The sequence below is a fragment of the Carex rostrata genome, chromosome 27 (genome assembly GCF_964058835.1).
Source record: "Carex rostrata chromosome 27, lpCarRost1.2, whole genome shotgun sequence".
In the NCBI taxonomy this organism is placed as follows: Eukaryota; Viridiplantae; Streptophyta; class Magnoliopsida; order Poales; family Cyperaceae; genus Carex; species Carex rostrata.
Genome location: NC_135944.1, coordinates 5974431 through 6096326, shown reverse-complemented (window position 1 = coordinate 6096326; position 121896 = coordinate 5974431). Strand labels below are relative to the sequence as shown.

General features: G+C 33.8%; 14 protein-coding genes, 1 long non-coding RNA gene and 1 pseudogene across 25 annotated transcripts; 3 read left to right on the top strand and 13 right to left on the bottom strand.

Moving 5' to 3' along the window:
- The first annotated feature begins 1190 nt into the window (after nucleotides 1–1190).
- LOC144544901 (uncharacterized) lies at nucleotides 1191–45568 on the top strand. 2 transcript variants are annotated; one of them, XR_013508358.1, is made up of 3 exons: nucleotides 1191–1288; nucleotides 1618–1732; nucleotides 1849–2039. XR_013508358.1 is itself a non-coding variant. In XM_078293446.1 (3 exons), exons 1-3 carry the CDS (start codon nucleotides 44498–44500, stop codon nucleotides 45331–45333), a joined length of 477 nt encoding a protein of 158 aa, XP_078149572.1. In that variant the 5' UTR covers nucleotides 44492–44497; the 3' UTR covers nucleotides 45334–45568. The 2 variants fall into 2 exon arrangements, 1 of the variants encoding a protein (XP_078149572.1); XM_078293446.1 differs by lacking the exons at nucleotides 1191–1288; nucleotides 1618–1732; nucleotides 1849–2039 and adding exons at nucleotides 44492–44580; nucleotides 44830–44941; nucleotides 45052–45568.
- LOC144544897 (F-box/LRR-repeat protein At4g14103-like) lies at nucleotides 2292–5579 on the bottom strand. 8 transcript variants are annotated; one of them, XM_078293438.1, is made up of 5 exons: nucleotides 5509–5579; nucleotides 5251–5306; nucleotides 3262–4205; nucleotides 2808–2960; nucleotides 2292–2719 (listed from the first exon to the last, which is right to left on the bottom strand). In XM_078293438.1, the coding sequence occupies exons 3-5, from the start codon at nucleotides 4201–4203 to the stop codon at nucleotides 2519–2521; spliced, it is 1296 nt and encodes a 431-aa protein (XP_078149564.1). In that variant the 5' UTR covers nucleotides 4204–4205; nucleotides 5251–5306; nucleotides 5509–5579; the 3' UTR covers nucleotides 2292–2518. The 8 variants fall into 8 exon arrangements, with proteins under 8 accessions (XP_078149564.1, XP_078149563.1, XP_078149562.1 ...); XM_078293437.1 differs by having other exon boundaries at nucleotides 5437–5527; XM_078293436.1 differs by lacking the exons at nucleotides 5251–5306; nucleotides 5509–5579 and adding exons at nucleotides 4313–4765; nucleotides 5437–5503.
- On the top strand, nucleotides 9893–13947 carry LOC144545342 (G-type lectin S-receptor-like serine/threonine-protein kinase At4g27290). The gene is made up of 7 exons (XM_078293933.1): nucleotides 9893–11233; nucleotides 11469–11594; nucleotides 12130–12275; nucleotides 12505–12715; nucleotides 12874–13111; nucleotides 13214–13346; nucleotides 13460–13947. The coding sequence occupies exons 1-7, from the start codon at nucleotides 9955–9957 to the stop codon at nucleotides 13769–13771; spliced, it is 2445 nt and encodes an 814-aa protein (XP_078150059.1). The 5' UTR covers nucleotides 9893–9954; the 3' UTR covers nucleotides 13772–13947.
- LOC144544900 (F-box/LRR-repeat protein 25-like) lies at nucleotides 14869–29256 on the bottom strand. Its single transcript, XM_078293445.1, has 2 exons — nucleotides 29218–29256; nucleotides 14869–15953 (listed from the first exon to the last, which is right to left on the bottom strand). The coding sequence occupies exon 2, from the start codon at nucleotides 15949–15951 to the stop codon at nucleotides 15052–15054; it is 900 nt and encodes a 299-aa protein (XP_078149571.1). The 5' UTR covers nucleotides 15952–15953; nucleotides 29218–29256; the 3' UTR covers nucleotides 14869–15051.
- LOC144544771 (putative F-box/LRR-repeat protein At4g15060) lies at nucleotides 21333–24066 on the bottom strand. The gene is made up of 4 exons (XM_078293329.1): nucleotides 23941–24066; nucleotides 22424–23266; nucleotides 21974–22138; nucleotides 21333–21878 (listed from the first exon to the last, which is right to left on the bottom strand). The coding sequence occupies exons 1-4, from the start codon at nucleotides 24064–24066 to the stop codon at nucleotides 21642–21644; spliced, it is 1371 nt and encodes a 456-aa protein (XP_078149455.1). The 3' UTR covers nucleotides 21333–21641.
- On the bottom strand, nucleotides 26946–28577 carry LOC144544770 (uncharacterized). The gene is made up of 2 exons (XM_078293327.1): nucleotides 27521–28577; nucleotides 26946–27266 (listed from the first exon to the last, which is right to left on the bottom strand). The coding sequence occupies exon 1, from the start codon at nucleotides 28575–28577 to the stop codon at nucleotides 27720–27722; it is 858 nt and encodes a 285-aa protein (XP_078149453.1). The 3' UTR covers nucleotides 26946–27266; nucleotides 27521–27719.
- LOC144545103 (L-type lectin-domain containing receptor kinase S.4 pseudogene) lies at nucleotides 31482–33712 on the bottom strand (annotated as a pseudogene). Its single transcript, XR_013508387.1, has one exon. The product of XR_013508387.1 is annotated as an L-type lectin-domain containing receptor kinase S.4 pseudogene (transcript).
- Nucleotides 38860–39939, bottom strand: LOC144544902 (uncharacterized). The gene is made up of 3 exons (XR_013508359.1): nucleotides 39797–39939; nucleotides 39343–39501; nucleotides 38860–39249 (listed from the first exon to the last, which is right to left on the bottom strand). It is a non-coding gene; the product is annotated as an uncharacterized LOC144544902 (long non-coding RNA).
- A 2338-nt stretch (nucleotides 45569–47906) lies between the features above and the next one.
- LOC144545019 (putative disease resistance protein At3g14460) lies at nucleotides 47907–49372 on the bottom strand. Its single transcript, XM_078293573.1, has 2 exons — nucleotides 49350–49372; nucleotides 47907–48945 (listed from the first exon to the last, which is right to left on the bottom strand). Exons 1-2 carry the CDS (start codon nucleotides 49370–49372, stop codon nucleotides 47907–47909), a joined length of 1062 nt encoding a protein of 353 aa, XP_078149699.1.
- A 38-nt stretch (nucleotides 49373–49410) lies between these two features.
- On the bottom strand, nucleotides 49411–53622 carry LOC144545331 (putative disease resistance protein RGA3). The gene is made up of 2 exons (XM_078293919.1): nucleotides 52325–53622; nucleotides 49411–49860 (listed from the first exon to the last, which is right to left on the bottom strand). Exons 1-2 carry the CDS (start codon nucleotides 53381–53383, stop codon nucleotides 49519–49521), a joined length of 1401 nt encoding a protein of 466 aa, XP_078150045.1. The 5' UTR covers nucleotides 53384–53622; the 3' UTR covers nucleotides 49411–49518.
- A 14796-nt stretch (nucleotides 53623–68418) lies between these two features.
- LOC144545290 (F-box/LRR-repeat protein 25-like) lies at nucleotides 68419–69604 on the bottom strand. The gene has a single exon (XM_078293876.1). The coding sequence runs from the start codon at nucleotides 69513–69515 to the stop codon at nucleotides 68490–68492; it is 1026 nt and encodes a 341-aa protein (XP_078150002.1). The 5' UTR covers nucleotides 69516–69604; the 3' UTR covers nucleotides 68419–68489.
- A 7633-nt stretch (nucleotides 69605–77237) lies between these two features.
- Nucleotides 77238–80886, bottom strand: LOC144544898 (F-box/LRR-repeat protein At3g59210-like). The gene is made up of 4 exons (XM_078293441.1): nucleotides 80798–80886; nucleotides 77999–78999; nucleotides 77565–77720; nucleotides 77238–77471 (listed from the first exon to the last, which is right to left on the bottom strand). Exons 2-4 carry the CDS (start codon nucleotides 78956–78958, stop codon nucleotides 77247–77249), a joined length of 1341 nt encoding a protein of 446 aa, XP_078149567.1. The 5' UTR covers nucleotides 78959–78999; nucleotides 80798–80886; the 3' UTR covers nucleotides 77238–77246.
- Nucleotides 80887–83267: 2381 nt separating this feature from the next.
- Nucleotides 83268–86564, bottom strand: LOC144545018 (uncharacterized). Its single transcript, XM_078293572.1, has 3 exons — nucleotides 86512–86564; nucleotides 85048–85114; nucleotides 83268–84164 (listed from the first exon to the last, which is right to left on the bottom strand). The coding sequence occupies exons 1-3, from the start codon at nucleotides 86562–86564 to the stop codon at nucleotides 83268–83270; spliced, it is 1017 nt and encodes a 338-aa protein (XP_078149698.1).
- A 3227-nt stretch (nucleotides 86565–89791) lies between these two features.
- LOC144544899 (protein RICE SALT SENSITIVE 3-like) lies at nucleotides 89792–94557 on the bottom strand. 2 transcript variants are annotated; one of them, XM_078293443.1, is made up of 7 exons: nucleotides 93972–94557; nucleotides 93809–93859; nucleotides 93291–93419; nucleotides 92103–92208; nucleotides 90846–90887; nucleotides 90682–90738; nucleotides 89792–90563 (listed from the first exon to the last, which is right to left on the bottom strand). In XM_078293443.1, the coding sequence occupies exons 1-7, from the start codon at nucleotides 94118–94120 to the stop codon at nucleotides 89946–89948; spliced, it is 1152 nt and encodes a 383-aa protein (XP_078149569.1). In that variant the 5' UTR covers nucleotides 94121–94557; the 3' UTR covers nucleotides 89792–89945. The 2 variants fall into 2 exon arrangements, with proteins under 2 accessions (XP_078149569.1, XP_078149570.1); XM_078293444.1 differs by having other exon boundaries at nucleotides 93291–93433; nucleotides 93972–94053.
- Nucleotides 94558–105485: 10928 nt separating this feature from the next.
- On the bottom strand, nucleotides 105486–106695 carry MYB80 (myb domain protein 103). The gene is made up of 3 exons (XM_078293571.1): nucleotides 106563–106695; nucleotides 106337–106466; nucleotides 105486–106245 (listed from the first exon to the last, which is right to left on the bottom strand). The coding sequence occupies exons 1-3, from the start codon at nucleotides 106693–106695 to the stop codon at nucleotides 105486–105488; spliced, it is 1023 nt and encodes a 340-aa protein (XP_078149697.1).
- A 1308-nt stretch (nucleotides 106696–108003) lies between these two features.
- LOC144545244 (protein C2-DOMAIN ABA-RELATED 4-like) lies at nucleotides 108004–109603 on the top strand. The gene is made up of 3 exons (XM_078293835.1): nucleotides 108004–108258; nucleotides 108492–108587; nucleotides 109118–109603. Exons 1-3 carry the CDS (start codon nucleotides 108148–108150, stop codon nucleotides 109403–109405), a joined length of 495 nt encoding a protein of 164 aa, XP_078149961.1. The 5' UTR covers nucleotides 108004–108147; the 3' UTR covers nucleotides 109406–109603.
- The last annotated feature ends 12293 nt before the right edge of the window (nucleotides 109604–121896 follow it).

The following is a 121896-nucleotide window of genomic DNA, read 5'->3' as shown; positions in this document are numbered from 1 at the left end:
TAATTGTGGTTTGGAGCTATATATATAGTTGCAGACGAATCAAGTAAAATTTATAACTAATTATAAAATTTTCTTTATTTACAAACATGTACCATCAATACATAAAATTTAATTTAATTTTGCAGCCGACCTACCTTCTTTATAATTAACAAAATACACCACCCCAAATCTCTCTTTCTGATCATTAATTCAAGCAACTCATCCAACCGAGCTGGTGATCACCCCTCCGCCGGATTCAATCGGAAAAATCGCAAAGGTACTAATTGCAATAGGCAACCTTTATTTTTATTTGTTTGACATAAGACTTGGAGAAACAGTGGCTGTCAAATTACAAATTACAACGAGAAGAGAAGATTAAAACATCTTTAGCACTTAAATTACAAATTGTCATTCCTCTGGCGCCAAATAAACCAGCAAGTGCACAGCATCCTCTGGCAAGCAAAGAGAGGTCTGGTACCGGTACTGATCCTGGCACCGATCTCCTTGCCAGCAATTTAAACCCCAGCCTGCTTTCCACCAAACTCCAAACCCTTTTTGTATATCTGCACTGAAAGAACAAGTGAAATATCGATTCAGCTGTGCCACTTGCACACATTATACAGTGGTAATTGCAATGAACCCAACCCCCCTTCTCTCCATAACGTCCCTTGTTAACAGCTTCCCCTTAAACATCAAATATCCAAAAATTCTGACAGAAGGTGGTACTTTCGCCGTCCAGACCCCATGGTTAATGCTAAATATCTTCCCACCCTCTATCAAAATTTTATAGACTGACTTTGCTGTATAGATGCCTGATGTTTCCCACCTCCAACAGATACTGTCTTCCTCTTCTGTCAGTATCAAGTCACAATCAGGAGCAACCTGTTCCAACAAATCTCGGCCTTGGCTTAATGACATCATATGGTTAATTAATAGGTCTTGGATCAGAATTAGTTAATAGCGGAGCTCCACAGTCCACACCAAGATGTAACCACACAGATTATGAAACCAAACCAATATTATTGAGCTTCTCTCTTCCATTTTATCTTTACTGTTAGAGATCCCTATCTTCCATCTAATTACAACTATGTCCTAACACTTTTCACTATAAATTAATGAGACATTTTCTAATTGATATTGACTATTACAATTGTTAATTGATTTCTTCTTCTTCTTCTTATATGCTTTTCAGGTGTCAAGTGCGAGTTTAGTCAAATTGCCCAATTATCAACATGATGCATAATCATACTTGCCATGTCAGCATGGAGCCAGACTTCCAGGTGCTGCGAATCAATATGCAAGACAGAATGTAAGTCCTTTTTTCTTTTTTTCTTTTTCTACTACAACTGCACTAGTATTATATAAATCTGTTTTCTTCAATACAAAGTAGTGTGTGTGTGTGTTATATTACGAGTTATAAAATATTGCTTACAAGCTTATTCTTTTGTTTTTAATTATTGATTTTGATTTATCATAGATAAGGTGATGTGGTCAACTAACTAGTCTCTCTCATTAACATACAAGTCGATTTATGTTTAACATGTATATGTTCAAATTATTGTTACCGAAGCTTCTTGTTCATTACTACCAACATTTAATTCGTTTTTCTCTTCTTCTTTAAAAAAAAAAAAAATACAGATGTAAATTGTTAGAGAGGAAACAAACTACTAATCCATCAAGTTATTGGAAGCAGAGATTGCCCCATATTGCCAAGAGACTTGAAGAGTGTATATTCATAGAGTCCCTTAACAAAGTAAATCAATCTCTCTTTTTTATTCCCCCTACAAACTTGTGTAGTGCCATCTTGTGAGAAGGAAGATAATTAATTGATGATGTTGTACATTTCTTTGTGCTTTGTTTTATGAGCAGGATGACTATATGAGCAAATTTCATAGTGGGATTGAGAGTCACATAATAAATATGGTGAATCAAATGATGCAAAACCAAGTACGACAGCAGCAGTTGCGACAGCAAGGGTTTGGAAATGGCATGGTGAATGATGACAATGGATTAGGATTGCTTGTTAATAACATGGAGCAACTAATTATAGCTGATTCAACAAACAAGTGACATAAAGCATCATGGCCGATATGATTCCAGACTACCAACCTATTACTTATTGGGTTATGTTGACATGTATTTACATAAACATATACTTTTACACAAAAATTGCATGCAAACAGTATGAAGGTGCATCAGCTTAATTGAGAGTTGTACCAGTTGCTCTTAGCATAATGTTACTGGTAATTATCCTAATGAAGGTGCATCATCTTGAGAATAACTCTATATAGCAGCTTATATAACAAAAACTAAACATTTAATAAATACTGAAAATTAGCAAAATCCTAAATACATAACTTGGTTTAGAATTCAGATAAATTAATATTTAAGAGGATATGCATATAAAGTCATGGTACTACTAATATAAGTTAGGTTTTTAAGTAGCAACTACCAAAATACTGAGAAACTCTACTGTTCTTTCTTTTTGAAAGTTCAGGAAATAATATTAGAAAGTTGAACTCCAATATTGCCTACTGCTTTAGTACATCGACCAATGAATCTTGAGATTTTCAAATTCCTGTGCACCATCCTTCAAAGTGTTTTCCAATTGTTGTATCATCTGATTATATATCCAGTACTTGACCACAACTATCTTAAGCTTTTTGTAAGGAAATATTGCAATTGTTGACGAGATGTTAGTTGACTCATTTGTACTAGCTCCCTCTTCACCTTGAGACACCTACAATCAATAACAAATAAGAGTTTTAATAAATTGTACAAGTGAATAGACAGATTAAAAACTTGGAACTAATGGGGAAAAACATTACATATCCTTCTTGTAGCATTGTAAGCTTCTCCAAATTTGGCGAACTCTTTAGGATACAATTCACCAATTGGAAACAAGAAAACGTAAAAATAGAAACAGTCAAATTCTTGAGATTCGAGAATATTGGCAATTCGAACGGCAAAACAGCTAATTCCTAAAATTGAAAACATATAAACACAAGATTAGAAGTTGGAACCAAGTCCAGCATTGAATTTGATGCCTTTCTGTTAGGTCCAGATTTCAGAATATAATAACATTTTTTTTTCGTAAATACTAACTTGACTTCATTTTAAAATTATATATTTATGCATTCAATTAGAATTGTGCTATTCAATTAAATTACACTAATTCAAGACCCGTTGAAATAAGATAACCCCTATACTCTCTATATTAGGCAAAGATCTAAAGAAATTCAAATTTGTACTATTTACCAAATGAGAATAAGAGGTCCATACCTCGAGCCAATAGTCTTCGAAAATGAAATGCAACTCTAGAAATTCAACATTTGTAAGGAAACTAAGGGAAGTAGTCATCCGCTCAAAGCATTTCATCCTTGAATAATCTTGAATCGTTAAATATGAGGATGCTAGAGATGGCATGTTTAGAGTTGTATTACTTGGTGACCGGAAGCTATGACCATCATCATACAAAAATGAAAGAAGATTGGGAGTACTAATGACTAGTTGGGTTTCTTCAAAAAGACAATTTACAATAGCTAGATGCTTTAGAGATTTATGGGCAATTACACAATCAAAGAGAAAGCAACAATCTAGTCGAAGAAATTCCAGTATTGTGCATCCAGAAAGAAGGTTTTTCACATCATTAGAAGTAAGAGCCGAGCGATAAATGGTTAGTTTTCTAAGATTAGGAAGATTTACTATATGGACTGATGAATCTATTTCATGACGGTTGAAGTACCGCCTATTATATGCATGATTATCATTGAGGTACAATTCCTCTAATGATGTGCAGGTGTAGATGTACGGTGGCACGGAATCAGAGAGCGAAAGATGGAGAACTCGAGTGTTATGCTCAAAGGCATAATGGATCCAGTCCCTTTCAATCTCTGAATAGTCAAAGTGTTCACATGACAAGCGAAATACATCCAAATCCATGTGCTCACGCCTCAAAAGCAAATTGTTCACAAACTTTGCAAACCTCCCAGCATCATTGCGGTCAAAACAATAACCATGATAATAATCATCGTGGCCAAAATCGTCAAAACTGAAGTTGAGGGAGGGTAAAAAGGTCCATAGGTGCTCCCACCTCTTTGACAGCATGCACGTCTGCACCGCCTCTTTAGGGTTGAGTAGCCCCAAGATGTGGTGAAGTATCGGATCAGGCAATTTGCTTATGAAGTCACAACTTCCACTGCTTGAGATATTAGCTGTTTCCATTGCTAAAAAAAAAAAAAAACCAAAGGCACAATATATAAGAACTTTAAATTACCCAAAATTCTAGAAGAAGTTATTTACTGGAATAAGACAAAATTCACAAATACTATACCATGGACCTCACAGAAGTGGAAAATAGGTGAGAAATAGAACTTCTCAATGCAGGATTTAGGTCAAGTTTGAGAATTAGCAAGAAATCCAAAGCTGGAATTAAATACCCACAACATAATAATCACATTTTAAATTAAATAAAGGTCTTCATATACAATACTTAACAACATATTCAAATGAGTATTAAAGTTGCAACAACAATTGTATTTATACCATAGAAACCGAAAAACAAATGGTCAGACGCGTATTAGCAACATAGACTGACTGAACATTACAAGTATCGAAGAACAAGCAAAAATGACAAACAATCCATAATTTAAAAATGCTAAAAAGGAATAGTATTTAATTTCTGAAAAGAAATTCTTGCAAACTGTAAACTCCGCACATGATAGCATAGGCTAGCAGGAAACAAGTGTCACTAAGTATCAGTTCCTCCCCAAGGTCTCATCAGAATCTGCTACTGTCTGGTACTGGCATCTACTCGGGGTATAAACCCCTTATACCAAATGAATACAGAGAAATTCAGAGTTGTACTTTCATAAATATAAAAATTCCAGTAATTTATTGCATGCACAATTTTACAGTTTCGAACAAAACTCCAAACAAAAATACCAAAACTTACCAACCTAGTCAAACTGTGATTAGCCCCTTATTTAATTCCCATTAAGCATCAATAGGTCAATTCCATGTAAACACGTGAATAAATTTAAGAAGTATCTATCTACCATATTATACATAAAACCATTCCCATTCGTTATGCATATGCCATTTCAAATTCACATATATGGGATGCAAACCCAAAAATGAAGAAAGCTCATACAATACAACAAGTAAAACTTTAATCGAACTTATAACAACAAGATCAACGGTCGAATGAATCAACAAATTTAGGCAGTGATGATTGTGAATCAAAGAAAATGCGAAAAGACAGATTCTTACCGGAAACTGAGTAATCACAGTCAGCGAAGGAGAGAGTTTATCAGACACCGGAACAACTAAAATCAAAATAAATAAGTCAGATTTAACAGTCGCGATACTTTAATTTTCGCAATTAGAAACTAAAGTATACATCAAAAGAAATAGGTAGAAGGGTAGAAAACTCCAAATTAAAAAGCTCACAGTCACCTCTATGAAACAAACTATTTCGATCAGATCTTTCGCAATTAGAAGTGAAGTGAAGTGCGATTATTCCATTACCTTTTGGGTTTAGAAGCATGGAGATATACTAGGCGACAAATTAAGAATCTTTACTAATTTTTTGGGTTTTTTTGGGTTTATCGCTTGTGTTTACAGCTGATCGGTTCAATTCAGGTGCAGTCGAACCGCTTAATTCATTTCTTCTAAAGTAACTCAAATTATAAGTTTGGATCCGGACCGCCAGATCAGTTTTCAACATCGACTATTTGTTCGGATTTATGATCGAACGGTTAGGAATCTAAAATAAAAATTCAAATTACTTCAGATGTTAGGACTCTTCATGGAGTTCTCATTTCATGCACTTCCTCTTAGCCCAAAAAAGCCCAAGAAAGAAAGAAAATTCCGCTGCTATTATCTCGTCAATTATGTCAAAGTCAAGTACTACAATTCACATATGATGTCATTAATAAAATACACGGTTCGGATCAAATTAAATTTTTTTTTTTATATAAAAAAACTTGCTTTGTTATTTATAAGATTCAAAATTTATTTCAAATGAAGTGAGAAATACGTATGGTTCACATCACATCTAGAGACTAGAGTGCTAATTCTTGTTCCATTTCTATGAAATTGGCCTTATCAATTGATGTCTAATAAGTTCAGTGTTTCTTGCGAATTGATCAAATTACTCAAGTTATTTTATTGTGAAGAAAAGTTAGGACAATTAAATTACTTTATTTCAAGTGAAGTTCAATTAAGTTCTTGTTTAAAAATTTACAGTTTAAGAAAATTACAAAAAAAAAAAAAAAGAAGTCCCATGCAGAGTTTTACTTTTCGTATTGATTTTTCAGGAATACAAAAGGAATAAGTGAGATACAAAAGGAATATGCATCAGAATATGTCTGCTACAACAGCCCTTTTCTGCCTATCTGTCTGCTACAAATAAAGCTTGTTTTCGGCTACAAATTCAGCCCTTTTCCATATGCGTAGAGTATTTCCCTTTAGAATAGGGAAAATTGATTATTTGCCACTCCAAAACCTTTAAATTGTAAAAATGTCATCTTGAAATTTGAAATTGTAAAAATACCACTTCAAACTTCATTAATTTGTAATTTTGCCACTCCAAATAATTAATGACTAAAATGTCCTCTCTTCTTCTCCTCTTTGTAAAAATGCACTCCAAAAAACATAAGACCAAGAAGAGTAATGTATCTTTTGCTTTATGGTATATTTAAAGTGCATTGAGCCATTGCTGCTAATTAATTTGTTGATTACATTTAAAAAAAGAAGAGGTGGCTCTAAATTCTAATACTTTTGGATAGGAAAAACAGAGAAAAAAAAAGGAGTACAAATATACTACTTTTAATGCAATTTGCTTACTGAAAGATTTCCGGTCCCCATTCATACCTGTAAGTGGAAGGGCTAGTAGGCCAAAATTTAATGTTTCAATTTTGCTAAATCTATGATAGGTAATTCAATCTCATCGGTTCGAGCGATTGGACCGATCTCGGCTTGAGGTCTGAGATACCTTTCAGGGATGGGATTTGATAAATGAAGAGATGTGGCAAGAGCTAGCACATTTGGTACCGAGAGGCTGTAACCTAGGCTCAAAGAGTGCAATTCTTCTTTCGACATTCTGAACCTACACAGCACAAGTGTTTCTGTATAATTACCAGTAAAAGAGAGACGCTTTCTTTTGTTGAAGGAGTAATAATTGAGAATGAACCAATGAATTTTATACATCACCCTGTCACTGTTAACTAGAGATTAGAATTATCTATTTCGGCTTAGTGCTTCTCTAAAAATATATTATTGTGGTGTATGTGAGAAAGGGGGTAACGTAGTTAGCTAGGAGCCGTGACAGAAGAAGAAGAGGAGGTAGGAGAAGAAGAAGAGGAGAAGAAGAAAGGAGGGTATTTTAGTCATTAATTATTTGAAGTGACAAAATTAAAAATTAATGAAGTTTGAAGTGACATTTTTACAATTTCAAATTTCGAAATGGTATTTTTACAATTTGAAAATTTTAGTCATTAATTATTTGAAGGCTTTATTTCTGATGCATATTCCTTTTGTATTCCTGTACTACAGACACCGAAACAACTAAAATAAAAAGAAATAAGTGAGATTTAACAGTTCATTGGTATACTCTCCACATGATAGCATAGTATCAGTTCCTTGCGCAAGGATAACAAACCCTGTTTAACACTAGTGTAAAACCCGTTTGCTTGCCCGTTTTGCTTGATATTACCAAATTTAAACGAATTAAGAAAAACAGGTCTTAAGCCAGCACATACTCGAGGAAGGATCAAAGAGCTCAACTCTCACAAATCAGTCCAGGAGATGATACCATTAATACCAGTAATGAATTAAAAGAGAGTAGACAAGTTGGGAACACAAGCCATATATATAAGTATGTTGAAAACCTTGTTTGATCAAAAGAAAGAGATTGACTTTGATGAGATATTCTCACCTGTGATCAAGATGTCCTTTATCCGGGTTGTACTCGAATTGGCTGCTAGTTTGAATTTGGAGATTGAGCAGCTTGATGTGAGAAAACATATGTCTACAAACCTTTAAATTTTAAATTATGGGTAATTTAACTCCTAACTTTTTTCTCTCCAAGCTAAAAAAAAAGGAAATATTTCTTTCATATACTGTTTCTTTTTCTTCCGATCATTCGCGTTTATTTTCCCGATGATTTGTGACGAATTTTGCGAATATAAAAGTACGAACATTTTTTACTTGATTTTTCTCTTTCAAATGAGGTCCATCAAAAAATACTTTTCAAAGCTTGTAAGCATTTCTAATTCTCAAGTTTTTAAACCTCTACTTACAACACTTTAAAGTACTTGTGTCAAGCCTCAAAACATTACAAGTAACTTATCAATATTATTTGATGGTAAAAGCATGTAGGTACTTTAAATTTTGTTTCTCAAACCTTTAATCCTTTATTTATAATCCTTTAAAGTACTCGTGTTAGACCTTTAACCTTTACATGTAACTTTTCAAAAAAAGTTTGACAGTAAAAGGTCGTAGGCACTTTAATTACATTTTGTTTTCTCAAGCATTTAAACATCTATCTAAAATCCTTAAAGTATTCATGTCCAGCCTTTAAACATTATATGTAACTTATGAAAAAAAAATTGACAATAAAATCCCATAGGCTCTTTAAACTTGCTTCTCAACCCTTTAAATCTCTATCTACAATCATTATTTAAAATACTTATGTCAAACATTTAAGCATTGCATGTAACTTATCAATTTTTTTGACAGTAAAAGCCCGTAACACTTTAAATTTTATTTCTCAAGTCTTTAAACATCTGTCTACAACCCTTTAAAGTAATCTTGTCAAGCCTTTAAATTTGACATGTAATTTATAAAAGAAAAATTGATGTTAAAAGTCCGTAGGCACTTTAAATTTTGTTTCTCAACCTTTTAAATCTATGTTTATAACTCTTTAAAGTATTTGTGTTAAATCTTTAAACCTTATATGTAACTTATAAAAAAATGTATATATTTTATATAATTTCTACATATTTGTAGAGCCTTCAAAGGGTATTAGTTTAGGGGTTCACAATTAAAAGAGTATATAGTTGAAACACTAAACCAACAACAACATAATAGCAGAATTACATTTCAAGCAACCAACAAATTTCTGATGCAAAAAGGTACAAGAAAAAATAATGCAATAAATCAACGTTTGAATGTGATTGATTGCACTAGATATTAATGCAAATTAATGTAAATCAACCAAAAAAAACAATTGCACCGTGAACCTAAATTCTTTTAGAGTCGATCAGTGATTGAGAGTCAATTAATTAATCAATCTCTCCAACGACCGGGTCAGCAGCAGCTCTAATAACATATTCCTGTGGACCCCTCCCTTGACCACTTACAACTATGAATAAATTTTTCTCTCTATAATTAATGGACACGTGTCATTTTCTTGTACTAGTCAATTGCGTTTAGCATAAGCACAAAGTATTACTATAGATCGCTTTTAATTTCTTTCTTAATTGCTAGACTGGATAGATGCTCTAGTCTCTCTGCAACACATATATAGTTATCATCCTAATTACCAAGTCCCTATCAAAGTATGCCAGAAGTCTTTCATAATAGCAAGGTTCTTTAGAGTCTCATTTGTTCTACCTTCTTCAAAGTCTCTCATACACTTATCTAATGGGATAACAAGAGTGAGTTCAGATGCCTTGTATTCTCCATAGTCTCTCATACACCTTGGCTGTTTAATTTGGTAGCTATTCAATTCAACCCATCATTATTATTGAATATTATCACTTATGTTCTACACATTAAAGGTCCACACCCAATATAACAAATTAATGCTTAATATGTCATAAAATGCAATGATCACTTTTAATTGAGCATATAATAGACGTTACCCCTTACGTTCTACACATTGAACCTCTTGAAAGGATTGTACTCCTTTTCCCGTATTATATATCCATATCGACAGCGTACACATCCTTGATTTTGGTACTAGAAGAGATGAACAAAAAGATGACATCTAAAATATTCACAATTACTCTCTTTCTCCTTTCTTTCTCACCTTTGGCCATCCCAATCGATACCTTACTGAGTGCTCAAAACCTTACAGATGGAGAAACTCTTCTCTCACCAAAATCTGTACTTGAACTCGGGTTCTTCAGCCCTGGTTCATCCAGAAATCGTTTCTTGGGTGTATGGTTCAAATTCGCACCAGACACTGTCATATGGGTTGCAAACAGAGACTGTCCCTTGAACAACACCTCTGGCACACTTACCTTAAATAAGAGAGGGTCAATAATGCTATATGATTCAACAGGAAGGATCGTATGGTCATCTAGCTCTAACTCCTCAAGTGATGCCAATGATTTCAGTCCAATATTGCATCTAGATGATTCGGGAAATCTTATACTGAAAGATCAAACGAGCAATAGTATCATATGGCAAAGTTTTGATCATCCTACAAATACATTGCTTGCCGGCATGAAAGTTGGCAAAAACTTGAGGACTGGCTTTGAAACATATCTCACTTCCTGGAAAAGCAGAGATGACCCATCAGAAGGTAACTACAGGATTGAGATGGACACTGGAGGTGCTCCTGAGCTTATTATCTGGGACCGTTCACAGATAATTGGCCGTAGTGGTATTTGGAATGGAAAATATTTTAGTGGGGCACCAGTGTTGTTAGGTTTTAACATATTAAATTTTATATGTATGTGGGATAAAGATAAGGTGTCATATGAATTTGAACCTAAGTTAAACTCGACCTTGTCCATATTAGTGCTGCACGAATCTGGTAAAATTCAACGTTATATCTCGTATCAACCTCATCAGACCTGGAGTGAGTTGTGGTTGCCATTAGAGGATAGCTGCAGCCAATACGCAAAGTGTGGGCCTTTCAGTATTTGCCAGAGTGATGATGTGCAACCCTGTAGCTGTCTGAGAGGATTTGAGCCGCTGACAACATTGGAGGGGTACCTGAGAAACACTTCAGGTGGGTGTAAACGCAGATTACCATTAGGTTGTAGTGCTGATAGTGATGGGTTTTATCCAATTGAAGGAGTGGAGCTACCATATTCGCATAATGCAACTATTGATGCGAGCATCAGTGTTACAGAGTGTGAGATCAGGTGCTTGATGAATTGCTCATGCACAGCATATGCCCCCTTGGATATCACGCGACAAGGGAGCGGCTGTATAATGTGGCAAACTGTACTTACTGATACGAGGTACGTTGAGGACAGACAAGTTCTTTATGTGAAGGTTTCAAAGTCTGAGCTTGGTGAGTTTTCCCTCTATTTTCATCTTGCTTATGGATTCATAAGTCATAACTTGTAGGGATTCTTTTAAACATCCTTTTTCCTTTTGAAGGAATCACAGTTTTGTTTTAGCAAAACAACTATGGCAATAGTAAGTTACAGCAAATAAGAGTTTCGGAAATTAGCTTTCCATACTGTGTAATTAGCTTGTTTAGATCAACACCAACTTAGATTTTAAGGAACTGTCTTTTAATGCAGGTACAAATCATAGAATACCGAGGGCAGCTACTATTGGAATAATATCAAGTAGTATAATATTAGTGCTTCTAATATCTTCAATTGCATGTCTACTATGGATGAAAAAGATGATATATTCAAAACGAGGTAACAACAGGGTTATCTGACAATTCTGACTGACCCAACCAACTTGACCCGAAAATTTACGGATATAGAATTTGGTTCGTTAGATAAGGATTGTATTTTGATAAATCTGGCAAATAAATTTATGATATATATCTTGTAAGACGGTTGGGTAAACTCAACCCGACCACAGTACATTATTTTTCTTAAGAAAAGTTATTCATACATAACTATATATAATTGTAGTATTATTATATAAATTATGTGAATATTTTTATTACAGAAATTATTTGGATATTTGATTTTTTTTTTTCCAATAATAACTTATTGGTTCTTATTATTTTTTAGATGAAACCCACTGAACTCACAAAACCCCACCATCAAACATGAAACTCTGATGAATGATTTATGTCTTAATTAACTGGATAATTACGGATTAACAATCTCAATGAAACCCAACCAACCCGACCCATTTATTACAAATATTGCAGATCCAAATAAAATTTTCTGCTTTAATTTAGACATCTTTATACTTATGCAGCCATATCTTCTACCACAGGTAAAAACCTGAAGTACTTTGAGCGAAATGAATCGCTCCAAGGAACAGATCTCCCTGTCTTTGACATGGACATGATTTTAGAAGCGACAGATAACTTTTCAAATACAAATAAATTAGGAGAAGGTGGATTTGGCATTGTCTACAAGGTACTCCTTGCTATTTGTTTTAAGGCTCACATGTTTTCACTTTTCAGAAGAAATACTCATGGTTCATAGCTCTCCTTCATGTAATTGCTTACAATTACTATTAAAAAGAACTAATTTTAATAGCAAAAACAAACTATCTGTTATTTACCATTTTAGAAGGCAACCTCCTGGACCTCCAGTCCTTTTGCTATTAAAATCAAAAGACACTCACAATCACAAAACATGCTAGGGTCAATTGCCTTGTGGCCAAGAAATCGCAGTGAAAAGGCTATCAAGAGAATCCGTGCAAGGATTAAACGAGTTCATGAACGAAGTCTTACTGCTCGCAAAGCTGCAGCATAGGAACCTTGTTAGACTCCTTGGATGCTGCATTGAGGACAATGAGAGATTGTTGATTTATGAGTTCATGGCTAACAAAAGTTTAAATTTTTATATCTTTGGTATGCGTCACAACTTTGAAACACCATTGATTTATCATTCTAAATTTCTTCCTCATCTTCCATCAATTCAATAATTACGGATGGATTTCTCTTATAATTGTTGCACGAAACCTTTGAAACTGCAAGGGGATTTCATATTTTGTTAACTCATGTTACAGATTCTACAAGGCGTGCCTCCTTAAATTGGACAATGAGATTAGAAATTATAATTGGAATTGTTAGAGGGCTTCTTTATCTTCATCAAGACTCCAGATTGAACATAATCCACAGAGATCTAAAAGCAGAAAATGTTTTATTAGATGAGCAAATGAATCCTAAAATTTCAGATTTCGGCACAGCAAGATTGTTTAAAAGAGAGCAGGGAGTGATAAACACGGAAACTGTAATAGGAACTCGGTATGTGTCAATTCAGTTCTTATTATACCTCATATATAAATCAGTTCCACTTGACTAATTTCATGTTTATTATTTTTCTTGTTTTATTTGACATATTTGAAGTGGATACATGCCTCCTGAGTATATCTTGGAGGGTGCAATTTCGGTTAAATCTGATGTCTATAGCTTTGGAGTTCTACTTCTTGAGATGATAAGTGGCAAGAAAAATCAAGGCAATCAAAACCTTCTTGCTTATGTGAGTGACATGTCACACTTCCAGGAAATAATTTAGCAAGACTTGTACAAATCAAGTCAATTTGTAATTAATACATACTGTTATACTAAAAAAATGTGTAAATCATCATGTAGGCATGGAAATTATGGGAAGAAGGAAACATTATAAAGCTGCTTGACGACGTGATCGAATGCTCAGCCTTTGCAACAGAACTAATGAGATATGTTCATGTGGGACTTTTGTGTGTGCAAGAATGCGCTTATGATAGGCCATCCATGAGCTCTGTTTTCACAATGCTATCAAGTGACACATTGCTACAGGACCCCAAGAATCCCTGGGATGGTACAAGAATTAGAGGTTTTCCCTCAGAGTGGTCCTACCAACATGATTCATCAACTGATGTCTCTGTGGATCAACTGACCATAACAAGAATCGAAGGCCGCTAGAGAATCAAACTAGGAGGTGCTTAGTCACCCCCGTAATTTTAAAGTTTTTAATCATGTATATTGAAACTTAATTAAAGTTTCCTTTTCTAAAAAAAAGAATTATATAGTTTAGCCCTCCTCATAAAATGTTAAATATGTGTAATTGTTGCCTAGTGGTTAGAAGTTTATTTTGTGGTTGTGAAGACTTGATCAATTAAAATTCTAATGGGTTATACATATTAAGCATTTTACATTTCAGCCCCTCAATATAAATTTCCTAATGCTACCGCTTTTTGTAAACTATTTTTTTTCTAAAACCTTCGACATTTGGAGAGTTATTGAACTCTCGACAATTGGGTAACCAACAATCCTAAGATTCTTTTCCCTATACAACTGTGCTACCTCCCCTTTCTTTTTGTAAACTATTGTTTACCTGAGCAGAATGGTTTTGTGATTGACATTTTACTCTGAAATTTGTAATGTCTGATCTGAATCCTCTTTGAATTGTTGGTTGTTAAACAGATCAAAGAGTACCAAGGATTGAGCAAATATACAACCTAATTAAACTAGATATGATATAAAAAGAGAAATTATTTGTGGTGTTTATAGCACATAATTTCTTGTCTATTTATAAAAAGAGAAATTATTCTGTCCTCCAGCCTCCTGTCCCCGATCAATTCCTCCTAGTCCAATTAAAATCATTAAAGATTTAAACTGTCCTTACCAGTCTCTTTCTCGATCTCCTGCCTCTCTCTTTCTTTTCCTCCATCCCTCCTCTCTCGTTATCTTCTCCTCCACCCATATGGCTCCTCCATCGACTTCCCCCTATATCAGGTCATGATGGCGGTTGGCAATGCTCCGATCGCCATGAAGGAGGCCCTGACAGTTAGTCTTTGTGCATCAGATCGTACTGCTGCAACCTAATCAACATGCCTCAGCTTGAGAATAACTCTATATAGCAAAAACTACCATTTATTGGGTCTTCAAATTGGTAAAATCCTAAACGCATAAGATGATTTAGAAATCACATAAATTAAGCGGACACCTGTATATTTATAAATCCCAATAGTAGAAAATCACCTCTAAAAAAAATAATTGATACAACACATGTACGCTATTCAAATTAAACATAATAGTATCACATCACAAAATAAAGATGACTTATAAAGTCATCGTACTACTAATATAAGTTAAGTTTTTAAGTAGCAACTAGCAAAATATAGAGAAACTCCTCTGTTCTTTCTTTTTTAAAGTTCAGAAAATCATATTAGAAAGTTCAACACTAATATTGGCTACTGCTTTTATACTTGGGCCAATAAAATCTTCAGATTTTTCAATTCCTTTGTACCATCCTTCAAACTGTCTTCCAATTGTCGTATTGCTAGAGATGGCATGTTTAGAGTTGTATTACTGGGTGACCGGAAGCTATCATCATCATACAAAAATGAAAGAAGATTGGGAGTACTAATGACTAGTTGGGTTTCTTCAAAAAGACAATTTACAATAGCTAGATGCTTCAGAGATTTATGAGTAATTACACAATCAATGAGAAAGCAGCTGTCTAGTCGAAGAAATTCCAATGTTGTGCATCCAGAAAGCAGGTTCTTCATGTCATTAGAAGTAAGAGCCGAGCGATAAATGGTTAGTTTTCTAAGATTAGGAAGATTTACTATCTGGACTGATGAATCTATTTCATGACAGTTGGAGTACTGCCAATATGCATGATTATCATTGAGGTATAATTCCTCTAATGATGTGCAGGTATAGATGTACGGTGGCACGGGATCAAAGAGCGAAAGATGGAGAACTCGAGTGTTATGCTCAAAGGCATAATGGATCCAGTCCCTTTCAATCTCTGAATAGTCAAAGCACATCAACAATTCACAGGACAAGCGAAATACATCCAAATCCAAGTGCTCACGCCTCAAAAGCAAATTGTTCACAAACTTTACAAACCTCCCAGCATCAGCATGGTCAAAACAATAAAGATGATGATGATGATCATCATCGTAGCCAAAATTACCAAAACTGAAGTTGAGGGAGGGTAAAAAGGTCCAGAGGCGCTCCCATCTCTTTGACAGCACGCATGTCTGCACCGCCTCTTTAGTGTTGAGTAGCCCCAAGATGTGGTGAAGTATCGGATCAGGCAATTTGCTTATGAAGTCACAGCTTCCTCTGCTTGAGATATTAGTCGTCTCCATTGCTAAAAAGAAAAACAAAGGCACAATAAGGACTTTAAATTAGCCAAGATTTTACAAGAAGTAATTAACTGGAACAATACAAAATACACAAATACTGTACCATGGACCTCACAGAAGTGTAAAATAGGTGAGAAACAAAACTTCTCAATGCAGGATTTAGGTCCAGATTGAGAATTTGCAAGAAATCCAAAGCTGGAATTAAATACCCACAACATTATAATCACATTTTAAATTAAACAAAGGTCTTCATATACAAATGTATACAATGCTTGACAACAGATTCAAATGAGTATAAAAGTTGCCACAACAATTGTATTTATACCATAGAAACCGTAGTATACCATAGTATACAAATGGTTAGACACGTATTACCAACATAGACAGACAGAACATTACAAAAATGGTAAAAGAGAATCATTGGCTCAAATGGAGAAAGAAAATGCAGGAGGGTATAATTGGAAATATAAATTTTAAAGAGTGTGAATTAACTCTAAGGTTAATAAGAAAGAATTGGAAGAGTTGAGAGGTAAAATATAATATATTTTAGTCTTGAGGCACAAATAAGAAAATTAGTAAAGAGTTGGCCACCATATCAGTATACAATACATTGAATTACATAACTGAGCAGTATACAATACATTGAATCTTGCCTAAGATTAATTGTTTTGCCTAAAATTTATGCAAAATGAATTGGTACCAGAATCCACTCGGGTATAAACCTGTTATACCAATTGATAGCACAATATCATAATTACATCAATTTTTAAGTTGGGCACCATATCAGACATTGAAACAACTAAAATCAAAAGAAATAAGTCAGATTACATCAACCAGTGCCAAGATAAACAGATTACTCTAAAGAATCGTAAACCCTAGGAGCAGGAGCAGCGGAAAGGGGAAAAATAAATCGCAGCAGAATTCAAACTCACCTGTAGGAAAAGGAAAGAAACTATTTCGATTAGATTTGAATATCCCCGCTTGAGAATCAAAGTCTCTCTCTCTCTCTCTCTCTCTCTCTTTTGGGGTTTAGAAGCAACAAGAAATCTAAAAGACAAGTTTCTCTTTTCTTACTTATTTTGGGTTTTACAGCTGGTCCGTTCCAGGCAGAGTCTAAAGTAACTCAAATTTTGAGTTTGAATCCGAACCGTTAGATCTGTTTTGATACAATATTAAAGAACTCTGTTCTGATCAGACGGCCTGTGTCTAAAATTAAAATTTTAAGTTATTTGAAAGGAGACTCTGCAAGGAGTTGTCATGACATGACATGCGAATACTCTTGGGCCCAAAAAAGCCCAAGAAACAAGAAAACCACGCTGCTATTATTCTGTCAATTATGTCATAGTAACTGAACTAATTCAAATGAAGCGTCTAATTGTCCACAGTCATTTGTCTACCATTTGTTCACAGAAAAACTGTCATTTGACCTGCGCCAATTCTGTAAAATTACTAATTCAATGCTATAACTTGTACAACACATCTTATAAAAAACTAACTGTACTTTTCATGAACCGTTTACAATTTGGCCAACTTGGCAAACTAACTGTACTTCATGTGGGACCACTTGACAAACTAACTGTACTTTACTTACTAACAGTTAATGGCAGTTATTTACAGTTAATGGCAGTTATTTGCGGTTAATGTCAATTTTAGAAAAACTTCTAGAACATTCAAAACCGGAACAGCATCTACAACTGGCATTTTTTTTTCAAAATAAACCTTGAAAATATTCAAAAATATTTTTTTCCCGCAAAATTATAATTTTTTAATTTTTTTTATATTTTTTAATTTTTTGCTTCAAATGTGCACTATAATTCCAATACTGTAAAATTAGAAGTTGTAAACAGTTAAATAAACATATGTCACTATAAATTTCAACACTGCAAAATTAGAAGATATAAAAAGTCAAATCATATGTCCACTATAAAATTGAATACTGCAAAATTAAAAGTTTCAAACAGTGAAATAAACATATGTCACTACAAATTTCAATACTGCAAAATTAAAAGTTTTAAACAGTGAAATAAACATATGTCACTACAAATTTCAATACTGCAAAATTATAATATGAAACCAATAAAACACACATAAAACATAGCAATATTCAACATACATCATTAAACATCACCATATATAAAACATTCACAACCACACTGTTCACCAAAACATAAACAAACAATCTTGTTCACCAACCAGATTAACTGTTCACAAGCAACAACATTTGTTCACCAACAAATAAAAGAATAATCTTATCTGTTCAAAACCATATAACTGTTCATAAGTGTCATTTGACTAGCACCAATCCTGTGAAATTCATCATTTAATGCTGTAACTTACGAAACAAATCTTATAAAAAACGTAATTTAAATTTTCAAACAACCAGAAACTTTCAAAACAGTTTGCAACATGCATAACATCACAAAACTAACAGTACAATATGAAAATATTTCAATCTGTCATATATTGTAAAACTGACTTGCGCCGATACTGTAAAATTTATGATTCAAAGCTGTAACTTATGTACAAAACCTAATAAAAACTAATTACAGTTTTCAAACAAAAACAAAGTGTCATTTGACTTGCTCCAATTCTGTAAAATTCCTCATTTAATACTGTCACTTGAATAAGAAAACTTATAAAAAACGTAATTCAAATTTTCAAACATCCAGAAGGCTGAACGTTCCATTGCGATCATGTATAAAAAACGAGATCGAGTCAGTAATCTCAAATAAATTCCACATTGCAAAAGAAAACTGAATGAGTGAAGGTAAATGTCGAACAAACGTGCGATATCCTGTTAAATGTGACATATATCACCTAATTCACACACACACATATATATATATATATATATATACTGTAAAATACGGATAATACAAAATCAGATGAAATTACAACATAACATTTGAAAAAGTACATCAACCATAATGTAAAACTGACTTGCGCCAATACTGTAAAATTCTTAATTCAAAGCTGTAACTTATGTACAAAATCTAATAAAAAATAATTACAATTTTCAAACATAAATAAAAAAGTGTCATTTGACTAGCACCAATCCTGTGAAATTCATCATTCAATGCTGCAACTTAAATAATAAATCTTATAAAAAACGTAATTCAAATTTTCAAACATCCAGAAGTCTGAACGTTTCATTGCGATCATGTATAAAAAACAAGATTGAGACAGTAATCTTAAATAAATTCGACATTGCAAAAGAAAACTGAATGAGAAAAGGTAAATGTCGAACAAACGTGCAATATTATGTAAAATGTGACATATATCTCCTAATTCACAAAATCTTGATGCATTCTGAACGGAAAAATAAATTAGGGAAAGCATGAAGCAGGTTGCGCTGCTTGGAACACAAAATTGAACCTCGAATAATAGGTCCGATCCGTCAATCCATGTAAAAAAAGAGCAATGAGAATTAGATCTGTCACGTGGGGAAATAGATCTGTCACCCGTCGCGGCCGTTGCTGTCGTCGACGGCGACACTGCCGTTGCAGCCGTCGCTGTGTCATGTTGTCGTCTCTGCTGTTGCGGCCGTCGCTGTGCGTCGCATCCGACAAAACGATTGCTGTCAGAGAGGGAGTCTCCGTACGGAGGCAAAGAGAGATCGGAGCATCATGGCCATAGATTCTTAATTGAGTGACAGATTGAGGATGAGGAGAGAGAGAGATGTGGTTTTCGTAGAGAGAAAAGAGATTGGATCTTATGTTAAATGGAAATAAATAAGATCGGAAGTTTATAAAGGGAATAAAGTGTACGGTTGAGAATTCGTTAGAAACTGAGTTAGAAGACGAAATAGATAAGGTGTGGACAGATGGTTGACAAAACTCAGTGGACAAAAACCTGAGTGAGTCTATGGTACTATGCATGGTCTCCAAACACATATTAATATGGAGAACAAGATGGACGGTTCGGATCGACCGTTAGGATTTGAAAACTCGAATATAGAGCCGTAGCACGGTGCCAAATCGTAATATGCATAGTACCATAGACTCACTCCAAAAACCTTTTCTCTAATTCAAATATGATACTACATCAATTAAATAAGGTATCACTTTAATCAAAATTACACGGTTTTCTTGTAGATCATAAATGTGTTTTAATTATTTATATTTTATTGTAGACAGTACCCACTATTGAGATGAAAAACCAAATAAAGCAATCAAATAAAAGAAAAATCATAAATGACACCCAAGAAGTTTACCATTTTATACCAGTATGGCAATAACCGGTACAGGTTTTCACAAAGCTTAACTGTGGCTTAGTCGGAAACTATACATGCAAGTAGAATATATTATTTCCTGCTACTTATTCTAAAACTTCATTTACATATTTACCAGAAATTTGATTTTCAAATTTTGCAACTGAAAAACTGTACTGCCCACTAATTGATTCGCCTTTAATGGGTAGAAATACTCATTTGCACTATTGAGATGTAAAAACCATTAAAGAAGCAATATTTATTTGTACCGCAATCAATATTTACATGATACTGGTACGAAGCTTGGATGATAGTACCGCAATAACCAGTATAGATTATTTTTCGTACTAATTTGAAAACTTTATTTAAATATTTACCAGAAATTTGATTTTCAAATTTTGCAACTCATAAACTGTATGGTACCAGAAATTTGATATTATCTCTAGGTGACATACAAATTCTACTTCACAGACTATATATACAAACTTGATAAGGATATATAGCTTCTTCAGATATTGGTCTGTTTGGAGAGAACGAAGCCTTGCAATCTGGGCCCACAATTTATAACCTGATAACCAGTTAACTAATTACAAATTTGTTCAATACATAAATAGTTTTGAAAGACTGAAGGTTATAGTGTAAAGCCAGTATCTGAATTGATTATTCAACTAGAATCAAATAAAATCAATAAAAACATAGAGCATCAATGGATGCGGAATAGATCGAGTAAAGTGAAAACCAGTAACACAGCTAATCAGGCCTTTTGGAAAACCAGCTAAGTGGAACCAGTGCATTATGTGATGAGTTGCTACAGCCTCAATTGTAATTTTGTGTATAAAAAACAAGAATTTCATTTCGGAGTTACAATTTGTGCTTTTATGGAAAAAAATAATACAGAGCAACTAAACTGCAGCAGCTGTGATTCATGTGGACAGTTGAGATTCACATAACAATTGAGATTAATACAGATCTATTGGTACTTAAATTCACCTTCATTTGCTAACAAACAAAGTGATATTCCACAAATGGACATTTCAAAGGGAAAACAAAAACCGAGAAAATGAACAAAACCTTGTTGGTTTGAAGAGAAGCTCTGCAAGAACAAACCTAGAGTTGTACAAGTTCTCTTGGCAGAATGTTACTGGCACCTAATGAAGGCGCGTCAGCTTGAGAAAATAACTACTGAGAAATTGGCAAAATCCTAAATGTAAAGACACAAGTTGATTTAAAAATCAGAAAAATTAAGAGACCACATGCATATCATGAACTTTTTGAGTTTTTTGGGAACTGATGACCTAACTGCTGCACAGCACACATGCCAGACTCTTGCACATCTAAACAAATTAGTTGAGACAAGAAGCATGTACCAAACATAAACAATATTACATCACAAAATAAGGCCAACTTACAAAGTCATATTACGTACTACTAATATAAAGTAGGCTTTAAATAGCAAAACACATTGGAACTCCAAATCAACAACTTAATTCTCACTTCTTTTTATATTGTTTTGATACTTGGACAAATGGATCTTCAGATTTTCCAATTCCTTTGTACCATCCATCAAACCGTCTACCAATCCTCGCACCTTCTTATTATATCTCGAGTACTTGACCTCAACAATCTCAAGTTTTTTGCATGGAGAAACAACAATCGTCGATGAGATGTTAGGTGGCACTTTTGTACTAGCTTCTTCTTCATCCTCATCAACATGATACAACTGCAACCAATAACAAATGAGATATTTATTTAATCATGCAAATGAAAAGACTAATTAAGGATTAAAAGTGAGTAGTAATGGAAAAAAAAAATTACACATTCTTCTTTTTGTTGTAATATTGTAAGCTTCGTCAAATTTGGCGAACACTTTAGAATCGACGTTACCATTTGAAAACAAGAAAACATACAAAAGCCAATAGTCACATTCTTGAGTTTTGCAAATATTGACAATTCGAGCGGCCAAACAGCTGCTGACAAATCCTACATTTAAAAATGCATATACAGAAAGTCAAAAGTCAGAACCAAGTCAAGCATTAAATTTAGTACCTTTCAGTCAAGTGCAATATTCAGTATATACAAGCAGAAAATTTTCATAAATACAGACTTTATTTGTTTTAATTTATTATTTATGCATTCTTTTAGAAATTTGTTATTTTGCAGTTAGAATCCTATATAATAATAGAACTCCACAATATCCTTATCAGGCTAAGCTCTACAGAAATTCAAATTAGCATTATTTACAAAATAAGAATATAAGATGCATACCTTATCCCAACAGCACTCAAGATGTAACTCCAGAAGTTCAACATTTGTAAGGAAACGAAAGAATGTAACCATATCCTCCATGGAAGAGTACGTTGAAAAATCACAACACACTAGACATACAAACCTTAGAGATGGCATGCTTAGAGTTGCTTTAGATAGTTTACCGGTATAGGAAAATGAAAGAAGATTAGGAGCATTAATAAACAATCTGGATCCTCTTATCCAACAATTTTTAATAGCTAGTTGTTTTAGACACTCATGAGAAATTATGCATTCACTGAAATAACAAGATTCTAGCCGAAGAAATTCCAATTTTGTGCATCCAGAAAGAAGGTTCTCCACATAACTAGAGTCAAGACCTGTACCATTAATGCTTAGTTTTCTAAGATTAGGAAGATTTACTATCGGGATAGATGAATCAATACGAACAAAATAGAGGTACAGTTCCTCTAATGATGTGCAGGTGTAGATACAACATGGCACGGAATTACCGAGCTTAAGATGAAGAACTCGAGTGTTATGGTTCACTGCATAACGGATCCAGTCACTTACTTCCCATGCATATGTTGACCGGAACATAAAACAGGACAAGCGAAACACATCCAAAACCAAGGGTTTGCGCCTCAGCAGGAAAGTGTTCACAAATTTTCCGAACCTCGCATGGAGTTCGTTCCATTCAAAATTGAGGGAGGATAAAGAGGTCCAAAGGTGCTCCCACCTCTTTGACAGCACACATGTCTGGACTGCTTTTTTTGTGTTGAGCAGCCCCAAGATGCGATAAAGTATAGGATCGGGCAATCTGCTTATGAAATCACAGTTTCCTCTACTTGAGATATTCGTTCTCTTCATTGCATTGTTTAATTAGTAGTTCTCAGATGCATTCACTCTAGCTCCCTTCACTTGGTAAAAATAAGAAAGGCATAATAAGAACTTTAAATTAGCCTAGATTCTACAAGAAGGTATTTACTGGATAAATGCACAAATACTATACCATGGACTTCACAGAGTGGAAAATAGGTAATAAATAAAACTTCTCAATGCAGGATTTAAGTCTAGTTTGAGGATTTGTAAGAAATCCAAAGCTGAAATTAAAATTCCCACAACATAATAATCACATTTTAGTTCAATTAAATAAAGGTCTTCATATACAGATGCTGAAAGTTATTGAAAGTGGAAATTTCTGTATTTTCTAATTAACCATTCTGTACAAATATATAGATAAAAGGAAATCTAGAATAGGAAATAACAACTATTACCTAATTACAGCTATTATTACTATTATTTATTTCCTTTAACACTCCTCCTCAAGTTGGAGCATATACATCTAACATGCCCAACTTGTTACATATACTATCAATGTGTGCTTTCCGAAGTGGCTTGGTTAGAATATCTGCGAGCTGAAGATCTGTTCGAACATGACTTAGTTGGATGTATGGAGGGTGCAAAGTTGTGCCTCTGACAAGATCCCGAACAAGGTGACAATCTACCTCGATGTGTTTGGTCCGCTCATGAAAGACCTGATTCTTGGCAATGTGCATTGCTGCTTGGTTGTCACAGTGTAATGTCATCAAACCATCGTGGTGAACACCTAGTTCGTTGAGCAAACGCTTCGTCCATACTAGCTCACAGGAAGTGTTTGCCATTGCACGATATTCTGACTCCGCACTTGATCGAGCCACAACAGTCTGTTTCTTACTCTTCCAGGAAATCAGGTTCCCACCAAAGAAGACACAAACTCCAGTAGTGGACCTTCGACTGGTAGGATAGCCTGCCCAATCAGCATCGGTTAACCCTTGAGATACCTGAGGATCCGAACAGCAGCATCCCAATGTGTGGTGCGAGGGTCCGACATGAACTGACTCACAACACTCACTGGATAAGAAATGTCAGGCCGAGTAACTGTCAAGTAATTCAGTTTACCAACCAGTCTTCGATATTTCTCGGGATCATGTAATAGCTCTCCATCCTCTGGCATAAGCTTGGTCTCAGGAACCATCGGCGAATCAACAGGTTTGCATCCAAGCAACCCGCTTTCTGAGAGCATATCTAGTACATATTTCCTTTGACATATGAGAAGCTTGCCACGAGATCGTAATACCTCAATGCCGAGAAAGTACTTGAGTTTGCCAAGGTCGGTAATCTGAAATTGCTCGCTCAAGAACTTCTTCAAAGCGGAGATCCCGTTATCATCATCACCAGTAATGATGAGATCATCCACATATGCGACTAACACTATGGTCTTTCCCTTCAAGTGCCTGTAGAAAACTGAGTGATCATTGGCACTCTTGGTCATGCCGAAATGATTGAGAGCTTGAGATAGACGCCCAAACCAAGCTCGAGGAGATTGCTTAAGACCATACAAGGATTTTCTCAAGCGGCAAACTTTGGATACCTCCTCCTGAACAATAAACCCAGGTGGTTGAGTCATATATACCTCCTCCTCAAGGATGCCATTGAGAAATGCATTCTTGACATCGAGTTGGTATAATGGCCAGTGACGAGTGGCAGCCAGAGCCATGCAGATGCGAACGGATGCCATCTTGGCAATAGGAGAGAATGTCTCATCATAGTCAATGCCATATGACTGAGAGTAACCTTTAGCAACCAACCGAGCTTTAAGTCGGTGAAGGGACCCATCAGGATGAACTTTAACTGTGAAGACCCACTTGCAACCAACAGCTTGTTTACCAGGAGGGAGAGAACAGAGATCCCAAGTTTCATTTTTCCACAGAGCTGACATTTCCTCTTGCATAGCACTAAACCACCCTGGATGTTGCAGAGCTTCTGCCACATTCTTAGGAACAGAGTAACTGTCAAGACGTGTAGTAAAGGCATGGTGATCGGTGGATAAGGCTGCATAGGTACAAAAGCGATCTATTGGATATCTGGTACAGGTGCGTGATCCTTTGCGAAAAGCAATGGGAAGATCATGATCAGGTATATCAGGTGGAGGGCTAGAGGCAGGAATTGATGGAGGGTTAGGAGCTTGTGTAGGGGATGATGCAGATTCAGTGGTTGGGTCAGATTCGGTGGTTGGATCAGGCTCAGATTCAGTGGTTGGGTCAAACTCAGATTCAGTGGTTGGGTCAGGAGGTATAGGTAATGTTACAGGAGAGGCACAAGTCTCATGATCCTGCATAGTCTGGACAGAGTTAGTATCAACATGGTGTTTCTTACCCCTTCGAGTATATACCTGAGTAATAGCAGGCGCAGGAGGTGTTGATGATCCACCAATCTCAGGAGTTGAAGAACTAATCAGAATATCAGGATATTTCAGAATAGACAGGACTGGTGTCGGAGTGAGAGGAGTACCAGACTTAGAATCTAAGTAGTATGGGACAGACTCCACAAAAGTAACATCAGATGATATAAAATACCGCCTAAGATTAGGATTATAACACCGATGACCTTTTTGAGTCCCAGAATAGCCTACAAAGATGCATCGTAGGGATTTAGGATCAAGTTTTGTACGGTCTGGTCGAGTATCATACACATAACAGACGCAACCAAAAATCTTAGGTGGAACAAAAAATAAAGGTGCAGACGAATATAAGATATTATATGGTATTGCACCATCAAGTACAGAAGATGGCATGCGGTTTATCAGGTAACACCTATGTTACCCTGACACTCCTAGGAAGCCATCGTACCCGTGTCCGACACGTATCCGACACCGACACGCCTCCGACACGCGTACGATACGTATCAGACACGCCAGCTGGCGTGTCCCTACCTGTCTGATACGGTCTCCGACACCTGGTTGACCCTGCCGACACGGCTTCTGATACGGAGGGGATACGCCTCAGGAGCATCTAATTTGTCCTGTGAACCGCGCGTGGACCGAGTCCATTTCAATTTTTGTGTGAGATGAAGCTAAATTAGCAAAATTGAGGGCTGCAGCTGGATTCGAACCCGGGTTCTGAGGGAACCAAGGCTGCGCCTTTACCACTAGAATAGAACAACTTTGTTGTTGTTATGTATTAGCTTATTATATATATAACTTATATTGAATACTTCTTCAGAATTTTTGATATTTATTTTATATAATATAATTAAAATAATATATAATAGCCGTGTCGTATCCTCTATTTTTGAGATTTGCCGTATCGCCGTACCCGTGTCGTATCCGACACGATACCCGTACCCGTATCCATGCAACATAGGGTAACACGCAGTTAGAACCGCATCTGCCCAAAAGTGATGAGGAACATGTCCATGAATCATCATTGTACGAGCCACCTCAAGAATGTGTCTGTTCTTTCGTTCAACTACTCCATTTTGTTGAGGTGTATAAGCACATGATGATTCATGGATGATACCATTATCAGTTGTATATTGCACAAATTCATTTGTAAAATATTCTTTTGCATTGTCACTACGAAGAGTTTTAACAGTAGTATTGAACTGAGTTTGCACAAAAGAACAAAAAGCTGAAAATTTTGCAAAAATTTCTTGTCTAAATAATAAAAATCCAAGTTGCACGAGAAAAATCATCCACAAAAGTAACAAAATATCAAGAATCTGATATAGATTTAACTGGACAAGGACCCCATACATCAGAATGTATTAAAGCAAAAATACTATCAGACCGACTAATGACTCTAGGTGGGTAGGAAGCACGAACATGCTTTCCCTAGATACAGGACTCACAAACTAATTATGAAATAGACTGAAATTCAGGTCGTATCTTCTTCAACACCTGGAGAGATGGATGCCCCAACTGATAATAAACCTCCTTAGCACTCTTAGTACACAAGTATGCCACTCGCTGAGGTGAACCCTCCATGCAATACAAACCTTTGTCCTTATATGCAGTACCAATCAACCTGTTCGTCCCCAGTTCCTGAAATGTGCATTTAGTTGGAGTGAAGGTAACTGAGCAATATAGTTGTTCTGTTATTTTGCTCACAGACATCAGGTTTTCAGGAAAAGAAGGGACATATAAGACAGATGATAAGGGCATGTTTTGTGAAATCTGGGTGGATCCAATTCCTTCTATATTACAAGTAGAGCCATTGGCTATTTGGACAGGTGGTTGTGAGGTAGTGGCAAGTCTTGACAGTATACTTTTGTTACCAATCATATGGTCAGTAGCACCTGAATCAACAATCCATGATGATCTTGATGCTATAAAACAGTTGGAAGTCATACCTGAGTGGGCTACAGTAGCCCTCGGAATCTGTGGCTGAGAGGTCATATCGGCACGAGTGAAGCCCAGCTGCTCAAGTCGCTTAACGAGTGTAGCGACTTCATCTGAATTGGAGTGTTCATTGGGTGATTGATCAACAGTTGCCACCTAAGCACGAGGAGGGCGTGGAGAATACTTAGGGCGCTTCGAGCAGTCCCACTTCATGTGACCCCACTCTTTGCAATAATGACACTGCACATTCTTGCCACCACTAGAATTGGAAGTGCCCCCAGATCCTTTTCCTCCTTTCACAAATGACTGACTTGTGCCCTTACCTTTGTAAGAATTGGCCACCAGTGCTGAGTTTTCAGTAATGGGTGATGAAACACTTCCATCAGATGGAAACATCTCCCTCAGAAGATGATACGTGGCAGACAGTGATGGTATAGCCGTCTGACCAAGAAGGATCGGTCGTGCTGAGGAGTATCTGGATGACATACCCCCAATGAATGTGAGAGTATTCAGTTGATCCCATTGTGTGGCTGTGTCTGTACCAAAGGGAAACAATTCCCTCATCTCATCAGATAACTTCTTGAATTTGGTGAAGTACTCAGTAAGAGTTGCATCACCTTGTTCACACCTTGCATATGCCTGAGAAACTGCATATGCATGCGCCATGCTTGTCTTTTTCGAATATGTAGCTTTGAGATGATCCCACATTTTCTTAGTAGTTTTGAAGGTGTGAACAGTGGACAAAATATCAGGCACCATCGCATTCCACAAGATCATGCGAATAGAGCTATCATCAGCTTTCCAATCTTCAGTATTTTGCGATTCTTCTGTCAGATATTTTCCCTTTCGAAGGGAATCTAACCCGGTCTCAACAAATGTCGACCATTGTTCCCAATTAGAACTAGAGAGATTAAGAGGAATTTTCAGTTGTTGTGTAGATATCGGTTGTGTAATCGTAGATACGGCATGAGTAACAGAGCGAGTGGCAGATTTCTTTTCGGGATCAGTTTCCATCATAGCTACAATACAGAACAGAACAGCGACTGCTACAGTGCGGAACAAAACACCAGCATCCACTCGGGTATAAACCCGTTATACACCCAATGGTCAATTTATTGCATGCAGAGATCAATTTTCTTTAAATTAGCTATCTTAATTTTCTTTAAATGTTTATTATCCCCTTAAAACTCGCATTAAGCATGAATAGGTAATTTCATGCAAACATGCAAAACTTAAAAGTATATATGACCATATTATATAAGAAACCATTCTCATTCGTCATGCATATGGCATTTGAAATTCACATTTGCAATGAAGCTACAAATTTGAGAGATATTGGAAGCAAAAATCATGCATATGGCATTTTGATGTATACTTTAGCTCTCACTTCTCAGGGGCATTCACTCGAACACCCTTCAGTTGCTAAAATAGAAACAATTAAAAGCCAATAACAACTTGTTCAACTTATTCACTGGTAAAAGGGGAAATAAATGCACAAATACTATACCATGGCAATATAAACAACTCAAATGAAAAGAAATAAGTGAGATTTAACAGTTTTTTCGCGATTAGAAGCTAAAGTATACATCAAAATCGTAAACCCTAGGAATTGAATAGCTACGAGGAGGAGCAAAACACCAAATTAAACACTGACCTGTAGGAAGCAAATTATTTCGATTAGATTTTGGTCGTGGATTTGGATATCCCGCTTCAGAATCAAGTGCGATTCTCTCTCTTTTTGGGGTTTAAGAAGCGATATTCTTTTGTTAATTGCTTGCTTGGGTTTATCGGTTGGGTTTTACATACAGCTGGTCCGGTCCAGGCGCAATTAAACCGCTTCAACTTTAGAAATTATGTTGGTTTACTGAGGAATTCACATCTGAACCGTCAGATCTGTTTTGGCACGAATATTAAAGAATATAATCCCGTGCGTGCATCCGATCTCGACACAAAATTGGTTTGGATTCTGATGAGTTACTTGAGAGGATCTCTGGTCTCTTCACTGGCCCAACAAAAGGCCCAAAAAAAGAAAAGGCAAAATCCGTTTTTATTTTTCTAGTAACAAAAGTACTGCTACTAGTCTACTACAATTATGTTTCATTAACTAAGGTATTGCTTTATTATAAATTACACAATTCCGATCAAATTTTTTTTTTCTTTTTATAGATGAAAGTTGTTTATTTATCTATATTTCATAACGAACAAATTTGTTATACTATCTATATTAATGACCATAAGTACTTATTATATAATATATTAAACTATTTCAAATCAAATTTGAACGAATTAATCAATTCAAATAATTTTGAACTCAAATTCTGACTAACACAACAAGACGGTTTGATAATATGGTTACATATTGTTGTTGCTTTTTGATATTTCAAAAATTACAATTTTTTTTTTACTCAAATATATCGTACTATTTTTATACTGAGTTTGGCTAATATAATATCAGTGCCATTTTAGCCTATATAACATCAACTCTAAAACCTATCAAATTGACTTCGAATGACTAATCCAAACCGTTCAAACCAATTTACACTATGAGTGATGCGTTTACATACAATTTTTTTTTTATATTTTTGAGTTATTTTAGTATCAAATCAAGTGGTAAAAATATTGAAAAATGAATGTATTAAAATTAACTTAAAAACTCACATATTTGATCACTTGACTTAATACTAAATAAATTTGAAAAGATATAAATTTTGCATGTAAATGCACAACTAATGAAGTAGATCGGTTTGAACAGTTTGAATTCACCATTTGAAGTCGAATTGACATGTTTTAGAGTTGATGTTATACTAGCCAAACTCTTTTATACTTTAACAAAACGATCTTCAAATTTTCTAATTCCTTTTAACCATCAATCATCATATTTTCTGTCCTCTGAGATATGTCAAAATTTCAGTTTATCTAAAGCCGGCCAATCTTTTTTTCGATGCCTATTCGGAATGTAGACAACCACTATTATTGTGCTTTGAGATTCGTGCAGAAAATTGAACGATCCAGATTTTTCACATATCAACTCAAAATTAGAGATATCTCTGAGATGCGAATACGAATTTGGACAATTTTCCTTTAAGAAAATATCATTATAGTATCATGAGCCAAGCTAACAATGTGGTTTTCATCAGATCATAATATAAATGGATCATGGATGAACTCATGCTATAATATTCTAATTAACACCAGATCCATATATACAATCTTTTATGTGCTGGCAAGAAATACAACTTGTAGTAAAAAAAGCAAAACTTAATTATTAGTTATGCCAATTACAAATTATAAATTTTTTCTGTGTCGATACTTAATTAAAATCAGTACAGTGACTAATACTAAGCTAATGTGTTTTTTTATTTTTGGATTGTATCTTAAGATCATCGAGGGTGTTTAGCTGCCAATTCTTCTGACCTTCCCTTCCCTTCTCTTCTTCCTTCTCCATCCGCTCACTGATCCAGTCTCAAATTTGATTCGTGACATTCTCGATGACTCTTCAAGATAAACCCAAATTGATGCAAAAAAAAAAAAGAATCGCGCACCCTCAACTAGGAGATAATTAATCGCTTTGAATCGTGAGAATCAGACTGATTTGGAAATAAAACTCAGTTGAATTGGCCGAGTCAACCCGATTCACCCAATTTTTATCTGAAAAATCGCACGCCGACAAACTCCCTCCAAAATCGGATTGCTGCCGGCCGATTTCAGTTCGACTCGGCCGATTTTTCCTTCTATGAATTTTACAACATGTAGGTGCAATTTCATAATTCATAATACATTCTTTTATGAAATTATTTTCTGTTAACATTTAGTTCCTGTAACCCATTTTGGAAGTTAAGATACTGCTGGCAACAATTTAGCATAATTGGAATGGGAACGGTACGTACATGCACCTTGTGCTTATTAACTACAAGCTCTGAATAACAATGGATAATTAAGCCATATAACTGGAATACAAGTTAAAAGTACAATGCACACGCACTAATAATACAATCTTATCTTAGATTAAACAAATTAGCTACAGCTATCTATATATTATGCTTTAGTTCACCTTCCTTCCTGTAGGGAGCCCATTGACACAGTACCATGTGAATTGGATGATTTCTGGGGAGCAAAGTTTGCTGCATCGGGATTAAGATACACAAGCTTCAGAGTTCAGATCATCTGGGAGCTGCTCGGTGCCATTGAGATACTGTATCACTTGTCTCATGCTGGGTCTAACTTCTGCAATAGATTGGCAGCAAACTAGCCCTACCTTCAACACCATCTCTATCTCCTTAATATCACACTCTTTTGCAATACAGGCATCAATTGCCTTCGTCAGATGACCTTTTACTTCACAATCCCTAGCCCACTCAACTAAGTTTATCTCATCAGTTGGTTTATTATTCTCAATTGGTCTCCTGCCAGATACCACCTCCAAGAGCAACACCCCAAAAGCAAATACATCTGAGCTGGTTGTGGCCTTGCCTGTGTATGATAGCTCTGGAGCCATGTAACCAAGAGTACCCGCAACGTGTGTTGTATTTGGGTTTGTACCGTGCTCATTGAACCTGGCCAACCCAAAATCTCCCAACTTTGGGTTCAAGTCTGACCCAAGCAAGACATTGCTGGATTTGACATCTCGATGCACAACCAGTTGCTCCCATTCTTCATGCAAGTAGAGAAGACCTGATCCAACACCCATAAGGATGTTGAGGCGCTGCTCCCATGTAAGTATGGTCCTTGTTTCGTTGTTACGGTGAAAAAGAAGTGCATCAAGACTACCATTAGGCATGAACTCGTATACTAAGAGAAGATCTTGGTTTCTTTTGCACCATCCACGCAGCTTTACCAAGTTCCGATGCCTCATTCTTCCTAGGCTTGATATCTCCGCGACAAATTCTCTCAACCCTTGCCTTGTATTACTAGAGATCTTCTTTATGGCCACTACTTCTTTAGTTTTTGCAAATACCCCCTTGTAGACATGACCAAATCCCCTGGAGCCAATTAACTCGGTCTCTTTGAAGTTTGAACCCTTTGGTTGCCCTGTAAAGGTCCTTGTATTGGAGTCTATGGGGGTGTTCCAGTTCCCAATCCTCAATTGTCTCAGCCAACTTGGCTCTTTGTCGTAGGTACAATGAGACTCCGATTAAAAGGGCGATCAAGGCTAAAGTCCCTATGGAGGATAAAATGCCAATCTTGATCACTTTAGATCTGGAAGATGACATTGCACTGGGTGGATGTGGAAATTTTGGTAGATGAGAGATATCAATGGCTTGGGCTGATCCCTCGGTGCTAAAACTCCATGCTATTATATAGTGGGAACTTGCTCGTTTCTTCGTCGAGGAAGTGAACCCAACATACATTTCTTCCTCAAAAATATGTATGAGGTCTACAGGATATGAAATTAGGGCCCGGGAAGGTTTAGGAATTGAAATAGGTGCAACAGTTATATCAAGGATCTTATTGGTGCCATTGTAGTTGATCCATGCCTGAATCGGTTGCCCACTCTCGAGTTCAAACTCAACCTTAGAAGTTTGATTGGTATAATAGGCAGCTTTCTGTGAGATGTTTGATTTCAGGTTGTTCAAATCAACACCGACATGATTTCCATCTGTCTCATTAAATAGTTTACTGCCCTTAACTGTATCAAACTCTACCGCAAAAACATGATTTGAGAAATTTCCATTGTTGTTAGGCCCGAGAAGGCCAAGGTACTGGCCGGTAGAAGCCCCTGGGAGTTGTTTAGAGGGTACAATCGCAAAGGTTAGGCCATGGCCTCCAACACTACCCACCTTAATGATGTCTAAAATGAAAGACGTGCTGAAAGAGATTACGGACGACAGGTTTTTATTAGTTTTGATCATTGCAATTGGGGATGAGAAGAAAGCATGGCCAATGATATTTTGTTTGTCATTGGTTAGTTGTAGTAGGCCATCCATTGTTATCTTTGTGGCACCATCTAAGCTTAGCAGGTTGGAAGCTTGTTTGAATCCATTGAAGATGAAGTTCTCACTGGAGCAATGAAGTGAGAAATAACTCAAGAAGAGTACAAACTGAAATACAATGGCCCATGAAACCATTTTTTGATTGAAGAGCTGCACTATCAATAGTTAGATTGATTAATTTATTAGACACCAATTAATTGTTATTAGAGTATGTCACATAGCTAGAGAAGTGAGAAAAATGTAAATCAATGTTTTTAAGGTCTAAGTAATATTTCAGTTTACTAACAAGTTAGAATTTTCCAAACTTAAAATACTAGTTACGTTGCTGCAAGTTTAATTGCAACTTAGGCAGATATATAGTATAATTAATCAATTCCTTCTTCCTAAATTGAAGAAGGTGTAAACCATTTTAAATGAAAAGTCATGCACAAAAGTTTTCCCTTTGCTTGTTGGGGAAAAAACGAGTTCAAGAAGAGTACTAGACTAATTGTGGTTGTACATGTATTTTGGCGAATACTGATCAAAGAGTAATGATCATGGTTCGCAAAATCTTACTTGACTATAGAATCGGAATCAAGTGAATAGGATGTCGAATCAGATCGGAAACTCGTTTTTTTTTTTAATTTTTTTTTATGGAGAAGCTTGTTTTTTATTTAAAAAAACAGAAAAAAAAATGAATTAAAATTGAATTTGTCAAAGAAATATTGTAAAATAGTAACATGATTTTTTTTTTCTCAAAGAAGAACTAATTTATTGTAATTAAATTAAATATAGTACCTTAAAAATGAATTAATACTGGGAATTTGGTTTCAACTCCTTTGCCTTTGCCTTGATGCTTTCAACTTTGAAGACTTGAAAGTCGCTTCAGCTTTGTTTAAAATTGATGGTCCTTTCATTTCAATTTATACAAGGAGCCCGCGGCCGTACTTAGTTTGTTTTGTTCCTTTTCTTCTATTCAGTACAAAACGATAAATATAGTATTCAATTAAAAATGTCTAACACGGTCACCAAAAAAAAAAAAAAAAAGTGTCTAGAGAGGGTAATGTTTGAGGTCACATGACTCCATCAAATAGGCATGCAGACCACGCCAAAGAAAAACAAAAAAGATAACTCTAACCCAGTTCAAATAATTGGAATCGATCGGGGACTCACTCCACCAGCACGATTCTCAATATGTGAATAGATATACTGTAAGAGAGGAAATGAAATGAAAATAAGTAAACTTGGTTATTGCTTTGGTAAAAGAGAAAAGGATGGTAGAATGAGGTAGATGCATGGTACTTGTATTTTTTAGATTGACTGGGGAATGTGAAAAGAAAGAAATCCTATGATACTGATACTTGATTTGATTGCGGGTCCTAATTTTATTTGATGAAAGTTATAATTTATTAATTATTGTCCTCCTTAGATACAATCATATTCATACAAGTGGCGAGTGGAGAGTGGAGACAAAGAAGACTTGCAAAAAGTAAAAAGACTTAATTTGAATGTCATGTAATTAATTAAACATGGAATGGAATGACTTTTGAGTCAAAGTCATCAATTCAGGGAAATGGGAAGGAAAATACCGACAGCTTAGTCTGTGTTCTAGACGGGCCGGGGTAAATTCACTTGTTCCAGAAGGACAAAATCAGAGATGAAGTGGAGAGAAGAAAACATCGTTCAGAGATGATCGAAGGTGAGCTCTGTATTTAATTTTGACAACAAATTAATTATTATTCCAAGGGGTCCTTCTTTCAATGAAATTTTATTTTATATTTGTAAAACACAGTCTTAGTCTTCTCAGGTCAACAACCCAATTTTTTTTTTAGTCAGTGTAAGGAAAATGGGCATTACATTATTAGCCTCATTATTTGAATAACAGCAAAGTTGGAAAATAAATGAATGATAAATTGCCGAATCTAACGGTGCCTATTTGCTTCTGTGCTACAGTTTATATGATTGGACGGTCAACAATTTGTCCGTTTCCCTTTTTCTTTTTTAATTAAGAAATCCATCCATTCCTACTTTAGTTGCCACGTGTCAGCAGCTCCAGCCAATTAGGGGACCGCCCCACGTGATGTGTTGTCTTTTGTCTTTACGTGGCATTTTGAGAGCATATATCTTATCTTATTGTAGTAATAATATTTGAGTAAAATTAGATGTTGTTAAGCTCATCAAAGCATTTGGTGAATTTAACTTTAAGATATATTATATTAGTTTTAAATAAAAAAAATTTACTATTAAAATTTATATATTTCACAAGTAAATTTACATGACGATATTTTAAATTTTCGAATTATTTTAGTATACAGTCAAACGGCTAAATTTAGAAGATTTATAAATTACTTTTAGTGCATTCAGTTTTTAAATAGTTTTTGATCAATTGACTTTATACAAAATAAATTCTAAATTCTAAAAACTTTACATGTAAATTCATCACTCGTGTAGTAAATTAGTTTTAACGGTTTGAATTTATTGTTTGAAACTAATATAATAGATTTTGGAGTTAAGCTCACCAAACACCTTGGTGTTCTTAAGAACACCCTAGTTCTACTCATAATATTTACATTTAGTCGTCAATAAAACATTTTTGAGAATTTTCGAACCAAACTGAACCACGAATTATAATTTGAATAAACATTTTTTTTCAAATTATCCATGAATAAAATGAAAAAAAGTTTGGTTTATTATTATTTTTTTTTTTTGGTGTTTTGGCTTTTTTTTTGTTTTTTTGCTCCCTTGTGATATCGAATTATATTCAAATTATTACCGAATCACAAATTTTTGAACTCGCTCAACCGAACCTAAATAATTTATTTGTCACTATGTAGCCTACAATAACACTTGCTATCAGCTATTTAACACTGTTTTTTTTTTGGAATAAATTTGGCACGGTAGATTCAGTAAAAATCACCCGATCCTGCAATTGATAGATGGGGTTGAAATTAAGAACAAAAAATATATAGAAACAACTCCTGCACTTGGGTTAGCAAATTGTATACCGTGTGCATAATCCAATAATTAAGGTGTTATTTGTGTATTTTAAGCAAATACAAATAAGAGGAATATTGAAAATACATTTGCAATTAGATACAAGAGAAATTTGGGACGTGAGATTTTTCCTCTGGAAAGAGAGGGATTACTTTCCTTTATTAGTTTCTTTTATTAATTAGATACATTTTTTTATTAACTTCTTGCATTAATTTGATACAAGAGTGTGAAAGGGTAACATATGTATTTAGAGAATTTTTTTGCAAGAGCTCTCAAAATTACAATAATTGCCCTGAATATATCACTACCCTGAATTTTTTGCAGAGAGGTCATCAGTAATTTCATGTTAAAACTGGAAAAAAAAAATCAGTGTTACATAGTTAATAACATATAACATTGTTATATGCAGTATAAATTTGACAACTTTTTTTTTTTGAAACTTTGGTAGCAGCTACCAAATTACAGTAAATAGATATGCTTAAAACAACAAAAACAGTCTCCTAAAAACTTACTAAACTACACAACATTGGCAACTGCCACACTACCTCGCCTACAACAAGATAACCACAATTCAGTCTCTTCTAGAATTCGCATTGCAAGTACCACTGGATGCACTCTCTTCTCTCTGAAGATAGTATTATTCCTTTGCTTCCAAATATTCCACAGTACCGCCATAAACCTTGTTGTCTAGACTTTCTTCCCTTCTTTCACCACCCTCTTATATGAAGCCCATGATTTGTCCCATGTTTCAAACATTGAATTCGCATGAGTAATAAGCAGCCCCACAACCCCAAACACGAGATGCATACCTGCACTGGAATAGGATATGGAAGGCTGTTTCGAGAGGATAATCTTGACAAACTGCACTCCAATTGGCAGTTTATTCCTCTTGTACACGTAGTATCATGGGTTAATATTTTATGATAAAGACATAAGAAAATAAAGAATTTAACCTTGGGAGGTGCATAGCTGCTCCAAATATCCTTGTATTGTCGTTTGATCAATCCTCCTATTACCATAACCTTGTAAACCGAGTTAGATGAATAAATTCCATCTCTACTCCAGTACCAAATTAGTCGATCCTCTTGATCTGTGAACTCCGGTATTTCATGGACCAGAAATGGAAATACTCTATACCACCATGTGATCATATCACAAATTATTATTCGAAGGGGTATGAAATTTTATTTTATATTTGTAAAACACAGTCTTAGTCTTCTCTGGTCAACAACCCAATTTTTTTTAGTCAGTGTAAGGAAAATGGGCATTACATTATTAGCCTCATTATTTGAATAACAGAAAAGTTGAAAAATAAATGAATTAAAAATTGCCGAATCTAACGGTGCCTATTTGCTCGTGTCCTACAGTTTATATGATTGGACGGTCAACAATTTGTCCGTTTCTTTTTTTCTTTTTTAATTAAGAAATCCATCTATTCCTACTTTACTTGCCACGTGTCAGAAGCTCCAGCCAACTAGGGGACCGCCCCACGTGATGTGTTATCTTTTGTCTTTATGTGGCATTTGGGAGGATATATCTTATCTTATCTTATCTTATCGTAGTAATAATATTTGAGTAAAACTAGGTGTTCTTAAGCTCAGTAATAATATTTGGAATAAATGTGGCACGGTAGATTCAGTAAAAATTACTCGATCTGGTAAATATTTCTAGCAATTAATTAATAGATGGAGTTGAAATTAAAAACAAAAAATAGAAACAACTTCTGCACTTGAGTTAGCAAATTGTATACGGTGTGCATAATCCAACAATTAAGGTGTCATTTGTGTATTATAAGCAAATACAAATAAGAGAAATATTGAAAATACATTTACAATTAGATACAAGAGGAACTTGGGGACGTGAGATTTTCCTCTAGAAAGGGAGTGATTACTTTATTAGTTTCTTTCATTAATTAGATACATTTTTTTGTTAACTTCTTTTATTAATTCGATACAAGAGTGTGAAAGGGTAACATATGTATTTAAAGAATTTTTTTGCAAGAGCTCTCAAAATTACAATAATTGCCCTGAATATAGCACTACCCTGAATTTTTTGCAGAGAGCTTATCAGTAATTTCATGTTAAAACTGGAAAAAAAAATCAGTGTTACATAGTTAATAACATATAACATTGTTATATGCAGTATAAATTTGACAACTGCAGAGCAACTTCTGTATCAAAATTCTTCATTTAATGAAACCACTGGAAAGCAACTTCTATAAACCAATTACTCAATTCAAAAGGCAAATTAAGCATGGCTTTGAAAAATTAGTATACAGGGATGTCAAGAGAGCAATGTTATCAGAACCATTCTAAGGACATAACTACATAACCATTCCAAGGACTTCCAAACAATAGAAAATCAAATATCTGAATTAATTAGTTGAGGCAACAAAACTAAGCTATTCAAATCATACATGAACAATATTACATCACAAAAGAAACCTGACTTACAAAGCCATAGTACTACTAATAAAAGTTAGGTTTTCAAGTAGCAACTCCATATTAAAAACTCAATTGTTCTTTGTTTTTTATAGTTCAGGATATCATATCAGAAAGTTCGACTCAAATATTGATCCCAGTATTTGTACTTGGACGAATGGATCTTCAGATTTTCAAATTCCTTTGTACCATCCATCAAAGTGTTTGCCAATTGTCGTACCATCTGATTATATTTATAGTACTTGACTTCAACTATCTTTAGTTTTTTGTATGGAGATGCTGCAATTGTTGATGAGAGGTTAGTCAACTCATTTGTACTAGCTCCTCTTCACCTTTAGACCACTGCGATCAATAGCAAATGAGATATTTACTAAACTATGCAAGTGAAAAGACTAAGATAAAAAACTTAGTACTGGGGCGGGGGGGGGGGATTACACATATTTTTTGTAGTATTGCAAGCTTCTCCAAATTTGGCGAACTTTTTAGGACACAAGTTACCATTTGGAAACAAGAAAACATACAAAAAGCAACAGTCACATTCTTGAGATTCGGAAATATTGGCAATTCGAGCGACAAATCAGATGTCAACAATTCCTAAATTTAGAAATATATAAACACAAGGTTAGAAGTCAAAATCAAGTCAACCTTGAATTTGATACCTTTCAAAGTGCAGTCAGCAAAACAAATTCATATATACACTTAACTTTATTTTTATTTAATTCTGCATTCAAAAATTCAGAAATTTGCTATTTTGCATATTACACTAATTCAAGACCTGTTTAAGGCATACGCTATATAATAACTAATTTTCTACATTCACTTTGCCATGCTAAGATTTAAAGAAAATAAAATTAACACTATTTGCAAATTGAGAATTTGAGGTGTATACCTTGTGTCTACAAAACTCGAAATGTAACTCTAGAAGTTCAACATGAGTAAGAAAACGAAGGCAAGTAGTCATCCCCTCGAAGCATTTGATCATTGAAGAATCACAACTCGTTAAACATGCAGAGGATAGAGATGGCATGTTTAGAGTTGTTTTACATGGTAATGATAGTTCGCCCTTGAAAGGAGATTAGGAGCACTAACAAACAGTTGGGCATCTTTTTGTATCTGACACTTCAAAATAGCTAGATACTTTAACCTTTCATCAGTAATTACGCAATCAGTGAATTCGCAAGTATCTGCCCGAAGAAATTCCAGTATTGGGCAGCCAGAACGCAGGTTTTTCACATAAGATTGACGAGCAATATTAGAAATGCTTAGTTTCCTAAGGTTAGGAAGATTTACAGCCTGGACTGATGAATATCTATTACGGTAATTGAGGTACAGTTCTTCTAATGATGTGCAGGTGTAGATGTACTGTGGCACGGAACCATAGAGCGAAAGATCAAGAACTCGAGTGTTATGGTTCACGGCATAACGGATCCAGTCTCTTTCATGCACTTCATACCTTGTGCAAAGTTTATGACAGGACAAGCGAAACACATCCAAATCCAAGGGCTTACGCCTTATCACCATTGCATTCACAAATTTGACAAACCACCCTAACCTATCATTGTCAAGTTTGAAGTTGAGGGACGGTATAGACATCCAGAGGTGCTCCCACCTCTTTGACAGCACACATGTCCGGACGGCCTCCTCAGTCATCAAAAATCCCAAGATACGGTGAAGTATCGAGTCGGGTAAAATACTTATGAAATCAATGTTTCTTTTACTTGGGGCATTAGTTGTTGCCATGGTTAGCACCTCTCAGTGGCATTCACTCGAGCAGCTGTTGTGTGCCTGCCTTTTTTTTAACAAAGAAAATCACAATTAGGGTAGCTTCAACTAGACAAATAAATAAACGATAGAAATTCTCAGTACTATTGCGAAAATTAAACACAAAAACATCAAGTAGTGTGTCTATGGATGAACAAAGTAGATAAAATAAACACTAGCAGCAATGTGAAGAAGATTAATTGGGACAAAGAAACAGACTCTTCATTTTTACTGAATTAAAAGGCAAATGTCTCTTCGTTTTTATTAACAATGAAGAAGATTAGATGTTATTCATATTCAGATAGCACGCCTTAGTAACAAAAATTAAGAATAAATATGATGGAAATGCCAGTAATGAAGGAGAAACACGCCTCTGTGTGTGTATGTATAGATATCAGTCTAGTTGTTTCATAAATAGAACAATTTACAAGTTTTGTTTCATAAATAGAACAATTTACAAGTTCAACACACAGTTTTGGTTAAATTTTGTGCCTCTACATAACATAAGTGAGCCTGTGTTGGCAGATTTGGAAGAGGCACACAGGCTGTCTCAGAGGCATTTATTCGAACACCTTTCACTTGCTAAAAAAAACAAAGGCACAATAGAAACTTCCTTAACTAAGTCAAAATACTACAAGAAGGTATTTACTGGAAAAAGAAGGGTAAAGATTTGAACAGAGTAGTTTTGTCTTCATGCAGCGCACGAACCGTTTGCCATACTGTTTTAATTCTATAGTTATTACGGTGCATCAAGCCAAAACTGCTCTGTAAAAATCTTTACCCAAAAAAAGAGAAATGCACAAATACTAAACCATGGAAATATCAGACACAGAAACAACTAAAATAAAAATAAATAAGAGAGATTTAATAGTCCCGCTACTTCAATTTTCGCTATTAGAAACGAAAGTATACAATCAACTAGTGCCAAGTGAACATAAACCCTAGGAATTGAATAAATACTAACCTGTACGAGACGGATTATTTCGATTAGGATATCCCCGCTTGAGAAATCATAAACCCTAGCAAGTGAAAGTGAAGTGCGATTCTTTTTGGGGTTTAAAAATTACAAGTGAAAGTGAAGTGAAGTGAAGTGCGACACATATACCTGGTTCGGTCGGTCAAGGCGAGAGTAAGCGATATTTGAAAAAGAGCCGAACCAAATAGGCCATCGGGTCGTGTTTTTCGATCAAACCGACAGGTCTGGTCCTGTTTTTCTGGTCGAACCGACCGGTCCAGTTCTGATAATACTGATATATTACGTATAAGCATGTTTGATAATTTGTCTTGAGCGAGATCAGAGAGGCATAATTTAAGTAGAGGCCCAAAATTTAAGTAGAGGCCTTCTTTTTTGGGCCAGAACCAGAACCAGGATGTGATATAAACCATACATAATTTTAGTTTGTCAAGTTTAAGCTAAGCGGTTCGACTGCGTCTCGACCGGAGAGCGTATCCTCTGCGGAGGTTTTACCTGCGGTGCTGTGCGGTGGTTTTGATCTGGTTCGTTCGTTTCGGATTGAACGGACTAGATCAAATCTTGTCTGAATTTAAAAAAAAACTCAAAATTTGGTGAACCCTTAATCCAGCCCGTCCAATCCGAAACGAACGGACCAGATCAAAATCACCGCAGCACCGCAGGTAAAACCTCTGCAGAGGATACGCTCTCATGTTCAATGTGATCGGAACACTATAGTTAGTGGAGTTGAATTGATTTTAATTCAATAGTATTTAATAGAAATGATTTTCAATTGAATTTTGTTAATCGAAATGAAAATAAAAAAGAATTGAATTCATTTCTTGTTTTTAATTGAAAAGTCTATATAATAGAAGGAAATAATTTCACTTAAATAAAAATGACATTTTTATCATTTTTAATTACACTTCTAATGCATCTCCAATAATAGAGGAGCAAACTAAAACAAACACAAACTACAATCTAAAAAAATGATAAAATATAAAAACCAGCTAGCCTATGCCTTCTGTGGTTACCGACCTCTTTCATAATATATTGTACCAGTATGAAAGGAGGCCTTGTCTTCTCTGTAAACACCGTTTCTTTCATTTCTTTAAATTTTTAAGCTTAATTAATATGATCACAAGACTCTTATTCTATCTATTAATACTGAAATAATTTTTTTAACAATTTTTTAACATAGATTAATTGTCCACTGAACTCTGACACAAAATGATATATGGTTCACCGACGAATTCATATCACTAAAGTAACTCAAATTTTCAGTTTAGATCTGGACCGTAAGATCTGTCTTGACTTGAATATTAAAGGATCCCCTACTTTCCATTTCGAATGGGGAGCGTGCCTCACTAAACCTACCTCTGGCCCAGAAACCCACAAACAAAGTGGAGCGGATGAGAGATCAGAAAATCCCTCATTGCGGTATTCAGTTCCAACCTGTGCGTGGATTTGTCAAATCCAACCAGTGGAATCAAATACCGTCAGTCACGGTAAATGGAGTTCTGATCGCACGGTCCAGATCTAAATTTAAAATTTAAGTTACTTGAGATAATCTGGACTCTTTGTCATCACAGGCGCTACCTCTTGGCCCAAAAAGGCCCAAGAAAGAAAGAAAAATCAGCTGCTAGTATCCAGTCAATTATGTCAATGTAAATACTAAATAAAGTATTACTACAATTAACTAAGATATTAATATAATTAAAATTAGACAGTTTGATCGGATGAAATTATTTTTGTTAAATCAAATTGTGGTTTGAAGACAATTCTATGGTTGCAGACGAATCGAGCTCGAGTGAGTTGATTTTAATATATTTGTTTATAAATAAAATTGTGTCAAGTTCAAAATTAATGAAGCTATCAACTTTAGACTAACTCAATCTTAGAATTAGCTCAATAATTAGCCGTTTGTATTTATTTTCTAGATAAATTATTTTTAGTTATCAATATATTATAACAAACAAAGTGAGGAGTTTGTATCCTCTGCGGTACTTGTAAGAGTGCCGGAACTGTGCCGTTCTGTAATAGAACTAGCTTCGCCGTGCCATTTTTCCCACTCTGATTATCTAGTGAAAAGCCGAACAACTTTAAATTCATCACGAATTATATAAATGATGTCTAATGTAATAAATTATCGGTGAGTATATCCATTTTTATCCCAAAAAAAACAAGGAAGATTTTGTTTGGTTCTAACTTATTACTTTAAGTCAAGAATTAAATTATTCTTTTGGTTAGAGTATGTTATATAATTATGCTTTCAATTGTTATATTATTTTTTAAAAACTTATTTAACTTTTAATTCAATATATAACATATATATTTTACAAGTTACATACAATTTGAGAAAAATACATTTTCAGAAATACAAAATAAATTTAAGAAAATATAAGAACTATATATAGAAGCTTGTTCAGGAGAGCTTCAGATATTGGTCCATTTGGAGAGAATGAAGGCTTGCAAGCTGGTCCACAATTTTATAGCCTGATCTCCAGTTAACTAATTATAAACTTTTCTTTATTTACAAACATGTACCACCAATACATACAATTTTTAGTTTGCCTATTTTATGTTAGTCTTTGAAAAAAATCGCAAGCAACCAACTGAGCCGGTGATTTTTCTCCGAAAGCGCAACCCGTCGGAAAAATCGAAAAGGTACAAATTGCAATAATAGATTTAAGTACAATAATTCACAAAACAGTATAATATATGAGGAATTGGGATGTAACGAATCCAATTTTGACTTTGGTACAAAAAAGTAGAGCTTTTCTAATTGTTATTGACTATTGATATTACAATTGTTAATTGATTTCTTCTTATATGGTTTTCAGGTGTCAAGTGAGAATTAAGTAGAATTGCCCAATTATGAACATGATGCATAATCATGATGGCCATGTCAGCATGGACCCAGAGTTCCAGGCGCTGCGAATCAATACGCAAGACAGAATGTCAGTCTGTATTATATAAATCTGTTTTCTTGAATGCAAAGTTGTGTGTGTTACCTTAATTATGAGTTATAAAATATTGCTTACCAGCATTATTCTTTCTCATGAGGTGATGTGGTGAACTAGTCTGTCTCATTATCATTAACATACAAGTGGATTTATGTTTAAACTATTGTTACCGAAGCTTCTTGTTCATTACTACCAACTTCTTCTTCTTCTTCTTCTTCTTCTTTTTAAAAAAAAAAATTACAGATGCAAATGGTTAGAGAGGAGACTAGCTAACCAATCAAGTGCACAGAAACAGAGATTGCCCCATATTGCGAAGTGGCTTGAAGAGTGTATATTCAAAGAGTCCCTTAACAAAGTAAATCAATCTCTTAATTTAATTCCCCCTACAAAGTGCTATTTTGTGAGCAGGAAGAGAATTGATAATAATGTTGTACATTTCTTAATTTGTGCTTTTTTTGTGAGCAGGATGACTATATAACCAAATTTCAGGGTGCGATTGAGATTCCGATAAAAAATATGCTCAATCAAATGAAGCAAAACTCCTTACGACAGCAGCAGTTGCAACAGAAGAACCATGAACAGACTATGGTGCATCATAACATGCAGTCAGTTCCTATGAATCAGATGCATTCTTTCCAAGGGTTTGGAGATGGCATGATGAATAATAAAAATGGATTAGAGTTGCTTGTTAATAACTTGCAGCAACTGATGATAGATGATTCGACAAGCAATCCAACAAACAAGTGACATAAAGCATGATACCTGATTCCGACTACCACTCTATTACTTATTGGGTTATGTTGAGATATATTTACATGATGATACTTTTGTATTAAAGATGCATGCAAACGGTATGACAATAATTATCCTTTACATAGACATGTGTTAAAGCTTGTATTTGAATTAAGATAATTGTACGTTTTAGAAAATAGATTGGTTCATATCAAATTTGCTGTCTATTGCTCCACTGCAATGGGCATAGCAAATAGATCCTTCAAAATTTGAAAAAAAAACTAATACTTTTCAGGGGAAATGGTAAAATCTGAAGACTCCAAGAATTTAAACAATTATATCTGTACAGCATTTAATGAATATTGAACTGAATTTATTATAATTGAGCTATTCCTATATCTCAAAAAGTAAAAAAAAAAATCAATTGATACCCAGAGCACACCACAGTAAAAATTATTCAGCAGTCATTGACTGCTGAGACGAACTTCTGACAAACCTATCTATCTTAGATAATTCAACTGGAATCAAATAAAATTGAGCATCAATCAGTGCAAAATAGATCGAGTAAAGTGGAAACCAGTGACACATCTAATCAGGCCTTTTAAAAAACCAGCCAAGTGGTTCACATGCTATTAGTTTTCATTTCTACCAGAGAAGAGAATTAGCACATGCCCGTTGTCCCTACCTCGTACGTATTTTTCACAGCATAAAACAACATCTACAAGCAAAGAAGCAAAATTATATTTAGTAACTTGACATTTTAGATCAACTGGTAAAATATACATCAGCTATATATTAAATAACAAAAAGTAATGAAATTGTAACAGTATGTTCTGGTTGGCATTTTATAGTGTACTGGTACATTATCACAAATGAGCAACCTATTTTTGATGTCTTTATGTACTGAAATATACGTTCATTTTTCTTCATTTGTTGTCCGCTTGACTTTATATTAAATTAGTTTGAAAATTTATAAATTTGACATGGTCACTAGTGAAGTAGATTTGTTTCAATGGTTTGGATCGATGCATCGCCTAAAACCAATTCGATGAGTTTTTGAGTTAAGCTCACAAAGAAACTTGGTGAACTTAAGAACACTCTAGTTTTGTACTCCTCATACTTCTATATGTATAGTGTGAACCAAATGCTCAAATTAACCAAAAAATATTGCTTAGATAAACCTATTGAAAAAATCATCATTTAATTGCTTCGATACACCTATATATCTCTCAGTTTTGTATTGAACGTTTATCAGTTGGTTAATTATAAAACGAGAATAATGCAAAAAAACTAAACCGCTATAACTGCTTCCAGAAATATTGTACGCATGTTATGAATCAGATAATTGTGATATGGTTCTATTTGAGATAGCTGGCCTGAAATAGTTCATACTTCTTTGCTTTCATAGTAGATGACACAGGGGGTCAAAAACAGACAAGAACATGCTACTCAAAAACCAAGTTCAGTTCAGTACCGTACTATGATGGAACTAAATCATTTGCATAGGTTCTTTTTGTATTTGTAAGTTAAATCAATAGGTACTTAAATTTGAATCTGTACCCGCTACACTCGTCTCTCCACATTAAATTAATATAAAACTAGATAAAAAATGAATCAGATATATGCTAATTAGTATAAAGCTAAGCTAGTTAGACCAGGTGAGGAATTAATTTACCTGAACAAAAAGAGTATTGGTAAGAATATGCTTCTTCTTGCTGTCACATCATCTCTGACCTGACCTTGTACTTATAATTGGTGGTGAAACTGAACGGTGTCTTCTTGTAAGTAGCATATAAAGAGTCGCTACAAGATTGTCAGCAAAATGACCCTTATACTTGTAAATATAATAGAAAGATTACAACTACTTCAACCAACATGTTTTCCTTTTAACAAGGTATACACTGGTTTCTGTTTAATAAGGTATACACTGGTTTCTGTTTAATAAGGTATACACTAGTTTCTGTCCGGGGCCCTAGGCCAGCTCATTTGGAATAATTTCAAGTATTCAAGTCCATTTGGACAGAATCCAAATTCCAAACACAAGTTAGATAGACTGTCATAAAAAAAAAGATTAAATAAAATAAAACAAATTTAAATTTGGAGGTTTTGCATTCTGCTTTGTGGTACTAAACTTGCGCATTACTGATCATGACTGTTACAATCTACATCCATTATTCAGGTGCTTGAATGTAATACTAAATGAAAAGGGAGGGTAGAAGTGTAAATTACGTCTTTGTTGGCTCTGTATAGTTGTTGCAATTATCATGCTTCAAATAATCTATCTGCTGCATTTAAAGTGGAAAGAAAAATCAAAATTCTTGGTTACTTTGTAAAAATTTTATGATGGAAAAAAAAAACCTACAATTCCAGCATACCCATATTGCAAATGTGTTTGCATCTTTCTGTTCTTAGCCTAGTGATCCAGGCATTCGATTGCTGCATGTTTGATACCTACACTTTAAAAGGAAAAGATCGTTGATTATCAAATAAACAATGCTTGCTTCACATAAAAATCATACTAAAAAGTAAAAACTTAAAACGGAAAAATTATAATTACCAGAATCAGAATATATCCTTGGTTTACGACCTTAGTTGTGATCAGAAACAACTAGTGTGCCTGATAGGAATGTTTTCTCTTTGATAGTCACCTTGGGAATGTGCTTGAATTTGATCCTTTCAGAACCAGTTTCTTCTTGCCTTACAATCTTTGACAGCAACCTCTCAGGACAATATATGATCTCTAGCTTTTGTGCCATTATTGTGGTCAAGTATTCTGGGAGGGTTTCCATTTCAAATTTCAATAATTCCATCGTCTGTACTTTAAGATTACCCACAGTTATTAGATTGTCAGCACTATGAATACGTAGGCACTCCAAGGAAGTAGCATGGTGGGAAAGACCCTCCGGAAGAGATCTCAAATGGGGACAAGTTTGAATAAATAAAAGTTTTAGGTTGGGCATGGCTGGTTGTCCCTTATTCCACTGCCACTCTTTCCAATTGTACATATCAAAAAGATATAGTTCCCTCAATTTGGGAAATGCAGGCTTGACAGAGCAACTAGTTGTTGTTGAATCTCTGCTTTGGATACCCCCCAACAGGAACTCTTCTCCTATATTCACAACTGAATAGGCACTAAAAACCCTGAGATACTCCAAATTAGGGAGTAGGCCTAATGATGCAACCTCCTCAAAGCAAGCACAATTTTGGATCCATAGATCTTTCAAGTTTGAAAGGTATGCCCTAGAACTCAGCCAATTAGGAAGATGAGTACCAAAGTAATTAAAAATTGTAACATATTCTACATAAAGTGGAGGACAAAGCTCATTTAAAACATTCTCGGCTTTCATCTTTTTCTCATTGGTTTGGGACAGCTGTTCTTCCGAACTTAAACAAGTGTAATCTAGGGTTAGGTGTCGCAACTGATACTTGCTCATAAGGTTTGCTTGTTTTGCTAGGTACATATCAGATACTTCCTCCAAACACTGTAATCTAAGAATAATTAGATTTGATAGAGTTTCTAACTCATCAAGGGTACTAAAGCCCTCCAAGTTGTTCTGATATGGCCTGAATTCATGTAGTTCAACGAGCTTGTCTAGTTTTTTCAAGCCTGCAGGTATTGTCTTGATGCTGGGACTCAAAATCAGAAATTTCAGTTCTTGTAGGTTGATGATATTTTGAGGGACATGTGATAAATTTGAGCAATTTGAAAAATTTTAATATATTAGATATTTGAGGTTTCCAATGGAATTCGGAAGTTCTGTTACCTTTGAAAATTTGACATCTACGTATCTCAGATGCACGAGATCACATAAAGAATTTGGTAGTATTGAGAAATTGGAATGGCTAAGATCTAAGATGCGGAGGTTTGACAAGGCTTTACACAAATCATCAAGTCCAATTTCAGGTTTACCATAATGCAATAATAATGTTCTCAACCCTTTTTCTTTTTGAATTACTCCAGTGTTCACCTCATTTCCTTCTATTGATAACCTCCGTATTTTCTGTGAACCCTCAGTTTTCGCATCACTTACCTCTTGTAATACACAATTCTCATTTTTTCCTAAATAACGGGCGAAAGACCACAAAAGGTCATGCATTTTAAAAAAAGTTTCACCATTTCGGTATGTGCCAGTCTCTTCCAAAAGATTTCGTAGCACTAACTCTGTATAGTACTTTGTCCCCAAATTCCAAAAATCACTCTTATTTGACAAAAAATCCTTCTGCTAGCCACATATAAATTATATTTGTTTTCTCATATTTAAAATCTTCAGAAAAGAGGGAGCAAAAGATGAAACATTGCTTCAAAGGTGACGAAAGGTCCTCGTAGCTCAAGTACAATGCTCGATGGACATCTTCTAGCAGTCCACCCTTGGACCAAACATCGTTTCTCAATATTGCTTGCCACTCGCCTCTTGTTTTGCACTTCATGCAAAGCACACCACCTATGCTTTTAATAGCAAGAGGCAAACCATCACATTTTTCAACTAGTTGCAACCCAATATCCTTAAATTCTTCAATCTCACTCTCCTCATTTTGAAACACCTGACAGATATAGGTCAAGTGTCTTAATTAGAAACTTTTGGCGTTTAAAGATTGTAGCAAAAATTAGAGGTCTCAGTATAAAATCCAAGTGGCACATTTAGAGATAACAAAAACTATTTTCAAAGAAAAGAAAAAAATAATTATGGAATCAGTTCGACCAACTTAATTTTGGATAACTTATTTTTGATAGCAGTAAAACTAACTAAAAGTGGATTTAACACGTGAAACAAAAAGGTCGGTATTTTGGCCTATTAAACAGCTTATGCTTTTTTATTTATTTATTGGAAACCAGTAGTAATGCATTTAATAAAATAGTTCATTACATTATGGATAGAAAAGAGAAATTAAAATTGCAGCTAAGATATTAAATCTAGTCCTAGACAAATTAAAACTGGAAAGTAAATGAACAGTACTGGTAAAAACTGAACTAATATAAGTAAACATCTTATGCTAGTAAAGACTAATACATCTGATCACCATCCCAGCACCTACTGCCAATTTAGTACGACTATATTCTCCAGACCACTGCAGTCAACAATTGCTGAAACTAGATTTTTTTGGTTTTAATTAAATTATTTAGGTAGGCCATCGCCTGCCATTTTTTTTTTTTTTAAAGATGAAGATCTGAGCCAATTACTGTAACTGGAATTTAGTTTTACTAGATTTGAAATAGAGTCAATCAGTTTAAAGAGAGCTGCTTGATCTAAAATAATGCAATTATTTTCAATTTCATATATTCTCTTTTGTAATGCAGGAATAACATAATTTGTTATATTTTCTTAAAATCCATGCAATTAATGTTGAGACCACCAATAAGGTGTAATCCTGCAACCGTATAACTATATATGATACTAATTTAAAAATAAAATTTCAAACTAACTATTTACCCAACAAGGAGAAGATAAATCTAATTTATTACATATATTTAAAATTTTATTGCGATTAAGATACAAAAAATTCGTTTAGTTTTCTTTAAACCTCGGGATATAATAAATTGAATTAATTTTCACTAAAAATGGACAAATAAAAAATTTGAATTAATGTTTAAAAATTATGAATTTGAAAAGCATCAAGGACTATTTTAGTAGAGCTTGCCAAACGAACAGGGGGGATCACAATGTAAAACGAAGTTCCAAAAAATATTTATTAATCAAACAATTATAGGTATTATAGATCTTTGGAATATATTATGCATAGTAGGAATAATCGGCCGATACCGATCCGAATCGGCCGATACCGATCCGAATCGGCCGATACCGATCCGAATCGGCCGATACCGATCCGAATCGGCCGATACGGATCGGTATCGGCCATTGCCGATCCGATTTTGGCCCGATTTCCTCGGTGTGCGATTTTCAGCCAAAAACTGGTTCAAATTGGCCGAATCAAGCGATTTTTCGTCGATTCTTCTACTGTGGAGCGATTATTGACGTTGATTCTCACGATTTGGAGCGAATTTTCATAAAAAAAAAACGAAGTGCTACGAGCCTACGACTTCAAATTGGATTTGGGGATGAAATATGCAATTTTGACTGGGTCAAAAGCTAATTGGAGAAGAAGGGTTATTTCACGATCCCATTGTCAGAATGAAAAGGCCCACTTGTCTGGTTTAACAAGGGAGAACTTGAGTGGGGCTATTCAGTCAGAGTGTTAAAGAGAAGTTGGGGTCCGCTGGCAGTGGCACTGATTGGGGTTCACTGTTCATCAGTTTTTTTTTTTTTTTTCTTTTTTCTTTTCAGTTTTAGTGTTGGGAGATGTAGGGATTATTTTCATCAATTGGATTTGGGCCATTAATGATACCTATTTATCTATTCAATAAAGAAATTCCTAAATCTGATTTTGTTTTTTTAGCTTAATGTCTATTACTATTTATGTATTCAATAATGATATCTATTTATTTATTATATTGTATTAATGGATTATTTGATTGTAATTATTTATCTAAACATAAATTATTGACAAATTAATTTTTTTTATCAATTTTTTCCTCATTTTTAGTGTAAAACAAGCTTCTGATCAAAAAGTCCGATTTTCCGATACCCCGATCCCGTATCGGTATCGGCCGGGACCGATCCCGATCCCGATACCGATTTTTCCTACTATGATATTATGCACTTTTAAATAGTATACATTGAAAAATATATTTATCCATGCAAAATGAAACACTAATATGTGCATTGGAACGTATAGATAGAACCCCGTTTATGGCATGTACCGTATTTTGTCCATCAATTAAAAAAAAAAATCTTATATAAAAAATAACGGAATCGATGACCAGTGTTTATATAAGATTAAATGAGATTAGATTTGTTAATTAATCCACTACCAAATTGTTTGTTTAAGGACCCAATACTGAAATCATGACAAAGGTAGACAATGCTAGGCTTTTAAAACAATACTTAAAATCATAACCTAGCCAAAGTAGCAAGGTTAATTATAAGGCTAGGCCATTCATTAGCATTACCTGTTTAACTAAGAGAGACCAGCCATCCTCATGAGATAGCTTCTCCACCTGATGCAATTTTGATGCCCTCATGCCATTCGCAACACTTCCATTCCGAGTAGTGACAAGTAAGCTACTCCCATGAGCTCCCACACTCATGGGAGCACGCAACCAGTCTTCCAAAACTGCTCGACTCTCTTCCCAAACATCATCAAGAACAAAAAGAAACTTTTTACCCTGAATTAGCCTCTGGAGTAAAGGCACCAGCTCTGATCTCTCCTGGGCAGCACCGTGATCACCTTGTGCCCCTCGGATTAGACACTTAAACACTTCCACTATTCTCACCTCCTTTGAGATGCATACCCAGATTTTTAACTGGAATCCCTCCTGAATTCTCGGATCATTGTAGATCCTTTTTGTGAGAGTGGTCTTCCCAATTCCTCCCATCCCCACAATAGCATAAACATGGACATTTTCGTTCACATCATTCTTTTCTTGGGTCAGCCAGTTCACTAGAAGCTCAGTATCTTCTTCAATCTTTTTTCCTGCAAAATCAGCCTGCACGACTGAGGGATCAGTCTTGCGCCAGGTGATCATGTTCACTCGACTACTTTCATCGAGAGTGCCGGGAAAGATTTGTGTTTCGGTCAAACCCAGATTAGCCTTACTCTTGGCAATCTCCTCTAGCCTCAAATTGATATTCTTGATTTTAGAACCAATCTCATGAGCAAATAAAGAGCTGCGGAAGCAAGACAGAAAATGACAGCCACACTGAGCATTCAAAGAGGAACGGGAACTGGAGGTAGCTTCAGGGTGCTCCTTTGCCTTGATTTGACAGAGATCAATGACTTCATCAGCATCGTACATGATATCTTTGAGCTGCATAAGCCACCGCTCGATGGCACTGCTCTTGCTCTGCCTCCCCTCTGCATCAGCAAGGACACATTGGATGTCACGAATGGTCTTGTCAAGCTTCTCAATCTGGCCAGGGATGCCCAACAACATGCCCACCTCCTCCTCCACCATTTGCACAAGAAGTTCGCTAAACTTTGACAAGAAGGCATCAAGTATCATCGCCATTTTTGTTTTGAATGAGAGCTACAGCTAGTGGTCAGAAGGGAAGCGAAAATGGAATGGGGATAGTTGGAGAGTCTGGCTCTGGAACTATTAAGAGTTGGTGGGACGGAGATGAGCTGGATAAAGAGTGTTGTAATAGCTTTTGGCACAAGCAAGCCATGTAAAGGCATTTCATTCATTGGTAGGAATTAAAAGTTGATTGATGTGTGGGTGGTGCATTATTCGGAGGTTTTATTCTTTTGTTCATGGACTGTACTATTTATAATTTTACTCAATTAATTGTTCGTGAAGTAAGCATCCAATTACAAACTTTTTCAAAAGACAATAATGAATATTTAAAGATGCTTATTCTGTTTTCAATTACCAACTTTTTCAAAAGATAATGATGAATACTCAAAGATGCTTATTCTGTTATTGAGGCTAATTAAGAATGACTTTTATCAAGAATACTCACAAGATAATGATGAATACTCAAAGATGCTTATTCTAGTTATTGAGGCTAATTAAGAATGACTTTTATCAAGAATACTCACAAGATAATGATGAATACTCAAAGATGCTTATTCTGTTATTGAGGCTAATTAAGAATGACTTTTATCAAGAATACTCACAAGATAATGATGAATACTCAAAGATGCTTATTCTAGTTATTGAGGCTAATTAAGAATGACTTTTATCAAGAATACTCACAAGATAATGATGAATACTCAAAGATGCTTATTCTGTTATTGAGGCTAATTAAGAATGACTTTTATCAAGAATACTCACAAGATAATGATGAATACTCAAAGATGCTTATTCTAGTTATTGAGGCTAATTAAGAATGACTTTTATCAAGAATACTCACAAGATAATGATGAATACTCAAAGATGCTTATTCTGTTATTGAGGCTAATTAAGAATGACTTTTATCAAGAATACTCACAAGATAATGATGAATACTCAAAGATGCTTATTCTAGTTTTTCCAGCATGGTGGTTCTCACCTGTCTTGCCACCAGATATCCACAATTGTCTCCGTTGCGCCAATTTAGATTCAAACTAACCAATAATCATCTCCAAAACCATCTTGCACATGTACATTCCCACAAAATATGGTCCCTTATCTCTATAATACCATTTGCACAAAAGATGCAGCAGTGGGACACTATACAAGCCCTAGAGATAAGTACTTCCTGAGTGAGTAACTTGTTATCCAGTAGTAAGTAATAACCATACAAAAATCTTCACTTTCATTGGGGCCTTCAACTTTCATAGTACTCTATTATACTTGGAGATCACTCTTGTATTGTGCAGTACTTTGTAGCCCGAAGAGCACGTGAAGGAATCCAAATTCTCCCATCACCAGCTTTCGCCCCCTTGATCAGTACAGCACCTAACAAATGGGAGTAAGCCAGCTAGGTCCTTATGTAAGAAGGAACAATCACCAGAGTTCGTTAGATTTTCAGGTCTGGTTAGGTTAAGGGTTTTTGCCCACCGCCTGTGTCAGATCAATCGGCCATAACCATTTCACTAGTAGCACCTCATTCTGTTGGGATAGGTCCAAAATAACCTATCCCTCATTAATCTTCAGAGCACATGTTCTATATCCCAATTAACCAAACAGTTTATGCCATTACACCCCTGTGCCCCTTTCTATCGGTACACCGAACAGTACAAATATAAGAATTATCCTACTTCTATTGGTAAATAATGCGTCACCGTTAGAACAAAGTTAGTTCTACCACCCTTAATTGAAACTTCTTTCGTTTGGAATTTGTACCAATAGAAGAAGTTTGTTTTTTAAACATAATTTCATTTATATAATTGGTTCGCCCCCTAATTTGCTAGCCATAATAAGAACAAAAAATTAATACATTATACATCATGAAAAGAAACATACAAGATACAAACATAAATTGATTCATCAGAAACAGGCAACACACACACACAATTCTTACATTCATACATACAACATATCACCTGCAATTCTCTATTACAACTCATCGAATACATATATATTTTTCACCCAATGGATCTAACAAACAAAACTATGAATTCATGTTGTGTACCTTGTTTACAACCTCATCCAATAAATCGACGGGTGGGAATTAGAAGTTGATTGATGGGCAGGTGACCCTGGTCCCATGTGGTGCATTACTTGGATGTTTTGTGCACGGACTTTACTATTTATAATTTGAGTAAAAATGCTAAAATGCCAATAGAAAAATACTCCCCTAATCATATATGATTCTAAAATACTAAAATAAGTTGATAAAAAATGTCAATACAGATTATTATCCATACAAATAATTATACGTATCAGTATCCGAATATGCACATACGGATATTCAAAAAACTAAAAAAATATGGATACGGATATGGACAGATAATATCCGATCTGTTTGCACCTCTAGCAGGGCAATATATTTGTGCTTTGAGATTCGTGCATCACGTATTTTAATGGTTAAGAATTTTTTTAAAAACACGCAAAAGTTGAGATATCTGAGAGAATGTGAACTGTATGAAGCTTTTATCTATCCAAAAGAGAAACACAAGTCGTTTTAAGTGTATCAAAACTAGGATGTGACACATACTTTTGTAAAAAGAAGTATTGAAATAATTAGTGAAGAGCTGCAACATTGATATCCATAAATAATTTATTCATAATATATTTCCTTGGGTTTTTATTAAAAAAACGGTAGATGCTTTAATTTGTGAATCATTTCATCAATATCAATCAATTAATTTTAGAATACTTTAATTTCTGAATCATTTGTATTTTTACACTACTTTCTATTGTAAAATTGCATTTCTAAATTGACATTAATTCATAAAAGGAAAGAACCATTTGTTCTCTTTAAAATGCATTTATTGTTTCATAAAGAAAATCTCGCTGAACAGAGCCACAGAAGAAAAACAATGATCAGAGAAGAAGAGATCGCTGAACAGTTTAAATTCACATAACAATTGATATTAATGCAGATCTAAACCCTTATGTAAAAAATATCAATGCATATCAGATGGATATTACCGAACATCAAACCAAATTTGATTTGATGTCCAAGAGAAATCTCCATTGGTGAGGAATTAATGCTGGTTCAATCAGGAAAAAAAAATTAAATTAGAATTGGAAATTGTAATAAGACTTAATATTAATGTTCTATTGAGAAGCCAAATTAAGTGAACTGCACCAAAAAAAAAAAGATCCAAATTAATCTATAGACACAGTGACATAATTCAGAGCCAATTGAACCTGACCTGAGTCCCTGACTAGGCCCAGTCACATTTTTTTTGCACCTAATTAGCACTTACAACAACATGAATGTTTCAAAATTAATCTTAGAACTATTCAATTTCAAATTCCTATATGAAACAACTACATGTGAAACAATTATTTAATTTGAAATTCCTATATGAAACAGCTACATGTGATACAAATGTCGTTCCAGCTAAATTTCATGAAAAGAGTAGAACTAGGGTGCTCTTAAGCTCACCAAAGTTTTGGTGAGCTTAACTCTAAAACTCATCAAATTGATTTCAAACGACGAATCCGAACTGTTGAAACCCGTCTACCTTACGTGTGATGCATCTACATGTGAAATTTTTAAACATTTTAATTAATTTAGTATAAAGTCAAGCGGTCAAAATTAGAAGGTTAATAAATTAATTTTAGTGCATTCATTTTTTGAATGTTTTTGACCGCTTGACTTTATACTAAATTAATTCGAATATTTAAAAATTTCACATGTAGATGCATCACACATAAGATAGGTGGGTTTCAACGGTTCGGATTCGTCATTTGAAATCGATTTGATGAGTTTTAGAGTTAAGCTCACCAAAACTTTAGTAAGCTTAAGAGCACCCTAGTTCTACTTGAATGAAAAATATTTTTTTGTACCGAGAGAGTTGTACAAGTTTTCTTAGAAGAATGTTACTAGACATAGCACTTTAATATAGCAAAAAATAATAATAATAATTATTGGGTCCTAAACGCATAAGTTGGTTTAGAAATCAGATAAATTAATTAAGAGACCAAACACAGATGAAGTCAAATCAACTTGAAAGTTTTTTGTGAACTGCTGCACAAGTGCACAACACAAGAACTAGGGTCTGCACAATAAATTGATTTAGGTCTAGTAAGAATCTCTAATTCAGTCATAGGGAAAAAAATATTTATTACTTCATAGCAGTGAGTACATTCTGCTATCTGAAATAGCAATGCACACTACTAGAATCTGAGTTTATTGCATGGGTAACACCGGTTTGTTGCAAGACAAGGATGGCCCTTGCAACAGAAATGACGTTTCTGAATTCTTCAAACTTGTTGCAAGGGTAGTCCCTTGCAACACCTCTCGCATGCAAATGTGTGATGTGCAACCATGCAACTGTTTTCTATATACCTTTGCCATTACGTTTTGAAGGTCAGATATTGTAATTAATCGGAGGTCCTTGCAACAACTGAACCTCTTGCACATGCAACTACTCAAATACATGGTGGATATTATATTTTATTAACCGGCCTTGCAACTACTTTACTTTACCCCCTTGTTTATATTATATTTTAATGAAGCTCCTATTTATATTATTTTCTCATGCAATTGCATGAGACTACCCTTGCAACTGTTTAGTTCCTGGAGACAGATATGTTTCTGTTTATTCTGCATCTCCTTTTCAATGAAAATTTTTATTATAAATCACAACAACATGAATAATATTAGTTTATAAGAATTCAATACTTTGATAACTTAAATTTTGGAAGTTAGAACAAACACTCATTAAATTTTTCTTTTTTCTCATCACCATGGAATATTATTCTAAATATATACCCATACATGGGAAACAGAAATATTCAAGAGCACAAAATAACAGATATATATTCATAATAATTTGTTCAATATCACTTCAATACAAGAACTATCTTCTGACGAGATTGTAACATTCACCTATCCATGTAAAATAAATTAATAAATTAAACAATTAATTATATTGATATCTTCAACTTGAAAGTAGACAATTCTTACAAGAGTTAAACGAAAATTTGTAATTACTGGTACAACATTTTCAAAAAAACAATACAAGATGGTTATTGTCTTATAACATAAACAAACTTTTCTATTTTTGGAATTTTCTACAATTTATAATGAATTCTCAAAGTTTAGCTTCTGGAAATGCAAATACAGGTACAATAGTGCTGCTGTTGCAGAACTTCCTTATACAGAAACCCCAAATTCGACTCAGTTACAAAATCCATAAAAATGTTAAATAAATCATGGTGAAAGATCTTAATATCCTAAGAATTTTGGTACCAAGAACACTCAATTTGGAGCTGTAATTTGTCTTGTACAAATTATACAATACTGTTTGTCAGAAAATAAAATCTGGTACAGAACCAAAACTGGTACAGAACTGATCTTGAGAAAAACTTAAGTTTGGCCTAGCTCTTGGTAATACAATAAGTTGAAATTAATTGTGGGTGTAGATCATGACTTCCTGAAATTTTAGACACAAAAAACATCCAATTTGGATCTATGGTTTGTTCTATACAAAAATAATAAAACAACATGTCAGAATGATCCAAACTGCACCTCACAAACTGAAAAGTGATGAAATAAATTGTTAAAAATATTGCAAAAATAAGGGAACATGCACAAAGGTTGTATGAAGGTCTTTGGGTAAGTTGTGCATACATTTTTGTGATAAAATCATCAAATTGAGAATTAAGGAGACTACAAACTAACTTATAGTACATGTTGCTTTTGCGCTATGCATTGATATGAACTTAATATGAGTCTCACAATCAATCCAATAGCATAGATGCAAATGTATTAGTTATTTATTCTTGAATTTTTTTTAAAAGATATAAATAATCAACTATATCTTATTGCCTATTTTCTTAAAATGCCCTACAACCAACAGAGAAATTTTTTGTTTTTTTCTAAAACATATCTGAAGATGGACAGTGGATGAAGGAATACTCATGATTTATTTTGTAAAACATAGGCAGAACCAAATCCAACTCATGATATGGAAATAATATTTGTGTCTAAATCTATCTGTCAAAGAATTCAGAGTTTTGTGAACTTCCCTCCCGAGTCCCATCTCTAAATCGATTACCGACCTTGTTGCATAAGCAGTAAACTAACCCATCAGCGATCAATCATGGTGCCAATTGGTGAGCTGCGAATTGAAAATAGTTACTTAAGTTAGAGAAGATAAAAAAATAAATCCTACTTTTTTTTGGATTTGTAGGCACTGGCACAAAAGGTTAAAAAATAAATAATTTCATTGTGGCAATTTGTCGAACACCTTGTAAGCATCAAGGATATATACATATGCACCTCTCTCTCTTCTCTCTTTGTGCATCTCTGTTGGAATTTGCGAGAGGCGAAGTACAGAAGGGAGAAAAAGAGAGAACAGTAAAATGGATTTTACAAATACTAGCTTAAGCTTGCCGGGTCCATGGGGCAAGATGCATTTAGAAGCCAATAGTGATTCAGCCGGGCATTTCAGCAAACACCTCGTGAGCGTAGGGCATTTTTGTTTAGGAGGCGAAGAAGGAGTCCGGTGAGCATGAACGCTGGTGCTTTTAAGAAAGAGATGAAGGAAATGTGGAGGGAAGTTCTAAAAAAATAGGTGGGAGTCAAAAATTAGTTTGCCAAAATGTGGAGGGAAATGTGTATAATTCAACCCAACACTAGTCGCTGAATTCAAGGTAGAAAATTGGTTTGGCGGCAATCAAAATATGTGGAGGGAAATTGCCAAAAAAAAAAAGGAAGGGAGATCAAAATTAGGAGAAAGTCTGAGAAGGGAGTCAACTAGTGAATTCGTATCCTCTAAGATATCTCATATGTTGCGTGACTTTTTGCAAAATCTCAACTGTTCAAATACATTATGCACGAATCTAAGAGATTAAATATTACTAGCCCCTGTGCCATCTTAAATGGGAACCTGAAACGTGGTCACTCAAATTATGAGATATCTTAGAGGGAACGCACTCTCTTTCGTAAAATAGCATATGAAACGGTTACAGTGAATGGACACAAAAGATTACAGTGAAAATAGCACATGAAACGGAGAATCCATTGATAATATACACACTTCATCACAGATCAGACGGCTCGTATTTACAACCCTAATCTGACTCTAAACACATGTACATAATTAAATATGAAAAAAATCTAAAAAAAAAAAAGTTTTTAACATCTTATATTTACAAATCATAACAAATATTGACAATTTTATAGAATTTCATTATTTTTAGCCTCTTTAAACTAAGCCAAAGATTGTGGACCGTTGATTTCCGCATGAGCATTCAACAGTCGATCTACAATAAAATGACGCCTAATTTATTTTAAAATGATCAAGTTAGTACCAGGAACCTTAATGACCAAAAAAATTTAGAGTTCCAACAATTATAAGCTTCGATCTAAAGTAAACTATTTATAGCCGTAAGATGTTGCTATATTGTGTCGCTTGGATGGATGTGTACACTAGTGGAGAATGTACAATTAGTGTCGCCTTAAAAAACCGAGACTAATACTTTAGTATCGGTCATTTACAAAAAGCCGACACTAATAATATTAGTGTCGACTGTTTTTTAACAGCTAACACTAATAACTAACAATTAGTGTCGGCTCATTATAAACAACCGACACTAATGTATTAGTATCAGCTTTTTATAAAGAGCCGACACTAATAAATAACAATTAGTGTCGGCTTTTTATAAAGAGCCGACACTAATACTTAGTATCGTATTTTTATAACGAGCCGACACTAATAATTTATAATGCACCCGCAAAAATTTCAGTCTCGCGCCTCTCTAGGATTTTTCAGTCCCGCTTTCTCTCTCTCGCGCACCATTTTCGCTCATACTCCCGCGTCTCTCTAGGGTTTTTCAAAACGCCCATTTCCAAATTCTAATTCGGTGCAAACAAGGATAAGTAACAGAAAGAGAGAAAGAGAGATAAAGCGAGGAGGGAGAAGAAGCTAGGCGACGCAAAGAGGCAAATCGCGCGGCATCACTCCCGTCGCTCAGTGGAAAAATCCTCCCGGGGCTCATCCCTCCCGTCGCTCAGCCACTCAGCCCTCCTCCGTGTATCAAAACCTTCGGTCTCTGCTACAAGAATGTTGAATGGCGTGAGAACCTAGAGGCGATTATCACGCGGATCGAGCAGAAATCTCGCAAGATCGAGAGCCTCCTCAAACAGTACGCACCACCCTTTTTTTCTTTTTGCCTTTCTCTTATTCATCCTTTAGTTTGGGTGTTTTGTTGCATGGTCGACTGTAACTTGAGGGTTGAAATTGGAGGGATTGCTACTTATTTGCAGAATTGTGCATTAATCAAGGCTTAGTTTCGGATAATTAATGGCTAAATCGAACCATTTTCTGGTTCTAGTGAAATACTGTACTTTTTCTGAAGAAGTCAGGTCTGGTAAAATAGGGTTAATTAAAAATGTAGCTTCTTCCAAGCAATTTGATGATATCAGTCCAATAATTTAGTCTAAATCTTTTTTGCAGGAAGGTGTCAAGGTGTCGGGATTAAATATGGTAAGTTTGTTTTTGACAGTTGTAGATTATGGTACTGTCTTGACTAATGGTTTATTGATCTTCTTTTTTTGATTCTTCTGACTTGGCTTTGCTTCAACAAGTGACTGGTAATGACGGGGTTAGTACCTAATTGGATATATTTGGGCTTTGATATCATAAGTTTTGAAAGTAATAATATGTTGATTTTGTAGTGCTTATATTTCAGTTTTTAAGGTGTAACTGAAGAATCTGGTTTGCTGTCATTTTAAAATACTAAATTCTGACACAAGTCGATAAACAGAAATGCTTATAGCATCTCAGGAGAGAGAAGAATGTCGGGATAAAGCCTGACGGGGATCTTGATATATTCATGAAGGTGTGTTATTTGCCTCTACAATGTTTGATTTATTTGTTTTTTAGTCTCTAAGGCCATAATTATAAACTTGCTTGAATTTCCCTTTTTTTTGTTCCTTTTTCCTTCAGGCATTAGCTCTTGAGGGTAAGACCAACCTGGTGGCAGAATACATAATGAAGGTATTTGCTCATTAAAATTAGGCGTTGTATTTACTTTCTCATATTATTTTTCTTTTATACATTCAAATAGTCTAAATTACTGAGTTTTCAACTAGCCAAGATTTTAGGGCTGGATGTCTGTGCCGACACCCCTGTTGGAGATGAGATGATCGATAAAAGGTTTCTCACAACAGGTTTATGATAGAAGGTATCTCTGGATGCAACTTGAGACCGGGTGACCTACTTGGAACCGGCACCATTAGTTAAATGAATTATAGGTGAATTGTGTCCACTGTGATTTGATTTTAGTTTTTTTACTCATTCTAGATTTATGAAATTGTGAAATTGGGTCTTGAATAACCGATAAACTTTGATTTTGTAAATGTGATGACAATTTGGATTATATTTTATTTAGCGAGTGTTATTTGTAAATTAGGATGTGTTATTTGATATTTTTGTTTTATACATAGTTCAGAAAAAATATATGAGAATCTCAGAACAAAAATTTTCATTTTTGGAATTTTCTATGATTTATAGTGAATTTTTGAAATTTTTTTTTTAAAAAAAAAAAAAACATTTAGTGTAGGCTATTTATTAAATAGCCGACACTAAAAGTAAGGCATTAGTGTCGGCTATTTAATAAATAGCCGACACTAATACTATTAGTGTCGGCTTTTTAATAAATAGCCGACACTAATACTTATTAGTGTCGGTTATTTAATAAATAGCCGACACTAATACTATTAGTGTCGGCTATTTAATAAATGGCCGACACTAAAGCCTTATTTTTAGTGTCGGCTATTTACAAAGTATTAGTATCAGCCCGATTAGTGTCGCCTAATGTCCGACACTAATACCCATAAACAACCGACACTAATTCTAAGTTCTCCACTAGTGGTAAATGACCATCAAATTAAATCAAACTGATCAACAATGAAATTAATGGAACACTCTTTGATTTGAACGGTTCCGATCGACTAACAGACGACGTTTGGCTTTGTTCCTTCATTAACTCACCCAACAAGAGTTGATGTTCTATGGTCATGCATATTTGACATAAGTCATTGATGCAACATGCATTACAACTATACAATTTAATTTGTCAAAATTATTTAATAATGCAATAAAAATGTTCTAACATTATATTTTGGTATAAATTCTATCAATATCATTTTAAATTATTGCCATTTTAATAATTACCATTTTATTAATCCGATAATAAAAAATTGAACTAGTTAAATTTATAATAAATAAAACCAATATCAATTATTACTTGTAAACATTTAAACATATATGTACCATCAATTATTCTACTAATTTGGCCATAATAACCGTAAAAAAATATATTTTTTAGAATTATTTTCATGTTAATTGTTATGAATACATTACTTAATTTTATTTTGTTTCATTTTCACTTTCCTCTAAATTTTCCCTCACGGGATTTTGAAATTTGAGATGATTTTATTAGCAGAGCAGTTTTAATTTTATGTAACGCACAACCTATATATTTTAAAGTATACAATATATTTAACACACTGATTGAAGCTAAATGTGCTCTGTTAATATCTGTACTTGAAGAAATTTTTGTTCCCATCGCATCCAGAGGATTTAGGAGCCGACATCTCTCTTACACTCATTTCACCCTAAGATATTTTCATTTCCCTCTCTCTCTCTCTCTAAGGGTTTTCAAAATTGATCTCTCTGCCGCTCACCTCAAATCCGGCTCTCCCCTTTGTCCACCGCTCAGCAACTTCAGCCCCTCTCGCCTTCCGCCGTTACCTTCGCCGCACAGCGCAACGCCTAGGCATAGCTCCGTTGATTGGAAGCCGTCCACCGAGCCAAGCGGCCGCCGTGCTAGGGTTCAGAGTTAATAATATTTGTTTTGATTTGTTGTACCGACTTGTGCATACTGGTAGTTTGATTTGATTTGTTGAATTTGTTTTGTTGTCGACATACATTTAATAATATTTGTTTTGTAGGTATAGAAGTATAATTGAAAGGCTTTCAAAAGCTAGGCTAATTTATGAGAGCTCAAACATGAATAGATCAGTGAGCTTTGAGTATATGAACCACCAAAAGGGTAAAAAATGTGGTCGATGTGGTAGTGGCACAGCACTGGCATTTCATACTGGCACAACACGACACTGGCAATATAAATAAACAAAGCGTCAGGTACTTCTAAATTCCTGTTATTCTCTTTTTAGATCCACAAATTAGCTTTTTGAATCCAACACCATTACATATCGAAGGCCTAGTTTTGGACTTTTGAAGGATGAAGTTATTGGTAGAATTGAGGAGAGGATTGCAACTTGGACTTTGCAAGTGGCACTGAAAATAGAGGAATCTTGGTAAAGACTAAAGACACTTGGGGCTTATTCAATCAATTGGGGCTTATTGGGTTAATTAATCACAAGTGCATAAAAGATATATTGCTTGAGGTTCAATTTGAACTATTCAAAAAAATATTGATCAAACTAGGAGTAATTAAGTCTTGGTAAAGACTAAAGACACCATTATGTAGTTGATGTTACATTGAGATGCAACTGAGGTGTACTTTGCACAATTAGAATTTATTTAGATTTTTATGTCATTAAATACAAAGATGTAAAAAATTCTGTTTAATGTTCCTACTAATTCTGATTCTCCTTTGTTTTAATTTTTGGTTATACCTTTTTGAAATTTTTAATGTGCAGCGGTGTCGAAGTTTAAGTTGAAACAAAAAATAGTTGCTGCTAGTATTGTGCTGACTCTTCACACAAATAATTGCCAGGTCCAAGTTAGCCAATTTTAATCTCCTACTCCAATTTATCCAATGTCTAATTATTGATTGGATTGCATTTATAAAAACTAAAAAATGATTGGGTTTGCATAGATGAGACTCAGGAAAAATTGCTTCCAGTAAAACAACACAAAGAAAAGAGAGAACACTGTCTCATTTTGAACACTTACAGTTTTAAAAAATTGTTATCTGAAATTTTCTCTTAGATGTTGTGTTCTTATAATAAAAGAACCAAAGTTAGGCATATCTCCTTATTTCCTTTAAGTTAATTCTTATTATATCTCAATTTCTTTTTGACAAATATGCATCTGACAACATCTCTTAGATTGAGCAAAATCTGGGTTATTTTAGGCTTTTAAAATAACAGGGTTCTTGTGTTCATGGATTCTCACATATACATTTTTTTCTTAGGAACTAGCTAGCAGTGCTGAACTACCACAAGACGGTACAGCAGGGAATATGGGTTCTTTGCAGGTAACATTTTAAGATAAAAATCTATGGGATGTAGCTGTTACAAGTCTGAATCAGCCGTGTTATGCTCTTCATATTCTAACATTGAACTTCCACTTATAATTCTTAGGTTCAAGGTACCCCCCTCTCAACCATCTCAGGAACTACCTTCAAATCTGCGAATGGAATTCAATACGGTTAGTACATTTACAATGTTGGTTGAATATTACACCGTTTGATAAGTGATTTTATCTCAGTTCGGTAATAATATTTTTTTTTTGTAATTCTGGCTTGTTGTAACTCAATTCAGGTTGTATTCCATGCATTAAATCTATAATTGACAAATCATAACAATGATTTCAGCCCAAGATGATTCACATCACAATAGAAGTTTCAAAAAAAAACACACACACACACGCACATTGAATCCTAAAATCACAGATTTAAGTCTCAACCTAGATGTATATCAAGATTTGGTCCAATTGTCAACCTAGTTGTATATCAAATTGGTCCGATTGTAAATTACAATTACAATTAAGAGTGGCTGTCAAACTAATTGTATATCACAGATTTACAATTACAATAAAGAGTGACTGTCGACCTAGTTGTATATCAGTATAGTTAGATCTGATTTTTAGTTTTCTAGGTTTTCTTTTGATGAAAGTGGTACTAGACTATCTATCGACCCCTATCCCATACTGAACATTGGTACTGGTATCTAACCCTACCAACTTAACCTTGCTATCCCAACTCCCAAGAATACATAAGCAATTTGTATTTGTAGCTCACACAGTTTCGCCATCTGTACCAGTACAGTAATGGATCATTGGATGGTTGAGTTTGTAGCTCACACAGTTTGTGCACAATCTAAAGAATAGATTTTATTTGCCCAAACAATATCACATTATTAATTTGCCCAAACTTGAGTCCACAACTAATTAAACTCAACAATTCTGACCTCAGGATCAAAATATTGATTTAACTGATTGCACCTTGTGTTAACATGTACCATATAGGAAGATTTTGAGAATTTCTGGTCGGAGTGCCCATGGGATGAAGACCTCAAGTATGCAACACCTGTTTGTGATTTTGTATGTCCAACACAAAATCCCTTATTTTGACAACAAGAAAGTCCACAGAACTCTCTTTCATATTTTCTAACTTCATATAATTTTTTTTTTACTTCAGGTTAAAAGATGTTGGGCGGGAGAGTTAAGCTGATTTGTGTTGAACTTTGATCCCTTCTTAAAACTTCATTACTTACAAGCTCTATCAACTTCTATTTTAATTTCAACTCTAGTTGTTCAGCACTATAAGACGTAGGCTCATGTTGTTATACTGTTGTTGTAATACTTTTTGGTATTTTGATGCAATATATTATGTTGATTGTTGCTAATTACATGTTTTATCTCTATATTTCAATGTGTTTATGTAAATCTGGTTCAATGGGAAATGAGAAATTTAAAAATTATTAGGTTGGTACCGGATTAGTACCAGATTGGTACAGGGAGAGGATTGTAGAATTAGGGAATATGGTGATATATTATAGATATTATGGTCATTATTTGTGTTGGTATATAAATGCAAATGTTAAGAACTATAGAGCATGCAAAAAGTATCATTGTTAACCTTGCAAATAGTCAAGTGGGACCCACAAGTGTTAGCCTTGCATATAGTCAAGTGGGACCAACATGTGTTAGCCTTGCATATAGTCAGGTGGGACCCACGAGTGTTAGCCTTGCAAATACTAGAAACGGGGTCAACTGGGAAAGTATTAGCATGCGTAGTGATTGCAAGGCTAGGCGCTTGCAACAAGTCATAAAATAGTTGTTGCAAGGGTGTCCTTGCAAATACTTAGCAGTTGTAAGGAAAGCAGTTGCAAGGTTATTGTTGCAAGGGTAAGCGCATGCAACAAGCCTTTTCGGGCTTGTTGCAAGGCTAGGCGCTTGCAACAAGCCATTTTCAGATGCATGCAATAAACTCGGATTCTAGTAGTGGCAGTCCAAATTGATACCTAACCCAAACATAACCATTTCAAGAACTCTCAACCAATAGAAAATTACACATCCCAACAAATTAGCTGAGACAACAAAACAGATATACACTATTCAAACCAAACATTAACAGTAGTCTCACATCACAAAATAAGGCTGGCTTACAAAGTTATATATGTTACCAATATTGTAATAGTAAGCTTTGAGTAGCAACTAGCAAAACACAAGTGAACACCGAATTAAAAACTCATTTAATTTTTTCTTTCTTTTTTAAATATTGCGTATTGCTTTTGTACTTTGACATATTCATCTTCAGATTTTTAAATTCCTTTGTACCATCCCTCAAAGTGTCTATCAATTGTCGCACTATCTTATTATATTTCCAATACTTGACCTCAACTATCTCAAGCTTTTTGCATGAAGAAATAGTAATCATCGATGAGGTGTTAGTCGGCACATTTGCACTATCTTCCACTTTTTCATGAATCCACTGTAACCAATAACAAATGAGAAATTTACTTAACCATGCAAATGAAAATACTACATATTGAAAGTTAGTAACCAAGTGAAAAAAAATTACGCAATTTTCTTGTTGTATTATTGTAAGCTTCATCAAGTTTGGCGAACTCTTTAGGATCCAAGCTACCATTTGAAAATCAGAAAACATAGGAAAAGTAACAGTGACATTCTCCAGCTTCTGAAATATTGGCAATTCTAGTGGCAAAACAACGATTGGCAATTCCTAAAATATAAACACAATGTAATACAAAGTCAACTATCAAATTTGGTATCATTGAGTCAAGTGCAATATTCATAATATACCTGTAGAAATTTTTGATAAATACAAACTTAACTTTATTTTTAAATTATTTATTTATGCATTCTTTTAGAAATTTGCTATTTTGGAGTGTTATCCTATATAATAACAGAACTTCTACACTCTCTTTATCAGACTGAACTCTAAAGAAATTAAAATTAACATTATTTGCAAAATGAGAATATGAGAAGCATACCTGGTGCAAACTGCACTCAAGATGTAACTCCAGAAATTCAGCATTGGTAAGGGAACAAAAGAAAGTAACAAACTCCTCTGAGGAAGTGTTCGTCAAAGAATTACATCTCACTAAAGATGCAAACGTTAGAGATGGCATGTTTAGAGTTGTTTTAGATAATTTACCATCATAAGAAAATGAAAGAAGATTAGGAGTGTTAATAAACAGGCTGGTTCCATCTCTATAACAATTTACAATAGCTAAATGCTTTAGACATTCATGAGAAATTATTATGCATTCAATGAAAAAGCAACTATCTAGCCGAAGAAATTCCAGTGTTCTACATCCAGAAAGAAGATTCTTCACGTTACCCGAGTTAAGATGTTCATAACGAATGGTTAATTTCCTAAGTTTAGGAAGATTTATTATCGGCACAGATGAATCTATACAAGGAAAACCGAGGTATAGTTCCTCTAATGATGTGCAGGTGTAGATGCAACATGGCACAGAACCATCGTATGTGATATGAAGAACTCGAGTGTTATGATTCACGGCATAACGAATCCAGTTGCTTACTTGGCATGCATTCATTGACTGAAACTTAAAACAGGGCAAGCGAAACACATCCAAATTCAAGGGTTCGCGCCTCTGCAGGAAAGTGTCCACAAATTTTCCTAATTTCACAGATTCAGTTGTCATGTTGAGAAACGCCAGGTGTCCTTTCCATTCGAAATTGAGGGAGGATAAAGAGGTCCAGAGGTGCTCCCACCGTTTTGACAGCACACATGTCTGGACTGCCTCCTTTGTGTTGAGTAGCCCCAAGATGTTGTGAAGTATCGGGTCGGGCAATCTACTTATAAAGTCAAAGTTTCCTCTGCTTGAGATATCAACACTCTCCATTGCGTTGTTTAATTAGTAGCTCTCAGAGGCATTCACTCAAGCAACTTTCACTTGCTAAAAAAACAAAGGCACAATAAGAACTTTAATTAGCCAAGATTCTACAGGGAGGTATTTAATGGAATAAGAGAAATACACAAATACTATTTCATGGACCACACAGAAGTGGAAAATATGTGAGAAATAAAAGTTCTTAATGCGGGATTTAGGTTCTGTTTGAGAATTTACAAGAAATCCAAATCAGGAATTAAATACCCAAAGCATAATAATCACATCTTAATTAGTTTAATTAAATAATGGTCTTCATATACAAATGTGAACAATGCTTAACTGTAGACTCCAATAATTATCGAAAATCAAAGTTGCCACAACAGTTGTTTCTGATTAGCAAAATTATTATCAATTATAATTGGTAGACCGGACAACAACACTTTGGACTACACATAACAATCCAGTATTTAAAATGCTGAAAAGGAATAGTATTTAGATTCTAAAAAGAAATGAAACCGTAAACAACGCAAAAGATAGCGTAGTATCAGTTGCTTCAGAAGGTATCGTCAAGTCCGGCTCGACAGAATCTGTGCTTGCATAAGGATAATATTAGTTTTTCTCACTTAAATTTTTCAGTTTTGACCTCTTGGATCCATTGCATTATAACAAAAATTCACAAACAGAAAATCATATTTTGACCATAGTAGGAAATATCGGTATCGGGATCGGGATCGGTCCCGACCGATACCGATCCGGGATCAGTGTATCGGCTAGTATCGGCCAATTCGGATCAGAAAAATCAGACTTTTTGACCAGGAGCTTATGTTACACTAAAAAAATAGAAAAAATTTGATAAAAAAATAATTTGTCAATAATTTATGTTTAGATAAATGATTACAATCAAATAATCCACTAATACAATATAATACAAGCATTAAAACTATAAACACACTCTTTCACTGCCGGAAACTATCCCGTGCTGGCTGGATCACTTCATCGTCGTCTGTATTATGATAAAAATGGGGATATTGTTGTCCGGAGCCAAAAAAAGAAGACATTGTAGACCCAAGTGAAGGATTGTAAACACATGTTCTATTTACTATTTAATGACGGGCAGCATAGTTGGCCGCATACATGTTCTATTTACTATTTAGTTGGCAGCATGTAAAGTTGTAAACACAATCATTCCATTACTACGTGCAGCAGAGTTGGCAGCATGCATGTTCTATTTACTATTTAGTTGGCAGCATGCATGTAAACACAATCAATCCATTGCTACGTGGTAGAGACATATTACTCAATTTCACATCCCTTCTCCATTTCTGAACCTTTTATTTTGGAGTTCTATTTAACCGCGGGTAGTTGGCAGCATATATAAACCTTTTATTGCTACATGGTTGTTGGCAGCATAGTTTTAAATAGAACTATCGGCTTGGTATCGGACCAAAATAGCATAAATTGGACGAAAAACAGAAAATCCGTGAATATTGGCTCGGTATCGGATCGGACTCAGCCGATACCGATACGTATCGGTATCGGCCAATATTTCCTACTATGATTTTGACATAATTAAGAAAAAAATGTTCACACCAGACACACAATTCATACCAGAAGCGAGCAAAACAGAAAAGGGGGTACCAATTGGGTACTAGCATGGCTGAAATCCAATACTTCCTAGTAAAATTTCTCACAACTAGCATCTATAAACTAATTCAAGAATGACTCACAACCTAAGAGCAAGGCAAAAAGAGAGAATATGGGAAGTACCGAATGTAAAGGAATCAAGCAATACGGCTCTTAAGCTAGCACATAGCCGATGAAGGATCAGAGATTGAAAAGAGAATAAACAACACAGGAAAGTAAGCCATATAATTATTTTGAAAACCTCGCTTGACCTTAAAAAGATTACATAACTGAGTATACAATACATAGAATCATGCGTAAGATTAATTGTTTTGATAATTTCATTCTTAAATTTATGCAACATGACTTCTACTATCTGGTACCAGCATCCACTCGAGTATATATACCCGTTATACCAAATGAACACTTAGAAATTCAGGGCTATACTTTGATAAAAATAAAAATTCCAGTAATCTATATATTTTATGCACAGTTTTAGAGTTTCGATCAAAACTCCAAAAAAAATACCAACCTAGTCAAATTGTCATTATCCCCTTAAAAACTCACATTAAGCATGATCAATAAGTCAATTCCATGGAAACATGCGAAATTTTAATATATCTATGCCTATTTTCTATAAGAAACCATTGCCATTCCTCATGCATATGCCATTTGAAATCATATTTGCCATCAAACTACATATTTGAGAGATATTGGAAGAAACACAAAATTTGAACAAAGCTCATACAATTACCTGAAATTGGCTAATCATAGCAAAGGAGAGAGCTCTTCCATTCTTCTCCTATTTCTTCTTTCTTCTCTATGCCTCTCTCGTTCTTGTTTTTTTTTTTATATATATATTTTAGAGGAGAAGAGAAAGAGAGAGAGAGATTCTAGGGTTTATCTGTTGGGTTTTACTTGAGTCATATGCATCATCTAGCTAGAATGTTTATTCTTGATCCGACCCGAATAAGTCAATTCCATTCTAAAGTTTGGATAGGGGTTAATTAATCCATATATAGATGTTAGTACCACTAAATAAGGAGAATGAATATAATACAGGTTAATCCATATATATAGATTCATGCTAATCCATTTAACTCTTTAATTAGCTAGCATCTTTCTAATATATTTTCTCTTTGTTGTATGTAAGACATAAATAATACGGATCTGGCCCATTCTAAAGTTTTAAACAAATATTGCATGGGCTGAATGAATGGCATGGCTAGCTAGCTGATGGATAAACCCCTCATGTTTACAATTTACATATTTAATACTGAGATTTTAAAAAAAAAAAATTACTTCAAAACTCAACATGATGACACAAGGTTGATACTTGATTTAGTTGAAAGGAAACAACACATGAAACTTATGTCATAAATTGTTAAAAGGTCCTGTCATCCCTCCTAAAATTAATCCACACATACTGCACAAAAAAATTAAGTTAAAAATTAATGGTTAATTTATTTAGGTCTCAATTAAAAGATCCTGGAATTGCTCTTAATTATTATATTAATGATCTCAATACAACCTGAGATAACCAATAGCCTATTAACTGAACCTGATCCGGGTCCCTGATGCAAAAGATTGCAATTTCCTGAAACAACTATTTCATGAAAAAGATTTCAATTTAATATTCCATATAATATACCCTTTTTCAGATATATACTTACAGATTTATAAGGAGCTTTTGATACAAATTTCAACAAATTTGCACAAATCATGAAAATTGGCCAAACTGATTTAGTAATGAAGTCATCAACTTAAAACATGATCTAATTCATATTTCATACCCAGCACAGCACACAAGCTCAAACTGATTTAGATTTAGTAAGAATCTCTGGTTCAGTCATAGAAAAAAGAATTTATTTTAGCAAGTACATTATTCTCAACTGCTCTAGTTAAATCCAACGAGCACAATACAAATTGATGCTTGATCCAACATAACCATTCCAAGGACTCCCAAATAATAGAAAATAACACATCTGAATAAATTAGTTGAGACAACAAAACGTACAAGCTATTCAAATCAAACATGAGCAATATTACATCACAAAAGAAACCTGACTTACAAAGCCATATTACTACTAATAAAAGTTAGGTTTTCAAGTAGCAATTAAGAAAACACAGAGCAGCTCCGTATTAAAAATTCAATTGTTCTTTCTTTTTATAGTTGAGATCAGCAACACCATATTAAAAACTCAATTGTTCTTTCTTTTTGATAGTTGAGGATATCATATCAAAATGTTCAACTCTAATATTGTCTAGTATTACATTTGTACTTGGACCGATAGATCTTCAGATTTTTCCAATCCCTTTGTATCATACTTTAAAGTGTTTACCAATTGTCGTACCATCTGATCATACCTGTAGTACTTGATCTCAACTATCTTAAGCTTTTTGTATGGGGATATTGCAATTGTTGACGAGACGCTAGTCGATTCATGATTTGTACTAGCTCCCACTTCACCATGAGACAACTACACAATCAATAACAAATAAGATCTTTAATAAAATTATGCAAGTGATAAGATTAAGATTAAAAACTTAATTAGTACTAATGGGAAAAATCATTACACATCCATTTTGTAGTATTGTAAGTTTTTCCAACTTTGGCGAACTCTTTTAGGATCCCAGATACCATTTGAAAACATTAAAACATACAAAAAGCAACAATCATATTCTTGAGATTCGGAAATATTGGCAATTCAAGCGACAAAACAGATGCCAACAATTCCTAAATTTAGAAAAATATAAACACAAGTTTAGCAGTCAAAATCAAGTCAAGCATTGAATTTGATATATTTCAGTCATTGCAATGCTCAGAATATACCAGAAAAAAAAATTCATATATACACTTAATTTTGTTTTTGTTTAATTATGCGTTCTTTTACAAATTTGCTATTTTCCAGATTACACTCATTCAGGAAATGTTGAAGGCTTGTAGTATATAATAACATAACTCCTACATTCTATTTGTCATGCTAAGATTTAAAGAAATTAAAATTAACATTATTTGCAATATGAGAATATGAGGTGCATACCTTGTGTAAACCACACTCGAAATGTAACTCTAGAAGTTCAACATTTGTAAGGAAACGAAGGCAAGTAGCCATCCCCTCCAAGCATTTGTTCATCGAAGGATCACACTAGTTTTCCATTTTTTAAAGGAATATGATGGATCACAACTAGTTAAGCGTGATGATGCTAGAGATGGCATGTTTAGAGTTGTTTTACTTGGTAATGATAGTTCACCCTCATAGGAAAATGAAAGGAGATTAGGAGCACTAACAAACAGTTCTTCTTTTATTCGACGCGTTACAAGAACTAGATACTTTAGATATTCATGAGCAATTATGCAATCATTGAAATTGCAAGTATCTAGCTCAAGAAATTCTAGTATTGGGCATCCAGAAAGAAGGTTTTTCACATAATTAGAGTCAAGATTCGCATAAGAAATGTTTAGTTTTTTCAGATTAGGAAGATTTACTTTTTGGACAGATGAATCTTTATCAGGAGAATAGAGGTACAATTTCTCTAATGATGTGAAGGTGTAGGTGGACCATGGAATAATATTGCAGGGGGAAAAGATGGAGAACTCGAGTGTTATGATTCATGGCATAATGGATCCAATCCATTTCTACAGAGTCTTCCTTAAGTTCATAACAATACAAGTGAAACACATCCAAATCCAAGGGCTTGTGCCTCAGCAGGAATGCATTCACAAAATTTACAAACCAAACCGAGTTAGCTGAAATGGATTCCATACGTGCTTTCATCTCTTTGACAATGTCATAATTATCATCAGAATCGTAATCAGAATCATCATCGGAATTGTCAAAAAAATTATTGTAGGGATTGTCAAAGAAATCGGGAAAATTTAAGTTCAGTGAGGGTAAAGAGGTCCATAGGTGTTCCCACCTCTTTGACAACACACATGTCTGGACTGCCTTCTTAGTTGTCAAAAGCCCCAATATATTTTGGAGTATCGGGTCGGGTAAACTGCTTATAAAATCACAATTTCCTCTGCTTGAGATATTAGCCCTCTTCATTGCATTATTTAATTAGTAGCTCTCAAAGACATTCACTCGATCAAACACCTTTCACTTGCTAAAACACAATAAAAGCTTCTATAACTAAGTCAAGATTCTACAAAAAGAAAAAAGAAAAAAAAAAGGTATTTACTGGTATACTGGAAATACAAAAATACTATACCATGTAAATATATATCAAACACTGAAAGAACTAAAATCAAAAGAAATAATTGAGATATACATCAATCAATGCCAAGATTAACAGATTGCTCAAAATTTAAACCCATTGATTAAGCGCTCTGTGCTGCCTCCAAAAATGCGGCAAAATCCTCTCTGGCAATGGGAGAGTTTGCCACATAAAATCTGACATGCCTGTTTGACAAACCCATTGACTTGGAAGGTGTTCTTGTGTGCTATGGTTCGTCCCTCAGAAAATAACATGCTGTTGAAGGTAATTTGAAGGTTTACCATTTATAATAACAGAATTATCTAGCCTTTACCAAAAAGTTCATTTTCTTCTTTAATTTTTTTTTATGTTGAAGGTCATTTGAAGATTACATTTATGTTGATGATCTTTGATTGATCATTACTCGAGAAGATTAAATTTTCCTAAAGCAAAAGCGCTTAATTTTATTTGATTTATATAGTTTTTTTTCTTTGTTGTACTTTTGTTTACTGTCCATAAGCTATAATTACATTTAGCATAGTCAAATTGGAAAAAAAAAAAAAAAAATAGACCCAAGTATGTAGTCTTGTAAGATGTTATTATGCAATTGCACTTGAAACTTGGTACAAAAAAAAAAAAAAAAAAGCACCAAATAATGCTTTCAATATTTGAAAAGGCAGCACTTAATTTTCTTTATTTCCCATTTGTACTATTATTTTTTTCTGTTATGTTTGGAATTATAAGATTGTGTAATTTTTGACAGTAATTATGCGACTCTTGTATTTTTTTGGTTTATTTCGCATTCCTTGCAGTAATAATGTGTCTCCTGTAATTTTGCACGACTGTAATTCAATTGCAAGCTGGTACAGTAAAGGCTTTTTTGAACTGGTACCATCTTTCTGTATTCTGTTTTGCAGTAATTTTTTGTTTTGTGCGTAGATTAATATAACATGGTACAGTCAAGTGAAGTAATGCAATTGCACAACTGTAATTCAATTGCAAACAAACTGGTACAGTAAAGGCTTGTTTGAACTGGTACCATCTTTTGTGCATAGATTAATATAAACTGGTACAGTCAAGTGAAGTAATGCAATTGCACTACTGTAATTCAATTACAAGCTGGTACAGTAAAGGCTTGTTTGAACTGGCACCATCTTTCGGTATTCTGTTTTGCAGTAATTTTTTGTTTTTTGCGCAGATTAATATAAACTGGTACAGTCGAGTGAAGTAATGCAATTGCACTACTGTAATTCAATTGCAAGCCGATACAGTAAAGGGCTGTTTGAACTGGTACCATCTTTCTGTATTCTGTTTTGCAGTAATTTTTTGTTTTGTGCCTAGATTAATATGAACTGGTATAGTCAAGTGAAGTAATGTAATCAGTGTTGTTTTATTGTGAAGTGGTTTTTTTTTTTATATATATATATTTCTTGTTTGACCTATTTTCATGATTTTTGTTTCAGTAATAGCCTAACAGTTCCAGATCTGTTCTCAATTTTTGTTTCTTTTATATCTTTGTTTGTTCTTCTCACCTCTAGACTCTAGTTTTGATAGCTTACTTTCTATTATTTTCTTTGGACCAACATAATTAGAGTTTGATAACACATTCTATACTGGTATCAAAATTACCTACCTTTAGTAAACAAATATACCATGAACTGGCACCAATATTACCTACCTCTATTTTCCATTGAAATTTTTCGTGAATAGTTTGGCTTCCTTAATTAGCCATAAATTAACAGATAAAAATCCAATTAATCAGCCAGAAATTAACTACAATAAATTAGTTGAGACAACAAAACATGTACTACTAATATAAGTTAGATTTTCAAGTAGCAACTAGCAAAATACAGAGAAACTCCAAATTAAGAACTCCACTGTTCTTTCTTTTTTGAAGTTCAGGAAATAATATTAGAAAGTTCACTTCAAATATTGCCTACTACTTTTGTACTTGGACCAACAAATCTTTAGATTTTCAAATTCTTTCGTACCGTCCATCAAAGCGTCTGCCAATTGTCGCACCATCTGATTATATCTCCAGTACTTGACCTCAACTATCTTAAGCTTTTTGTGTGGAAATATTGCAATTGTCGACGAGACCTTAGTTGACTCGTTTGTACTAGCTTCCTCTTCACCATGAGACAACTGCAAACAATAACAAATGAGATCTTTAATAAACTATGCAAGTGAAAAAGACTTTGATTAAGAAATTGGTACTAATGGGAAAGAACATTACACATTCTTTTTGTAGTATTGTAAGCGTTTTAACTTCGGCGAACTCTTCACGATCCAAGTTACCATTTGGAAACAAGAAAACACACAAAAGGCAACAGTCACATTCTTAAGATTCGGAAATATTGGCAATTCGAGCGACAAAACAGATGCCAACAATTCCTAAATTTAGAAAAATATAAACACAAGGTTAGAAGTCAGAATCAAGTCAAGCATTGAATATTATATCAGTCAAGAAAAATCATAAATACAATTAACTTTATTTTTATTTAATTATGCATTCTTTCAAAAAAATTGCTATTTTGCATATTACACTAATTCAGAATCTGTTGAAGACATGCAATATAAACTAACATAACTCCTACATTCTATTTGTCATGCCAAGATTTCAAGAAATTAAAATTAACATTATTTGCAAAAGGAGAATATGAGGTGCATACCTTGTATTGACAACACTCGAAATGTAACTCCAAAAGTTCAACATTTGTAAGGAAACGAAGGCAAGTAGCCATCCCCTCCAAGCATTTGACCATTGAAGGATAACAACTAGTTTTGTTTATTTGAAAGATAGATGGAGGATCACAACTAGTTAAACATGATGATTCAAGAGATGGCATATTTAGAGTTGTTTTACATGGTAAAGGTAGTTCATCCATATAGGAAAATGAAAGGAGATTAGGAGCACTAACAAACAGTTCATCTTTTATTAGAGACCTTACAAGAACTAGATACTCTAGATTATCATGAGCAATTATGCAATATTTAGTGAATATGCAAGTATCTATCAGAAGAAATTCCAATTTTGGACATCCACAAAGAAAGTTCTTCACATAACTAGAGTTAAGAGAAACCGCATTAAAAATGCTTAGTTTTTTAAGATTCGGAAGATTTACTCTTTGAACAGATGAATCTAAATTGTGAAAATCTCCATCAGGACCATTGAGGTACAGTTTCTGTAATGATGCGCAAGTGTAGGTCGACCATGGAATAAATTCAGAGGGGGTAAGTTGGAGAACTCGAGCATTATGATTCATGGCATAACGGATCCAATTTATTTCTTGAGAATTTGACAGTTCATAACAGTGCAACTGAAACACATCCAAATCCAAGGGCTTACGCCTCAGAAGCACTGCATTCACAAAATTAACAAATTTTTCACACTTAGCCGAAAAAGCAGACTCGTTGTCGTCAAAATCCTCATCAAAATTGTCAAATAAATCGTTAAAAATGAAGTTGAGAGAGGGTAAAGAGGTCCACAGGTGCTCCCATCTCTTTGACAGCACACATGTTTTGACTGCCTCTTTAACCCTCAATAATCCCAATATCTGATGAAGTATCAGGTCGAGCAATTTGCTTATAAAATCACAGTTTTCTTCACTTGAAATTTTGGCATTTTTCATTGTTAGCTCTCAGATGCATTCACTCGAACACCTTTCAATTGCTTCAAAAAATAACAAAGGCACTATAAGAGATACTATTTACTGGTAAAAGGGAAATGCACAAATAATGAAATATTATACCATCAGACACAGAAACAACTAAATTCTAAAGAAATAAGTGAGATTTAATAGTCAATGTACTTTAATTTTCTCATAATCGTAAACCCTAGCCCCATGTTTGGTTGTAGCCTAAAGCTAAGGAGGCCTAAATTGGTTATTCCAACTTAGGCCGGTCTAAATTATTCATGTTTGGTTGAGGCCTAAAGTTAAATTATAGCTTAAACTATTTCTTGTTTGGTTAGAATTGGTGGAGGACTAAAGTTTTGAAAGCCTAAATTGGTTAATTATTTATAATAAGATACTAATATATAATATTAATATATTAATAATAACTGTAATATATTATATATTATTATAAATTTTATTTAATATATTAATAATATAAAATATTAATTATTAATAATAAAATACTAATTATATAATTATATATTAATAATAATTATTAATAAAAAGATACTAATTATATAATCTTATTAAAATAATTATTTAATGTATTTACAATAGAAAATATTAATTCTATAATTAATAATTAATAATAATTATAAATAATAAGATACTAATTATATAATATTAATATATCAATAACAACTATAAAATATTATAATATTATAATAATAATGATTTACTATATTAACAATATTAATAATTAATTATATAATTATAAATTAATAATAATTACTAATAATAAAATACTAATTATATAATATTAATATATTAATAACAACTATAATAGATTGTAATATTATTTTAATAATTATTTAATATATTAACAATATAACATATTAATTATATAATATTAATATATTATAATATTATTATAATAATTATTTAATATATTAATAATATAGGATATTAATTGTATAATTATATATTAATAATAATTATTAATAATAAAATACTAATTATATAATATTAATATATTATTATAATAATTATTTAATATATTACTAATATAACATATTAATTATATAGTTATATATCATTAATAAGATACTAATTACACAATATTAATATATTAATAATAACTATAATATATTACAATATTATATAACAATTATTTAATATAGAGTTAGGCTAATATGACACTAGTGTTATATCAAACTAAATAACACCACATCTTAAACCCTTAGATCTGCTTTAAGATTCGTACAAAACGCTTTTACTGTTCAAGCACTTTATTTTGTACGAATCTTAAAGCAGATCTAAGGGTTTAAGATGTGGTGTTATTTAGTTTGATATAACACTAGTGTCATATTAGCCTAACTCTTTAATATATTACCAATATAACATAATAATTATATAATTATTTATTAATAATAATTATTAATAAAATGATATTAATTATATAATATTATTATAGTAATTATTTAATATATTAACAATATAAGATATTAATTATACAATTTTATACTAATAATAATATACTAATTATATACAAATAAAATATTACTATAATCATTCAAGTTAGACCACGAGGTGGAATAAAAATTAAACCACCATGTGAGGTGGTTTAATTTAAGCCGGTCTAAAGATCGACCTATGTCATCTTAGTCCAGCTCAATTAAGGCACGTTTGGTGGAATAACGAGACCTAAACTCCTTATTCCACCCTTTAGGCCACAACCAAACATGACGGAGAAAACAACAACAAATTAAAAACTGACCCTTTGGTGGAATAACGAGACCTAAACTCCTTAATAGCTTGAAAGGCGGAGAAAACAACAACAAATTAAAAACTGACCTGTAGGAAACACACTGTAACTATTTCGATTACATATTTTGGTGGTCGATTTGAATATCCTGCTTGAGAATCAAATGGCGAAGAACGAAGTGCGATTCTCTTGGGTTTAGGTTTTAGAAGCAAAAAGAAATTCAAAGAGACGAATCTTTGTTTTTTAGTTCGGTTGTTTTTTATTTCAATGAGTTCATTACATGGGCCTGGTACTGGCCCAATAAAGGCCCAATAAAGAAAGAATAATCCGCTGCTAGTATCCAGTCAATTATGTCATTGTAAATAAATAAAGTATTACTACAATTAATATAATATGATACTACATTAACTAAGATATTACTATAATAAAAATTACATGGTTCGCATTAAAATATTTTTTTTCCTAGATAATTGTTGTTTAATTATCAATATTTTATAACAATAATGATACGAACATAAAACTGATCTGGCTCATTCTAAAAGTTGTAAGCAAATATTGCATGAGCTGCTGAATTGGGCCAGGCTTAATGGCTGATGGGTAAGCGCTTCCTGTTTTACAATTCACATATTTAATACTGAGATTTTTTTTTTTTAAAATTAGTTCAAGACGCAATATGATGACACAAATTGTTCTCAAATTGAGACACAAGGTTGAACTTGGTTTATTTGAAAGGAAACAACACATGTAACTTAGGCCATAAATTGTTAACAGACCTGTCATCCCGATTTTTTTATTTATATCCAAAAAATAAATTAAATTACAAAAAATAACCACTTCGGCATTGAATTTCGAAAAATACCCAATCCGGTTATCCAGTAACTGGATTTTTTTTTTCCGGTTACCCAATTCCCGGATTAGTGAAATGAGTCCGGTTATTGGTTAACCGGAAATGAGCAAAAAGTTTGGTATGCTATATGTCCGGTTAATGGTGCACCGGTTTTGTGTTTTTTTTTTTTTTTTAAAAACAGAAATTATTATTTTTTTTTGTATTAAAATATAAGAAATGTTGAATATATTTCTTTGAAAATAGATGGAATACAATATAATTTGATTTATTAGAAAGACTGCAACAAATAACCCGGATCAATATTTTTCAGGTCGGATTTTTCGCGGCTGTAAGAAAAATTAATATATTTCTTTATGTGTTATTGGAAAAAAAATAAAAATGATTAGATTCCGAGTTATTGATCCCAGTTCAAAAGTCACTTCTAGGTAATCTAGAAAATATTATGATCTTTCTAGTACATTTAATTTATTAAAAGTTGTATCTATTTTGAGAATTATTTTTGAATAATAATTATTAAATAAATTAAATTTTTTTTTTCAAAATAGATATAACTTTTAATAAATTAAATGTACTAGAAAGATCATAATATTTTCTAGATTACATAGAAGTGACTTTTAAACCGGGATCAATAACTCGGAATCTAAGCATTTTTATTTTTTTTCCAATAACACATAAAAAAATATATTAATTTTTCTTACAGCCGCGAAAAATCCGACCTGAAAAATATTGATCCGGGTTATTTGTTGCAGTCTTTCTAATAAATCAAATTATATTGTATTCCATCTATTTTCAAAGAAATATATTCAACATTTCTAATATTTTAATACAAAAAATAAAAAATAATAATAATTTCTGTTTTTTTTTTAAAAAAACACACACACACACACACAAAACCGGTGTACCATTAACCGGACATATACCATACCAAACTTTTTGCTCATTTCCGGTTAACCAATAACCGGACCCATTTCACTAATCCGGGAATTGGGTAACCGGAAAAAAAATAAAAATCCGGTTACTGCGTAACCGAATTGGATAGTTTTTGAAATTCAACGCCAAGTAGTTATTTTTAGTAATTTGATTTATTTTTTGGATATAAATAAAAAAATCGGCCTGTCATCCACAAATTGATTCGGATTCTGATTGAACGGTACAAATTCAAACTCAAACGGTGAGGTAATGCAGAGGATCCAGACTGAGTCTACTTCTTACTAATGATCTTAATTACTTAACCCAACAAAGCATATTATTATGTTTATGCCCAAAATTGCTTATTTGATACTCTTCATATTTACATAGTTTTTTTTTTTTTTTTTTTTAAAAAGAAAAGAAACAGCCCATATGCATCATATTTACATAGTTGATTGTAGAAGATAAAATTTTGCAAAAATAACCCCAAAAACATTTAAAAATATGCACACTGAAATACAAAATTATTTCTAATGTGTAAAAATATATATATCCTGAGCCACTCCTTGCGGTTTATTACAAAAAGAGTGGCAAAAAAAACACAAACAGTGGAGAAAGAAAAAAAAAAAACAGAGAGAGAGAGAGCTTACAAAACAATGTACTGAATTACATTGCAACCTTAATTACGGATACTTTGATAAGAATTTAATTAGCCAAGATGACATACTCGCCTATCACACTTAAGCAGCATGAATCAGGTTTAGGTTTCCTAATTACTTAAAATTTCCACCTTCAAATAATAATTAAGCGCTCTGCGCCGCCTCCAAAAATGCGGTGAACTCCTCTCTGGCCCGCCTCAGCCTCGGTGATATGCACACTGAAGACACCGAAGGCGATGAAGGGCACGAAGCAGTAGGAGAATTCACCACAGAAAACCTGACATGCCTATTCGACAAACCCATCGACTTGGACGAATTGAACCGTGAGGAGCTCTTTTTCAAAATGCCCCTTCTCTCGACTCCGTCAAACAAAAATGCGGAATGGATCGGTGAATCCGTGTCATGTTGACTAGATCTCTCCATCTCTACCGGCGTGTCGGGGTCACATGCATTGCCCTTATGCGGGGACCACGAGCCACAATCAAATTTTTCGAGCGATGCAAGCCTTGATATGCCACCATTTGCATGTACATTGGCTTGATGCCGCAACTGCATTTGTTTTTTCTTGGAGAAGCTCGGTAGGTTCATGCATAACGCACCGCACTTGAAGTCGTCTTCTTTGGCGCTCTTTGATTTTGATTTAGTCTTCGGGGATTCCGAAGAGGTACTTGAGCTAGAGCCCGGGGAACGATCAATGGAGTTTCGCATCATTACTCCAAGGACTTGAAACGTGTCGTTGTGTGCTAAGGTTCGTCCTTCGGCAAATGACATGCTACGATTTGATGCAAAACGTCTGAGCGCGAGGGAATGTTGACGGGCTAGGGTTCGAGGCGATTGGACCGAATTTGGATGGAGATTGGGTTCTTCGACCCATTTTTGATTGCTCAAGAAAGTGTAGTGTGGTGATGAGTTGGCAGAGCATGGCAGGCTTGCACTGACAAACCGAGGAGTGCGGAGAGGCGGCAGGATGGGTGATTGGACCGTTACTTCGGTAAACATTTCCGGCATTGACAGAGGACCGTCTTCTTCAAACATCCCAATCTACACATGGTGAAATAAATCTTACATAATGATTTTGTAAAGGAAGCTTAATTAACCTATTTTCAATGCATCTTGCTTGCTTCTTTTTATGCAAAAATGTGTGTGTGTGTGTGTATCTAGTGCAGCTTACTTTAAAACCATTTGATATTAATAGTGATTATGAGTAGAATTAAAATGTCTTTCAGGTCATATTAAGAAGACTAGGCCGTAAAAAGGTAAATCTAATTTATAAATAATTCGAGAATCACTTGTTGCTTCAACTAAAAAATAAATAAAGGGGTTGCGAACTTTGATCCGTTTTAAAAAAAATATTCATCATTTCTCATTAGTTTAATTTGCATTATATATATTTTATGAATATTCCACATATCACAAAATAAATCCATTGACAAGAAATTAGTCTTAACTCAAAGATATAGCTAGTGGTGGAGCCTACATGGGTTCAAGGGGAGGGCCTACGTACCTCTTATTAAAAAAAAAAAAATTTCAAAATATTCTTCTTTTGTCCATTTAACTTTATACTAAATGAATGCAAAAATCTATAAATTTTATATGTAAATGCATATCACTCATGATTATATTGATTTAACGGTTTGAATTCGTTTGAAGTCTATTAATTAAATAGGTTTTAAAAAAGTAGCACGACATGTCACTATATATGTTATAGACATGTCACTATATATGTTATAGATAGCACGCTAGCCTTTTTTTTTCTGAAAATAATTATGGAATTATGATCTATATATCCTCAAAATTTTGCCCCGACTCTATCCTTTTTCTTGTCTCCGCCCCTAAATATATTAATCTACTACACAAATATGCACACATTTATATTATGTTGTGAAGCAAAGCAAGCTCATTTTGAAACATGTAACATATGTACCTCAGTAAGCGAGACAGGGTCGACCGGAATCCGCCTCTCATTTTCATTGTCAAAAGAAGAGAGTGTGCTGTAGAATGCACTTGAACTCGAGTTTTTCGAGTAAATACCGTCTTGCTCGTCCTCTTTTTTTTTTTCTCCTTCTTCTGATAATGATGATGATGATCTTGTCTCTTCTTTTACACTTTCTTCCTCTTTTTGCATCTCTAATTCTTTGATAGCATTAGGTTTAGGTATTATATTATTTTCTTCTTCTTCTTCTTCTTCTTCTTCTTCTTCTTCTTCTTCTTTGGTATCATTGGGGTGTAATTGAGAGAGATCTAGAGGAGTTGCTTCCTCTTTTGAGGGAGATTGCATTGTGGCAATGTTTTATGAGGTTTTGCAATGAGAAAGTTTAAATTAAGGTGAGATTTATATGATATTAGAAGAACTAAAAGTTGACTTTTTTCTGTGTAGTGGAGAGCATGTTCAGTGTGTACACGTTCTTCATGTAACCTTAATTAATTCTAGACGGTTAGAAGACTTCATTATTGCTACTATTATTTTTATTTTTATTTTATACTATTTTGTTTTGAATTTTTATATCTAATTGTTGGCATTATTATGATTATCTAAGAATTTTATACAAGTTCAAGTGACAAACATATAAAGAGTTGGGCTAATGTGTTTCATGAAATAATTAAGGATCAAGTTTTACTTTACGTTCATGCATATTTTTGTTTTCAAAATTTAAACAATCAATTCGAGCAGTTCAACATTATTTTTATATTAAAATGTGCTTCTAAATCAAATTGTATATTTTAAACTTTTTTACTATTTTTTTAGGTTGGTACAAAATCCTAAAAAATATATGTTTTTGATATAAAAATTAGTCCTAATATTACTGCTGAATTAATTTTGTAAATATAGTCTTGTCGCATATATGTATTTAATAACACAATCTCTATTTGACCATAATTTTAATTAAAGCGGCCAATATTATATATTTTTCAAAGGAATATTTTAGAGTTGTAATAGATCGATGCTCATCACGTAGTCCATGAATATAAAAAGTTTAGGTCCAATGCGTTTCGCCTAATAATTAATGCACAATTGTTACATCTGTAAAAAAAAAAAAAAAAAAAAATCGTAAAACGTTATGTAACGTTTTTCGCTGTAAAACTTGATAAAAATAGCAATTTTATGAAGGCTGGATTCAATTAAAACGTCATAACGTTTTCAGAAAACGTTATAACGTTTTATACACTAAATTCTGCATTTTATACACTATTTTATGCGTTTCTCACCAGCTGAATCATTATAACGATTTACCAAAACGTTATAACGTTTTATCCGACAATGTGAGGGTCTATTAGCAAAATTCTGTGTCTCTTTCTCTCTCACTTCGTCCCTTCTCCTTGCCTCTTGTGTGTTCCGCCAAAGAAAGAAGAAAAGAGAGAGAGAGCTTCCCTTCCCTCCAAAACTCACCAAAACTCCCGTGAAATCGAAGGAAGGAGCGAGAAATTGGTTGCTTCTCTCATCTAGCCCTCCCTTTTGGTAATCCCTTCTCTCCTCTTCTCTCTCAAAATCCGAATTTCACCATTGTTAGGGTTTTTCGTTTTAAACCCGAGATTTGTGGTTGAATTACTTGTAGACTAGCTCCTTGAGCCTCCTTGGTTATTTATGTGTCGATTCTTTTCCCGATTTCACCTCGATTTTGGATTCTCATTTCTAGGGGTTTTGGTACCAAATCCGAAATTGGGAAATGTTGTTGATCGCTTAGGCTAATCCGACCAAATAGACTTGTAATCGGTAAACCTCCTTCTCAACCTTGACATAGAGCGATTAATTCAATTTTCGACCAAATTAGGGTTTAATTAATCGGCACATTGAATTGTTACGAGAACCAAAATAGTGAGACGATAAAGGAATTGTTACCAAATTGGAATTGTGTATGGTCTAGAGAACCCAAACGTGAATATGAGAATTGATAAGAGAGGTTAAGTAATTAAGACCAATGAAGAAAGGGTTGACACCAAAATATATGAATTTCGTTAAGGAAAGTATAAAGAGATTAATACAACTCAAGCAATCATTCGAACAAAGGTTAAACCAAGGGTACATGTAATATAGGTGTAGACTCGGTCGAGCAAGACTTTGCGGGACATTTCGAGACGTCTGATCCATAACTAAGCGGTACGCTCGTCGTAATCAGGTGCGGGATTCTTGGACTTGTTTGATACTTTATTTTCAGGAATTAAACTGTTTATTCGTTTGTCATGTTGAATGCTTAATTGTTGCATACTTTGAAATTCATGTTGCATATTGATTCTCGCATAAATGAGAATGATTGAATTGTTCGGTTAAGGTAAATTGGCATGTTGGTATGGTTATTATTTGATTAGTTCTATTAATTGTTCTATACGTGAATGGATCTGCCAGGCCGACCTGTTTAGGTGGCTGGATCAGGTGACGGTGACCTATCCGTTGATCTGTTTCTGAATTTGCCAGGCCGACCTGTTTAGGTGGCTGGATCAGGTGACGGTGACCTATCCGTTGATCTGTTTCTGAATTTGCCAGGCCGACCTGTTTAGGTGGCTGGATCAGGTGACGGTGACCTATCCGTTGATATGTTTCTGAATTTGCCAGGCCGACCTGTTTAGGTGGCTGGATCAGGTGACGGTGACCTATCCGTTGATCTGTTTACTGAATTTTGCAAGGCTGATAGCCGACTTTGATTCTATTTGAACGAAATTGCAAAGTTGAGCAGTATGGCTGACTTTGATTCCGCGTGATTGCATTTTTGTCAAGTTGACTTGTATAGGTGACTTGTAACCAGACCTTAGGAAATGGTTAAGCCAAACAGCTACAAATGGGTGTCAGATAAAGGGTCCAGCTTGGTTGGCCATCTGTAGGTGCCTGTAACCCTACAGATGTGGGTTTGATAACGGTCCAGCTCGAAAGAACATCTGTAGTTGCTACAAGCCCTAATGAATTAAGTTAAGCCAAATATATGTTGTGTTTTGAAATTCATCTTGGAAATTCCGTAAACTGTGATTCGATTTATTATTTGTTGTCGAGCATATGCATTCCTTTTTATTATGAATATGTATTTGTTTGAATTGCTATTGAATGGGTTTCATTTTTGAATATGGAGTTTGATTGCAAGTCCAATAATCTAACTGTGGCAAATTCGCACTGAGAATTTATTCTCACCCCCTCCCTTTGGGTCATTTTCAGGTTTATTACACGGATACAGCAAATGAGGATATTGGTAATGCATATAAAAGATCCACTGCCTTGCGTATATATATGTCTTAATAAATATATGCGGCAGGCTGTCAGACCCGGGATTTGGGGTGTGACAACAATATAGCTTGAATTTTTTTTATTTCCTTTTTCCTTTAAATTAATGCATGTTTACAAAGGAAGAACATATTTTATGGGAAGAATATACTAGAGAAAAACTTAGATTGGCTTGATCATTAAAAAGTCAATCATCATAAATTATAAATAACAGTTGAACTAGTGCCATTACCATGTATTTTATTTTATTATTTTATCAATATAATGTCCAGGTGGGAATATAATTAAGTTGCCTCCCTTTCACAAAAAAATAAAATAAAATCATAATTATGGGAATTATTGAGGGTATCTTCAAGTAAAGATTAGTCTTCAAATAGCTTAATTTCTTTTTCTTTTCTTTTTTTGAGAAAATTGTGTGTAAATCCACCAATGAACAGAAAAGTTCATTAATTACAGTGATATCAAATGATTGGTACCATCTATACTTAAACTACAAAAAATAACTAAAGCACAAAGTCCCAACATTTAGCCAATTAAATCACCAAATTAATAGAAAAGTTTCAACATAACTTAGAATTTTTTTTTTTTAAAAAAAAACTTCTCTTTTCCTAACAAACTATACATGCTACCTCCCCTTAACTTTGAACTTTTAATTCTCTCTTCTTCTTCTTCTTTTTTTTTCAAAATTAACAAACACAAAATGTATGAAATATCAACTTGCCAAGTCATATACTCAGTCTCTAGTACACATTCAGGGGTGTTCACCAACACCACCTCTTTTACCACCTGTACTCCTTACTAGAAAAGTAGCGCCATTGTCAAATTAAAATACATTGGACCACCTCTAACTTTATACCAAAAATTGGCCAAATGAATTATTTTCATATCCAAGGACCTCAGTGATATATATACATGAAAAATATGAAAACACAATCTATTTGCCTCAAACTAAATAATTCATAATATTGCACCTCTAATTAATTTTAACAAATTAAGGTTTATCTTTCAATGGCACGCATGAATCATTGTACCATGTATAAATCATTCAAATAAGTCCATGCAAAGCTGGAATTATTATATATAGCTATCCAATTCCAAAGAGAATGTGATACACAACAAACTACATATAAATGTAAAAAAAAATTCCACCTTGTCGCCCTCTATTGATTTCACTGATCTCTAGTTAGTAATATTTTCCTTTCTAAGAGGAACTTTTATTTTCCATATACTATATCAAATTCATTATTTACAATATCACCAAATTCCATCCAAGTATATAGGAGTTAAGGAGTATACTGTAGAAGTTACTGAGGAGTTGCATCTCAAATATTTTATATAAAGATAAGGGTGAAATTGTAAAAACAAAGATATATATTGTATTATTCTTTCATGCAAACTTTATCTTAAATAGCTACTATATATGATCAGCAAAAGTTTAATAAGAATAACTGAATAACACTAATTAACCAGATAGCTAAATCTATTCGTTTCAAAGTTCACATACATTAACTGCATTAAACCAAAACCACAAGAAAATTTCACAAAAAAGAAAAAAACAACAAGAACAACATGATACATAGATACTGCAACGAAATCGCTAATTCTGACCTAATTTTCTACTCCAAGTAATTCTCCATTAAATCCGAGTAGACCCCACCTTCGCCGCCTCTGTATTCCATCATTCCCGGTGAAGAACCTGAAGAATTAGACATGGTCATGCGAGCCGGCAAGGTGAAACTCCTCTTAAATTTACCGCTACCTCCTTCGACTTTTCTCATTTTACTTGAATTACTATCCAAGCTCAGATACTCTTCTGGATTGCTCCCCCCACTGCCACCTGTACCCGGGGGCCCACCATGCGAGTGTTCCCCACCACCCAACAACAATTTTGCATCATCTGGCCGACCGGTCAAAGCAGAGAAAATGGAGAGTCCATTTGGCCATTTGATGTCGGTCGGTTCATGCTCCGCTATCATCTCGTTCATGTGGTGAAGAGGCATTGGGGGCATTGTTGGCATTTGGTGTGGGTGGTGGTTGTTCCACTGGTGGAAAAGGGGCTGAGATGGTGGCGGTCTAGCAATCTGTGGTTGCTTCATAGCAATGCCAGCGCCAGAGGGGGCCGGAGAGCAGCTACGGTTCGATGAAAAAAGTTGAGAGAGAAAGAAGCCCGATTGGTAACCAAGCGATTCAAACATGTGCCGCATGCGAAGCACAAAATGTAAATCTTCCGGTATCTAATTGAGATTAGTGTAAATTAAATACTATTAATATAAACAAATTTGGCCTTATTAATTTCAAGCATGACATTTCAAGATTTATACATGAGAAATAAAAATATATATTGTGACTCACTATTTTGCATGAACCTAACTGTAGTAGTCCATGCCCAGCTTGAATTACTGCTATAGTCTGATTCAAACAATAAACATAATATAAACATCAGTAAATTCATAAAAAAGGTAAAAGTTAAAATGAAGCAAATGAAATAAGATATATAAAAAAACATGTTCATATACCTGAATTCCTGATGCAAATTGATCAGTCCATTCTGGAGGAAGCTGCATATATTATAATCACAAAATATAATTTAGATAAAAAAAAGGAAAATAACAATTAAATTAGAAGTATAATTTAATGATTTTCACTTTAATTGTCACAGTAAATATAATTATTTTAAATAAAAGGTATCACATTCTTATCTAATAAACAGTTATGATTTCATCTTTTAAGACCAATTTATTAGTTAGACAGAGGTACCAACAAATCAGGCAGCCTGTGTGCCTTTGTAGCTGGTCTTTTAAACATGTGGAACCCACAATTCAATTACTTCATTGACTAATTATTGGACTAAAAATAACTCAGTTAAATACATAATATTTAAAAAAGAAAATCCATATCTAAAAAAATAGTAAAAAAATGTTTCAAAAAAATATAAACTTTGATCTCCGGACGCTCCAGACACATTTTAATATAGAGATCATGTTAAACGGTTCAGATGGATTATTTGAACTTTGAAAGAGGATATTGACTTGTAAACAAAAGGTGCTGAAAAAATGGGCCTCATTGTCAGAACAATAATTAATATAGCTGCCAAGAAATGGGCCTCATTGTCAGTAGGCCCAGTACAAGAAAACACCCAAATTCCCAGGGACTGGAAGGTACATGATGAGTATATTTCTCTCTAGATCTCTTCCTATATATCTCCTCAATTATGGTAGGGAATGGAGAGAGAGAGAATGAAAAGGGAAGAGAACAAAGTTCTTTTTGGATGCTGTGAGTAAGAGAGAGAATGGCAGAGAGCATCACATTCTCTGCTGCAGCTGCTTTACAGGGAGGGACCAGACCAGAGAAAAAAAAATAAACATTATACACTACATGCTGATGCTTATGCTGATGCTGATGCAAAAATGCAAATTCAATTCCAGTGCTACAAGACTGCCACCACTACTGTTTGTGACTGTGTGCACTGTAGTGTAAAACATTTATTTAAAATCAAACCTAAACCGTTTGATATGCGTTAAGATTCGTGCAAACTGATTTAAAATTTTATGTTTAAATAGTTTCGCAAATCTAAACAGTATGTACAAATTTTGATGCAAATCAGACGGTTCAGGTCTGACTTCAAAAAAAAGTTTGTTCAAATAAAACCCTACTGAAATAGTAAATCAAGGAGAAGAGACTAGAGAGACAAGCAGAATAAATAAAGAAGAAGATAAAAAGAGAGAGAATAGTAATGAAGTACTGAGTTAAATAAATAAATAAAAAATACTTACAGCATCAAAGGAACTCTGCCAGTAGTTAGAGATGTTGGGTTCACAGTCAGAAGGTTCTTTGAACACCCACTTGTGACACTTATCTGATGCTACCTTCCCCATCAATCTAACACCACAAACCATCAAATCATTTCATCATTTCTTTTCAATCCAATCATATATATATTCACCACTCACACACATATATATCCAGATGTATATACATATATATATAGATAAGAATGGCTACTGTGTCATCATAGTATTTAACAATTATATATGTTTTTTTTTTTCTAAGAATGAATATATACAAATAGAAGAAACAAATTGATGTCTTGGTAGCTAGCTTTGTACTATTTGGTACTGCGTACTAATATGACAATATATGTAGTAGGGATAGCACCAAGATATTTTTTGAGTAAAGGGATAGCACCAAGATTTGGATCATATAAATAAAAAGGTAGCAATTTTACCAATTAAGTTTGTTTGCTATTTTTTTGTTCTTTTGGTTATAAAGCAACAAGAATAAAAGAAAGAAGATCAAAACTTATTCTTATCGTTTTAGAATGATGCTTATTCTCCCAAAACAATATGCCCAAAGATAAATTACTAAACCTTTTTTTTAAACATCTCTAATGATTTTGCCCTTTACCTCTTAACCTTTGCTCTCCTTACCGCACATGTAAAGTAGTGCACTCACAAAAAGAGAAGAAAAAAACAAAAACCAATTATGTAAAAAAGCAAACAAACAAAAAGCAAACCCACTGTGAAACAAAACCCTAGAGCTAAAATGATAGATAGATAGAGACAGCCCTCCTTTTCACTAGGGTTTAGGCAGAAAGAAGAAATTAAGAAACAGGCTTGTCAAAACTACACACCTTTGTTCTTTGCTAATCATGTCATGTAAACTATTTTTGCCTCCTTATCATACTACATAAAATAATGACTCTTTACAGTAAAAGTTTGACTATAACTATTATTGGTATCCATGCATATAATTAACTTAGAACTTAATAGTTTATAGTTGTGATTAATTATTATTATTATATATACACTAGTACTAACTAGCTAGGTAGGTAGCATGCTAATACTATATGTGTATGATTATGTTTTGATTTTATGATTATATATATATTGATATATATTGATATATATTGATATATATTATACATGCATATATATGTACTGCAACACCTACCCAGTACCCACCCTTCTCCGTAGTTATAAAGCTGGATAGACATCTTGCTAAAGGCCTTCCTCACCGGATCTTCTCCGTCGATCTCCTCTACGTACTCTCCCGTGCGTGCCCGGCAATACCCGTCCTCCCACATCAGCATCCTGCATGCATGTATCTTAATTCAATTCAATTGTAATTCCAATCATCAATCAATCAATTTCATGTATACATCTTAATTAATTAAAACCATTAAAGACAAAAGCAAATCTTTCTATATTACATCAGGTATGTCTACGTGCCATAGTGAGTACAAATTAGCAGAGAAAACAATATGTATAACGGTAATATATAATTATATATAGTCTTTTAGCATATATGAATCACCTCATCTAGTGGTGGTCCATGATTACAAATATATACAAGAAAATATATAATTAATTTATAAAAAAAATAACAAGAAAGTAAAAAAAAAAAAGAACCCATAAAAATCTAGACCTATATATAAAATTATTAATTAATAGTAATTAAGGAGAAAGGAGATGAAACTTACAAGCTTCCATTGTCATCACCAACCTTGCATCCATTGCCTCCTCTGCACCTTCTATAAAACATAATACAAAAATAAAAAAAAATTAAATTCAATTCAATTGAATGAATGAATTGATTGAAATTTAGAGAAAAGGAGAACAAGAAAAACAGAGTAAGAGACGAACGGGCGGGGTCGGATTGTCCAGAAAACAGAGTAAGTCCAGTCTGAGTTTAAGCACACATTCCTTAGTGCTTCGTGCAGCGCCATCATCCCGACCGCCTCTTTGCTTCTTCCTCCATTCTCTCCTCCACCACCTCCTCCTCCTGATCCCATTTATCACTTTACTATCTCTGTTTCTGTCTTTGGAGAAAGAAAGAAAGAAAGAAAGAAAGAAAGAAAGAAGGAAAGAAAGAAGAGAAAGTCTCTGAAGTGAAGTGAAGAAGTCTAATTGCTAGCTGTGGTTGTAAACTATGAATGGGTCAAATGAGTTGCTTGTGTTTTGGGTTTGGGTTGGTTTATTTTTTTGTTTGTTTTTTAACTGAGACAGACACAACAACTGGCGACTGCTGTGCTGTGATGAGGAGAGGAGAGAGCAGAGGAAAAAAAGTAAAAAGGAAAAGAGAAGAAGGGAGACAGCTTTTTACCTCTTTTAATTTTTTAAAAATGTAAATGATGATGAATGGGGAAGTGACTCACTCATTGAACAAGTTGGTAAATAAATTTTTGGTTAGGGGTGAAAAGATAAAAAGAGAGTAGCAGAGACATAGAGAGCAGAGCAGAGCAGAGTAGGTAGGTGGTGGCCTGGTCTAGTAAGAAAATCAAATGAGTTCTCAAAAGTCTGTTTGTCTGCCTCTAATTTCTATTCTTTTATATATTTTTCTTTTCTAGGATACTTACTACGTGGATATATAGGTAGGTATTCACAATTACCAAAAAAAAAAAAATAAATAAAGAAACTATAAACAAAAAAAAAATTATCATACTAACTTGAGTAGTTTGAGATTTATAAAAAATCACATGTACTGAGATGGCATCTCGGCATCAAATATATATTTATATATATTTTTTGTGTTGTGTTCAAGAGTTAATTCGGCCCATTCAAGTTTCACAGATTTTCAATTGAAATGGTGTGATTTTAGTGTAATACCTCTGTACCAAATAGGTTATTTGGCCCATTCACGTCGTATTTTCATTTTGAAAGTCCAAACGATCGATCCGAACCATTAGATGTGATCTCCATATTGAAAAGTGCTTGGAGACCAAATTTTACATTTTTTTGGAATTTTTTTACTATTTATTAAGCAATTTTGAAAACTGCTGTTTTGCTGTGAACAGTAAAAATTTCTGGACCATCGGATCAGCGATTTTCAAAATTTCTTAATAAATAGTAAAAAAATTTCAAAAAATGTAAAATTTAGTCTCCAAGCACATTTCAATATGAAAATCATGTTGAGCGGTTCGGATCGGTCGTTTGGATTTTCAAATTGTAAAATATGAATGTGAAGTAAAATAGTCACTTTACTTCGCAACTCAACGTAGCCCATCTCTTTGACATATTTTCTGATTTTTATTAAACTTCATAAATTCCTCATTTACATCATAATTTTATATCTGATTTTTTTTTCATAGGATTGATTTTTGAACATACTACCACATAATTCGTCATAGAGTCTTACCCACAGAAGACCTAGCATGCAAATGTGTGTGTCCTTTGAGCTATATAATAATAGAGTTTTTTTTTTTTAAGGAAATAATAGAGTTACTCACTGCCAAGTTTCCAGAAAAAAAAATAACAGAGTTACTTTACCTACCCTAAAAAAAATTACTAACAAGTTAAAAAAATAATAATAATACAGAGTCACTTTACCTACCCTAAAAAAAATTACTAGATAATTAATTAATTAAGCAAGAAAGTTACCAAAGGTACAAAGCATACAATAAATTAATTAATTACTAACTCCAATCGAGCACCACACTAGTGTTTGGTAAATGCCTCTGGGGTCCAATCCGGACCGGTTCGCCCGTGCCCGTGCCCGTGCCCGGACTGGATCGTGCCCGTGCCACGGGTATGCACGGGTACACGGGTACACGGGCACGAGTATTAAACGGGCCGGATCCGGTTTTTTGGAAAAATACCCGTGAGAACCCGGACCCCCGTACCCGTAACCCGTATCCGTGACGCCCGTACCCGTGAACCAGTGCACCCGTGCCCGTGCCCGTGCCCGTGAGTTGCGAAGTAAAACGCGTTTCTACTTCATGCCGTATTTTTATTTTGTAAGTCCAAACGACCGATCAGAACCATTAGATGTGATCTCCTTATTGAAATGTGCTTGGAGACCAAATTTTACATTTTTTGGATTTTTTTTTAACTATTTATTAAACAATTTTGAAAACTGCTTTTTTGCTGTGAATAGTGAAAACAGTAAAAATTTATGGACCATCGGATCAGCGATTTTTAAAATTTCTTAATAAATAGTAAAAAAATTCCAAAAAATGTAAAATTTAGTCTCCAAGCACATTTCAATATGGAGATCATGTTAAGCGGTTCAGATCGGTCGTTTGGATTTTCAAATCGTAAAATAATCGTTTTACTTCGCAACTCAACGTAGCCCATCTCTTTGACATATTTTCTGATTTTTATTAAACTTCATAAATTACTCATTTACATCATAATTTTATATCTGATTTTTTTTTCATATGATTGATTTTTGAACATGCTACCACATAATTCGTCACAGAGTCTTACCCACAGAAGACCTAGCATGCAAATGTGTGTGTCCTTTGAGCTATATAATAATAGAGTTTTTTTTTTTTTTTTAAGGAAATAATAGAGTTACTCACTACCAAGTTTCCAGAAAAAAAAAATAACAGAGTTACTTTACCTACCCTAAAAAAAATTACTAACAAGTTTAAAAAAATAATAATAATAATAACAGAGTTACTTTACCTACCCTAAAAAAAATTACTAGATAATTAATTAATTAAGCAAGAAAGTTACCAGAGGTACAAAGCATACAATAAATTAATTAATTACTAACTCCAATTGAGCACCACACAGTCACACACACACAATTTCTTTTCTTTTTTTATTGTTTTATGACTTGTGAGGCCCACAGAAGAGCAAAAAGGATATTTGGGGGACGAGAGAGGAGATGTGTATTTGGGATTGGGAGGTCACGTGCGCACGTGCCGTGGCAGGGGGGCGGTGCCTCGTTTTACATAAAGAAAACAAAAGCAATCAGAGGACTCTGTTAATTAACTCTTTTATTTTATTTTTTTTTAATTCTTCTCTGGATGAGAAAAGAGGAGATAGACCAGTGAGAATATCCTTATTTTCAATATACCCGGTGTACAATCAGGTGTGTGCACCGTATTGTATAATTGGACACGTTACGAAACGGCACAGCTCCGTTATGACACATGTATAGGTTATGTGGCATGTTTCATCTGTTTGTGATTGTTTTTTGAACGAAATATTAATAATTTGATATGATATAACATAATATAAAAATTTGATATAGCATGATAAGTGACAAAAACAATATAAATTTATATCATCATATATTTTCAACATCAATTCAAATTTCAAAGGATAAATCTATTTTTTGTATAAAATATCCTTTACAACATTATTTATTTTATAATTGTTTATAATTTCACTATATTTTTATCATTTTTTTTCCTTAGCAAACTTAGAAATTTGAAAAATAATTAAAAGTGGTAGAATGTGATTATATGTAATTACATATGACTAAAAGTGACTAATGTGATAAAATGTGACCAATTACATCATATTTTATTATTGACTTACGTGTCATAATTATTCAAGTGTTATGAATATTTTTTGTAATTTTGATCACAACATGATACGGTACGTGAGAATTTCGACTTAATTACGGTACGATACAACACATGACTACATATAGGGTGCAAACGGATTAGAGACAAATCAAATAATGATATCAGTATCCGCTTTTATTTTTCAGATTCAGATACAGATACAGATACGAATCAAATGTCCGTTTTTCAATACTATTATTTATTTAAAAAATATTATTAAAAATATCAAAGTTCACTCTAATTGAAATGATGAATAACGTAATAGATACTAAACTATATAGGGTATATATCTATTATTTATATATGAATAGTTAAAATTTAAAATTATATATGTATTCATATTCGCACATATACATAAATATTATATATCAATTATATATTTGTATCTAATTTTCAGATACGAATACAAACTTTACACTCCTAACTACAGAGCATGATTACTATTTTTCGCAATTTCTATTAAATAACATCTAAATTTTTAACTCAATCACAGTGATACGACAAATCAAATCTAAGGCACAAATTTGCATAGGTGATGAGATAGGCTGAGTGCAGGGAAGAAAAAAAGAGGAGGTGGAGATGAGAGCGCAGGAATTGCGGGGGTTGTGTGCCCTTTGCAATGGACAAATTCTACAATTAACAAACAATTCTTCACATCTCCCCATATTGACCGCACACCTTCTCTTCCTCTGACCAACTGATCTATTCTAACTCTAATCTCTGCAATTCAACAATTCTCTCTCTCTGAAATTCTATCAAAAAATATCTTTATTCAATTCGTACTTCATTCAAGCATGCAAATTATTTTATTTTATAATCAACCTTTATATAGAGAGGCGGTTAGGGCAGAAAAAATGGAATGGCGGAATCAGCTTTGCCATGGAACGGGTACAGTTACTGAACGACACAATATGTGTATTGGTTACATGCAGTGATTTGCATATCACGTATTATGATTATTCGCGTGCTGTTATTATCTTTTAAAAACTAGTCACGACACGTCACGCGAAAGATTTAGTTACGACATAATACAGCACGTGGTCACGTATAATTAGGACCGTTAGATCTTGACTAAATGGTGAATCTTAAATAAATTAATATAAATTATGATCAAATGATCACATGAGTCACGCACGCGAGTCACGTGAATCATGTTTAGTCACGGCATGACTTACTTAGTGTGACTATTCGAGTGCCATAACCATCCCTTGACATTTAGTCACAACACAACACGAGAACAAAATTGTGACGTGTTAGTCACGGGACGGCACGTCACATTTTTACCACTCTAATTACAGCTCCAAAAACTCAAATTATTTTGGGTTGGGATTGGATTGGAAAGCCCAATAAAAGTTTCTCCAAGCCCAATAAATTGTAGAGCTGCCTATGCCCTGGGCCTTTTACTACCTTTTAAAACCTTCTTCCCAATTTACAAATTTTGTTTGTTATGGAATTCGGACTATATAAACTAATTCATTAAAATGAAGAATGAAGAATGAAAAATTAAGAAATAATACTAATTGGTAGTTTAGTAATTCTTTATTTTTTATTAGTTTGAAATATGACAATTATTTATATTTCAAAATGACAGAGTTATGGAATTTTCTGTACAAATTTGGAAAATTTTTCTTATTTTTTTTTTTTTTGCAAATACAGGTTGTTTAATTGCCGACAGAAACTTTTGTTTGTGTTCTCTTTTTTATATTTTCAAAAGTTTTAATAAAATAATTTTAAATGTTCTATATGTCAATGTAAGACATTTTCATCAGCTGCTTTATTTCTGAATTTAGTATATTGGAATATATGAGCTTTAAATTTCAAATTTTGCATTTTTTATATTCTTTAATTTATTGACATAGCACCTAATTAATTTGTGCAAAAAAATATTGGTCAGTATTTTGTATTTTTTATATTCTTCAAATTATATTTTTGTGAAATTCTTAGGAACTCTATTCAAGTATCATTCAGTTGCAGGAATTCTAAGAAAAGAAAAAGTTTCTATTAGTTGACTTTGTCCCATAACAACTGGATAGAAAATAATAGAATTTACAAGGGTAAAATGCAAAAGTAAAAAAAAAGAACAAAAAGACAAAAAGAAAAGAGAAACACAAATTGTGAAACAGGTCTACCCCCATCTCTCTATCACATTGACATTGACTTTTCATCTCTCAAGATATTGACTTTTCAGTAGTTAATCCTCCACTAGAACTACAAAGTCTTTCTTCTTCCAAAACTAACTAAATAATTTTTGGCAGCTAAAGATGCACTGGAAAAGCCATGAATGTGGTCTTCTACTGAATCACCTAGGGTTTTTGTAGGGTTTGTTGTTCTGATTGGAGGCTCCAATGTTGCGATCACATCGACCCATGACTACACGAAGAGAGTTTTCGTGCCTCTATCGAACTCTTCTTCTTCCATGGAGGGAGCGAGGGGCTTTATGCTTCTTCCGATCGCCACTCTTTCATCCGGTATTTAATGTGTATTGTGGTCAAGAATAATTTAGGTTAAACGTCCATCGGACTCAAATTTGAGTTCGATGGATTTCGTGTATGTCCAATCCGCTTTATGATCCGTGCACACCACTTTAATCTCTATGTGTGTCCGTTTCAATATTCATGTGCACGGATACTAAAGCAAAGGCAGACACGAAACTTATCATACTCAAATTTGAGTCTGATGGGTTTCGTGTCTGTATGATCCCCTTTAAGTTCAGCGATTGTAGAGTTACTTTTATAGCCACAACATGACATCTAAAATATTCTTTCGTCAAACATCTCTTCTCAGCAATTCAATCTCAGGCTTTGATAATATCATAAGAGGAGGGATCTAATTACACCTTTTTTGGTGACAACGAATTACACTCTCGATTTTTGAAGTTTTTAAAGTTCAAATAGTCGATCCAAACTGTTCAACATAATGGATATATTAAAATATGCTTGCAGATCAAATTTTATATTTTTGGAATTTTTTTACTATTTATTAAGTATTTAACAAAATCGCTATATTCAGACCATTGAATTTTTGTACCCATCTTAATAAATAGTAAAAATTTTAAAAAAAAATGTAAATTTTGATCTGCAAGCATATTTTAATATATCCATCATGTTGAACGGTTTGGATTGACTGTTTTAACTTTGAAAATATAGAGTGTAATTCAGTGTCACCAAAAAAGGGTGTAATTGGATCCCTCCTCATATCATAATACATATATATGGGTAAGGCTAAGGTGCTATGGGTTGCATAGAGGGCTACGGTGTTACGGCTCAATATTTGAGTTTTCAAAATCTAAACGATCAATCCAAACCGTTCATCTTGTTCTCCATATTAGTATGTGTTTGGAAACCAAATTTTACATTTTTTGAAAAAATTTTACTATTTTTTTAGATAGATAGAAAATCAGTTGATCTAAAAGTTCTGCACCATTCAGATATTTGATTTTCTACCTATCTAAAAAATTAGTAAAAAATTTTCAAAAAATATAAAATTTGGTCTCCAAACACATATTAATATGGAGAACAAGATGAATGGTTCGGATCGACCGTTTGGATTTTGAAAACTTGAATATTGAGCCGTAGCACCGTAGCCCTCTATGCAACCCATAGCACCTTAGCCTTACCCCATATATATATATATATATAGTTACTTGTACTGACACACATTTGCATGCACTGAACTGTCAAATAGCAAATCCAGTAAGGTGTCTTAATACTTGATGCTTTCAGAATACAACCAATTAATGATCTTTATGTTAAACCTAGTATTATGGGACCCTGCTATATTTGACCTTTCACACATTTTTGTGTAACAATTAGCAGCATTACATGATTCAAATACAACATGGCATAATCATAAAGAATTAATGCAGCTTAATAGCACAGTTTATCTTTGAAGCATATATATTGTCATGCTTAAGAGATATAATACATTTTATATACTTTATGTTAATGTTTCTTTGTTGAATTTCTCTTCTTCAGGTTCGAATCAGTTACATTTAAAAGAACAAAAGAATCAACTGCATATATTATACCATGACAAGCAAATAAAGACTGGCCTAGTTGAGGCCATAATAGTGGAAAGTCAAGATAGAGACAAGATAGGTGGTTCTTACTTCAACTCATACCAAATCTAGCTGTTGCACACGTGAATTGCATGTAAAAAGTTATTTGTGAGGTCATAATATATATATCAACACGAAATCCGATAATTCAGAGTGGCCGATCGAAACGGATATCTCCAGACTTTCTTTGATGGAAAGAATGAAGAGAACCATGGTGAACCAAACTTTGTACATATATATATAAACCATACAGCTAGGCATGCACTACATGTATTTTATGTTTTGTGACCCGCAAGTACTTGATAGCCATGGGATGACTATTTATTTGACATGTTTAGCGTTTCTCCTATGCTCTAGTCAAGTGAGAGATTGATATATAGTGGAGCTTTTAAATGAATGTTTTAAATTTCAGAATTAAAATTAACAAAAAATATTATACCAATATTTTGATTTGAAATTCTGAAATTTGGAGTTAGAAATGTTGAACTTCCGGGTTTTGAAATTTGGATTTCAAGAATATCAAGTTTTTGAACTTTAGTACATTGCGGTTTATTCCTCATATATACAGGATTTCTTGTTACCAACTTTATAAACTATTTTATTAGAATGAAGAACGAATAATTAAGAAATAATATCAATATTGCTAAGTTAGTAATTCTTTATATATATATTTCCTGTACAAAAAAAAAGTTTCTCACAGTTTTGCGAATAAAAAAAGAATTTTCTTAATACCCCACCGAAACTTTGTTTATGTTCTCTTTTGTATATTTAAAAAATTCTAACAAAAACAATTTTCTAAATTTCTAAATATTTATTTAAGAAATTTTGAATTGCTTTATTTCTCAATCACTACAGCAAATCCCACTTTCTGCGACCGGTTTTCCGATCGCAGAAAGTATAGGCGCCGGTCGCAGAAAGTCAAACCGGTCGCAGAAAGTGAAAAACGGTCGCTGAAAGCATTGTCGCAGATACCCTCCTGATGACGTCACCGGTCGCTGAATGACGTCATCCGGTCGCTGAGCTATAGCCCTTGTACAAAAAATCTTAATGACGTCACCGGTCGCTGAATGACGTCATCCGGTCGCTGAGCTATAGCTGTTTTTTACTGACGTCATGAAAAGGTATCTGAGACCGATGAAACCGGTCTCTGATACCTAAATACCGGTCGCTGATACTTATATCAACATTTTTTTTTGTATATTTTGTTATTTACATTTCTCCATGACATTTCAACATACAACATTACATCAAATAACATAAATAAGACAACAAATGACATATAATTCCACATTCACATCGATCAAATAATAATATCAAATAATAGCTCAATTCGAATATAATATCAAATAATCATAACATACATAATAGCTTGATTTGAATTTAATATCAAATATCGTACAACAATTCAATATTGCCATACAACATGGTATCATATAACATAAATAAAAAATCATGACATACATATACACACATTGAGTTCTCTCCGAGCATGATGATCGGCCATGAATCTAACAAATGCAAATGATAGTAACACCAATTAATAAAGGGTACCAATCAAGGAGGACTTATTGCGAGAAATTTCAGCTTCAAACGATAAGCCGATTGATGCAATATGGTCCTGCGCATGCTTCACGAAAAGGGGCGTAACTTTTGATCCGTCCGTCGGATCGGGTTGAAATTTTGACAGGAACTCCACAGTCCAAAACCGGATCCGAAACGAATACGAATCATAGATTTGTTTCGCCCATGCGGGCTCAGACTCGTGATCTGAGTCTTCCTTCATGGACTTTTGGACATTTCTTTATAATTTTAGAGTTTTTAGGGTCTTTTATGTTTTTTTTATGTATTTTCTGTTTTTAGGGTTTGTATTTAAACATACGTCATGTCTTTTGGCATGGTGTTCTATGTGCTGGTAAAGTTTCATAAATTTTAGGGCTTCCTAGCTATACCAAACAGTAGCCTAACTGGGAACAGTGCTGTCATTTTTGCTGTTTTTTCTCATTTTAAAGACTGAACTTCAAAAATTCATTAAAAATAGCAAAAAAATCCAAATTGATCAAAATTTGAGCCTAAACTGGATGAAATTAAATTCTCTATCAATAAAAAGAGCTAAAGAGAGAAAAGAAGTACCATCCAGTCCAGGCTTCAGTCCACATAGTTGGCTTGTACTTTTGGAATGAAAGTGAAAAGAAGTACCTCTAAAGGAATGAAAGTGAAATGCCTACACCCCACGAAAGCTTTTATCCATGTACATGAATAAGTGGATTCCAATTTGAGAAACACTACAACCAAATATGACAATCTTCACAAAATTTCAAACAGACAATCTTATATACGGTTAAATGGTCAACATTGAATAAAGTTTGTCAGGAATTATCTATTTCCTTGCAATTATGAGGCCAAATGTTTGCTTGCCTGAACCCATGTTAATTATAAAAAAAAAAGGAAGTGCCAAGGAAATAATTCTGAATTATTCATACCACTGGATCAGGGGCATCATCTTGCTTGCACATGATCCACGGCACGCCTGTGTTTAAACCAACTGCCATTTTAGCAACCCAGTTTGCGTATGACTTGGCACCTGATCCCATAACTGACTCCATCGGACCATATTCATTTTCAATCTACCAGGAATTTATCAAAAAGAATGCCGCTTTAATTAATATTCAATTGTCAAAGTGAGTTATTTCTTGAGAAGAAAACAAAATTCTCCATGTGGTTTGAAAAATTGTACCTGGGATAGGATAATGGGACCACCTTGCCATTCAAATAAACCTTCCGATTTCATCATAGAGACAATTTTCTCCGTGAATTTTTGCATGGCTGCCTAAAATACAATAATAAATAGCACCATTTTACCCAAGTTCAGATATCATCAAGATAGGGTTCAGTTGCTAATAAACAACAACCTAATAATAGCAATTAATGAACTTAAAGAAACAGGAAACTGCCCAATCCAGTTGCTATGGCGGCTAGGGGTCTTCTCATCCGCGAGCATAGATGCACAAGCGAGGCGAGGCGAACAGCAGGTGGCAACGGCGAGGCAGTAGGCGGCTAGGCGTCTGGTTCTTTTCCTCCTTCGCGCACAGGTGGCAACGGCGATCGAAGAGAGGGGTGGTGCGGGAAGAGAGTGGTGGCACGGGAGGAGAGTGGTGGAACGGGAGGAGAGGGTGGCACGCGGGAGGAGAGGGGTGGCGGAGGCGCGCTTTTGATTTTGGCGGAGGGTTTTGGCAGAGGCGCGCTTTATTTTTTCAGTAGCCGCCAGCAGCGCCCAAAAAAAAAAAAAAAAAAAAACTTTCAGCGACCGGTATTGACGCCGGTTGCTGATACCGGTCGCTGATACTATTCGTCGCCTGATTTCAGATGAATTTTTAATTTTTTTGGAAAAAATAGATTTTCTGCTACCGGTATTGACGCCGGTCGCTGATACCGGTCGCAGAAAATCCGTTTTGCTGTAGTGAATTTAGGATATTGCAATATACGGTCTTCAAATTTCGAAAATTTCAAATTATAGATTCTTAAAATTAATTGACATAAAACAATTTGTGCAAAAAAAAAAAAAAAAAAAAAGAAGTTGAGACCACACTTTTTTTTTGGAATTTAACTGCAAAATACCTGAGTTTAATTAATGTATACCCAATTAATATGTCAAGATGCAATAAAAATGAGATGAATTAAAGAGAACTCAAGTAGTTCATCTCTAAAAACTAAACTAAAAATATCCTACAAATAAATGGTTACACAAATTCAAATAAGCATTATTCTACTTTCTTCATTTCTTTGATCACTCCTTTTGATCTCTCAAACAATAGGGATCCTAGTGAGATCATCAGGCAAATCCCAAAGCATGCATTCCGATCCGAACAACATTTCGTCGCCTTTCCTCGCATCCTTTGCAATCTCCTCCTCGTCACCTTCGTCTTCGTCTCCATTCTCGTGAAGTTGGCCGGGCAACTGTTCACCTGGCACCTCATTACACGTGCTTCCGGCAGTGCACATGCTAGGACTCCATCCAGAACCTTCACCTTCATTCCCGTAATTCGGAACATCGTACTGGAACTCATCAACTACCGCCTGATACGTGCGGCCCATTGTACCGGCAAACCCGTCAACCTGATGATCAGCTAAGCCGGAACTCATCATGACATCCCAAGATTTATCGGAACCGTTGTTTGGATCTTGCATTATGGCCCGAGAAAGCCCGAGTTTTATCCGTTGGATTGTCCGATCGTTGTTATCATCGGAAGGGATAAAATTTTGTACGGCTGGATCCATGATCATGTGTTGAGTTGACGAGCCCGACGGTGGAGAGAAATCAATGCGCTTTTTAGTGAGGAGATGAAGCATCTCATCTTTGAAGCAACCAAGAGCTGCTTCGGCCAAGTGGGCCACTTGCGGTGGGGCCAATGTGGTGGCGATTTCTGCCATGAGGTGAGAGAACGGTTTGTGGGTCACCGGGTCAATGCCCATCCCGGACAACTTTTTCTTGAGCTTTGTATTCCAGTGATTCTTGACATCATTGTCAGTTCGTCCCGGCAACTGTGCCGCAATCAAAGACCACCTACAGTAAAATTTACAAAATATATAGTAATTAGAATGTCTCAAAAATAAACACAAAATGAAAAACCAGGAAAAGATATATAATATGGTACCGGTTTCCAACAACTGAATGGAGTTTGACGATGATTTGCTCTTCGGCCTCAGCGAACTCCCCATGCTTGAGGTCGGGACGGAGGTAGTTGGTCCATCGTAACCGGCAACTCTTCCCGCATCTTTGCAAACCTGCCATTATATATACATGCATATATGTCCATGTCAATTTCCAAAATAACCTTATAAAACAATGTTAAGCAAAAAAATATAAAATGAAATTATTACCGGCATTTTTCGGTATGAGTCGCCAATTTTTGGTGCCGTGTTGTGCGATGTAAGAAGCGAGCTTGTTATCTTCCTCTGGAGTCCATTGTCCTCTCTTCACACTCTCTTTCTCACAACATGGTATCCTCCCCATGGAAGTGTGTGTGTGTGTGTGTATATATATATATATCTATCTATCTCTCTCTCACTGGTACGGTTGTGTACCTTCTTTTTAATATAGGTGATATATATTTGATGATGTATATGTATATATTAAAAATGTCGTTCGTGTGTGTGTATATATAGGGTTTGAGGGTTGGAGGGTCGTGTGTGTGTGGGTGCATAGGAGGGGTAAGCTGCATGATTTGTATAAAGAATTCAACGCTTGCTGTGTGCATGATTCTAGGGTTAGTTAGCACACCCACATTTTGCCTGGTCAACCCCCCCCCCCCCCCCCCCCCCCCCCCCCCCCCCCTCATTTCTCTTTTTATGGGTATTTCATTCGAAATTGAGTACCTAATTAAGTGCATTGTTTTTCTCTTTGTTTGGAATGGCTGATAATTAATAAACAGTATGTATATATTCTTTTTCTTGTGGCATGTTGATTTACATTTTTTAAAGTTCATTTCATGCTACAATATATATATATATATATAAGTTAATTTTAATGTATTTATTTTCATCATTTGTCTTACCACTTGATTTTTATACTAAATTACTTCAAAAAATTTGTATGTAATTAAACATATATATAACTAAGAAAGTAGATCGATTTCAACGATTTGAAATATTCATTTGAAGCCATATCAACTAGCACAAAAATTATTTAGCATTGTTAGCACAAAAGGGGGTTTTCTTAAATTTAAGTAATAAAAAAATGTTCTACTGAAAGTATAGGTACTCTTTAAATCATTTATCTAACTTAGAATCTCCAAACAAAAATAGTAGCTCTGATCCTCTACACCCACATTTCAAACTTCTAGTGGAGATTATACTATCTATACATAGGTCCAAAGTAGGTCCCTGTTAATACTTTTTTGGGCCTCTTGGGCTTGTAGTTGTTAAATATTATTTTGGGCCCCTTGGGCTTTTAGTTGTTATTAAAAGTTATTGGTAATAACAGTAGAACTTTGTCTTTCAAGATTTAAGAACTTTCATTTTTTTCTGAATAAATGGGTATTTACCGTTTTAATAAAACACATTTTAGTTAGTTCTATTGGCAAAACCAGGTACATATATAATAGGTTATCTATGAATGGTTAGATATTGATTTTTACTCTTCAAATTGTGTTAATTCAGTGGAATAAATTTCAAAGTTGACATTTTTCCTGGCTCAAATGCCTATTTTTAGGCACATCTTAATGTAGCGTAGCGAGAAACAGTCGAACCATCACCTATAACACTGCATGGTTGGCCCCACCATGCCAACAGAAACAAATCAAAAGGAGGAGAAGAGAAGGGGAGGTACATAGATAGAGGCAACCATATTTCTCCCTTTTTTCTATTCCTTTTGTTGTTCTTTTTGTTTATTTTTAATCGTCTTCGTTTGTCGACGCCATATCATAAATTTAAAAACTAATTGGAGGTAAATAGAAGAGATTATTAAATGGAGAATTTGATGGGATTGCTCAAGGTCCGTGTGGTGCGTGGCATTAATCTCGCATGCCGGGATACAACAAGCAGCGATCCTTATGTCGTTCTTCGTTTGGGTAAACAGGTAATTAATTTCATGCTCAATTTGGGTTATTCAAAATATTTTTTCTCTTTTTTGATGTGCATTGTAACAATCAAATGAAATTAGATCCATTAGCAATATAATAGGCACATTGTTACATGGCAAACAATCAGATATTTGATATTTTAGAGACAAGAAAAGAAAAATAGTTTGTACTATGAATCAAGGTGTTTTTAACTTGCTACAAGGTTTTGAATTTTGAATTTTGATTGCAGAAATTTAAGACCAGCGTCAAGTGGAAGAATGTAAATCCAGTGTGGCAGGAAGACTTGACTCTCCCCATTACTAATCCCTCCTTACCAGTCAAACTGGTACACACATACCCCCCTAAACTATCTCAAAGTTGTCTAAAAAGAAAGATTCTCTTTTTGTGTGTGAGGCTATGGTACTATGCATAGCGTGGATTGGTTCGTATATTGGACCAATATCTCTGTTTTCAATCTCCAAACCGTCAATATAAACCGTTCAACATGATCTCCGTACAAAAATGTACTTGTACATCAAATATTACAATTTGCACAACTTTTTATTTTTATGTTTTTAAATATGTAAAAAATCACTTGCTCTTAACATTAGAGACCATTCAAAAGTGGTATTATTTACCAATCTAATAAAAAGTAGTAAAAATAAAAAAACTAAACAAAAAAAATGTAAAATTTAGTTTGCAAGTACATTTTCATATATAGATCATATTGAATAGTTCAAATCTACTATTTGAACTTTGAAATAAAAAATATTAATCCATAGTACAAACCAATCCACGCTCTGCATAGTAACATAGCCTCGCTCATGTTGTTTCGTTCATTAATTAGGAAATCAAGTTGAAATGAACTTGTTGTAGGAAGTGTATGACAAGGACAGGTTTAGTCGGGACGACATCATGGGATACGCAGAGTTTGACGTAGCGCCTTTCGTGGAAGCGGTGAAGATGGACCTGGCAGGGTTGCCAAACGGCATAGTGGTGAGAACATTGCATCCGTGCCGACAAAACTGTCTGGCCGATGAGAGCAACATCACTTGGAAAGACGGCCACATTGTTCAAGAAATGATCCTTCGCCTCAAGAATGTCGAGACCGGTGAAGTTGAGCTCCAGCTTCACTGGGTCAACATCCCCGGCATCGAGCTTTAACATGACAACATAAATATTTTCAATATTTCATCTCTGGATATAATAATTGTTATTATTTTAAAAGATTGATGTAACTCATCGTGTGCTCGGGCTCGGAGACCTGACACCAAAACGGTCTCGGCACCATGAATTATAAAACATTTACTTGTGTATTTTGAAGAGAAAAGTTCAACAAGTTATCTACTATATTTTGGAGGAAGTATATACATATTCATTTGATTCCCTTCTGATTATAAGATAGACTCTGTACATATATTTGCCTATTTATCTCAAAGAAATTCATACTGAACAACTCTTTTATCTTTCTTCAACGAGAAAGGTTGCAAATGAGATTCATGTACTTCCATTATACTTTCATTTTTTAACTTTTTCATAATTTAAATCTCAAATATTAAAATAAAGCGATTAAATTTGTTCGATATCATTTTCTCTATAAGTATAAAGATTATCAGATTAACCACACACTCGCTACTCTCAATTCATGTGAGCCAAGGGACTGACCATTCGGTTGATGAAGTTCAATGCTTCCGATCCATGCCCGTGATGAATTGTGAAGCCTTCTATAATTTGGGTCCTTGTATTTAATGGTATTTGACTTCTTCTTTTTCTTTTTGTCAAGTTTTTCTTTCCTTTTGAGCTCCTTGTATATTTTTCAAAACTAGAGGTGGTCATTTGTTTATTTGTTGGAAAGAAAAAAAAAATTGGTGAAGTTGTTGAATATGATGTACCATACCACCTTTTTGGCAAGATCAAAAGATAGTTCCTCTCTAATAGTAATAGATGATGCACCACATGATCTTTCTCACCATTAAACGGCCCAAAGTTTGCTGAGCATTTGGTATTTTATTTGTATTAAAAATGGAAGAAATTGAAACAATTAAGCTAGTAATGTACTAATATTGTAATATCAACCTTCCCCCATTGAAGTTTTAAAAATATATTAGAAGTTTCCAAAATTAAACAAAAATGAACCATCATGATAATTTGCTGACAACTTCATTCTGCGTGTACAGCTCTTGTTTGGTTTAGTGAGATATTGAATAATTTAAGAGGAGAATTTAGACAAAGAAGAGAGAAATCACAAGAGAGAAGATAAGAAAAACATTTCATATATTATCAAAAGCTCAATCTAAAGAAAAATATGACATGCTATTTCTTCTTATAAGACATCCATCACATAATAAACAACATATATAGAAAAACTAAAAGTCCAATATAGAAACTAACACCACATATAACGAACTTAGAAATTTTAATTTTTGTAAACTCTAACATAATTAAAATGACATAGAAAATTATAAATAGTCAATTTAAAAAATAATAACATAATAAAGTCTCGTATAAAACACAACATAATTTAATATTACAATTAATCATCATAGGAAATGATGAACTAGTGGGATCCGTGGGACTCCATTCTTGACTTGTGTTTAACTATTCAAGAAGATTGAAGAACAATTAACTTGTACCTAGTCCGAGTCCGAGTCTAAGTAAGTTTGATTTTCGTCATAATTACTTATTATAATCAGTAGACACTGTTTCTGAAAAGTATGACTCTCACACGTAGGAAAAGAAAATTAAATCATTAACTAGTTAAGGGGATGTTTGAGTTACTAGTGTTGTACCCCACCCCCCCCCCCCCCCCCCCCCCCCCCCCCCCACACACACACACATATATATAGAGAGAGGGGGGGGGGGGGGGGGGGGGGGGGGGGGGGGGCGGTTCAAATGCCTTCATTTTTTGTGTCTCCACCATGCCTCTATTTTTAAAAGTGTTAATAAATCAAAATTTAAATCATAAATGTCAAAATAAAACCGTTAGATGTGATTTATTTTTTGTGTTCATAAAAAAATAATTACATTTTGATTTTATTTTTATGTGAATCAATCATTTGAAAAATCAACGTCTATAAATTATCCACATTTGTACGTTTTTACAAGCTCTTGATGACAACCAAAATAAAATTGAAATGTCATAATTTTTTACACGTGTATAGATAAAATGATGTATGTATTCAATGGTTTTATTTTGACTTTTAAGTTTTAAATTTTGAGTTATTAAATTTTAAAAAATGGAGGCATTTGAACCCTCTTCATATATATATATATATATATATATATATATATCAAATAAAGTGTCTGCACATTTTCTTATTTTTTTTATATTTGCTTTATCCAATTATAGAAAGAGTAATTGATTTCAGTGCTACATGCTATTTTACTAAAAAAAAAAAAAACTTAAATTCTTCGCATTATTTTTTTATTTTTAAATTAGTATTTGTATCTTAAAGTTCATATAACTCAATTATCTTACAATTGTTTTTTTTTTTTTTTGTATCTGTATTTGTAGATTATCCGCTCTGTACGTATATATCCATATCCGTTTAAGACAACTTTAATTTAAATTTTAACATTCGTTTACTATTCGTATTCGTATATTCTTATTGAAAGGTGAATACGAATTTGGTATTAGAATTATCTGCTCCATTTACACACCTACTGTAGTAGGTATATAGTCCATCAAAAGATGGAGATTTTGTAAATTTGTTTTGATAATTAGATATCAATTATTTCGAAATCACTTTTTTTTTCAGGGGAGAAATAGAGAAAGTTGAGATTGGGGAGTTAAATAATCTACTTAAGTGTAATTTTATTTTATAAGAAGGATTGAAAATATATTATGACTATTTCATGCTAATTATAGATATATTGGCATTGCATTGATTCATGCGTGTCAATAATATATTTGATTGTTATCTACACACAATAATTTCAAAATTTTCATTAAAAATTGTGTTCCAAGTCACCAACCAGTAATATTCACAAGAGATTTTTATTTTTGAATTTCAAATTTGCAAACTTTCGAACAAAAATATTATCTTGAATCACTAATAATTCAAAAACTGTTTTTCTATTATTATTATTATTATTATTATTATTATTATTATTACTTATTATTATTACTTATTAACTGTTTTCATAGTTTATCAACTTTTATTTAATTTAGTTTATTGACTCTGTTAATGTACACGCATGAGAAATTGAGAATAATAAGATTTCACAATAAGTTTGAAGACATCCTTGCATAGTTTCACTGCATCACAAAAGCAACTATAATTTTATATTCTATGTAAAATTTTAATGTATTTATTGAGATATGATAATGATCGTTAATTGTTGAAACCTTTTGTTATTGAATTGTTACATAGAGCATATAATGAATAATCGAAAAAGGACTAGACATTATTTAGAGTAAATTAAAAATAGATACAAATTAAGTTGGTACCGATAGATTACCAAATATAGAAACAATATCAACGGTATAATAAATTAGCCGTTTAGGCTCTGTAATATATAAAAATATATATAACCATTAGAGCTATATATATAGGTTACTTCATTATTCATCTCCTCATATATATAAAGTTCAAGCAATATATAATGTATTGCTCAATTCATTAACGGTCCTTATTGCACCAGCACAACAAGAATGAAATACTTTTCGCGAGGATAAAAAAGTGATTTTTTGCGACGGATTACTCTTATTGTTCAGTTTTTTTCTTTTTGCAATGGTACTTTTTGCAATGAACGACCGTCATAAAAGTGTTTTTTCCCTCGCAAAAAGTGTCTACTTTGTTGTAGTGCAGCATCGTCCCGTTGGATTACAGCTGCCACCCTTTGGGTATCCTTCATTCTTGACAAGATTTTTTGAGGCTCCCATAAAAAGAGGCATTCTGGCAAAGGGCTGAATCGCAATTATACGTACTGCTTGATACTATGCATTCTCCATGTGCTAGTTCCATTTCTTTAATTTTAGACACCAAAAAAAAAATATGATGTCAGATAAATGCAAAAGTACAGTATAATTAAAATTATAAATAAATAAATGGGAACAATTTGGATTCTGTGTCTGTCTGATCCACTTTAAGATTAACGTGTGTTCATTTCTTTTTTAGACACAAAAAATATAATGTCAGATAAATGCAAGGTACACTATAAATAAATAAATGGGAACAAAGTTGGGTTTCGCATCTGTCTGATCCGCTTTAGGATTTACGCATGAATATTAAAGCGATGTGCACAAATCCTAAAACTCATGAGACTCAAACTTGAGTCCGATGAGTGTCGGACCCACATTGTTCCCTAAATAAATATATATATGAAATGTGAGCATTAATTACTAATATATGCTTTATTGTTTGATAAGTCATTAATGCAAGTTTTTTCTAAAATAAAAATTTGGCAAACTTTTTGTGATTTTGTCCCGATTAAGGTACAGTTAAATTTTTGAAAAGCTTTAAAAAATCAAAGCAATTGTAATTGCTATTTATTATATATATTTTTTCTTTTGCACTAAGAATGAAAATGAAACTGAGAGAGAGATGTTTGTATTTGATATCACATACAATTATGAGTGATAATGTAAAGTATTTGAAAAGGATATTTGCCTCTTTTTATGGGATTTACAGATTTTGTTTTTGATAGCTTACGAAAAAATTTATACTTGAAATTTGAGCCTATGCATTCAAGAGATCAAGCATAACTTTACTTTTCTTTCAAAACAACCGTATCCTCAATATTTTTTGTATAATGATAAAGATTTAATGAATGCTAATGTAATGTTAATATTTGGATCCTGATCATCCTGTTTCATCAGCAATAATATTTGCTGGTAATAGTAAAAGAAGGGAAAAAAAAAAAAGGATAATGGTAAAACCAGATGAAGCAATAAGAGGAGAATCAATGATGGGAAAAGCTTCTGCACACGCTCCATCGAAAACAAAGAAAACATGAGAGATAGAAACTTTCTTTCTTTCTTTTTTACAAGGAGGAAGATGTTTTATGATTATGATATCTAGAATATATATATATATATATATATATATATATATATATAGGCTCTTGTCAGATGCTGGCAGCATACCTGGATAATGCTTTTTTGGATTTTAAATAATGAATCTTGATCTATAAATAGTTACTGGTAATCAGTTTAGACCAGGGTGTTTGATAAAAATCATCTTGGTATAGGATTAAGTATGTGAGTAAATCTGGACCCTCTGATCAGAATCCAGGTCAATCCGGTCCGAGATGAAATGCACAGGGGCCCTTTAATGTTCGTGCGGATTCTAAGAGACCATCCCAAAAATAAAAAAATAAACAGAGAATTATGCTACTAGAAGTGGTTTTAAGATGAAAAGAACAACATTGACTTAATAATTTTTTTAACCAGATAAAGTTACTATCACTTGATTAAAAGCAAAAAAATTCAGAGCAAACAAATTTCTCTTTGTTTATTTGTTGGAGATTGAGTAGACATCCATAAATAACAGAGAAAAAAAGCCCCTTTCCTGTCCAAATAAGATAATTTTACTATTTATCTGAACTGATCAAATTGGCTGTCTACTATTTGCATCTCACTACATCCCTGATATTATTAGAATTTTTAATATGAGATGATAGTTTTTAATTCAGTTTAGAGATGTGAGAGAGTTTTTTATTTAGAAAGAAACTATGCAGTAAAGTTTCTTATTAAGAAATTATTTATAAACTACACGTTGGCTCAAATTATTTCTTTTTTTAAATTTATTTATGGCATAGCTTAATAAAACTCTAAAATTAATTTCAAAGATGTGAGAGTTTAAAAACTATAGACATTAATTTCTAAAAAATAGTTAACAGTTATTTAGAAACTAATTTCGGTTGCAGAAATGCAGCAGTGCTCGACTTCTTTATTAGGCTTGAGTCATGATAGATTATATAATTGCTAAAAAATACTAGTTAATTAATAAATTTAGGAAATTCAAACCTCTCTGAAATCTTCTATCTTGCTTTTAGCATCAGCCACATTCCTCAAAGATTTCTTATATGGGATTTACAGATTTGCCTCTTTTATGGGATTTACAGATTTTGTTTTTGATAGCTTATGAAAAAATTTATACTTGAAATTTGAGCCCATGCATTCAAGAGATCAAGCATTATTTTACTTTTCTTTCAAAACACCCGTATTCTCAATATTTTTTGTATAATGATAAAGATTTAATGAATGCTAATGTTAATATTAATATTTGGATCCTGATCATCCTGTTTCATGAGCAATAATATTTGCTGGTAATAGTAAAAGAAGGGAAAAAAGGAAGGATAATGGTAAAACTAGATGAAGCAATAAGCAATAAGAGGAGAATCAATGATGGGAAAAGCTTCTGCACACGCTCCATCGAAAACAAAGAAAACAAAAGAGATAGAAACTTTCTTTCTTTCTTTTTTACAAGGAGGAAGATGTTTTATGATTATGAAATCTAGAATATATATATATAGGCTCTTGTCAGATGCTGGCAGCATACCTGGATAATGCTTTTTTGGATTTTAAATAATGAATCTTCTATAAATAGTTACTGGTAATCAGTTTAGGCCAGGGTGTTTGATAAAAATCATCTTGGTATAGGATCGATTAAGTATATCCGGATAGTTCGATCAGAATCCAGATCAATCCGGTCTGAAGTGGAATGCAAACAGAGATCGATCTCCTCTTTACTTCCTTTGACTTGGATTTGGCTTTGAGCTTGGTTGGGACTGAATCAGACTTGATAGGGACCTATTGTTGTGCCTTATTTGGGTTTTAACTTGACTTGGACTTGATTCAGATTAATTTGGGGTTTATTTGGGTTTGATTGGATTTATTGGAGACTAAATTAGACATCTTTTGGGTTTGTTTTGGGACTGAACTTGTTCTAAGTTGGTTTAGGATTGCGTATGATTTAATTTGAGTTGATTTGAAGTTGGTTTGGATTTATTTGGACTTAAAACGAAAAAGTTACAAGTTAAAAGGGTTTCTTTGTGAGGATCAAGGACTTGTTTGTAATTTTAGAGGGACTGGACTTGTATTTTTGGGATGTTGTAGGGTTTAAGACAGAAATGTGCTGAGCCAGGACTTATTTATAAGGCATTTTGGTCGCCATGTTTGTTTTGTAGAAGTTTTTGGGGATTTATGGTGAGATTTTAATTTGTCAGAGGGGATTTCTTTAAAAAAAAAAGGGTGTATTTATTTATTTGGACTTGTCAAGGTCTGCGCCTGGACCGCTAGGATTTAGATTTGGGCTGACGCCGATTTAGATTTTGAATCTCTGCAGGCCACTGACATGTGGGCCACGACTTGTCAGTGACGGTTGTTAATTCAAATTTCATTTATTTTTTTCAATAAGTGTCAGGCATCAGGCATGGGTAACAAAACAAAGATTGTTCTTATAAAACACAGGAGAAAGAATGCTGAGCAAATAAATTATTACAGGATTGCACCAAGTTAAGAAAAGCAGTATCATGAAAAATAAACAACTTAAAAGAAGCCGTGCATGCTTACTAGAATATAACTGCATCTTCATATAAATTACATGAATTATATATATTGCTGCTGGATCTAGCTAGCTAGTTCACCTAAGTAGGCACCTCGGTTTCAATTTCAAGCACCGAGTTATAACCAGTATCGTGAAAAGCACATGAATCTGATGCAGTATAAGATGTTGATGCACCCAACGACCTAGAGCTCTCTGTGATCTCTTCTTCGACTCTTTCTGTCCCCAGCAGGCGGCTGTGGAGTCTTACTACAATTTGCAATTTCTCCACAACTTGCCTCATAGTTGGTCGATCTTCTCCTCTGACACTTAGACACCACACTGCAAGCTCGCTAACTTCTCGAAGAATCTCAATCACCTTATCATTGTTACTTAATATATCCTCATCTAACAACTCATGAAGCTGGTTTTTACTCACCTTTGAAACAAAGCATGATGCCAGATGCTTTCTTTCATGTGTCTCATCTGTGAAAATGTGACACTTCCTTGTTATAAGCTCTAAAAGAACAACCCCATAACTATAAACATCACTTTTCTTTGTTAATACAGCAGTGGCAAATTAAGTACTCGGGATCTATGTAACCCCGTGTCCCTTGTACAACCTTGACAACTTGTGAGTCATCATTTGGAACAAGGTTTGAAGCACCAAAGTCAGAGACTTTGACACTGTAATCAACTTCTAAAAGTATATTGGCCGACTTGACATCACCGTGAAGAATAGTTTGGGACATGGAGCAATGCAGATAATCAATTGCCTCTGCTGACTCCAAATTAAGCAATTAAGAGGAAGTACGTTGACAGCAAGTTACTGCCTCTATATATATATATTATGTCAGATAAATGCAAAATACAGTATAAATAAATAAATAGGAACAATTTGGATTTGTTAAGATTTAAACACGTTCCATTTCTTTTTAGACACAAAAAAATATTACGAATTCACTGACTATCCTCCATTTAATTTTTCTCATTCATCCCCTAATCAATAAATACATGTGGAGACCGCTCATTAACTGGACATCATTAATTACTTGGAGAAGCACCTAATATTTAATAGATTTTACAACTGACCGCACAAATATGAATACTTATGTTCGCAAGTGTTAATATATAATATATAAAATATTCATACCTAGCTAAGATATCAAGTATTTCAAAAAAAAAAACTGGACACATCCCATACTTATCTTTTACACGTTTTTAAAGGTGGATTTTTTTCTCCGTTCAATCTCGTCAATATTTCGTACGATCTGTGAGAAATTTGCAAATATAAAACTATGAACATCTTCTACACAATTTTTTATTTCAAATGAGATCCATGATGACGTACTTTCTGGTTGTCCGTCGTGCAAGTATTTATACCTCCTCATGCAAGTATTCATCTATTGTTGTGAATACCGAGACGAGTAAGTATTCATATCTCGTCAAGCAAGTATTAATATCTCGTCATGCAAATATTCATACCTCGTAATGCAAGTGCAAATAATTCATGTCTGAAGTGTTTGTACCTAATATATTTTATCAATTAGTTTTCCCCATATGGCACTAGATGATGTTTGAAAAAATTAATATTAAGTATTGCAAGTATTTATACATTATCATGCAAGTGTAAATAGTTCATTTTTTTCCCATATGAAACCGGATGATATATGAAAGTATTAATATAAAGTATCACAAGTATTCATACATCGTAATGTAAGTGTGAATAATTCATGTATCAATTTGTATTTAACAAATTCTATCAAAAAAAATTCATATGCCACTAGATTATGTTTGAAAGTATTAATATAAGGTATTGCAAGTATTCATACCTCGTCATGTAATTGTGAATAGTTTGTGTATCAAGCGTTTGTATCTAAAATATTCTCTATATTTTTTTCCCTTGTGGCACTAACGTTTGAAAGTATTAATATCAAATTACTCAATTTGGTGCTTGATTGTATTAATACATAATATGGCAAGTATTCATACTACGTCGAGCAAATATTTATGCATCGTAATGCAAGTATTCATACCTAAGATACCTAATATATTTCTAAAATAACTGGATGCAAGTATGGATGCCTATGCGTGCAAATATTACTATATAAAATATTAATTTTCATATCTAAAATATCAAGCAACTAAAATAACAGAAAACATAATACTCAGATCGTACTGTTGTTCGAGCAATAATCTGTTTCATCTATTTGACTAATTTGCAAAAACATACAATTATTGAATTTTACGATTTCTTCTATTTTCTTTAAAGATATGTAGGTTCAAGTCAAATGGAATTACATTATGAAGTGCTTGGACTGAAGAAATCATGAAGACCTTTATCAAGAATACAAATTGTAAAATCAGATACTTGGTAAAGTAAGTTTGATGCTGTTTTAACAGAGATAAAACGTTAGTAATGTTTGTAAAACGTTGTAACGTTTTGAACCTGTCAGAAACGCTGAAGTAACAGCTTGATCAAACTCAGAAACACCCTAAAACACTATAACGTTTTAGGATTGTCAGAACTGATGAAGCACAGCTGTACAGAAACAACTTAAAACGTTGTAACGGTTTAGAAATTGTCAGAATGATAAGTACAGCTGTATCAAAGCTAAAATTCAAATTATAAACGTTGTAACGTTTTCATAAAACGTTATAACGTTTTAATTAAATATGAGCTTCAAACAATTCTTGTTTTTTATCAAGATTTTACAGAGCAAAACGCTATGTAACGTTTTATAAACGTTGTAATGTTTTGGATCGTTTAAGCTGAGCTGTCAGAAAATTGAAACCCTAAATCGCATTTTGAACTAAAACGTTGTAACGTTTTATGTCAAACAGCTCATTTTTGAGCTGACTCTATAAATAAGGGATTTGGCTTTCTTCCCAAAAAACCTGAGCCGACCCTAAACTTCTAAAAAACGATTTTCTGAGAGCTTAGCTTACTATATTGTTGTGAGAGTTTAAAACTTCAAAATTCCTCAAACAACATCAAACCCACTTCCCTAATCTCAAATTAGATTAGGTTAGAATGATCTATTGAGTGTTTCTCTTGAGTAGCTTGAACTAAGAGACCTTGTTCTCATCTCTTTGAGTTGGCCGTTTGACTTCCCGCTTGGTGTGTAAGGGCTCAACGGTTCACAAGTTGCAATCCTTTCGTATTGGGTAATAGAAAGGAGCACCACTTGAGGTTGTGAAGCCCCGAAGACGTGGGCCTTTGTTTTGCCGAACTCCGTTAACATCCCTCGTGTCAAATTTCTCTAAACTCATCTATTTACTTTAAATTGCAATTTAATTTCAGTTTTTGAGCAATTAGAGGTGCACTTAGTGTAACACATACAGCCCATAAATTAGCACTAAACTTTCTTTCTCTCTCCAATTAGTCCTCCTTGAATATACGAAGAGAGAGAACAAAGGAGAGTGAGAGAGAGGAGAGAATAAATTTTGAAATGAAAGGGGACGAGAAATAGAGGTAGATCGCGAGTTCGCGACTTGGATTTTTTAATGGATCCGATCAGATTCTTGACTACGATTTTGACTTTGATAGTTAATGAGTTCTTGATAGGAAAGTAGTGCATGTGCTGACTGGATTGACGGATGATATTGGGGGATGAGAGATTTTTTGTCTTTTATCTTGGCTTAATCGCTTCTAAGAGGAGAGGAGAAAGATTTAGTCTAATTATTTTGAAAAAGTAATTAGACTTCGACGGTTAGAGAGTTATCCAATTTGAAGATTGGAGATTAGGGGATAAATAGGAGATTGAAGACGGGAAGAATAAATCTTTATTCAAAATATTATATCAAATAAATGCAAAGTAAAGTACAAATAAATAAATGGGAATAATTTGGGTTATGTGTCTGTCTGATCCGCTTTAGGATTTACGTGCATTTCATTTATTTTTAGACACACAAAAAATTATGTCAGATAAATGACAAGTACAGTATAAATAAATAAATTGAAACAATTTAGGTTTTGCATTTGTCTGATCTGCTTTAGAATTTATGTGTAAATATTTAAGTAATGTACACAAATCCTAAAGTGGATCGTTCTGATGTGAAACTCATCAGACTCAAATTTGAGTCCGATCAGTGTTGGACCCAAATTGTTCCCTAAATAAATATATATGAAATGTGAGCATAATGTATGCTTTATTGTTCGACAAGTGATTGATGCAACTTTTTAAAAAAAAAAAAAAAATTGGCAAACTTTTTGTGATTTTGTCCCTACTAAGCTATAGTTAAAATAGTGAAAAAGCTTTTTAAAAAATCAAAGCAAGTAATTGCTATTTATGTTGTATATTTTTTTTTTCTTTTGCACTAAGAAAGAAAAAGAAACTGAGATGGAGATGTTTGTATTTGATATCACATACAATTATGAGTGATAATGTAAAGTATTTGAAAAGGATATCTGCCTCTCTTTTTTTAATGGGATTTACAGATTTTGTTTTTTATAGCTTATGAAAAGATTTATACTTGAAATTTGTGCCCATGCATTCAAGGGATCAAGCATGATTTTACTTTTCATAAGCCTTTATTTTTTTATTTTTTGTACCTTCAACATATTTCTATTTTTAAAAACTTTAATAATTTAAATTTTATATTTTAAAAATTAATATAAACTCGTTGAATATGATCGACATCATTTTATCTATGCATGTGTAAAAAATTAACTTTTGAACTTTGTTTTGGTTGTCATCAAGAGCTTGTAAATAGAATAGAACTATGGTGTTCCTAAGTTTCCCATGTCCTTCTGTGAACTCAACTCTAGAACCTATCGGATTGACTTCAAATGACAAATCCAAACTGTTAAAATCCTTCTATCTTACGAGTAATGCGTCTACATGTGAAAATTTTAAAGTTTCGAATTAATTTAGTATAAAGTAAAGTGATCAAAATTATAAGGTTTATAAATTAATTTTAATGCATTCATTTTTTGAACGCTTTTTGACCACTTGACTATATACAAAATTAATTTAATATATTAAAATTTTCACATGTAGACACATCACTCGTAAGATAGAAGGATTTCAACAGTTTGGATTCGTCGTTTGAACCAATCCGATAGGTTTTAGAGTTGAGTTCACAAAGGGGTTTGATGAACTTAAGAACACCCTAGCTAGTACTACTCGTAAAAATATATTAATGTGAATAATTTTTAAACGT

Coding starts and splice junctions, on each gene's coding strand:
- LOC144545331 (XM_078293919.1), bottom strand. CDS start 53,383: ATGGCGATGATACTTGATGCCTTCTTGTCAAAGTTTAGCGAACTTCTT. Junction 49,861..52,324: donor GGTCTCTCTTAGTTAAACAG/GTAATGCTAATG, acceptor TATATCTGTCAG/GTGTTTCAAAATGAGGAGAG.
- LOC144545244 (XM_078293835.1), top strand. CDS start 108,148: ATGGAGAATTTGATGGGATTGCTCAAGGTCCGTGTGGTGCGTGGCATT. Junction 108,259..108,491: donor TTCTTCGTTTGGGTAAACAG/GTAATTAATTTC, acceptor TTTTGATTGCAG/AAATTTAAGACCAGCGTCAA. Junction 108,588..109,117: donor CCTCCTTACCAGTCAAACTG/GTACACACATAC, acceptor AACTTGTTGTAG/GAAGTGTATGACAAGGACAG.
- LOC144545290 (XM_078293876.1), bottom strand. CDS start 69,515: ATGGAGAGTGTTGATATCTCAAGCAGAGGAAACTTTGACTTTATAAGT.
- LOC144544771 (XM_078293329.1), bottom strand. CDS start 24,066: ATGGCAAACACTTCCTGTGAGCTAGTATGGACGAAGCGTTTGCTCAAC. Junction 22,139..22,423: donor TTGAGTGCTGTTGGGATAAG/GTATGCATCTTA, acceptor TTTTAAATGTAG/GATTTGTCAGCAGCTGTTTG. Junction 21,879..21,973: donor TACAACAAAAAGAAGAATGT/GTAATTTTTTTT, acceptor TATTGGTTGCAG/TTGTATCATGTTGATGAGGA.
- LOC144544901 (XM_078293446.1), top strand. CDS start 44,498: ATGAACATGATGCATAATCATGATGGCCATGTCAGCATGGACCCAGAG. Junction 44,581..44,829: donor ATCAATACGCAAGACAGAAT/GTCAGTCTGTAT, acceptor AAAAAATTACAG/ATGCAAATGGTTAGAGAGGA. Junction 44,942..45,051: donor TCAAAGAGTCCCTTAACAAA/GTAAATCAATCT, acceptor TTTTGTGAGCAG/GATGACTATATAACCAAATT.
- LOC144544900 (XM_078293445.1), bottom strand. CDS start 15,951: ATGGAGACGACTAATATCTCAAGCAGAGGAAGCTGTGACTTCATAAGC.
- LOC144544770 (XM_078293327.1), bottom strand. CDS start 28,577: ATGGAAACTGATCCCGAAAAGAAATCTGCCACTCGCTCTGTTACTCAT.
- LOC144544899 (XM_078293443.1), bottom strand. CDS start 94,120: ATGGGATCAGGAGGAGGAGGTGGTGGAGGAGAGAATGGAGGAAGAAGC. Junction 93,420..93,808: donor GGTGATGACAATGGAAGCTT/GTAAGTTTCATC, acceptor ACATGCATGCAG/GATGCTGATGTGGGAGGACG. Junction 90,888..92,102: donor GGCAGAGTTCCTTTGATGCT/GTAAGTATTTTT, acceptor TAATATATGCAG/CTTCCTCCAGAATGGACTGA.
- LOC144544897 (XM_078293433.1), bottom strand. CDS start 5,527: ATGCTTCTAAACCCAAAAGGTAATGGAATAATCGCACTTCACTTCACT. Junction 4,206..5,436: donor AAATAGTTTGTTTCATAGAG/GTGACTGTGAGC, acceptor TTTTTTTTTTAG/CAATGGAAACAGCTAATATC. Junction 2,720..2,807: donor CAATGCTACAAGAAGGATAT/GTAATGTTTTTC, acceptor TATTGATTGTAG/GTGTCTCAAGGTGAAGAGGG.
- LOC144544898 (XM_078293441.1), bottom strand. CDS start 78,958: ATGAAAAATGCCAAAATTTCAAGTGAAGAAAACTGTGATTTTATAAGC. Junction 77,721..77,998: donor TCGAGTGTTGTCAATACAAG/GTATGCACCTCA, acceptor TTCTAAATTTAG/GAATTGTTGGCATCTGTTTT. Junction 77,472..77,564: donor TACAATACTACAAAAAGAAT/GTGTAATGTTCT, acceptor TATTGTTTGCAG/TTGTCTCATGGTGAAGAGGA.
- LOC144545018 (XM_078293572.1), bottom strand. CDS start 86,564: ATGAGAGAAGCAACCAATTTCTCGCTCCTTCCTTCGATTTCACGGGAG. Junction 85,115..86,511: donor TCGATTTCACGGGAGTTTTG/GTGAGTTTTGGA, acceptor TGCATTCTACAG/CACACTCTCTTCTTTTGACA. Junction 84,165..85,047: donor ACCCTGTCTCGCTTACTGAG/GTACATATGTTA, acceptor CACCATGTGTAG/ATTGGGATGTTTGAAGAAGA.
- LOC144545342 (XM_078293933.1), top strand. CDS start 9,955: ATGAACAAAAAGATGACATCTAAAATATTCACAATTACTCTCTTTCTC. Junction 12,276..12,504: donor GATTTGGCATTGTCTACAAG/GTACTCCTTGCT, acceptor AAAACATGCTAG/GGTCAATTGCCTTGTGGCCA. Junction 13,347..13,459: donor ATCAAAACCTTCTTGCTTAT/GTGAGTGACATG, acceptor ATCATCATGTAG/GCATGGAAATTATGGGAAGA.
- MYB80 (XM_078293571.1), bottom strand. CDS start 106,695: ATGGGGAGGATACCATGTTGTGAGAAAGAGAGTGTGAAGAGAGGACAA. Junction 106,467..106,562: donor ACTCATACCGAAAAATGCCG/GTAATAATTTCA, acceptor ATATAATGGCAG/GTTTGCAAAGATGCGGGAAG. Junction 106,246..106,336: donor CATTCAGTTGTTGGAAACCG/GTACCATATTAT, acceptor ATTTTACTGTAG/GTGGTCTTTGATTGCGGCAC.
- LOC144545019 (XM_078293573.1), bottom strand. CDS start 49,372: ATGAGAATTGTGTATTACAAGAG. Junction 48,946..49,349: donor AGAATTGTGTATTACAAGAG/GTAAGTGATGCG, acceptor TTTGAGTCCCAG/CATCAAGACAATACCTGCAG.